The 104,735-nt window shown below is 58.7% G+C and overlaps 7 protein-coding genes across 20 annotated transcripts in view; 1 reads left to right on the forward strand and 6 right to left on the reverse strand.

The window, feature by feature from the left end:
- Window positions 1–1,416: 1,416 nt before the first annotated feature.
- Window positions 1,417–7,689, reverse strand: RHBDL1 (rhomboid like 1). The gene is made up of 8 exons (XM_064390274.1): window positions 7,453–7,689; window positions 5,320–5,478; window positions 4,859–5,083; window positions 4,134–4,282; window positions 3,939–4,051; window positions 3,614–3,714; window positions 2,428–2,488; window positions 1,417–2,357 (listed from the first exon to the last, which is right to left on the reverse strand). Exons 1-8 carry the CDS (start codon window positions 7,489–7,491, stop codon window positions 2,086–2,088), a joined length of 1,119 nt encoding a protein of 372 aa, XP_064246344.1. The 5' UTR covers window positions 7,492–7,689; the 3' UTR covers window positions 1,417–2,085.
- Window positions 7,690–9,526: 1,837 nt separating this feature from the next.
- On the reverse strand, window positions 9,527–57,249 carry LOC135281468 (mitochondrial Rho GTPase 2). Of its 6 annotated transcripts, XM_064390333.1 has the most exons (58): window positions 56,580–57,246; window positions 56,322–56,498; window positions 55,952–56,069; window positions 55,207–55,377; window positions 53,900–54,023; window positions 53,500–53,567; window positions 53,299–53,405; window positions 51,973–52,200; window positions 51,242–51,310; window positions 49,890–50,000; window positions 49,670–49,815; window positions 49,357–49,414; window positions 48,065–48,183; window positions 47,479–47,640; window positions 45,408–45,535; window positions 43,338–43,454; window positions 42,617–42,852; window positions 42,082–42,221; window positions 41,435–41,565; window positions 39,655–39,785; window positions 39,119–39,280; window positions 38,715–38,843; window positions 38,077–38,210; window positions 37,960–37,997; window positions 37,429–37,548; window positions 36,870–37,049; window positions 35,416–35,516; window positions 34,428–34,530; window positions 33,698–33,819; window positions 32,782–32,941; window positions 31,394–31,584; window positions 30,987–31,155; window positions 29,227–29,338; window positions 28,199–28,370; window positions 27,357–27,479; window positions 27,092–27,278; window positions 26,507–26,637; window positions 25,500–25,643; window positions 24,313–24,432; window positions 23,851–23,935; window positions 22,244–22,302; window positions 21,324–21,405; window positions 21,175–21,218; window positions 19,958–20,011; window positions 19,546–19,598; window positions 18,790–18,898; window positions 18,261–18,362; window positions 17,594–17,692; window positions 17,076–17,184; window positions 16,705–16,825; window positions 15,596–15,680; window positions 14,364–14,509; window positions 14,185–14,285; window positions 13,983–14,113; window positions 13,488–13,568; window positions 13,179–13,301; window positions 12,819–13,021; window positions 9,527–11,259 (listed from the first exon to the last, which is right to left on the reverse strand). In XM_064390333.1, exons 1-58 carry the CDS (start codon window positions 56,814–56,816, stop codon window positions 11,142–11,144), a joined length of 7,281 nt encoding a protein of 2,426 aa, XP_064246403.1. In that variant the 5' UTR covers window positions 56,817–57,246; the 3' UTR covers window positions 9,527–11,141. The 6 variants fall into 6 exon arrangements, with proteins under 6 accessions (XP_064246403.1, XP_064246399.1, XP_064246402.1 ...); XM_064390328.1 differs by lacking the exons at window positions 9,527–11,259; window positions 12,819–13,021; window positions 13,179–13,301; ... (13 more) ...; window positions 21,324–21,405; window positions 22,244–22,302 and adding an exon at window positions 22,740–23,062 and having other exon boundaries at window positions 56,580–57,249; XM_064390329.1 differs by lacking the exons at window positions 24,313–24,432; window positions 25,500–25,643; window positions 26,507–26,637; ... (34 more) ...; window positions 56,322–56,498; window positions 56,580–57,246 and adding an exon at window positions 22,732–23,062 and having other exon boundaries at window positions 23,851–23,929.
- Window positions 57,250–57,872: 623 nt separating this feature from the next.
- Window positions 57,873–82,287, reverse strand: CFAP70 (cilia and flagella associated protein 70). 6 transcript variants are annotated; one of them, XM_064390335.1, is made up of 27 exons: window positions 82,162–82,287; window positions 81,240–81,354; window positions 78,831–79,017; window positions 78,441–78,536; window positions 78,018–78,097; window positions 76,815–76,988; window positions 76,241–76,423; window positions 75,741–75,832; window positions 74,597–74,696; window positions 73,452–73,586; window positions 71,625–71,759; window positions 70,491–70,582; window positions 68,822–68,882; window positions 67,446–67,637; window positions 66,711–66,842; window positions 65,781–65,906; window positions 65,141–65,274; window positions 64,929–65,044; window positions 64,618–64,773; window positions 63,536–63,631; window positions 62,777–62,853; window positions 61,884–62,036; window positions 60,420–60,581; window positions 60,168–60,257; window positions 59,031–59,132; window positions 58,195–58,242; window positions 57,874–58,089 (listed from the first exon to the last, which is right to left on the reverse strand). In XM_064390335.1, the coding sequence occupies exons 2-27, from the start codon at window positions 81,288–81,290 to the stop codon at window positions 58,009–58,011; spliced, it is 3,051 nt and encodes a 1,016-aa protein (XP_064246405.1). In that variant the 5' UTR covers window positions 81,291–81,354; window positions 82,162–82,287; the 3' UTR covers window positions 57,874–58,008. The 6 variants fall into 6 exon arrangements, with proteins under 6 accessions (XP_064246408.1, XP_064246407.1, XP_064246410.1 ...); XM_064390336.1 differs by having other exon boundaries at window positions 82,112–82,233; XM_064390338.1 differs by lacking the exon at window positions 73,452–73,586 and having other exon boundaries at window positions 57,873–58,089.
- Window positions 82,288–82,349: 62 nt separating this feature from the next.
- Window positions 82,350–85,832, forward strand: MSS51 (MSS51 mitochondrial translational activator). Its single transcript, XM_064390341.1, has 6 exons — window positions 82,350–83,222; window positions 83,513–83,668; window positions 83,899–84,023; window positions 84,184–84,747; window positions 85,229–85,322; window positions 85,396–85,832. The coding sequence occupies exons 1-6, from the start codon at window positions 82,930–82,932 to the stop codon at window positions 85,664–85,666; spliced, it is 1,503 nt and encodes a 500-aa protein (XP_064246411.1). The 5' UTR covers window positions 82,350–82,929; the 3' UTR covers window positions 85,667–85,832.
- Window positions 85,833–85,844: 12 nt separating this feature from the next.
- On the reverse strand, window positions 85,845–92,393 carry LOC135281473 (cytoplasmic phosphatidylinositol transfer protein 1-like). Its single transcript, XM_064390348.1, has 9 exons — window positions 91,988–92,393; window positions 91,881–91,953; window positions 90,781–90,929; window positions 88,992–89,080; window positions 88,336–88,445; window positions 88,152–88,247; window positions 87,900–88,055; window positions 87,762–87,825; window positions 85,845–86,737 (listed from the first exon to the last, which is right to left on the reverse strand). The coding sequence occupies exons 1-9, from the start codon at window positions 92,179–92,181 to the stop codon at window positions 86,472–86,474; spliced, it is 1,197 nt and encodes a 398-aa protein (XP_064246418.1). The 5' UTR covers window positions 92,182–92,393; the 3' UTR covers window positions 85,845–86,471.
- Window positions 92,394–95,082: 2,689 nt separating this feature from the next.
- Window positions 95,083–96,789, reverse strand: MYADM (myeloid associated differentiation marker). 2 transcript variants are annotated; one of them, XM_064390346.1, is made up of 2 exons: window positions 95,526–96,789; window positions 95,083–95,448 (listed from the first exon to the last, which is right to left on the reverse strand). In XM_064390346.1, exons 1-2 carry the CDS (start codon window positions 96,159–96,161, stop codon window positions 95,209–95,211), a joined length of 876 nt encoding a protein of 291 aa, XP_064246416.1. In that variant the 5' UTR covers window positions 96,162–96,789; the 3' UTR covers window positions 95,083–95,208. The 2 variants fall into 2 exon arrangements, with proteins under 2 accessions (XP_064246416.1, XP_064246417.1); XM_064390347.1 differs by having other exon boundaries at window positions 95,110–96,789.
- A 136-nt stretch (window positions 96,790–96,925) lies between these two features.
- Window positions 96,926–104,735, reverse strand: part of SEPTIN12 (septin 12) — an 11,348-nt gene continuing 3,538 nt past the window's right edge. Inside the window, exons 1-10 of one of the 3 annotated variants that reach the window (XM_064390343.1) lie at window positions 101,367–101,697; window positions 99,967–100,176; window positions 99,313–99,441; window positions 99,070–99,151; window positions 98,838–98,975; window positions 98,012–98,129; window positions 97,839–97,934; window positions 97,628–97,724; window positions 97,367–97,418; window positions 96,926–97,263 (exon numbers count right to left, since the gene is read on the reverse strand). In XM_064390343.1, the coding sequence (XP_064246413.1) occupies window positions 97,119–97,263; window positions 97,367–97,418; window positions 97,628–97,724; window positions 97,839–97,934; window positions 98,012–98,129; window positions 98,838–98,975; window positions 99,070–99,151; window positions 99,313–99,441; window positions 99,967–100,176; window positions 101,367–101,682 (1,383 nt within the window). In that variant the 5' untranslated portion in view covers window positions 101,683–101,697 and the 3' untranslated portion in view covers window positions 96,926–97,118. Of the gene's footprint in view, window positions 97,264–97,366; window positions 97,419–97,627; window positions 97,725–97,838; window positions 97,935–98,011; window positions 98,130–98,837; window positions 98,976–99,069; window positions 99,152–99,312; window positions 99,442–99,966; window positions 100,177–100,839; window positions 100,996–101,366; window positions 101,698–104,735 lie in introns of those variants that run through there. The other 2 variants (XM_064390345.1, XM_064390342.1) reach the window with 2 other exon arrangements.

Consider the following 104,735-nt stretch of genomic DNA (forward strand, 5'->3'; position numbering starts at 1 on the left):
GGGATGATGGATGGAGGGGACTGGGGTGTGGTTTATGGGGATGGATGGATGGATGGATGGATGGATGGATGGATGGATGGATGGATGGATGGATGGATGGATGGATGGATGGATGGATGGATGGATGGATGGATGGATGATGGATGGATGGATGGATGGATGGATGGATGGATGGATGGATGGATGAGGGATGGATGGATGGATGATGGATGGATGATGGATGGATGGATGATGGATGGATGATGGATGGATGGATGGATGGATGGATGGATGATGGATGGATGATGGATGGATGGATGGATGGATGGATGATGGATGGATGGATGATGGATGGATGGATGGATGATGGATGGATGGATGATGGATGGATGATGGATGGATGGATGATGGATGGATGGATGGATGGATGGATGGATGGATGGATGGATGGATGGATGGATGGATGGATGATGGATGGATGGATGATGGATGATGGATGGATGGATGATGGATGGATGAGGGATGGATGATGGACGGATGGATGGATGGATGGATGGATGATGGATGGATGGATGATGGATGGATGGATGGATGGATGATGGATGGATGGATGGATGGATGGATGGATGGATGGATGATGGATGGATGGATGATGGATGATGGATGGATGGATGATGGATGGATGAGGGATGGATGATGGATGGATGGATGATGGATGGATGGATGGATGGATGGACAGATGGATGGATGGATGATGGATGGATGGATGATGGATGGATGGATGGACAGATGGATGGATGGATGGATGATGGATGGATGGATGGATGGATGGATGATGGATGGATGGATGATGGATGGATGATGGATGGATGATGGATGGATGGATGATGGATGGATGGATGGATGATGGACAGATGGATGGATGGATGGATGATGGATGGATGGATGATGGATGATGGATGGAGGGATGATGGATGATGCTGTTTTGGGGTGCGGTTTATGGGGTTGAAGGTGTTTGATGGGAGCAGGGTGCACAGAGGGGTGCGGGGGATGTGTGGGGGCCTGGCCGGAGGGGGCCGGGGTGGAAGGGGCGCTGGGGGTGTGCATCCCGGGAGGATTGGCCATGGAGCTGATGGGGCCGGGGGCTGGGTGAGGGGGCCGGGATGGCGGGGCCGGGCTGGGAGGGGGCTCGGCTGCCGGCGCTGCACGGCCGGGGCTGCCCGGCCCGGCGCGGGCTCAGCTCCCACCCGTGTGCCCCCCGCGCTGCCAGCCCCGCGGGGCTCGGGCGGTGCCGCTCCACTTCTCCCGGAGTTTTCTGCTCCAGTAAACCCCGACCCCGGCTGTGCCCCCGGGCCAGCCCGCCCCGGCACCGCCCCGCCTCCCATCAGGGATGGGGGCACCCCCAAACCCCCTCCCCCGACAGAGACACGAGCCCCGCAGTGTGCAAAATATTTATTTATACTCCAAAAAGGTCTGGGGGGGGGTTAGAGCGGGGACCCCCCGCCCCCATCCCGAGGCCAGCCCCGTCCCGGGAGGGCGGCTGGCGGGGAAGGGGGGTCGGGGGCGGGGAGGGGGGGCTGTGCCGCCGAGGGCACCGCCAAAACGAGTTGTGCCGGTCTCAGCTGGTTCCTGCCGGGCTCTCCCCATATCCTTCTTTTTGTTAAATTCCTCTTTCTTTTATTTATATTTATTTTGGCGTAGAAAAATAAATCGCTCCTCTTTTGGCACCAGTCCTTCGTGTGCAAGTGCAGGTCCCGGGGGGCAGCGAGGCGGCCCCCACGCTGGAAAGGGGGTGCGGGAGCCAGCGGGGGGGTCCCCCTGGCTCGGCTCCCTCCCGAGGGGCACGTTCCGAGCCCTGCGGGCACCCGCGGGGGTGGGCGCTGCCGGGGCAGGGCTGAAGCATCCTTTGGGGACGGGGCTAGGGCGGGGCGCGGCAGGGGACACCGGGGGGCGCAGCCCGGGGCGGGGGCGGCGCGTTCGCTAGCACCGAGGGGACAGGCGGGCGGGGGGTGGCCTGTCCCCATGTCACGCGCGGGGACCCCCCCAGCCCCTCCGCCGGGCTCGGAAATCAAAATCAGCCGCGGGGGCGGGGCGGGGGGGGGCGGGCTACGGCGGGGGCGGGATCTGTGCCCCCAGCAGGTCGTAGGCGAAGATGTTCCAGAAGACGGCGAAGAGCAGGAAGGTGCCGTAGGACAGCAGCAGCACCCACCAGCCGCACTGGTCCTGCAGGCTCTCCTCGTAGCTGCGCAGGATGGTCAGCCCCATGCTGATGCCCACGATGGCCCCCGCCAGGTGCGCCATGAAGCTGGGCTGCGGGCCCGAGGCCGGCAGCGGCGGCGAGAAGCGGAGCCAGACGGCGCGACCGACCTCGGAGCTCACTGCGGGACAGGCGGGAGGCGCTGAGCCCGCGGCGGGACCCGCGCGGCCCGGGGGGGGAGCGGTACTCACTGCACACCAGCGCCAGAACCATCCGCAGCAGCTTGTAGGGACAGCGCATCCCGGCCCAGTTCTGCGGGAAAGGGAGAGAGGGAGGGATGAGGGATGGAGGGATGGATGGATGGATGGATGGATGGATGGATGGATGGATGGATGGATGGTTGGATGGATGGATGGATGGATGGATGGATGATGGATGGATGGATGGATGATGGATGGATGGATGGATGGATGGATGGATGGATGATGGATGGATGGATGGATGGATGGTTGGATGGATGATGGATGGATGGATGATGGATGGATGATGGATGGATGGATGGATGGATGAGGGATGGATGGTTGGATGGATGATGGATGGATGGATGGATGGATGGATGGATGGATGGATGGTTGGATGGATGATGGATGGATGGATGATGGATGGATGATGGATGGATGGATGATGGATGGATGATGGATGGATGGACATTGGATGGATGATGGATGGATGATGGATGGATGGATGGATGGATGGATGGATGGATGATGGATGGATGGATGGATGGATGATGGATGGATGATGGATGATGGATGGATGATGGATGGATGGACATTGGATGGATGATGGATGGATGATGGATGATGGATGGATGATGGATGGATGGATGGATGGATGATGGATGATGGATGGATGGATGGATGGATGGATGGATGGATGGATGGATGATGGATGGATGGATGATGGATGATGGATGGATGATGGATGGATGATGGATGGATGGATGGATGGATGGATGGATGGATGATGGATGATGGATGGATGGATGGATGGATGGATGGATGGATGGATGATGGATGATGGATGGATGGACAGGCTGGCATCAGTGATGCTCCATCACAGAAGTGGGGGCTTCATCCAGAGCTCCATGGACCCCCCTCATGTCCCTGCTCCTCCCCATCCCCACCCACCCATGATGCCACCCAAGGTGGTCCCCCTGTGACAGTGCCACCCCTGATGCCACCCACAGCATCCTCCCACCAACGCTGCCCACCCCACAGTGCCAGCCACCCCATGGCATCCCCCCATAATGTCCCAGCACCTTGCCCAACCCGCAGACAGTTCCCATCCCCGTTGTCACCCCATGGCACCCCCCACCATGCTGCCCACAGCCATCCCCCCTGTCCCCCCTCTGTGTCCCCTTGTCCCCTGGCTGACCATGACGACGTTGGCGAGGTGAGCAGAGCAGAGGGCGTAGACCCCCCCCGAGCCCCCCACCAGGGGGGCCCTCATGTCCGTGATGGAGACGGTGAGGGAGCCTGGGGGCACAGACAGGCCTCAGCATGGGGTCTCCCCCCACAGCATTAATTAATTACTGTCTACATTAATTAATTACAGCCTGCATTGCCCCCCAGCCCCCAGCCAAGTGATGCTGGCACTGCCAGCAGAGCCCCACCAAACTCGGCGTGCACCTCCCCATGCCCTCCCCGGGCTGGTGACAGGGGCTGGGGAGTGGGGACAGTCCCCCCAGGGCAGCACCCACCTGCCAGGACCCCGGCCAGGTAGAGGAAGCTGATGCGCAGGATGCCGTGCACCATCTCCAGGGGCACCCCGATCATCAGCTGCAGCAGGGCGTTGAACCCCAGCTGCTCCAGCCTGCCCGGGCACAGGAGGGGACAGAGGGGGCTCAGCCTGCGCAGCCCCCCGGTGTCCCCCCTGTGCCCCCGGCAGGACCTACCCCACGTGCATGAACATGTAGGTGAGGAAGCGCCAGGCGCGTGCCCGGTGCCCGGGGTGGTAGACCAGGGGGCTCTTCATGTACTCGGGGTGGTAGGTCTGCAGCACCCACTTGTTCAGCCGGGCCCCGTAGCACAGGAACACGATGATCTGTGACAAACCCCGCGGCTGTCACCCCCCTTCACCCCACTGTGAGCCCCACACGGGCACCAGGGTGTCACAGCTGGGGTCACCCATCCCCGCTGCCCTGGGGCGAGTCACACGTGGGCACAAGGACATCACAAACAGGGTCCTCCGCCCCTTCACCCCGGGTGTGAGTCCCCCAAGGGCACCAGGACATCACAGCTGGGGTCACCCATTCCTTCTACCCTGGATCTGAGCCCCTCCATGGGTCCCATCCTGGGCACACGAACACCACGACTGGGGTCACCCATCCCCTCTGTCCTGGGTCTCAGCACCACCATGGACACCAGGACATCACCACAGGGGTCACCCAACCTCTCACCCCACATCTGAGCCCCTCTGTGGCCACCAGAACATCCCAACTGTGGCCACCCACCCCCTCTGCCCCAGCTCTGACCACCCACGTGGGCACAAAGGTGTCACATCCAGGTCACACATCCCCTCATGTCAGCACCAGGAGCTCAGAACCAGGCTCACCCCCTGCCCAGCCCGAGTCTGATCCCTGCCAGGTCCCGGCTATGCCCAGCTGGCCCCTGCCCTCACCTGGGTGAGGGTCACGGCTGCCATGAACACGGGGGGCGGGCAGGTGCGGTGCTGGTAGAAGTACCAGCGCCGGTCCATCTCGCAGGGCAGGATCTCGTAGGCCACGTAGCGGACGAAGCGTTTGTAGATGCCGAGGCCGGTCTCGTCCAGCAGCACGTCGCGGGGCAGCGCCCGCTGCCCGTTGGCGATGGCGCGCTTGAAGCTGCTGGAGCGCTTGCTGCTGATCTGCGGAGAGAGGCCGAGCCCGCGGGGGCAGCTCGGGACCCCCGGCCTGGGGCCACCCCCTGCCCCGCCACCCCCCGCAGCCGCAGCCCGGAGGAGCCCCCGAGGCCGCGCCGCCCCCCGCGCCTGGGCACCCCCGGGCACCGCCGCTCTCTGCCCCCTCCCCGGGGCACGGGGAGGTGCCCGGCGCCCACCCCGGGCTGGCACCCACCCCGTCCCCGCGGCCGCCCGGCACTGACCAGGTCTACCAGCTCCTGGTAGCAGACCTGGCCCTCGTCGTTGCCCTGTGCCAGGGCCACCAGCATGTCGAGCTTGGCGGGGTCCAGGGGCAGCTCATGGCTGTGCACCAGGCTGGCGAAGGTCTCCACGCCGATGAAGCCGGTGTTCTCGGGGTCCAGCTGCGGGCACGGCACGGAGCATCACCGGCGTGCCGCGGCTCCCTGCCCGGCTGGGGACACCTCCCGCTGTCCCTGGTGCCCCACGCCTGGCTCCGTGACGCTGTCCCTGCCTCCCGCAGCCGCCCCGGGCCGTGCCCGGTGAGGTGCCCCGTGCCACGCCGTGCCCCGTGCCGTGCCGTGTCCCCGTCTCCCCGCGGCGCAGCCAACACTCTCCCACTCAGTTATTTCTCGCCGCCAGCAGCCTGCCAGCCAGGAAGCCACCAAGCTAAACACACGCGCAGCCCTGGCACCAGCCTCCTCCTCTCCTCCTCCTCCTCCTCCTCTCCTCCTCCTCCTCCCGCCGCCCTTGCCGCCGGCCGCTGGCATCCACCGCGCCCTGCCCGGGGCTCCCTGAGCCATCCTCGGCGCTCCCAGAGCCGGCCGGGCACCCCGAGACCCCCGGGACAGCGCCCGGGGGCACCCAGCGCCACGGAGTGCCCGACGTGGGACCGCCCTTGGGGACAGGGAGCCCGGGAGGGCACGGGAAGGTGGAGACGGGGACAGGGCACCCCCGGGCAGAGCACAGCCCCTGCAATCACCCTGGGCTCGTGCGGGGTTTGCTCCTTGCTCCTGCCGGGAGGAAATGCGGGAGAGGAGCCTCAGCCTCGTGGGATGGGCAGGAAAGGGAGCGCTTGGGACACGGGATTGTGTCCCCACCGGGTGGGCACCCTGTCCCTCCCTGCTCCCCCGGCAGGAAACAGCCACAGCCCCTTCCCCAAGGGGGTTTGGCTGCCCGGAGCGGGGAGCAGGGTGGGATGAGGGGAGGGGTGGGATGAGGGGAGCAGGGTGGGATGAGGGGAGGGGTGGGATGAGGGGTGCAGGGTGGGATGAGGGGTGCAGGCAGCACTGCAACCGCTCAGCTGCCTCCAGCCCCTGGGAGCAGCCCCAGCCGCGGGGAACGGGAGCACCCGGGTGTCACCCGTGCCCCTGCCCCACAGCCATCACCCCACAGGCTCCACGTGTGTGTGCCACGCCGGGACCTGGCACATGCTGAGCCACCGGCCCCAAGAACATCAAGAGCCCTGCCAGCAGCCAGGGAGCCCCTTTCTGCTTTTGGGGTGCATCTTCCCCCACCCCAAACTCACTGCCACCCTAGGACCCCCCGGTGGGGCCCAATCCCCAGCCCAGCCCCCCCAGCACTGCTCATTCCCGGGGAAGATGCCGCTGGTTCCTGAAGAGCCCGGGTCCACATGGAGTCCCTGTGCCCGAGGGTGGGGTGACACGGGGGACAGCACCGCGGCTCCCGGGCTGGGGGACTCAGCCAAGGTCACAGGAACAGCGGGGGGCGAGTGGGGGATCAGTTCATTTTCCTGATCCCCAAGGAATTCCTTCCCCGTGCCCAGGGGAGAGCGGCCAGCTGGGCCAGGGCTGGGTGGGGATGGAGGGACGAGGCGATGGAGCTCAAGGGGGGCTGGGGGGGGGCCGGGGGCAGCGGGTGGAAACCCCTGGAGGCCCCATCGTGCCGCGAGCGGAGCCCCACGCCGCGCAGCGCTGGTGCTCCACGGCCTCATCCCGCAATCAGGTCACGGGGGTGGGCGCAGACCCCCGCCTCGCCGGCGGCGCCGAGCCCACGGCACCCCCGGGGCTCCATCCGGCCCCCAAACCCCGCCGGGGCTCCGCGCCCAGCACCCCCCGTCCTTGAGGGCGCACGGGCAGGATCCGACCCGGCGCTGACGGAGGGAGAGGCCACAAGTGAGATGAGCGGCGCGGTCTCAGCGGCACAGGGCGGGGGGGGCCCCAGGGCGGTGATGAGGGGCTCCGAGGGGCGCTGGCGGGGCTGGCACGGCCCCTCTGGCCGCCCCGGGTGGCAGCGCTGCCCGCTGCGCGCCAGCCGCGCCCGGAGCTGCGAGCAGCCCGGCCCCAGTAGCGACCGATGGCCGCTGTCCGGCGGCCCCCAGCGCAGCCCGGTGCCCGGTGCCCCCCGGGCGGCCTCACCTGCTCCTGGATGAGCTGCAGCAGGGAGCTCCTGTCCATGCACCCGGCGGGCTGAGGGCTCCGCCGCTCCCCCGCGCCCGGGGCCGGCGAGCCGGGCAGGGGAGCGGCGCGGGCGGCGGGGGCGGCGGCGGGGGCGGCTCTCCCCGCCAGCCCCGCGTTGCGGCGGGCCCGGGAGCGAGCGGCGAGCGGCGGCGCCGGGAGCCGCCGATGGCAGCGGGGCGACGGCGGCGGCGGGGGCGGGAGCGGAGCCGAGCGGAGCCGCCCCCGCCGCAACGCGCGGCGCAGCGCCCCCCCCTCCCCGCACCCCCGACACCGCCGAGCGGGGAACCGGGACCCGCCCCGCCCCGCCCCGCCGGCAGCGCCGGGACACGGCACGGCACTGCCCACACCCGGCGCCCGCAGCGCGGGATGGGGCCGGCATCCCGGTACGGCTGCGGACATCCCGGTACAGGTGCCTGCATCCCGGTACGGGAACCTGCATCCCAGTACAGGTACCTGCATCCCGGTACTGGTACCCACATCCCCATATGGTAACTTCATCCTGGCGTGATACCTGCTTCCCACTGTGGGGTCTACATCTCAGTATTGGCACTCACATCCCAGTACTGGTACCCAGATCCTGGCCCAGCTCCTGCATCCCAGAGCAGCTCTGTGCATCCTGCTGTGGGTACCTGCATCCTGGTCCCCATGTCCCAGCACAGGATCTGCATCCTGGAATGAGAACCTGTGTTCCATTTCCAGTACTGCATCCCAACACAGGTACACGTATTCCTGTACCCACATCCTGGTACATGGCTTTGCAGCTGCCCCCTGCTAGAGGAATCCATATCCTGGTACAGTACCAGCACCCCAGAATGGACACCAGTGCTCCAGAATGGACACCAGCATGCCACCACCAGGTACCTGCTGAATCTGGCACAGGGGATTGCAAACATTCCCTCCATTCTGTCCCTGCACGCACAGGCCAGCACAGTCTGGGTACCTCCCCCATGGCACAGGGGTCACAGAGCCTCTGCTGCTGTCCCTGCCCCAGCACAGTGCTCATGGGACAGCCTGGCACTGGGACCTGGAACTGGCACCTCTGTGGGATGTGCCCAGTGTCACCCAGGCCAGGCTCCCCCGGATCCCCAGGCAGGGCAGGGGTGTCCCCAGGACCCATCCCCGGTACCATCCTCACTTCCAGAGCCGTGGCTCAGCCGCTCCGAGGTGCCCAGGGAGCTCTGGGCTCCCCTGCCCATGCAGGTCCTGCCCTGGGGACAGTGTGTGGCCACGGCTGGGTCCCACGGCCCCGCCCCAGCCCCGTGCCCGCCCTCCAGAGCTATAAATACCCACGCGGGCACGGGGGCCGCGGCTCCCGGGGGACCCGGCCTGCTTTGGAGCCACCAGGGAGCACCGCGTGTCCCGTCCGCCCTGGGATCGCTCTGGGCAGCACGGCTGTCCCCCACCCTCCCTGTCCCTGGCTGCCCGTCTGGGAAGGGTCTCCTCTCCTCTCCCACCCCTCAGCCCAGAGGGATCCCCCTCATGTGGGAGCAGCCCGACCCCATCCAGCAGAGGGAAGAGGCTCTGGAAATTCCTCTTCTCTGGCTGCCCCCACATTCCCTGTGCCCAGCGGCCGTGGCTGAGGCTGCAGGGACAGAAATAGCTGAGGGAAAAGCTGCCATGGGAAACAGGAGCAGGCAGGGGAGGTGGCACAGCCCTGGGAGCTGCAGGTGCAGCGGGGAAGTGACTGCAGGGAAGGGGAGCCCCAAACCCCACACGAGGACGGGCACAGATCCACAGCTCCCAGGGCAGCCAAGGCTCCCCCTTCCCGTGGATCCCGGGCACAGAACCACGGGATCCATCACCTCCTCCCCTGTCTCTGCACCCTGGCTGGCACATGTTGTATGAGGATCCGTGTCCCCAAGCACCAAGGAGTCCTGGCCAGCCCCAAGGCTTGTCCCACCACACCACACCAGGCCCTAAATCCCTGTGATTGCCCTCAAAGGGTCAGCCCAGGCTCTCGGGGTGGCCCTGCTCCCCCTGCAGCCCGGGCAGGGACGAGGGTCCTGCTCTCCAGGTGACACAGGACACGCTGTGCAAGCGCAAGGTGTGTAAAAATTTATTTTGCTGTAGAGAACAAACCTAAAACATTACAGCTCCAGCAGATGTGGAGCAGGGAGACACCAGGCACGGGCCCAGCTGGCAGAGCCATGCACGGTGGGCACAGAGAAGGACATTGAACAGAGGGATGTGGCCCTGGCAGTGCCAGGCACCAGGGGCCAGCAGCGAGTGCGTGCCCGACTGGCAGAGCAGCTCCAGCACAGGCAGGGACACCTGGCTGGCCACGCTGGGGACAGCAGGATGGGGACACCACCCTGGGGCTGCCCCTGGGAGAGACACCAGTGCTGCCCAGTGATTCCTCCATCCCCTCGCTGGCTCCAGGCCACGATAAAACATTTAAATAGACAAAACATGGAAAAAGCAGCTCTGGGTGCTACCCAGGATCTGCAGCTGCCTGGAGACCGACCCTGAGCATGCTGGGGAAGGCCAGGCTGGTGGCACTGCCAGGCCGGTGGCACGGCCAGGGCTGATCCAGGCTCCCCTGGGAGGCCAGGAATGCAGGGATGGGTGCTGGCCTGGCTCTTTGGGACTTGCAGACAGGGACACTGTGGGGCTCTGGCCCCAGTGGTGCTGAGCTGTCCCAGTAGATGAAACCAGCCCAGGTGTGGGCAGGGGACAGGAGACAGGACAGGAGAGGAAGGAGCTTCCAGTGGTGCCAGGAGATGCAATGCCCAGAGCCTCACGCTCCAGACAGGCCCCACAGAGGGGACAGCAGGTCACAGGGCCTAGGGCACAGCGTGGCACCAGCTCAGTGATGGCACTGCCATGGAAAGACTGGGCACACAGGGGGCATCCAACGCCCTCCCAGTCCTCACCAGGGCTCCTGGAGCCCTGCAAACACTGGTGGCCATGAACACTGGTGGCCAGGGGTGGGGAGGGGACGGGCCAAAGGGGAGGCAGGAAAGGATGGACCCAGAGCCCGAGCCTGGCACGCTGCAGGGCTCACAAGATTTTCGTGTAGAAACAACAGGAAGGAGCTCAGGACAAACCCTGGTTGTCACTGTGCCCCCTCAGCTCAGGACAGCAGCAGGAGGGGCCAGCCTGACCCCACACTGGGCTGGGGGTGTCAGTGCCTGCCCTCCCTCCCCTGCCGGCGCTGGCTGAGGGAAAGGGGGACAGGAGCTGGAGCTGTGCCCCAGGGAGCTGCAGCCATGAGCTCATCTGACAGCTCAGCTGCTGCTGGGGCTCCCACAGGCCCCGGGAGCGTCGTGCCCTCCAGAATTGAGGGCACCAGCACAGCCCTCAGGGGAGGGGATGTGCCCAGTCCAAGAGACACTGAAACACTCATGTTTGAGCTTAAAAACAAGCGTTAAAAAAACAGAACAGAATAAAAGATGAGGGTGATCCTCCAGCTGCTGGTGAGGCAGGGCTCTCCTGGCAGAGCTGCCTGCCCTGTGGCCACGGGGGCCAGGAGGCCACAGGGGGGTGCCAGGGATGGATCCTGCTGGTGCTGGGGGGTCTGGCTTCACTGGTCCTGCAATCCAGGCTGGGGGCAAAGGATGATTTCCTACCAGGGGCCCGTTCAAGGTCCCTCTGGGCGTCGCTGGGGACGGGAGCTGGTGTCACGGGGACGGAGCGGGGCGTGGCTGTCACTTGTTCTTGGCCAGCAGGCGGTACAGGGTGAAGCCCACCAGCGCTGTCACTGCTGCCCCCAGCGCCACCCGCAGCCAGAAGGACGCCACTCCCAGCTCCACGGCGTTCAGGTGCCTGCAAGCAAACACAGGAGAGGCCGGTGAGTGTGGCTGTCCCACTGCTCCCACCCTACACAGGGAGGCTGGGGGTGCCAGGGGGCGAGCCCAGCACAGGGGAGAACAGCCCAGGGGGAATCTGAGAGATTCCCAACCCTACAAGCACAGCACTCGTCACCCAGCATCACCATCAAGCCAAGGGAGTGCTGTGGGATGTGGCTGTCCCCTCCCTGCCCTGGAAACAGCTCACCAACACCTAAATAATTATACAGGTATCTGCCTTTCTAGGTCAAGCTGCCTTTCAGCTCCCCGTGCACGGAGAGCCGGGATGCCACCACGGGGACACTGGTGACAGGGACCAAAGGGCAGCGAGGGCCAGGCCCTGGTGCTGCCCCAGTGCACACACTCCTCCCCAAACACGTGCTGTCCTGCACTAACTGCTCCTCTCCTCTCTCTCCCTCCATCCATAATTCATTCCCCACTACATCGGGGGAGCACAGCCAATCCCCGGCCCTCCATTACGCTGTTATTTATTTATACCACATACCCTAAGATATATTAAGAATATTTAAATTTTAATACTGCAGAGGGGAGGGAAAAAAAAACAAAACGTCAGCTCTAAAAATAAAGTTGTTTATGGAAAAGAAGCTGGAGGGAAAACTACTCACTAGTAATCCCATCCTGCCTTCCAAGGCTCCCACACGCTCTCCCCGCCAGGGCTCGGCCCCTGGAGCTCTGCTCGCCCTTCCCGGCCCTGGAGCAGAGGGATTCCACTCACAGGGATCCTCCTCCCTCCCCACAGCTCCCCTCACCTCCCGTGACCAGCCTGCTGCTGTCCTACCCATTCCCAGCCCCTCTGGGGGGCAGTTCCTCCCAGAGAGGCTGTGTGACAGAGGTCTCGCTTCACTGACCTCTTTTTCAGTCTGATCCATCTCATCGGGAGAAAATAGCTGCCACCCCCCCCGTGGGCCTTGGCAAACTAAGCTGGCTACTCCTCTTCAGCATTTTTTATCTTAGGCTTCAAAAATAAACACTTCTGTGGCAGGATCTATCTACTAAATCTGCCAGAGACATACACACAGGCAGATGAAAACCTCCCCCTTCTGCAATTAGAGAAGAAGTGGCTTTTCTGTTTCAATTATTTGTATAAGCAGATCACAGAATCACAGAACCTGGGAATGGTTTGATTGGAAAGCAACCTTAAAAGCTCATCTTGTTCTTGTCCCTGCCATGTCCAGGGACACCTCCCACTATCCCAGGGTGCTCCAAACCCCAATATCCAGCCTGGCCTTGGGCACTGCCAGGGATCCAGGGGCAGCCACAGCTGCTCTGGGCACCCTGTGCCAGGGCCTCTACACTCCCCCCCCACCAGGGAACAATTCCTTCCCAATATCCCATCTAATCCTGTCCTCCTTCAGCTTAAGGCCATCCCCCCTTATCCTGTCACTGCATGCCCTAGATGCCGCCAAAAGCTGCAGAGAAACCAAAGCAAAAGCAACGTGGCAGAGGCAGGGCTGGGACACAGCCCCCTCCCCAGGCTGTGCTCCCAGCAGAGCCCCCCACGGCAAGGATACTAACGGGAAGGTGGCAGCAGTGGCCAGTTTGGTGTAGACAGCAGTGCTGGGTGGTCCCTGGCTGTGGCAGGAGAAGAGGAAGGGTGGAGGGAGGCAGTGCTTGTAGCAGAACTCAGCTGGGAAGAGGCCCGGCTGCTGGCTGGCTTCTGGCAGGTCTGTCTTGGAGGCCACGAAGACACAGGGGATCTGGCTGTCCACGTAGTGTTGCTGCAGAGGGAGAAACCCCAGCGAGGGGTTAAGGACCAACCCGGCAGAGGTGGGGCTGCCACCAAGGCTGATGTCCCCCATGCCCCTGCTGAAGTCTAACAGGTTCCTGTGGCTGCCCAGGACCCCAGTGCAGTCCCCCAGGGTCCCTGCCAGCTACCTTATAGATGCTGGCACAGTAGCTGAAGGATTTGGGGTCGCTCAGGCTGTAGATGAAGCAGGCCACGTCACAGGCTGCGTCCGACGGCTTCGAGAACGTGGTGTCAGCACTGACCTCGTACAGCTGCAGCACAGGGGACAGGGCTGTGGCACTGCAGTGTCCCAGGGGTCTGCTGCTCCTCACACCAGCACAGGGACCATGCCAGCACAGCCACAGCCACAGCCCAGCCCCATGTGCCAGGGCACGGGGACACAACCCAGCCCTGCCAAGAGCCAGGCCCAGCACAATGCCCTGCCCTCCCAGACTTACTATGAGGTACTTCTCCTGGCCATTGACCTGCACTGTGTTGATGGTGTAGAGGGATGGCTGTCCTGGCTTCTCCCTCTGGGCCTGTCACAAGGAAAACACCATCTCAGGCCGTGGAGCCAGGAGCTGGGTGAGGGACAGGGTTTCACACTGCCCCGAGCCCCCGTGGCCTGACAGCCCCTGAAGGGCAGCCAGGGCCTGTCATGAGATGTGGGGCTGTTCCCAACAGGCAGGGAAATTCAGCACTGCTGTGGTCAGACCAGGAAAAGGCACAGCCCCTTGGGACAAGCAGAGGGAGCAGAGCCACTGCCTCAGCCAGGATGAAGGACACCAAAGCCACCAGCACAGAGGGGTGTGAAGCATGGGCAGGGAGGGCACCACACGGGGTGCCTGGCCAGGGGCAGGGAGGTGCCACCACAGGACAGATCGCTCCAGGACCCCCAGCTGTGCCTCCTGCTCTGCCCTGGGAGCGTGGCCAGGCAGGGAGCAGCCACTCACCGCCAGGCTCCTGCCGAGGAAGGCCTGCAGGAAGGCAGACTTGCCTGCACCCCGCGCTCCCAGCACCTTGCACAGGAAGACATTCCTCTGGGTCTGCCCTTTCTCCAGGTCAATCCTCTTCTCCCGGGTCACTGGCAGGAGAGAGCGCGGTGAGAGCCAGGAGGGACCCGAGTTGTGACAGAAGGGGAGGGCATGGCTGTACCTGTGAGGGCCTGGGTCTGGGAGTCCTGCTCCGAGAGGATGGGGTAGCCCAAGTAGCCCAGGCACTCCAGGCAGTGCCGTACGTCCAGGTAAGCCACGAGCCTGGAGAGACAGCATGCCAGGAGGGTGAGCAAGGGCTGAGTGGTGTGACCAAGGGCCAGGGAGAGGGACTGAGCTTACGTCCACTGGCAGAGGAATCCATGCAGGGAAAGCAGGCCTTTATCAGTGGTGCATACCGTGTTGTAGAGCTCGGGGCCCCAGGGCACGCAGGGGAACACGCTGAAGAAGTTCTGCAGCTCTGTGGGCGACAGGGCTCCATCCTGGTCCTGCCAAAACACAGCGAGTCACCAGGGGAGGCAGGAGCCAGCCCGTGCCCAGAGGGGGCCCTGCACACGGGCACATCCCCGCTGTGCACGGGCACAGGGATCCTGTCAATGGCAGCAATCGATCGGCCGCAGGGAGGCCGGAGCTGGGGAGCTCAGAGCCTGTGCCTCAGGGACTGCCAGCACTGCACAACAGCAAACATGCTGTGGGATGGCAGCTGCAACCAGGCAGGACTTGTCCACGCCCAGCCCACAGCCCTGAGCTGCTGTTCCTGCCATTCCTGGAGCCAGCTGTCCCACAGCAGCCTGCATCAGGCCAGCCTGGCCTTCCACAGGCCAACTCAGCACTCAGGCTGCTGTGCTGAAGGGGACCTGCTGGCACCTGGGCACCCAGGGATGTGCATCCATTCAGTTCTGCCATTCCCCATGGCCACAGAGCTGATCTGGACACACAGGGATGTGTGTCCACTCTGTTGCCATTCCTGAGCCACTCTGTTGTCACAGAGCTGCCATACCCCAGATGCACATCAACATCTGAATAGCCAGTCTGAGCAGGTGCATGCTGATCCAATACATCCCCTTCTCCCACTCTCCAAGAGCCCGAGTTTGGCACAAATGTTGCTTTCTCTCCCTCTCTCCAGCCTGGCAGCCCTCCACCAGGCTGGCAGATGCTGGTGTTTGGTCCATGGCTGCTGGCCAGCAGCTGTGCCAGCTTCCCTGCCCGCCTCCCTGCCCACTGCCCTGCCTCCCTGCCCACTCCCCTGCCTCCCTGCCCACTGCAGCCAGGCACTACAAGGGCCATGCCAGCTTGATGCCTACTCAGACCCAGTCCCTCAAAGTCCAAACTGCCCTTTGGCCAAGAGTAGTGACCAAAGCCCACGTTCCTGAGCCCATCAGACTACCTAGAGCGTGCTGTGGCCACTTCCTGCTCCCAAAGCCACCAGAGAGAAAATGCTGTGGCAGAGGAAAGCCCTTCCCTGGTGCTCCATGGGCTCCCTGGCACAGAGGGGTGTTAGGGGAGCAGCTGTGCCCAGGTGAGCAGGCCCAGCAGAGCATCCCCTGCCCTGCAGCCCCTGCCCTGCTGCCCACCTTGTCGTGCTTCTCAAAGAGCCTCTGCAGGAACTGGTATCCCAAGTGGTTGAGCTCCGTGGAGCAGCCGGGGGGCACACGGATCCTGTTGGGAAAATCATGGAATTATTTAGGTTGGAAAAGCCCTCTATGATGGAGTCCAACTGTTCCAACACTGTCAAGGCCACCACTGACCCACGTCCCCAAGTGCCACGTCTACATGACTTTAAATCCCCCCGTGATGGGGGGACTCCACCACTGCCCTGGGCAGCTGTGCCAGTGCCTGATAACCCTTTCAGCAGAGAAATTTTTCCTACTACTCAACCTAAATCTTTTATCTTTCATATCCTATTCTCCAGTTCAGACACCCAAATGAACCTCCTCAAGCACGGAACAAAGGGCAGTGTGAGCACACTCTCACGCAGTGTGTGAGCACATCTTACTCAGGGGAAACAGCTCCCCACTCCCTCCCTGCTCAAGGTCAGCTGCTGCCTCCAGGCCTGGCTATTCCTTGACACAGTCCCTTTATTTTGGGGAGAATCCCCTGAGGATGCACAGGGGCCTTTCCCTGGCACATCCCAAGCAGCCCAGGAGGTGATGTGGCCTCGCTTTGCCTCACGCCCAGGGCACAGCAGTGCCCCGGGGTGCCATCCACTAGCGTGTCCCTGTCACCTCCCTGCAGCCTGCTCTCTGGGAAGAGGAGGAGGCAGCTCGCAAGCCAAACCCTTCCATTCCTGCCAGCTCCCCATCTCCAGAGTGGCAGGGAGCAGAGAGGAAACAGCGGTGCACAATCAGCCGCGAGGGCTGTGCTGACAGCTCACTGCTCCCGAGCCCTGCCTCGCTCAGCCAGGCACACAGCAGCCTCCAAGAACCCCTTGCTGATGTCAAGGCAAGTCAGGATTTCATTCCCCACCTTCCTGTCTGCCTAAATCACCAGCCCCAGGCCTGCTATATTTGTCCCTGACCCCACGTGTCAGCTCCTGCCCCAGGGGAAGGCAAGGACTGCGAAGCTGACCCCGACCTCAGGGCCCAGAGCAGCTCCTGGGCTGCAGGAAGGATGCAGCCAGGGGCTGGGCATGCTGAGCCAAGCACCAGGGCAATGTGGCCCCCTGGCAGCCCTGGACACGCACTGTGGGTACAGGTAGTCATCTGTCAGCTCCAGCTCGTCGTCGTAGCCGAAGCGGCGCAGGATGGTCCAGGTGGTCTCGTGCCGGCCCCTCTGGATGAAGAGGGTGTTGAGGAAGAGGAAGCCTGCAGGAGAGACCAGGGGGCTCAGCCACAGTGGAGTCAGCTCAGGCTCAGGAGTCCACTCATCAGCCATGCTTTCCCTGGGAAAACAGACTGCTGGGACACAGAGCCACAGCAGGCTTGCTTTAACAAGAGGAACTAACTAGGCTTGGAATGAGAGCCAGGAGGCTCAGGCCAAGGACAGGGCCCCTGGGATGGCTGAAGGAGGGTCCCCTGTCCCCTGGGAAGGAGCAGGGAGCTCTCTGGCTGTTACCATTCAAGGTGAGGCCGTTGTCCTGCACCCCGTCTGTCGTGTTCTTCCACACAACCATCTTCACATCCTCCAGGGCCTGGGGAGCCAGGGGGTTTCCAAAACAAGACTTCTGCCTCCCAAGAGAATGAAGGTCATTGTCAGAAAAGCACTCAGAGAGCACAATCCTGTCTCATCAGGTTCCCTCTCCCCTGGCAAGGAATGGGGTTTTAGGGAGGGAAAATCCACCCAGCTCATGGATTTGTGTCTTATGCCTTGACAAACCCCTGCTCTTCAGCATCCCAATAACTTAGGGCTCTCAGCATCTCCAGAGCCTCCTGGTCTTCCCATGGCAGAGCAAACTCAGCCCAGGCTTAGGAAGATGGAACCCAACATGCTCAGAGATGCACCCTGCAGTGCTTCAGCTGTGCCACAGAAACACCGAAGAGGAACGGGATGGCTGTGCCAGGAGAGGGGCAGCCTCCCTGCTGGAAAGGGAATGCCAGGCACTGGGGAGCTCCTCAGCTCTGCAGCCATCCTACCTGGAAGTAGTTGAGCTCATCATCACTGAGGATCTGGTTGTTGTCCTGGTCCGAGAGGTTGAAGATCCGGGTCAGGGCTCGAGCACAGGCGGGTTTGAGCTGCAAGGACCAAGCACGGTGACAATGACAGGGCACCAGCCACAGCCTGGCCTTCCTCCTGCACCCCACACACAGAGGGCTCCTTTCTGCACTTCCAGGCCAGTACCACAGCCTCCTTGGAGGTGGGAATCATGGAATCATTAAGGATGGAAAACAGCTCCAAGATCTGAGTCCAGCTGTTCCCCCAGCACTGCCAAGGCCACCACTAGCCCACGTCCCCAAGTGGCACATCCACAGAGCTCTTAAATCCTTCCAGGAATGCTGACTCCACCACTCCATCTCTGCCAGTGCCTGACCACCCTTACCAGGAAGAAATTTTTCCTAATATCCCATCTAAAGTCAGGGAGGACAATCCATGGGGAATTTTTCTTCCAGACCCTCCCCTCCACAACCAAGACACAGCCTGGAGCATGGAGGCTTCTGGCCCAACACACCCAGTCTGTCTGCCCAGCACAGGAGATGGGCACTGCTCCCTTGGCCTGTCTGTGCCAGCCCAAACCCTCCTCCTGCATTCCAAAACCTCCAGCCCAGAGCAGTGTGGGGGAAGGAGACTCCCCCAGGAGCCCACCTGCTTCTCCTCCGGGTCATAGAGCGGGGCAGTGGGGTGCAGCACAGCTTTCTGGGCGTAGTAGAAGAGCTCAGAGATGTTCTTGAGGTTCTTGGCAGAGCACTGGGGATTCAGAGGAAGAGACAGCCCTGATGAAAAGGGCAGGAGGAGGATGACACAATCTCCCCCAGCCAGACTAGCTGTGCCACAAAGCCCAGAGCAACATTCGTCCACCATGAGGAAAAATCCAAAGGGACAATCTCCTCGGTTTTGCTCTGGTTTTGCTGTGCCCATTCCACAGCCCCAGAAACAGCAGGGCCTGTGTGAAGTTCCAGTTAGAGAGCCATAGAGAGCAGAGACAGAAAGCTGCTCCTTGGCAAGGGGTAAAGGCCAGAAAGGCCAAAGGACAGGCTCTCAACCCCTGAACATGGGGACATGTGTAGAGCAGCATCATCAGGGCAGCACTCCAGGAGCACAGAGGCTCCCTGACTCCCCCCAAACCAGCATCTCAACCCCTCAGGGAGGCTCTGCTCAGCCCCAGCTCCCTCACCTCCACACAGGTCTCAATCTCCGAGAACTGGTTCATGATGGGCAGGATGACCTCCATGGAGCTGCCCACCTGCAGGTCAGACTTGTTTCCCACTAAAATAATGGGGGTTCTAGGAAAGACACAGAGCACAAGTGAGGCCACCCCCTCTTGATCTGTCCCAACCACTGGTGCTCCCATGGGCAGCTCAGGGAGGCCCCAGCTCTCCTCTGCAAGGTCCAGAGCAGCTTTCCTGCCTCCCACAGCCAGGAGCATCCATCTGGAGAAACAGACTGCCTGATCCTGCTTATGCTTTCACCCAGCAACAATATGCTCAGGAGCCTTTAATCCAGCACAACAGCCTTCTGCCCAAGAGATCCACACACAGAATAAAGCTTCTGTGCTCCCAGACCCCCCTGGCAGCCTCCTCTCCCTGTATGGCTGAGAAGAGATCAAGGGGGGAGAAGGATCCCTCCCCAGTGACCCCCTGCCTCCTCTGGTAGAGGAAAGTGCCTTCTGCTCTAAGTGGTCTGGCCACAAACCACAGTCCTGGAATGGTTTTGGCTGGGAGGGACTCTGAAGTTCATCTCATCCCAGCCCCTGCCACAGGCAGGGACACCTCCATTAGACCATGGCTCCAAGCCCCATTCATCCTGGCCTGGATCAAACCACAAAGCTGGTTTGCTCTCAGTACCCCCAGAAGGAGGTGAGGATGGTGGGTACTCTACAGCCCCCAGAATCCCCCCATTCTGCACCCACAGATCACACCCCACACGGTACCTGGATCCCTTTTCAAGTCCCCCATTCACCATGGGGATCCACTTGGTGCGAATCTGGAAGGTGAGCAGAGGGAAAGGGCTGTCAGCACAGCCTGGGGAGGGAGAGGCAGCTCCCAGCAGGCAGGAACAGGGCCCTGCAGCCATCTGCTCCCCGGCATTCCCTCACACCAGCAGGCAGAGCAGCCCCAGGGATGCTGGATGCCAGCACCAGGATGCAACAACCTGTTGTCCTGCTGTGAGGGAGCAACCTCGGGTGGGGCTCAGCTTCTGCTTGCAGGAATCTCTGACCCAAAATCCCAAAGAGCCAGGGGCTATCAGTATGTGCCCACACCACAGAGCAGCATGGAAACCCCAGCACTGGGAACCCCCTCTGGCCCTGCTGCTGCAGAGGGGCCGTGGTGGGGACCCATTACCTTGTCAATGGTGGCCTCCTTGGTGACATCGTACACCACACAGACCACATTGGCCTGCAAGAGAAACAGGAGGGTGGTGAAGGGGTCCCTGCCACACTCATGGCAGCAGGGAATGGCCAGGGCTGCAGGGGGAATGGCCAGGGCTACAGGGAACACCAGGGCTCCAGGGAATGGCCAGGGCTGCAGGGGGAATGCTGCCTGAGCTGCCAGGGAAATGCACGTGAGCACGGACACGTACACAGCCCCCTGTGCCCTCAGCACGAGCCACGAGCTGCTGGGAGCAGCTCTTCTGGCTGAGGAACTGCTGGGAGCAGTTCCTCTGCCTCGGGAGCTGCTGCTCCCATGCCTGCTGGCCCAGATCCCCCTCCCACAGCACCGTGTCCTGGCCCTCCTCCCCTCCTGACCCCCTGCAGACACGGAGGCTTTATGGGAAGCAGACAGGAGGGATCACTGGTCCTTTCAGCAGAGAGTTTAATGCTAATCCGAGGACACACAAGGGTTTAGGCAGGATTTCCTGGAGCCATTTAAAGCTTCTGTGTACTCCTGCTGTCTGGGTGGAGGGAGCAGGACCCCCGTGCCCACCTCCTCGACCGTTAGCCACCGGGGTTGGGAGATTAAATAGCTTTGCTCACGTGAGAGATGTTTTATTATCCATAATTAAAAGGTCCTCATGCCTGCAGAGTCAAGGTTAATCCCAGGGCAAAGAGCAGCTGGGTCCAACCCAGCCAGACAACTTAATTATTCCTCCATGGCTGCTCTGAGGGCTCCCTCATCCCTCCCTGCCCAGTGCTCCTCAGGGGCTCCAGCTCCCAAATTAACTCCTCTGTGCCAGGGCTTCATCAGGCAGCCACACATATCTAATGCAGGGAGCAGGGGTCTGGCCCAAACCCAGCAACTGCTTCTCCCTCTTCTAGTCCATGGGGAATATCCCGAGGCTGAGAGCAGAGTCTGCTCCTGCCTCCTCCTCCTCCTGCCGTGGGCAGGGAGCTGCCCCTGCCACTCGCCTTCTGGAGGCTCCCGGAGGGCCTGGACCAGCCACACACAGCAGCTTACAAGGCAGAGCAGGATTAAACAAGCCTCTCAACAAACCAGGAGCATTAATCCATGGATAACCAACCGCCTGTGCCTCTCTGGGTGGCTAACAGGGAGGGGAGGGACCAGCCATGTGTCCCCTGGGGACCACAGCCTGCTGTCCCCATCCAGCCAGCCCTGCTCACCTTGGCGATCTCCTCCTGCAGCTCCTCCTCCGTCTGCTCCGACTCTGGAAGGGGAATGGAGCCATCACCACCTGCCCAGGCAGGGGCACCCCGTCCCAATCCCTCAGGCAGGCCGGGAAGGGGAGAAGCCAGGCAGGACAGGGCCCTACCTGAGTAGTCCACTATGTGCGTGGGGACCTTCTCAGGGGTGACATCGGCCGGGATGGTGATCTCCTCCGCCCGGGGGGGCACCTGCAAAGCCAGCACAGCCCTGCAGCCAAGCAGCACAGCTGACAAGGGACCTCAGGGCCACTGCCAGGGCAGGACGAGCTGTGGATCTCAGATCACTCCTGGCCCACCAGGCTGCAGCAGCCCCCTCGAGGTGCAACTTCCACCTGCCTCCCTCACACGAAGCTCCTGATCCCGTGGAGATCAGCCCTGGGCTCCTCTGGGAGCAGCGCTGAGCTGGGTGTGTGGGCTGGGCTGAGAGCAGGGAAGGGGTGCAGGGCTGGTCCCCCCAAACCCCTGAGCTGCTGCTGCCCAGCACAACACCATGGAGGACACATGTGGGCAACAGGAGAAACCATCTGAGGCTCAGGGAAAATGTGCCTGGACACACTGATCCCATTTCCCTACCCAAACTGTGCTGGAACAGCCAGCTGTTGAGGGGCACAGCTGGCTGGGAGCTGCTGCTCACAGTGGCCTGGCTTGGAGCACCAAACCCATCCCCAGAGGGTGCAGCGGGCAGGGAGTGGGGCTGGCCCCTTCCAAGGGCTCTGTGGTGGTGCCAGCCCTGCTGTGCTGGTGACAGAGACCCCAGCAGCAGCAGGTGGGGCCCTGGGAGGCACCAACACCAACACCCTCCTCAGGGCAGAGAGAGCTGCAAGTCAGGATCAGCCCCCAAGTCAGAATCAGAGCACAAACGAGGAAAGCACCACCTCAGCTGGAGCTCCGTGTGGTCCTCACTGACCTCACCTGAACCTGCCCCGTGGCTGTCACAGCACCTCCCAAGAGCCCCACGTCCAGCGGGGACACTGGGGACAGAGCTGGGGGCCCGGGCCGGGGCTGCGCGCGTCCCCTCCGCACTCACCTCTTCAGGAAACTCCTCTCCCACCAGAGCCATGATCAGGGACGTCTTCCCCACCTGGGCTAGGAAATAAAGGGAGGACGTTGACATCGGCACCGGCACGGCAGAGCTTGAGGGGGACAGCGGCAGGTGGGAGCCGTGACACCGCGGCTCGCCCGGTGACAACGACGGGCCCGGTCTCTCCCCTGCTCCTGCCAGTGACGGGGGTACACCTGGGCCCCGTGCCCGCCCTCGCCCCTCCCCTGCAGGAGAACCCTCTCCCCCGGGACGCCCGTGCCGTGCCGGAGGAGGCTCCCCCGGCCCCGTGCCGGCTCCCCCGGGCCCGTGCCCCCTCACCCTCCCCGAGCAGGAGGATCCGCACGTCCCGTTTCATGGCGGCGCCGCCGCCTCCCGGCACCCCCCCCCCCCCACTTCCGGCCGCACCACCGAGCGGCGGCGCAGAGCGGCGCGGGGCAGCGCGGCGCCCCCTAGCGGGACCAGCACACCCAGACCTCCAGCGTTGGCCTTTCGATGGTTTATTAACGAAAACAAAACGTTTAACGGCAACAAACGGCGAACGGGGCCGTGAAACACATTCCGGGGCCGCAGGCGGGCCGGCCGCTGCGGCCGCGGGGCGGCGGTTTGGGCCCGGGCGGGTCCCCTGGAGAAGCGTTGCTGGCGCGGCTCAGGCGCCCGGCAGCTCCCACACGAGGACGGCGCTGTGCGAGGCCGTGAGCAGGCGGCGGCCGGAGGGCGCGAAGCGGCAGAGCTGCACGGTGTCGTCATGGCCCGCGTAGTCCTGCGGGGCCCCGCCGGGGCAGGGCTGCAGCCGCAGCAGCCGGTCTGGGGACAGGAGCGGCTCCGATCACCCTCCAGGCCCGCTCCCGGGCTTGTCCGTGCCACGACCACCCTTCCCTGGCCCCCACACACCGCCTCCATCTCTGCTCCGTGCCAGAAACACCATTCATGGTCACTCCCACACCATTTCCATGTCTTGTTCTGGCCAGAAGCACCATTCCCCCTCACCCCCAGCCCCTCTCCCTGTCCCTTCCCAGCCAGGACCAGTCCCCCTCATGCCCAGCCCCTCTCCCTGTCCTTTCCCAGCCAGAAGCCCTGTTCCCAGTCACCCCCAGCCCCTCTCCCTGTCCTTTCCCACCATTCCCCCTCATGCCCAGCCCCTCTCCCTGTCCTTTCCCACCATTCCCCCTCACCCCCAGCCCCTCTCCGTCCTTTCCCACTGTTCCCCGTCACTCCCCAGGCTCTCTCCCCGCTGCTGAGCTGCAAGTTGAGTCGCTGAGCTGAGTGACACAGCACAGACGGACCCAAACTGCTCCAGGAGCGAGGTGCCCTTGCCAGGAGCAGGGTCGTGCCTGTCCCCATGCTGTGGGAAGGTTCCTGCTGCCTCAGAGGCTGCAGAAATGGAGACAGCCCACAACCCCCTGCCCAAGGACAAGCAGGATTGATCTCGTGCATCTCATTTCTGACCCTCCCTCCAGGAGCCTCCTGGAGATTTCTCCTTGCCCTGGACTGTAGCTCCCAGGTTCGAGGACATGTCTCTTGTTTGGAAGAATGAGGACACTTGTTTCCCCTCTGGCAGAAGAAGGAGGGGCCCAGGCACCCCCAGCACTCACCACCAAAGCCAAGAGCCATGAAAGGTGCAGCTGGGGACAGGCTGAGGGACGTGGCAAAGGCTGGCAAGGAGATCTTCCTGAGCACCTGCAGCCCAGCAAGAAACACAGGCAGCTCAGAGGGGGAAGGCAGCATCCACTGCTGTGCAGCCACAGCCCGAAGGAGGGTGATGGGGAGGCTGAGGGTGCACAGCTCCTAAAGCTGCCCCAGGCATCCAGAAGACACTGGAGAGAGTGTTGATGCTCTGGAAGCAGCTGCCTTGCCCTCCCTGGGGTCAGGGACTGGCTGCCTGCCTGGATGCAGCCTGAGGCAGAGGCAGGGCTCTGCTGCTCACCAGGGCCACACTCTGGAATTTCCAAAATGAAAATCTGTTCCCTGAGCCCCACCCCTGTGACTGAGGGTAACACACAGGGCAGCTCTGCCAGCCCCCACTGTCCCCACTGCCTGTGGCAGGGGACAGGTACCTGTTTCTTCCTCAGGCTGTAGAACAAAGCTTCCTTCTGCAGCCCAAAGCCCACGTAGACCAGGACACCATGTTCCCAAGGGCAGAACGCAGCCAGGCTGGGAGGGAGGCTGTCCAGAGCCTGCTGAGGGAAACCAAAGGCAACAAAACTGAGGCTGGATTCTCTTGTTTGGATCAGTGAGAGATAAAAGGAGAGCACAGAGGGACCCCGGGGCTGTGAGTGTTTGAGCAGTGGGACATGAGTGTGGTGCAGGCTGCTTCCTCCCTCCTGCACTCCCATCTCTGGCTCAGGGAAAGCAAGGAACAACTACACCCTGCCATGGAAACCTGAAGCAAATCATTTAGTGTTGTAGACAGGTCCCATGAGGGTCCAACAGGTTGAATTCCCACTGAGATAATACTGCTGCATGGGCTTGAAGCTGGGATTTGGTTATGGATCAGTTTAACACAAGGAAATGGGGCCCAGGAGGCAGATCTTGAGGAGGGGATGCAAGATGAAACCTTCACGCTGTAGGGAGAGCTGCAGTGAGCTTCTTTCCACAGCAAATCCATCTCTTTGGAAAGGAACAGAAGAATTATTGACAGAACCCAGCTGCTGTATGGACCCAGGCTGAGGCACTGCCTCTTGCCCCCCAAAAACACCCAGCTCCCTTCTGTCTGCCAGTGTCACCTACACCAGGGACCATCTCCATCCTCTCCAACACAGATCCTCCTGCTTTTCTAGCAGGTGTCCTGCTGCCCAAACCCTACCCCTGGGCTGCAGCCAGAGGCTTCTGCCAAGCAGCAGGGACACACAGGGCTGAGTACTTGGCTCTGGGAAGCCATCACCACGCTCCTGGCTCGGAGTACTCACACTCCTCAGGAGTGTCACAATTAGCAGTACGCTCATAATGAGCTCTCCCTCCTGCTCACTGCTGCCCGGGCTCTGCTTTGCTGGCACAGGGCTCTCAGCTCTTTGCAGGTGCAGTTTAGGGCTCCTCATGCTTAAATTCAGGGCAGTCTGGCACTGCCACACTGTCTTTCCACACCCAACAAGGTGCACTGACAAGACACTCTGTGAACTGGACTAACAGAGATGCCTTTCCTAAGCACACACTCACTCTCAGAGCCCTGTGCCCCCTCTCCCATCTCTGCTGGTGTCCAGCCTCACACCAGGAGCAGGCAGGGCCTGGCAGGAGCCACACTCACCTCGGGGCCAGCAGGAGCTGGGAAGCTGAGCCAGTCCAGGAGCTCACACTTGTCCTGGAGCCAGTCGGAGGCCCAGACGCTGACGCGGCGGTCGGAGCTGGCTGCCAGCCAGAGCTCCCCTCCTTCCACCCCCAGGTCATGGTACTGTGAGCAGAAACACAGCCCTGTCCTTCTGGGGCCACAGAGACTTTGAACGGGGAGGACAGGAACTCATGGGAACATGGGGCTTGTGTTTAGGGGATGAAAGCCATGATCAACCTCTGTGGCTGCTCCATCCCTGGAAGTGTCCAAAGCCAGGCTGGACAGGGATTGGAGCAACCTGGTCTAGTGAGAGGGGTCCCTGCCCATGGCAGGGGGCTGAAAATAGATGATTTTTAAGGTCAGTTCTCTTCCTTGGGACACCCTCTGCATCTGCACATCTCCTAAGGGAGTTATTTCCAATACCATGTGTCCCCCAACAACGTGCTTCACCTCAAATCAAGGAGGATTTCCTCAGTCTCAGATTACCAGGAAATACAGCCTTGCAGTGGAGATGATCCTAAACCCTGAGAGCTTAGGGAAAACTATTCCCACTTCTGCTGTGCAAAGGGAAAAAACCTCTCCATGAAGAGGAGGACAAAGGAGGTACCCAAACCATCCCGCTGCTGCACAGCCAAGTCTTCCCAGCTCCACAGAGGAATGGTACAGGCTGCCAAAGAGCCTTTTTGGGGGCACAGGGGCTGCAGGCTGACAGCCTGGGCTGCTCCTGAGGGGTGCTGCTCTCCAAGAACCTGTGGTACAGGTTCATGTCACACCTGCATGCGGGTGTCAACAACTGCCACCAAAGGTCCCCTGCAGGCACAGCCTCACTCAGGCTGCACCTGCAACACACGGAGATTTATTCCACAGAATATATCCCTGGAAAAACTGAGATTTCCAAAGAGGAAAAGCAAGGGACACCAAAGCAAACTTGCTGGCCAGAGCTGTGCAGTGAGAGATGGGGACAGGAGTTGCTCCTGAGGTCTCACCTGCTTCCTGGTGCACTGGAGCACAGTGATGGGGGAGCCTTTGTGGTCAGCCAGGACATGGATGGTCATCCCAGTGCGAGGGCTGCTGACAGCCACTATCCCATCCTTGCCCCCTGACAGGATCATTTCCCCTGACGGCAGAGGAGGAAAGAATGGGACACTTCTTGTAGGAGGAAAAAATGGTCAGAGAAGAAATGTCCAAGACTATGGGATGTCAGTGTCCTGAAACACTGTGAAAGGCTGGGCACACCCCAGTCAAGGGCTGGGTATGAGGAGATGTCTCAGAGACACCCACTACACCCCCCACACTGAAGAAGAGCCACAGTAGATCATAAAACAAAGGTGTTTGTTGTACCCAAAACCCTTGGCTATCCCAGAGCCAGTGCACCTCGCGTGTCCCACCCACTGTGTGCTCAGCTGGCAGTCACCAGAGCTCACTGAGACAAGTTCTGTGGCTCTCCCTGGCCCTGGGGTTTGGGCAGGTGGCCAGGACACAGAGCAGCTGGAGGCCAGGGTAAACCCAGGCAGCACCAAGCCACATTCCCCGAGGCCACATGTCCCCAGTGTCACCTCAGGCAGCCTCACCATCAGTGGAGTAGGTGACTGCTGTCAGTGCAGCAGCGTGGGGGTGCATTTTCAGCTCCATCTCTGTCCTGGAGACACTGAACACACGGACAGTGCCATCACTGTACCCTGCCACCACGTGCTGGCCCTCGCCGGGATAAGGCCACACCCCAACGGGACCAGGCTTCCAGGCCAGGCACTGGCAGCTCTGCAAGGAGAGACCTGGTGACGCAGGGGACACTTCCCTGTGCCAAGAGGGAGGGACTGGTGTGGCATGAAGCCTCACCTGGTTGAGCACCTGGAACTGCACGACGAGCTCGGTGCTGCCCAGAGCCCAGATCCTCACGCTGCCGTCCTCCCCGCACGTGGCACAGTGCCGCTCGTCGGGGCTGAAGCACACCTCAGTCACCTGCTCCAGGAAAAAGGCACACAGCAGGGCTCTAGGGGACACAGCCCACAGCACAGCAGCTGCCCTGCCCCCTCCTCCCCAGGGTTGTGCTCATGGGACACACCAGATGAGAGGGAACACAAAGGAAGGTTTGCTTTTGGGCTGACAGGACAAGAGGAAATGTCCTCAACCTGCACCGGGGAAGATTTAGATTGAATATTAGGAAGAATTTCTTCACAGAAATGGTTGTAAAAGCACTGGCACAGGCTGCCCAGGGCAGGGGTGGAGTTACCATACCCAAGAGTGTTCAAAAAATGCATAAGTGTGGCACTTGGGGACATGGTTTAATGGTGAATGTTGTGGTGGTGCTGGGTTAGTGCTTGGACTTGATGATCTTAAAGGTCTTTTCCAACCTTATCAATCATGGCAGAGAGTAAACCCAGCCCCAAAGGCAGGACCAGGCACTGTGCACAGTAAACCTAACCCCAAAGGTAGGACCAGGTACTGTGCACAGTAAACCTAACCCCAAAGGTAGGACCAGGTACTGTGCACAGTAAACCTAACCCCAAAGGTAGGACCAGGCACTGTGCACAGTAAACCTAACCCCAAAGGCAGGACCAGGCAAGGTGCACGGCAAGTTGTCATAAAACACCTTCTCTCCCACCATCTGAACCTTTTTTCTGTAGCAGAAAGACACCCTGAAGCAACAGAAAACTCAAAGCAGGCCCAGCCCCTGTGACCTTGTTCTTGTGGCCGCTGATGAGTCGGATGCTGGTGCTCTCCACCCAGTTGATGTACCACAGGGTCCCTGCCGTGGTGCCCACAATTCCCATCTCCAGGCTGTCGTCAAAGGCTGCGCTCACAATGGTCCCATCCAGGGTGATCTCATGCTCCAGCAGGACAGAGCCACACCTGGAGGAAGGCAGGGTAGGAGAAGGACTGGCTCAGATGTTGGAACAGCCACTCTGCCTGCTTTAAATCCAACTTTCTAATGAGCCAGTTCAATGAGGGGCTCCTGTCCTGGAACAGTCACTGGGAGAGCTGGGCTTGTCCATCCTGGGAGCCCTCAGAGCCCCTTCCAGTGCCTAAAGGGGCTCCAGGAGAGCTGGAGAAGGACTTTGGACAAGAGCCTGGAGTGACAGGACAAGGGAGAGGGGCTTCCCACTGCCAGAGGGCAGGGCTGGATGGGATATTGGGCAGGAATTGTTCCCTGTGAGGGTGGGCAGGCCCTGGCACAGGGTGCCCAGAGCAGCTGTGGCTGCCCCTGGATCTCTGGCAGTGTCCAAGGCCAGGCTGGACAGGACTTGGAGCAGCCTGGGATAGTGAATAATGTCCCTGCCCTTGGCAGGGAGGGTTGGAATGGGATGGTCTTGAAAGTTCCTTCCCGCTGAAACCATTCCATGATTCTGTGATTTGTACTTCAACCATCTTTTTACAGGAAAGAAAAAAATAGGGCATGCAATGGCATGAGAGAAGAAACAAAGGTGATGTCTTTTCCCTAATTCTCCTAAAGGAATTCCTAAAAACCACTGACACAAACTTCAGGTACAATAAACACCCACTTCCACCATTAAGAGGGTTCAGCTACCTGTGGCAAAAATTCAGTCAAAAGATCCAGACAGAAAGAATCAGCAGTCACGGGATGGAGAGAAAAAGCTAAGCATGAAGAGTAGCAGGAGCAGCGTGGTTGCACGTGGTGTCTGTCTGTGAAAAGCCACCTCTCAGACAGGTCCTGGGGGCTGCCAGGTGAGGGGCCACGAGCTCCTACCTGGCATCAGGCCCCTTCAGCCTCAGCTCCTGCACGGTGGCCACGCACCACAGGCGGATGCGCTTCGTGTTGCTGCCGCTCAGCAGGCGGGGGTGCCGGCACAGCAGCACGCCTGGGGAGGAAGGGCACTGTCAGTGTCCAGGGCTCCCTGCCCTGCTGCCCTGGGTGCTAACAGGTATGTGTATGCTATTTGGCAGCTGTCACAGCTGGGGCACTTATCTTCTGTTCATTGGGCAGTTTTCTTTATCTCTCCCACAGCCAATCCTCCCTCCAGCAGATCTCTGCTGTCCATGGCCACTGAGTGTCCCTGCATGGCTGATCAAATTCCAGCATCCCATGGGGAGATGCTCCTACCTGGATCCAATCTGACCCTGGAACACCACAGCAGCCTTTTCCCACTGCATTCCCAGAGGAGCAGCTTTCTCCTGCCCTGCATTCCCAGAGGGAGAGCAGGCCCATCTCCAGCAGCTCTGGAGCTCCAGAGGAAAACTGCAGCCTTGTGCAGGATCCCTGCTCCAGCAGAAGCACAGCTGGCACTGCAGGAGGGCTGAGCCACCCTGGGATGGGACTGTGCCACCACCCTGACCCACAGGGTTTGTTTTCTGTCAGTAGCTTGTTTTCTGGTTTTTTTTGGGTTTTTTTTTTTTTGGTACTATTGCATTTATATTTTTAAATTTTCCTAGTAAAGAACTGTTATTCCTACTCCCATATCTCTTCTTGAGTGCCCCTAATTAAAAATTATAATAATTTGGAGAGAGGGGGTTTTCATTTTCCATTTCAAGGAAGGCTCCTGCCTTCCTTAACAGACACCTATCTTTTCAAACCAACACATGTGGGAATGAGAAAAATAGAAACTTCCACAGACACTGAAGGATTTGAGCTGCAGCCTTGGGAGAAGCTTGGATTGATGTAAAAATACAATACACAGATATTAAGTAGAAAATGAATAAACTTATGTTTCTCCAGTTGTAAGTAAGAATATGCCTTAAGTAAGTGAGAAACTGGATGGGTAAGATGGTGAAGGGTTTATAGTGTAGGGGTGTGGTTGTATAGAACAAGCTAAGAGTTTAGAAGTTATAACAGAAGCATATGTGTGCATGTGAGACAGAAGCCTATTGGACAAAACATCCACAGTGCAGAAGTAATGGGGATAGGTTAGAAAAGCAAAATAAACCCTGTGGCAACTGTCCATTGGATGACAAAGTTCTACATTGCCTTGTAACAGAGAACTTGTGACTACTTTGTGCTATGGCTGACTGCCTGCTCTAAAATCTCATGGCCTCTGAGACTGATGTTTGTCCGAGCTACAAATCATCCTTATCCCAACTGTGGTCCCATCCCTTTATTTCAAGTGGTGACAGTGATACCCTGTCATCATTCCAAGGGTGCTCCTGACAGCCATTTGGGCAGCAAAGTGGGAGCCCACCATTGTTTTATAGACTAGAGGTCTGTAGGTGCCCAGAGCAGTGGAGGGGTCACCATCCCTGCAAGATTCCAACAGCTTGTGGAATGTGGAAGTGGCTTTATACTGGACCTGGCAGTGCTGGCTTAGTGGTTGCACCTGATGATCTCAGAGACCTTTCCCAACATTAATGATTCTATGAAGCCCCCAGGAAACCCAGATCACAGGTCCATTGCCACCCACTCATCTTTCATCCAACACAGCAAACAAGTTGTCCAAGCAGAGCTGAAATGGGAAGTCTGGGAGCTCAGAGCTTCTTTCCCAACTTGTTCCCTTTCAGCCCTGGCACTGCACCCACCGATCTCGCCCTCATCAGCCTCCCAGGTCATGAAGCAGGAATTGGTCTCTGTGTCCCACACACAGATGTGGCCTGAGTTGGTCCCAGTGTAAAGGAGAGCCTCAGCACCGTGACAGAGGGACGTCAGCTCCACCAGCCCCAGCATGGCTGGGGCAGGGGCATGATGAGCCTGCCAGAGCACAAAACCAGGAATGTCAAAGGCAATGACCATGCTCAGACGCATCAGGAGAAAAAACACCCTCCTCCCCTCAACTCCTGCAGTCAATGCCTCAAATACAACCAAAAGCTGTTTGTGCACAGTCAGTATCACCTCACTGAGAGAAATCATCAGCTCTCACAGAGCCCTCACCAGGGGCTTGGAAAATAAGTCAGAGATGCTGAAAATAAAAGGTAAAAGGAAGGTTTACCTTGAGCCTGACAGCAGCTCCCTGCTGCTCCAACACCCAGAATGTCACAGCTCCCCTCCCCACACAGGCCAGGTCTTGATGAGAGAAAGGGCTAAAAGCCACATCATGGACAGGCTCTGAGATACGAGTGGACAGCACGAGCTCAAAGGTGTTGGTGCTCCACAGAGCCATGGTCTGGTCACTGTAGTCCCCTAAGGAGAAAGGGAAAAACAGCAGGAAAAATTTTGCTGCCTCAGGATGCTCACAAGCATCCACACAGCACACAGTGCATCACCCCTCATCCAGCTGTTGGGAGACAACTGTCCCAAACACCATTCCAGGCATGGACACAACTCCTGTGCTCAGCACCAGCTGCACAACACAACAGATGCTTGCCCAAATTAAGGACAGACAGGACTGGCCCAGCACTTCACACTGGAGATTGTAGCAAAGCTGTCCTGGCAGTGGAGTAATCAGGAGCAGCCAGGGCTGGGATTGAGCAGGCAGAGGAATGTCAGAGCAGTTTCCTTGCTGTTTCTCTATCCTTGGGAGTTGCTGCCCACTTTTGGGAATGTCCCACACAAACTCTCCAGTGACTGGGCACTCAGGGCTAACCCTGTCTTGACAAAGAACGGGATGTCACCTTTGCCAAGGTCCCAGCTGAGGTGGGAGCTGACCTCCATGGAAGCCACACAGCTGGGTGGGAGCAGAAAGCATTGGCCTTAGTGATGGCAAAATCCCCAAGCTTCCAGAGAGCTCTCCTGTTGCCCTTCCCAGGCTCCACAAGCTCTGTGGAGACTTTCAGCTTTTCCCTCCCCTGCAGCCCAGACCAGAGCTGGAGGAGGAGAGCTCCTCTCCCACACTGCTCCCTGAAGAGCACAAAGCTCTCTTTCTCTCCAGCAAAGGCTGCTTTTCTTTCCAAAGGCAGCCTCACCAGCTTGGAGAGAGTGTATTGCCTGCTCCACAGGTCCCCTCTCATGCAAAACAAGGGCTTCCTAATTGCATGTTGTCCTTTAAATGTCCCCTGCCTGAACAAAACAGACAGCTTGAGCATCCATCCTGTGCTGGCATGGCTGCCTGGCAGGAGGCTCACAGTTGGGAGCCTGGCTACTTCTGTCCAAGTCCATCTAGGCAGCAATAACAAGTCCAGAAGAAGGCTTTTCCCTCTGCACACTATAAATAGTAACCACAAACCCTTTACAGGGGGTCTAAGAAGCACCAGTGAGTCAGGAGAAGAAAGCTGTAATTGCTGCATTCCCTGCTGTCCCGAGGATACCACAGAGCAGCTTCCTACCCATGAGCCTGCTGCACATCTGGCAGGTGTTTGGTGCTCACAGCACCCTCCTGCCATGAGCTGTCTGCTTGGGGGTGCACCCTGCACCCACAGCTGCTGTTACAGGAGTGCTCACCTATGGTGACAAGGAATCTGTCATCCCAGGAGAATGCCATGGCTTGCACTTGTGTCTCGTGGTGGAACAGCTCTGCTGTGCAGGCCCCATCCTGGGTGCTCCAGATGCAGATCTGACAGTGGGAGTCTCCATCCCTCTGCCCTGATGCAGAGGCAAGAACCTAACACAACAATGTGTAATTAGAGAATGCTCGTTAGCCTTAATGGTTTTTTCAGTCATCCCACATTAGAGGGATGTGGCTGGCAAATGGAGAATTCAGTGAGAAGCAACCATTCAGCTGATGGCAGGAGGGAAAGGCAGCATCACCCAGAGGAAGAGAACAGCCTTTACAGAATCACTGAGGTTGGGAAAGATCTCCAAGATCATCAAGTCCAAGCTGTGACAGATCCACACCTTGTCACCCAGCCCAGGGCATGGAGTGCCACATCCAGCTCCTCCTTGGACACCTCCAGGGATGGGAACTTCACCACTCCTGGGTAGCCCCTTCCAATGCCTAGCCACCCCTTCCATGGAGAAATTCTTCCTGATGGCCAGCCTGAACCTCCCCTGACACAACTTGAGGCCGTTCCCTCTCATCCTGTCCCTGTTCCCTGGGTGCAGAGCCTGAGCCCTGCCAGCTGCCCCCTCCTGCCAGGGAGTTGTGCAGAGCCACAAGGTCCCCCCAGAGCCTCCTTTTCTCCAGGCTGAGCCCTTCCCAGTACTCCACATCAGACTTGTGCTCCAGCCCCTTCCCCAGCTCTGTTCCCTTCTCTGGACATTCTCCAGCTCACACTGAGCCAGCACAACAGATAGCTGACTCCAAAATAATCTCCACAGCCTCCAGGCAGAAGGAGGAACAGAAAAACGGGATTTTAAGCTGTGGGACTGCAAAGTGACAGGGACAAGCCCTGGTATGGAGCAGAGCAGCCTCTCCCACCTGGGCATGGTGGCTGAGGGTGAGAGTGGAGATCTCCTCGGCGTGGCCCAGCCAGTGGCTCTGGGAGCCTGAGTGCAGGTCTTCAACCACGATGACGCAGCCACACGAGTAGGCGAAGAAGCCTGGCAGAGGAGGGGGAGGAGAGGGGATGTTTTCATGGAAAGGCTGCACATACAGCCCCCACCACAACCCACGTGGAAAATTCTATGATTCATTAATACGTAAGAGCTGAGTCTTTGATGCAGCTCAGCAGCAGCAGGTTGGGAGCGGGGTGAAATCTCCCTTTCCCTGCCCTGAGTAAAGCAGAGCTGCTGGGCACCATTCCAGATGGAGAAAGGAGGCAGGATGGGCTTTGTGAGCTTCCCTCCTGCTCTGTCCACTCAACAGCTGGAGCCTGAGTCTGTCCCACCAAGTAAAGCTTGCCAACAGCAAAGAGCTACTGGATTTTACCAATAGAAAGAAGCTCTGTGTTCAAGCAAAGATCCCAATCCAACAGTCAGATCATAACTTCACTCAGTACACAGCCCTAGAATCACAGAATAGAATCACACGGGGGTTGGGTTGGAAGGGCCCTTAAAGCTCATCTCCTTCCATCCCTGCCATGGGCAGAGACACCTTCCACTATGGCAGGCTGCTCCAAGTCCTGTTCAACCTGGCACTTCAGGGATCCAGGAGCAGCCACAGCTTCTCTGGCAACACATCCCACTGGTCCAGAGCATTCCCAGTGTACCTGTATCTGGGTTCCACACCATATTCCCTCTGCCGTTCCCATTGTAGCCAATCACTGCTTTCAGCTTCAGCACCTCACTGCCCGCTGGAGGAGACAAGAAACTCTGCAAGAAAAACAGACACTGGCTTAAAATAATCTCTGGAAGAATGGTCTGGTCAGGTGCATCAACACCCACACAAGAAAAAGCGAGTGTCCTCAAACACATCCCACACAGATCCATGCCAACACCCACACAACTCCACAGCGGAAGAGACAAATAACATTGCATAACAGAAGAGAGATTGCCCCAGCACAGCCAGGCACAGATGCTTTCAGATGGGGTACAAAACAGGCTGGCAGCAAATGCCCAGCCGAGGAGCAGCTGCTAATCCTGCTGGGAAAGAGTTCCATGGGTTTGGCTGACTTGGGATGCAGATATTTGAACAGGAAGAGGACTGGGAGAAAAATGCTGCCAGGTGGAGGGACAGAGAAGAGGAGTGGGGGTGAAATCTGGATGTAGCTGTTCTCCCAGCACTAGCAGCAGAGCTTAGGGAAGGGCTGAGTTAAGTTTCTGTTTTATCCCTGCTGTGTTTGTTAACAGAGCAGGAGCTGTGCCGTGTCTCTCTCACTACGCTCCATGGATTTGCCTTCCCCAGCCTGCTCTGCCAATGCAGCTGCTCGCAAATATGGGAGCACAATGAATCACTCCATTGCTCACTCGTCTTTCACTCTCAATAGCACATGCCATTTCCACTCCTTCTGAATAAAAATGTATGCAGATTTGGGCAACACAAAAAGAGTTGAGCACAACTCACTTTTTAATAGTCTGTGAAGAGTTATATGTAGAGAACAGGGAATTAACATTAGGATTTCTATGCTGAACATCAGCCCAGGGGTACATTTCCCAAATTGCTTTCCAACAGAGAACAAAATGGAAACAATTTGGAAAATTCACCTACCCCAGCCCCAAAATGCCTGTTCTCCACCTGGTAAGCAGCTCAACTCTCACCTGGGGGAGCACTGAGGCCTTGAAGCGAGGAGTGAAATGCCGGTAGGAATCTGGGCGGATGCAACACTGGGACTTGGGAGGTCTGGTGCCCTTCCTGGGCTCTGCCACACAAAGGAGAAAATGGCACCCATGGGATGCTGCTCCTGGGAAGGGTTTGGAAGCAGCACCCAGGCTGTGGCTTGCTTCTCTTCAGGTGCTGCGCATGTGTGAACACACACGAGGCAAAAGGCAAACTGCAGTGTCACATGTAGCACATCCCAAGTGGGGAGGGACCCACCAGGACTGTGAGTCCAACCCCTGGCCCTGCACAGACACCCCAACAATCCCACCTGCACCTCAGAGCACGGTCCAAGTGTTCCTGGAGCTCTGGCAGCCATGCCCATTCCCTGGGGAGCCTGTTCAGTCAATGCCCAGCACCCTCGGGGGAGGAACCTTTTCCTGATATCCAGCCTGGCCCTCCCTGACTCAGCTCCAGCCACTCCCTGGGTCAGTTCCTTTCCCACTTCTGGCAATGTATCTGAACAACTCAGACTACAGTATGCACCAGCCATTTCACTTGTAATTGTTCTTACCAGAATTTTCTCAAAGCTCTCTAAAATTCAAAGTTACTAAGACATAAACTGTACTAAAATAAGAAAGAAGCTAAAAACTGAATTCCAAGACCATAAGAAAGAGATAACAAAGAACTGTAAACCACCTAAACTATAACCAATCACATATTCTGAAAAGTACATACAAAACACATAGGCAAACAAAAACACCAATAAAAATACATAATCAGTAGAGTTAGAATATATAAATAAGTACTTAATGTTAACAATAAACAGTTTCTTTTTTAATCATATTAATTAGTTATCCAAAATTCCTAAATTTCCCACCCACACAGCCACACCACACTGCAAAGAGCCTAAGGACACCCACACCTCATCTCTGGGCATCCCAGTGAAGCCATGAGCCCCACAGCTCCAGGACTGTAACAGGAACATTGGGGGCAGTTTCATCCTGAGGCTTTCCAACACGTCCTGAGCACTGGCAGCTGCCTGCTCCTGGCAGGCTGCCACACACCACTGCAGCTCCCAGGCTGTGCAGCTATTAATAGAGCCATTGGGAGCTTTAATTGCAGCTGGATTTAATGGGATGTGCCACTCAGAGATGATAGTGGCTCCAGGCTGAAGACAGGATCTGGTGTGCCCAGAAGCAGCAGCAGGGAAAGAGCCAGGAAAACAAGCAGTTTTAGGGATCAATGTGAGCCCCCCTCAATACTGACCTCCCTTGGAAGGCCATGCCCAAGGGAAAGCTCCTCAGGAACACGGTGCAGCCTTTCACCTCACAGCTCAGAGCACGTGTCTGGGTCTCTCTGCCCCATAAGAATAATGACCTTTGGTTTTGGGGGATAGACCAAGCTGCCATGCAGGCCTGCAGCTCTGCACAAACTGGCAATACCCCTGATTTACCATCTGCTGGTTTTTCAGGAGATCTTGAGCTCTCCTGTCTCCCTTTGGGCCTCACAACAGACTCCTCATTCCCATCTGATTCCACCACAATGACTGAGGCATCTCTGTGCTCCTTTGCCACCTTGCTGCTGCTGCCTGGCAGATCTGCTTCCTCCTCCCTGTCCGACTCAGAGGAAATACCTGGGGAGAGAAATCAGCAGAAGATGGAGCCATCCATGTCCTTCAGGACCACCTCATGTGTGCCTGACCCCTTGACTTCCAGTCACTCCCCTGCCCTGTGGGACAGCTCAGCTGTTAGGGTGGAGGGCAAAGCAGAGAAATCCTATAGGAATGACCAGCAAGGTGTTTAGCACAGTCAGAGAGGCTGTGCCAGCAGCTCAGAATGTGAAGGAGGGCAGAGGATAAAGGGGTGCTGAACCCCAGCTTAGGGGCAGGAACGGCAGACTGGTCTGCCAGAAGGGGTCACAGGTAGGGATGGCCCCAAGGATGCTGCTGAACTAGGCAAGTTTTTCCTAAAACAAGGTTAATTTTCCCCCTTCCTGCAAGCAGTTCCTCTTACTTTGAAATCCTGCTGGGTGGACAGAGCTGACATCCAGACACGGTGGGGAGGACAGCAATGGAAGAGGCACTGTCTGCCGAGGGGTCTCAGAGCCATCCTTGGGCTTCTCAGAGCTGCTGTCTGGGAAAGAAAAGGGCTTGGTGTCACTTCCTTCAGCCCATGCTCCTCTCATCCTTCTGGATGGTGACACCTCAGCTTTCCAGCTTCCACAGAAGCCACTTCTCTGAGTTTTAAGAAAGAGAGGGACAGAGAGAGAGGGCCAATGAGGGAGAAAGAAGACAGAGGAGATGGGGACAGAGAAAGACGGAAGGCAAAAGGTGAAAATCTACCCGAAAGCCCAGAGTGGCTCTGCTCAGAACATCCCCACCTAGGCAGACTGAGAGGTACTGCCAATTAATTTGAGATTGTCTCTCAAGGCTAATTAGCTGGTTTACCCCCCACTGCGTGACTCCCTCAGGGAAGGAACCATCCCCCCAAATTCCTACCCTCTGGAAAAGCTGCCAGCACAACCCTGGGAAGAGGCAAACTCACCTGACCTCAGCACCCGAGTGGACGCGGGGGAAAGAGCCCTGGGAAGGTGAGAGACTGGAGTCACACAGGGATGGGGCAGGGAGAGGGGACACAGACAGGCACTGCCAGCACCATTACCTGGCTGGGAATGACTTGACGGGAGGTGGAGCTAGGAAATCCCAGAGGAAGATGGCATCCCCAACGCTGATGACGTGCTCTTGGTTTGGGGTGAAGGCGACCTGGTGCACGGGCTCCGAGTGGCCGATGAACACCTGGAGAGAGCAGGCCTTGAATCCCCATCAGCACTGGCAGGACAGGGTTACTCCACTCCCTGTCCCCTGCACAGCCAGGGTCTACAGGCCTCGACAGAAGTTCCAGAAGAGGATCCATCACACCTACAGTTCTCCCCACTGTGGGCTGATCAGCCTGGGGCCGACCTCCAACACACTCACTCAGGGAAGGAAGCAAAAGCTGAAGAGTCCAAAGTCTTATCCTGCCTCTGAAGCCTTGGGTAAGCCATTTTCCTCTCCATTTTCTCTCTCTGTCCCTAACACAGAGCTATCACCTACTTCTGTCCTTTTCAGAGGCTCTCACTGGGGTGCTCTGTCAGCCCCAGCCAGAGCCCGCTGCTGGGCACTGTTACAGTGTGGGATTGGGGCTGCATTTCTCTGCTGGGCAAAGTGGGACTGGGGACACTGGGCCAGGTCACACAGAGCCCATTTGCTGCTCCCTTCTCTGGGGATTCAGCACCACCTCTTCCCCCAGGTGGGCAGTACCTGGAAGTTGATGTTGAAGCGCATCCGGTAGTCCCACACTTTGATGACCTTGTCACCAGCAGTGAGCAGGTACTGGCCATCCTTGCTCAGTGCCAAGGAGGAACAGCTCAGCTTGTGCACAGGGGACACCTGAGGACAAGAAATGGCACCAGCAGCCTCAGCTGAGCTGGTTCTTATCCTTATTTACACTTCAGCAAGAGAACAGTAGTGTGACAGTGTGGAAAACAAGGACAAGCTCGGCTCACCCTGAGCACGAGCACACTGGGACAGCTGCAGGCTTCTCACTTGTGTTTCTTTGAAGCCTGGGAGCTCCAGGAGGAGTTTTTCTCTCATTTAACTTCCCAGAGAGACAAGAAGTGCCCAGCCCCCACAGGAGACCTGGGGGATGAATTTCAGTGTCCTACCTCTCGCACCAGCCGTCCGGTTTTTGCATCAAGCACAAGGATTTTATTGGAAGAAGTGGATACCAGGAGCTCGCCCTGAGGCACAGGACCAAAGCAGACCTTCACTGCAGAGTCCAGGATGGTGCTGTGCAGGTCCAGGATGCTGATGTCCACCCTCAGCAGCTGTGGAACAAAGAGCCACTGAACAAGCACTGCAGGAGCCTCAGGATTGCTCCCGTGCTCCTAACAGGAGGCTATGGAGGCCCCTGGACCCTTCCCTTCCCACTTAATGAGGGGCTGCAGGTCCAGGCAATGCCCAGGAGAGCAGGTCAAGAGAGAGGTGAGAGCTGACAGCCTCCACAGCACCTCCCCAAATTATCTTTCTAGAGGAGAATGAAGGCAGAGGAGAGGAAACCTTGAATTTATTTCTGTCTCATTGAAGGGAAAACAAGGAGCTCACTGTCAGCCCCACACCCTGACCCACCTCCCTGGATGCTGCCTGTGGGGTTTCCAGGGGACAGCCCTGTCCCCAGGAGTGAGGGGACTCTGCTGGGTACCTCATCGAGTGAGCAGGCCTCCATCACTGTCACCACGTACTGGGAGGGCCCCACGAAGGCCAGCAGGCGACTGTCCCCACTGACCACCAGGGTGTCCACGCCACTCCCAGCATCCCGGGCCACCACATTGCCTGGGGGACACAGCAACAGGGTGAGGAGCAGCAAAGCCACTCTGATGGTGCTGCTGAGCAGCAGCTGCAGCTTCTCCTGCAGCCTGAGAGAAAAAGCAACCTGTGTTGTAGGAGATGCTACAAATTTTATTTACACACCCAGAATGGTCAGTGAACCACCTCAAAAACAAGGCTGTGATGCACAGCTTGTTGCCTGAGTGAACATGCAGCGTTTTCAAGGAGAGCAGAACAAAGTCAAAGGAATAAAATTGATTTCAGGGCTTATTTTTTAGTGTTACAAGAGGCTGTGATGAGGAGCTCTGTGAGATCTCAGCTGCAGCCTGGGTGGCTGAACCCAGAGCAGAATGAGGTCAGTGCTGAACACCACCACACTGATGTCAGTCCAGAGGGCAGAGAGACCCAGAGGTCTGAAAATCACAGAAATTACAGCAATTCTCTGTATTTATTCCATGACCATAATTCCACTGTTCTGTCCCTGGAACGTGACCAGGCAGCAAACACAGTTTCAGAGCAGAGGCACCACGTGAAGGTCCAGCTGCAGCACTGACACCAAACCTGGGTTATTTTGGATGAATTCCCTGATTCCTCCAACCCCCATTCCTTCTCCTGCACACATCCTGGGGCAGGTTTCTCCTCTTTGTGCAATATTGCACTGTATAAAAATCAAGAGTTCCCTTTCCCTGCCCAAGCTTGTGCTGTCAAAACTCATTTCCAAAGTGTACATTAAATGTGACACTAATTTTTCCAAACTGCCTTGCCCCTGCCCTGCCTGCAGCCCTCCACCAGCTCCATTCACCAGCACAGAGCAGCTCTGCTGCAGGCAGGATTAGGGCAACAATCCACTTCAAACAAATTAAATTGCACATGCACAGAATGGAAAGAGTTAGGGCTTGGGCATGGATGAATCTCTGTGACCCCAGCACATTAATGAAATCAGACCAGCAGGATGAGAGGGTTTGAACCAGAACAGGTAGGGAAGGGCTGGCAGTCACTGGGGTTTGCTCACACAGAAGGTACAAACAGAAATCACAGAATCATTAAGGTTGGCAAAGCCCTCTGAGATCATCAAGTCCACTAAAACATGTCCCCACATGCCACATCCACACATCTTTTAAATCCTTCCAGGGATGGTGACTTCACCACTGCCCTGTGCAGCTGTGCCAGTGCCTGACAACCTTTCCATGAAGGAATTTTCCCAATATCCAACCTAAACCTCCCCTGGCACAGCTTGGGGCTGTTTCCTCTCATCCTGTCCCTGTTCCCTGGGAGCAGAACCCAACACCCCCTGGCTGTCCCCTCCTGTCAGGGAGTTGTGCAGAGCCACAAGGTCCCCCCTGAACCTCCTTTTCTCCAGGCTGAGCCCCTTCCCAGCTCCCTCAGCCGCTCCTGGTGCTCCAGCCCCATCCCCAGCTCTGTTCCCCTCTCTGGACAAGCTCCAGCCCCTCCATGTCTGTGTTGTGAGGGGCCCAGAACTGACCCCAGGACTGGAGGTGCCCCAGCAATGCCCAGTGCAGGGGGAAATGACAAAGCTCAGGAAGTTCATTGGGAAATATCACTCCAAGCAGGGTCAGTTTGGGCTGGCTCTGGTGTCAGGATGTCTGTGCTAATACAGAAAAAGAAGAAAGGCAATCCCAACCCCAGAGTCTTACCCAGGACTCTCAAAACCTGGACTTTCTGTGCCACAAGCCTGTACAGAGCCAGAGTTCCCTGCAAGCAGGAGCTGAACATCAAATTGCCATCTGGAGAGAAGGTCAGCCCGGTGACCGCGGTGCGGTGCTGCCTGAAAGAGGGCAGAAGACATGGGGAAAGGGAAGAGAAGGAATCACAGACAGAGGGAACAGTGGTGATGTTGAGTGCAACACAGTGAAGAACCCAAGAGGATAAATTTACCAGAAGCAGAGCAGGACCCCACTGTGCTCACCCCTGTAGCAGCCCAGGACAAGCAACATTCTGAATTGTCAGAAAACCGAGCAGCAAGCAGGCTCCAGCCTGGATGGAACCTGCTCCTTCTCCCTTTGGAGCATCCTCCAAATCCCACACTGAGGCTCACAAGGGCTACCTGCCCAGCTGCTCTCTAGCAGCTCTTTCCTCCTCCTGTCCACTGGGAAGTCACAAAGAAAGCCCTCATGGTTTTCACAGCTTGGGCTTTCACCACCCAGAGCCTCAGCACAGCAGGATCTGCCCCAGACCCACCCAGCTGGGACCTGAGGCTTGAGGAGCTCCCCGAGTGTCACTGTGGCTCTGTCTCATCACCATGACACCCAGTTAGACCCCGTGGAGCTCCCACTTCACTCACTTGTGCTCCAGCAGGAGGTCAGAGGCAGCCAGGCTGAAGATCCTCACCACCCCGCTGTCGAAGCCACAGGCCAGCATCTCCCAGCAGGGGTGGAAGGCCACAGTGCAGGGAGTTTCCTCTGCAGCTGAGAAGTCATACAGCTGCAGGGAAGAGACACCACAGGCATGAAGCTGGAGAGGACTGGAGCTGCAGCTGGATCTAAGAACTGATCAGCCTCACATCCCCACCATGAGCATGTCCCTGCTCCTGCCTGGATGGATCCAAAGCCCACTGAAGTCCTGGGTCTTTGGGCACTCAGATAAAGCCCTTGGGTGTTACTATTTGTGCTAAAAAGCATTCTTCAAGAGATGGAGGAAAAGGAAATAGTTTTGTCAAGCAATACCTCAGAACTCTGTACCTCCAAAGGGTCTCTTGCCCATGGTACCCCTCACACTCCAGGGAGGGCTCCTGAACTGTGGGGCTTTGCTAACTGGACCAAACAGAGACCAGGGAGACTCTTACTAAACCTGAGACAGCACCTGCCCATCTGACCCACCTGCTGCCTGGAGGCGAGGTCCCACACTCGGATGGTGCTGTCCTGGGACACTGTTGCTATCTGCTGCCACTTGCCCTCCACAGAGAAGGCCAGCACAGAGCCCTCGTGGGAGCGCATCAGCGTGCTGTAGTCCCGGGCCTGCACATCCAGGTAGCCCAGGCTCCCAGCAGCTGTGGTGGACAGGACTTTGTGGCTGTCTGGGCTGATGCAGACAGAACTCACTGAAGCCTCATGCTCTGGGAAAGACACAGGAGTCAATAAATCCTCTGGGAAAGGAGCAGCTGGAACACAGCTACAGACCCACATTTAGGAAAGCAAAGCCCACGACACAAAGACTGAATGCCTGCAGGTGTGATACGTGACAGATTAGAGAGATTAGTCTCTGTCCTTCCTAACGTCCTTGGGCTCTGCTCTAATGGTGATTGTTTCAAAAACAATCAAGGACTGCTCAACTTCTCCCCTAATTTTTCATGGACAGATGAGCCATGGCTAGAAAGGGACAGAAATCAAGATGGAAGGTCTGTTGTCTCCCAGGAGATTCTGCCTTTCTCCTATGAGTTACAAGAATAAACATGAATAATTGCCACTGAAGACTTCCAAGGCAGTCAGCTCCGGAGGCAGCACACATAACACAGCCCTGACTCATGAGCATTGCTGTGGGAGCTCTGGATCTGCAGCAGGAGATGTGGAACTCGGAAGCACCACTCCCATCTCTACTCACCTGCCTCTAGGACAGCAGCTGAGAAGTCCAGTACCCACAGCCTCACGTAGCCATCCTCTGATCCCGTGGCACAGAAGGTCGAGGACATGCTGATACTGTTTATAGCAATCCCAGAGCCTGGAAACCCAAAAAACAACAGCTCCTGACACAGGTGAAAGAAGAAAACTCAGCCTGAGAGGGGGCCCATCCAAGAGCTGAGGCTGGTAGTCCACCCACCCACACCCAGCTGGAGCCTGAGGAGGATGCAGGAACCCCACAGTGACAGGCAGAACTGGCTGAAGGGTCTCAGCCAGCCCTTCTCAGGGCTCCAAACTCCTCTTTACCAGTGTGAAACTCTTGCTAGGCACAGAAGATTCCTACCTCTGCCATATTTTTGCCTCAAACAGGATTCTGTAGCAAAGGATATCCCAGATTAACTGCCTGAGGTACAAACCCTTTCACTGCCCTGTCCCAAAGCCTCTCTGCACAAGGGAGATACAGATGCACAGACTGGGAGGTTTTGATTCACAGAATCATTAAGATTGAAACGTCATGGAGCCCAACGATTATCCCCCACCCCAGCCCATGTCCCCAGGTGCCACCACAGGCTTTTTGAACATTTCCAGGGACAGAATGGGCAGCTTGTTCCAATGCCTTACCACACTTTCAGTCAAGAAATTTTCCCCAATATTCAACCTAAATTCAGGTATAGAGGCCATAAGTCAGAGACAGCACTGAGACCAGGAGGCACCAAGGACTTTGTTTCATCTCCTCTTGGGCCCTTTCTTGCCCATGAAGCGAGAACTGCAGTTGCACACCTCTCAAAGGCCACATTATAGATTAATTAGCTCAATTTGCCAAAGCAAACTATGCACTAAGTTTTAAGATATGAGAGCAATCACACTTGAAAGTGAATTCTTCCTGCTGTTCAAGTTAATGGAAGAGCTGAAAGTTGGTCTACTTAATGTAGAGCAACAAAGATTCCCCGAATGCTCTGCACCAGCTGAATAATGAAAAAAATCCCCAAATTCATCTTTTTCGTTAATCTTAGCTCTTTTTCCATCTCTCCATTAAGCAAATGAAGACCTTGTCTCATGCTTCTAAAAGTAGTGTTTCTCTGAAAGTGCAATCAGCATTTAAAATGCTAAAATCTTCCTTAAAATGATTCTTTGCTGTACTAAGGAAGATTATTTGCAGTCCTTAAGAGGCAAATAGCAATGATCTAAACAACCCCAAAATAATCCTTCAGCCGTAGGTAAAGAGCTGGTTGGTTTGAACAGATTTCTGACCCCAATGGTGTTGGTCCCTGGTTGTTGGTCCCCCTCTACCTGAGCTGCTCCCTGCCTGCTCCTGCCCCCAGCTGAGCTGCTCCCTGCCCATTCCTCATCCCACCTGAGCTGTTCCCTGCCTGCTCTGCTCCCACCTGAGCTGTTCCCTGCCCATTCCTCATCCCACCTGAGCTGTTCCCTGCCCGCTCCTGCCCCCAGCTGAGCTGCTCCCTGCCCGCTCCTGCTCCCACCTGAGCTGCTCCCTGCCCGCTCCTGCTCCCACCTGAGCTGCTCCCTGCCCACTCCTGCTCCCACCTGAGCTGCTCCCTGCCTGCTCTGCTCCCACCTGAGCTGCTCCCTGCCTGCTCCTGCCCCCAGCTGAGCTGCTCCCTGCCCGCTCCTGCTCCCACCTGAGCTGCTCCCTGCCCGCTCCTGCTCCCACCTGAGCTGTTCCCTGCCTGCTCCTGTTCCCACCTGAGCTGCTCCCTGCCCATTCCTGCTCCCACCTGAGCTGTTCCCTGCCTGCTCCTGTTCCCACCTGAGCTGCTCCCTGCCCGCTCCTGCTCCCACCTGAGCTGCTCCCTGCCTGCTCTGCTCCCAGCTGAGCTGCTCCCTGCCTGCTCTGCTCGCACCTGAGCTGCTCCCTGCCCGCTCCTGCTCCCACCTGAGCTGCTCCCTGCCTGCTCTGCTCCCACCTGAGCTGCTCCCTGCCCATTCCTGCTCCCACCTGAGCTGCTCCCTGCCCATTCCTCATCCCACCTGAGCTGCTCCCTGCCTGCTCCTGCTCCCACCTGAGCTGCTCCCTGCCTGCTCCTGCTCCCACCTGAGCTGCTCCCTGCCTGCTCCTGCCCGTCCCCCTGGGGCTGTGCAGGCAGCAGGCGCCGTGCACTCCGCACACAGACGTTCTTGTAGTCCACCTCCAGCACGTGGCCACTCCTGCTGCACACAAAGCTGTGGAAAAACAACAGGAGAGACTTGCTTTTAGTAAAACAATACCTTGGTTTACCTTGTTTGTGTAAAGCAATCCTGGCTCACAAGTAATATAAGAGGTCAACAAGGTGTCCAAGTGTTCCACACACTTCCAAAGAAGTCAGAGCTTCCTATTTAGTTTCCTGACCCTTTGGAATAGAAATTAGCAAAAGAGCTAGAAGCTTGCCATAGATTCCAGAAAGAAGCTTCTCTCTGCCACAGGCTGGCTGAGCTGACAGCTCTGCCTTTGTGGGACAACATGGGGTGACAACAAAGGTCTGGTTTTGATGATTAAAATAAAACAACAAAGTGTGTGTCTGTATGCAAGAGGATGTGTACCAGGCTCCTCCCACTGACCCAGGAATCCAACAGAGAGCTTCAGGTGGGGAGACAGTCACTAAATATGGCACAACAGCAGCATGGCAAGAGGAAAGAGGCTGTTCTGCGAGCAGCCAAACCCCTTTTGGGAGCTGACACATGCTGAGTGGGGAGAGCTCTCCCAGCTCCAGAGGGCAGCTGTATTTTGAGGGAGAAGCCCAGCAAAGCACCGTGGTGGAGGGGAAGGCAAATGCTACCAGGGAGAGCTGCAGAGCTCCCCCCTGCCAGGCTGCCAGGGACAGGTGACAGTGACAGGCTGTAAGAGATGGTCTGAAGTTTCCCTCATTTGCCTCACGACCGTTGCAAAGAGAGACCAAGACCCTGAGGACCCTGAGTGCAGTTCTGGCCTGGCTGAGGTGGATGCTGTACAAGGGATTGTTTGCAGCTGTGTCTGCAGCTCCACCATGCCACACTGCTTCCAGCAGGGCCTGGCAAGGAGCCTTGATACCCGCTCATCACAACAGCCCAGGAATTTCCACACCTCTTGGCTAAATGAACTTTCTGGGATAACTTTGGTGACAGACAATCCCTCATCTGCCTCTGGACCACCATGACAGGTGGAGATTCAAGCCCCCTCCCAAGGACTGAGACCCCCATAATTCTGACACGGGGGCTGGCCTGACTGAAGTGAGATGTTTGCCAAGTGTTGCCTACAGGTGTGTTCCCTGGACCAAGAAACCACTCCTGAAACAATGGGTCCTGCTCTCTGCTGAGATTGACTTATCCTGTTTCGGAACATGGACTGTCTGTACCCATTTTCAGTAAACTCATTCTCCATTGTCTTTTACCTGTTCCCCCCCTCAGCAGAGGACTATAAAAGACCCCTGAATTAACCAAGACTGAGATTCTCCCTGATATCACAAGATGGATCTATTGGCCAGACCACAAGGATTTAGTCTCTCTGTTGGTAGCTATACCCCTTCCCCTCTTTCTCTCTCTCTCTATCCTTTATTCTCCTTTCTAATCCTTCTATGGCATTTGCTGTGGGCACTCAATAAAAGGTGCACTTGTTTTGATTAGTACTGAAATCCCCTCCATGTTGTTTTGGCACTCTGAGTTTGTACCAGGGATCATGACACAGGCCTTTACAGTGCACAGTCCTCCAGGGACAGGTGACAGTGACACACAGGCCCTTACAGTGCACAGTCCTCCAGGGACAGGGGACAGTGACACACAGGCCCTTACAGTGCACATCTCCAGGGACAGGTGACAGTGACACACAGGTCCTTACAGTGCACAGTCTTCCAGGGACAGGGGACAGTGACACACAGGCCCTTACAGTGCACATCTCCAGGGACAGGTGACAGTGACACACAGGTCCTTACAGTGCACAGTCTTCCAGGGACAGGTGACAGTGACACACAGGCCCTTACAGTGCACAGTCCTCCAGGGACAGGGGACAGTGACACACAGGCCCTTACAGTGCACATCTCCAGGGACAGGTGACAGTGACAGGCCCTTACAGTGCACATCTCCAGGGACAGGTGACAGTGACAGGCCCTTACAGTGCACATCTCCAGACACAGGTGACAGTGACAGGCCCTTACAGTGCACGTTCCTCTGGCTCCTGCTCAGGCCCAGGCCCCCTCTCGAAGGCCAGGTCGGTGAACTCCAGGCCGTGGTACTCGCCCAGGCTGACGGCACACGAGCGCAGGGCTCCGCTCCGCACTCGCCACAGCCTGATGTTGTCCCGGCCACACGACACCATCCTGCACAGGGAGACACAGCCTGAGCGCCAGGGCAGGGCTCCCCAGGCCCCTGAGGGGAGGGCAGTGTCCCAAAGGCCACTGACAGCAAGGACTGAGAGCAGGAATGGCAACCAGATGGCTGCAGCACCACAACGTCCCCCCAGCCATGCCAGAGTTATCAAATAAAATATTTATTTTGGTTTGGGGTGAAGGGACCTTAAAGATCATCTTGTTCCACCCCCTGCCATGGCCAGCAACACCTTCCACTAGCCCAGGTTGTTCCCAGCCCCAGTGTCCAACCTGGCCGTGGGCACTGCCAAGGATCCAGGGGCAGCCACAGCCTCTCTGGGCACCCCCAGGCCAGGACCTCCCCAGCCTCACAGGGAACAATTCCTTCCCAATATCTAAGAATCAATACTTTGAATTTCTTTTCCTGGCACAATACCTGCTATCATCAAAGAAAGCAATCTTCATGGCCTGGATGTCCACATCTGTGTGTGCCTTGGCCAGCACGGTCACGCCTCCACCACGGGTCACCTGAGCAGTGTTCCACACCACCACCATCTGAAGCAAGAAAATATGATGGGAGAGCTGCTCAAAACCTTGGCAGCAGAAGAGCTTTTCATCCCACAGCTGCTCCAGAGCTGGGCACAAAGTGTTGATAACAGAGCTGGAGCACGGAAATAAAACCCATTGCACAGAGGGTTTAGGACAGTCCAACAGCTTTGCAAAGCTCCATGGCAATATCCTTGTCTGCAATCCATAATTAGAGGTTCTAAATCCCAGGGCTGCCTGGCAACAGGGCTCAGACTTGGAGAGCAAATCCACAGAGCAGTGGGAACCCTGCCTGCTGGGATACGGGAGCTGTCCCAGGGCTGAGGGAGCAGGAGGCAGCACATGCCCACTGCTCAGTGCAGGTCTGTGTGCCCTCAGTGCCCATCACCAGGGGCAAGAGTCAAACCCTCTGCCCAAAGCAAAGGGGAAGATGCCAGCAGAAATGCAGGAGGATGCTCTGCATTCCAGCACAGTGTTAAAACCAAACCCAGCATCACTTCAGGATGGGCTGAGAGGTACTCCCCCAGCACCCCCATTCTCCCAGCCAGCTTTCACCCCACTGATCCCACCTCCCAGCTCCCACACGGATCACAGAACACTGCCACGTGCTGGGAAAAACAGAGAGCACTGTGTGGCTTTTGCTTCACTTAGTGATGGCACAGCTAATTGCTGATGGTCGTCACTAAAGGATAAAAAACAGTTCCACTGACAAAACAAAACCCCCAGTCCCATGGAACAAGTTTATTTTTGACTGCTCCACGTGGGATCTGCGTCATCCCCAGCTACAATGCTAGGCGGCAGCTCCAGTGCCTGGCATCCCTTCCCACAGTGATGCCTGGAGCTGGAAGATTTCACCTCGTATCTTGCCCTAAATGCTATTAAAATGAAGATATAATCCCATCACCCTGCCTGGGCCCTAGCTGGGACCACTCCAGGGATAGAACAGCCCCAAAGCACAACCCCAGCAGGTCTGTCCAGCTGCTTCCAAAAGGATTTGTTCACTTGCCGCTGAGGAACACCCATCAGCATCAGGCAGAGGGAAAGTATTCTCTAAGCAGTTAATGAGAAAGGGATGTCCCCCAAGAACATGTCTAGGAAAGCTGAGAGCAGAGGAAAATAACTACAGAATCTGGGAGAACAGCTCTCTCAGGGAAACCTCCCAGCCCCAGTGTCAGTTCTCACCGTTCTGCTGTGGACGTCCTTCCCCACACCACACAGAACATCTCCACTGTGGGAAAAGCTGCAGGGAGAGAGACCTGGTGAAAAACAGCTCCTTGTATCCTGGGCTCATCCTCACAGGCCATAAAAGGGGACAAGTAGTGGGGATGGGGAGACAGCAAGACCTGAGGGATCAGCTCAGCACAGAGCTGGCAGCACCCCCAGGCCAGCTGCCAGCAGGTTCTGTGACAAACCCAGGCAGCTGTAAATCCATCCCTGCTCCAGCAGGCAGGAACAGCACGGCAAAGCCGCTGTGCTGCCATGCTCTGCCACCCACCTGAGGGACACGAGGGACTGCAGGTGCGTTTTGAAGAGGCAGAGGCAGGTTCCCGCGGGGAAGTCCCAGAGGCGGGCCAGGCCGCGGGGCCCGGCCTGCGCCGAGGCCAGCACGGTGCTGCTCCCGCCCAAGGCCAGCGCCGCCACCTGCGGGAAGCACGAGAGGAGCCGGGAGAGCCGCAGGCAGCACGGACAGGGCAGGGCCTGCACGGCAGACTCACCTTGTCGGTGTGGCCAAGGAAGAACCTCTGCTCACCGGTCTCGAGGAGCAGGGCGACGATGACGGCGTGGCAGGGGTACACCACGGCCCTGCTGTCCCGTGTCCACAGAGCCTGCAGCACCCAGACGGGGGACACGGCTCCAGAACTGCCCCACAGCCCAGGCGCTGCTCTTCCCTGTCACCCTGATTTTTTAAGATTTTCTAAGCCTTCTGATGTTTGCATTGTTGTATGAAACTTTCTCACACACTTTCTATAAACAACTTATTGTTTTGCATTCTTTTGTGGAGGAGGAGAAACTTGATAGACTGTTAGTTTGTCCAGTATCCCTAGAGAGGTAGCACTTTCACCCTCCAATCCTCTGTCACCTTTAAAAATCCATAAATGTAAGAGTCAGAAAATAAACACTCTCTTTTTCCTGCCTAAAAGCAGCAGTGTGTCTGCGTCGTGTTGTCTTGTGTCCTATAGCAACACTTCCCCAGCCCTGGAAGTGTCCAAGGCTGGGCTGGAGGGGGTGTGGAACAACCTGGGTCCTGCCCGTGGCAGGGGATGGAATGGGATGGGCTTCAAGGTTCTGTCCCTACTACTGAACAGCAGATCCAAGGAAACCAACATTGTTGGCAGAGCCTTGAACTGACTGAACCAAACCAAGCCTTTCTTTACCCTAACATAGACCACAAGCAGGACCCAGTGTGCCACAGAAAACAATCCAAAACACAGCCCTTCCTTTACAGCCTCCAACAAAGCAGCACCCGTTTTAACGTGTTAAAAAGAAGTTAAATTTAGTGAAGGGTCTGGAGCACAAGTCTGATGAAAAGACGCTGAGGGGCCTCAGCCTGGACCTTCTGGGTCTCCACAATTCCCTGACAGGAGGGGGCAGTCAGGTGAGGGTCAGGCTCTGCTCCCAGGGAAGAAGGGAGGAAATGGCCTCAAGTTTTGCCAGGGGAGGTTTAGACTGGATATTGAGAAAATTTCTTCATAGAAAAGGTTGTCAGGCACTGGCCCAGCTGCCCAGGGCAGTGGTGGAGTCACCATCCCTGGAGGGATTTAAAAGACACGTAGATGTGGCACTTAGGACATGGGTCAGTGGAAGGCCTGGGAATCCTGGGAAAACCAGTTGGAACTGATGTCTTTAGAGAACTTTTCCATCCTATGATTCTGTCTAATGGGCCCCATAATTTTTAATTCACCATCCTAACAGCAAAGCAGTTGTCACAGATGCTCAGGCTCACCCACTTTGGGATCATTTTCCACATCAAGCAGTGCCACACTCAGCTGCATTTCACACCTCCAAAACATCCATATCCTGGCCACACAATGACAGATGAGCTCCCCAGATCACCCAAGCCACTGACCCATTTGGTGCTGCAGCCTCCAAAGCCAATAATTGTTCTCAGCTTCAGGATGGGATCTGGCACAAGCCCCTGGAAAAGAAAACCAGACAGAAGCATCATGCTTAGAGCCAGGCTGAGGTCCACCCTCCATGGGGCACCCCAGCCCCAGTGCTTGACTCTCTGAAGCAGAGGCAGCTTTGGGTTTCTCCCTTTAGAGGGGACAACTTTAATGCATTTAACCTGGCAGAGTCAAAGCTGGCAGCAGGAGGAGCTGGGGTTTCTGAGTTAAGCAGCTCTGCCATCCAGCCCCAGTGATGCCCTGGGGGCACTGTGAGAATCCCAGACTGGTTTGAGCTGGAAGGGACCTTAAAGTCCACCCACTTCCACCCCCCTGGCCACGGACAGGGACACCTTCCACTAGCACAGGTTGCTCCAAGTCCTTTCCAACCTGGCCTTGGACACTGCCAGGGCTGTCCTGCAGGCTGGGGCTCACCTGTGGGATGGCAAAAGGGCCAGAGCCCTTCCTGTACACACCTGGGCAAACCTGTGGCTTGAGGTCAGCACATTTGAACACAGAATCCCTCTGTCAAGGCAAGCAGGGTGCTAGTGGGAAGAACTGCTCCTCTGCATCTTCTGGACTCCATGAGTTTAACTGAAACCCCAGCATGAACCCTGTGTTCCTTCTCTCCCTTCATTAGAAACAAAGGGAAATACCCCAAAGCCATCTTGTGACCCTCCAGAACTTCACACACCTCCTCTGAGCCACGGACAGCTCGGGATGTCTGTCCCCTCCTCTGATGAGCATAGACATGGATGCCACCATCACTGAGTGGCAGCGGCTGCCTCGTGTCCCCTGCACTGTGCAGCTTCTGCTTCTCCTCCAGCACGGGGTCTCCAGCAGGCACAGCTCCCAGAGGCCCTGGGGCTGCCAGGTGAACCTCAGGGATGCTTTTTGTGATCGCAGGACACCGACGTGGCACCTGAGAGGGAGCAAAGCCTCAGGCAGAGCTCAGTTCTCCTCCCAGGGCCCCCACCTGCCCAGGGGCAGAGACAGGGAGACACCCATGTCTGTCCTGAGGGCTCCTCATAGCAACACAACAAGGAGGAAAAAATATGGAGGGAGAGCAGTCCTGTGGGTACCTGGCTTGGCCAGGTTGTTAACCAGCCCTCTCCTTATACTCCCAGCATTGTCTGTGCACAGTTCATCTCCTCCAGACAGCAAACCAGAGCCCTGTCCAATGCTCCTGGAGCTCTGGCAGGTTTGGACCACTGCCCTGGGGAGACTGGCTAGTGCCCAACCACCCTCTGGAGGAAGAACCTTTATTTAATATCCATTAAAACCTGCCCTGGCACAGCTCCAGCCACTCCCTGGGTCCTGTCCCTGTCACAGGGAGCAGAGATCAGAGCTGCCCCTCGGGAGGAGCTGCAGCCCCTGACAAGGTCTGACCTCAGTCCCTTTTGCTCCACCTGACCAAACCAAGTGCCTGCTTCACCTCTTACCCTTCCCCTCCAGACCCTTCACCACCCTCACAGCCACCCTTTGGACACCCTTTAATAAGAGAGGTTGTTCTCCTCAGTTTCTCCTCTCCACAGCATGAGGATGGCTTCCCCCAGCCCCTCTCCCAACACCCACCCCCACACTGGTAAGCCAGCCTGGACACCAGCTCTCACATCACCCCGGTGGGGAGGGGAAGCCCAGCTGAGGGCAGCTGCCTGCAGCCCCAGCAACGCCAGCTCCAGGCACTGCTCTGCTCCCTGAGGGCACTGCTCACATTCCCCAGACTCCACACCTCACTTCCTGATCTATAACTTGAAGACACACGATCTGCTGCCTCCACAGAGACAGGGAAGATGGATATCTGGAGATTCCAAGGTACTTGGCACAGCTCCTGTCTCTGTGCTGCACCACACTGCACCCCCAGGCAGTCACTGCAGGGCTGTGGTCACCAGACCGTGCCTGCAGCAGCTGCCAATGACAACAAGCAGCTTCTACCTCTTAAATTAAGACACAGATGCAGGGAAAAGCTCCATGGGAAGCAGGAAGGAAGGAGCTGCAGCCTCCTCCACAGTGCACTTACAGCTTTGGGACTGTTGATCTGCTGGACAAGGGATGGGTCACAGACTGCTCTGGAGTGTGTCACCAGCTGGGTCGGTGGGTGGCCAGGCTCCTCCAGGACTTGGTCACCTGGGCAACACAAGGAGCAGATCGAGCTCTTTTGGGAACCCAGGGCACCCAATAGGGCTGGCACAGCCTTGGCTGCCATCCCCAGCATTCCCACCTGCCACAGGATGTGGGAAGCTCTTCTGGATGGAGTCGTGCAGCAGCTTAGCCCCCTCAGATGGGAACCTGAGCAGAACCAGAGGAAGGCACCGTGTCACTGGGACACTGCATTGGCACCTGGCAATGTCACCAGGTACCTCAGCTTGGCACAGAGGCCTCCTTGCTGTCTCCTGTAAGATCCCTCCCCTTGTGCCTCATGGTTCTCCAAACACAGGGGTACCAAAGGCAGATGGCACTAAGGGTGTCTTTGTTACCAACACCTAAATGCTGGAGGTGGGGGGACCAAGACCAGCCCCATGTCCACCTGATCTGTCATTCCTTAAGTGGCACTGCCCATCCTGCCCCTCCCAGGGGGGCAGGGAGGTCTGGGAGCTGCAGTGGGATGGGAGCAGCCCTACCTGATGTAGTCATAGAGGTCGTGCCACTTCTCCCCCTTGGGCACAGGGAAGGCCAATTCCCGGGGCATGGGAGCCACCCCGCGGCAGGACAGGTCACCCAGGCGGGCCCTGCTGAATGTCACACCTGCCAGGACAGGGACACACACACACTGAGCTCTGCAAGCCCAGGGAGCTGCCTGAAATCCCAGTTCCTGTGGGATACAGGCACACACCACTTCCCACCAGAGAAACAAAGAGCACAAGCCTGAGGTTTGCAACAAACCCACGTTTCACAGGTGAACTCCTGTAACTCTCAACCTCCTCTCAACCACAGCATAAACCCTTGGATCTCAGTTATAAACCCCCAGGCTCAAGATTCATGTCATTTCTGTTCACTGATTCAGCAGTTTCATATGATTTCTCTTAAGGCTTGTTGCCCATTTTCTTATTTCCTCCGTGAATTTTTAAATTTAGGAAAGTGAAACAGAAAAGGTTTCAGGAAAGATACAGTAAGTTTCAGGAATTTCAAAGCAGCCCCTATAACTTCATCCTCACTGATGCTTCCCAGCAGGCCAGGCAGTTCAGACAGAATTCCAGTACGAAAAAGGAAAGAGAGAAAACAAAGGATTTGACCAAAGTACCTCTGCCACACTGTGCAAGTGGATAAAAAAAGCAGGTTGGAAGATTTTTGACACAAAAAAAAGCACAGGCTCTTCCAGCAGATAAAAGCACAAGTCTTGCAGATGTGAGGCTTGGTGACACCTTTAATTTTTACCCCTGAAAAAATTTCTAACCTTAGAAAGATATTTAACTTTGCTCTTTTCATTCACTTGTACAGCTGGAAAATGAGATTATACTTTCCTTCAGAGTTTGGGAGACTGTATTAAATTCCAGATTTCATTCCAGTGCCTGAACGGGCTCCAAGAGAGGTGGGGAGGGACTTTGGACAAGGGCCTGGTAGAACAGGGGAAATGGCTTCAAACTGCCAGAGAGTGGGGATGGATTGAATATTGGGAAGGAATTGTTCCCTGTGAAGGTGGGCAGGCCCTGGCACAGGGTGCCCAGAGCAGCTGTGGCTGCCCCTGGACCCCTGGAAGTGTCCAAGGCCAGGTTGGACAGGGCTTGGAGCACCCTGGGACGGTAGAAGGTGTCCCTGCCTGTGTGGAAACTTAACATTGTACCAAGTATTTTGCCCTTTCTGTTCACATCATAGAGCACCAGTGCTCTGCCAGGGCTGCAAACTCAGCTTTGAGCCCCCACGGGCTCCCCCAGGCTGGGCTGCAGTCTCAGCAGGAAGCAGAGGCCAGCCCGAGCTCCGGGCTCCTCACCTGGCTCGAAGAGCAGGTCGCTGGTGCAGAGGTTTCTCACGAGCAGGTTGCAGCAGAGCTTGACCCCCCGGAGGTGGTTGTAGCTGCGGCTCAGGTACAGGGCCAGGATGGAGGGCAGGTCCAGCACCAGGCACGTCCAGCGCGCGTCAGCCGGGGCCGCTCCGGGGACCCCTGCGCAGGACAGGACAGGAGGGAAGAGGGAAGCTGGGAAAGGGGCTACAGACAGGGACCTTGCTGGGCAGCAGACACAGGGTCACAGGGTTCAGAATGAAGTATTTACCAGGCAAGACTGCCAAGTGGGAGATGGGAAAACATGTCTTGTCAGCTCAGGGGTGGGGAAAGACAGACAGGCGTCCCACCACCTCCATGGGCTCATGCCTGGTCTGACACTGCACCCCACTGTTTGGGAGAACAGGGATGGGGGACAGCCCAAGCAGGAGCTACAGCTCTGACCTGGCTGCAGAGGGGCTCCTGCTCAGGCCCACCGCTGTTATCATAAAATCCTGGAATGGTTTGGGCTGGGAGGGACAACCTTTAAACCCATCTCATTCCATCCCCTGCCATGGGCAGGACACTTTCCACCAGCCCAGGTAGCTCCACACCCCATCCAACCTGGCCTTGGACACTGCCAGGAATGAGGCAGCCACAGCTTCTCTGCAAACACCTTGAGCCAACCTGAGAACTCCATTTACTTTCTAACAATTAGTTTTGGTGGTGGTGTGCCAGCCCAGCCCCAGCTCCTCACCCCGCCGGGCCGTGCCCTCGCTGGCTGTCCCGCAGACGAAGGGGAACTGCAGCCAGGTGGCCGAGGATTTGAATTCCTTGAAGAGGTTGGAGAAGGAGATACGAACCACCTGGTTTTCCTGGGAAGAGACACACACGGAGCTCTAGTCACCCTGGTGGCTTCGGCAGGGAAGTGCTGCAGAGGAGGAGGCATGTGCCCCTGTCTCCTGTCCCCGGTGGAGATGACACCACGATGGAAACCATCTCCAGCCCAGAGTGACCCACCAGCAGCAAAGAGCAGGCACATCCTGCAGCCCCCAAGCCCACCAGTGCCACCCCCAGTCCTTCAGGCAGCCGTGATGGCAGTGTAAGAGGCCACCCGTGTCACGGACCTCGGTGGTGACATCCAGGTGCACGAGGAAGTGCTTGCGGGGCAGGGGCCTGAAGAGCAGGTAGAGGTAGCGCCCTGTCAGCCCCAGGGACTGTGTCCCTGCCCGGGGCAGCTGCAGGTAGCTGCTGGCTGGGTTGGAGCCTCGGATGCGGTAGATTGTTCCCTTCATCCTCGTGTCCTTTGGAAAGCAGGGAAGGACGGGGGTGGTCAGCACTGCCCACCCTTGGCCAGTGCCCCCGGCCCATGGCGGCCCCGTTACCGTGAGGGCGGCCACGTCCCCTTCCTTGGCAGAGCGCTTCCACTCCTCCACGCGGAAGTGCTTGAAGATGTTCAGGTAGGGACGCTGCCAGGCTGCCAGCACCGGGATCATCGGGGGATGGAACCCCAGCCTGGACACCCCCCCATTGTCCCTGTATGCCCCCAGGTCCCCTGCCCCATTAGCACTCCACTGTCTGCATGTCCTGAGTCTCCCCAGCCCCAGTGTCAACCCCATCATGCAAGCCTGGTGATACCCTCATAATCTCTTTCCTCCAATTCCCCCCAGCCCTGGTGACACCCCCAAGCCTCAGAGCGCTGCTGAGAACCCCATTACTCCCCTCCTCCAGCCCCAGGAATGCCCCTGGAACCTCCAAGCCCCGAGCTCCTCCAGTCCCAATGACATCCCCACCACCGTGCAGCCCCGGTGCTGTCTCTGAACCCCACGTTCCGAGTGCCCCTCCGGTGACAGCCCACTGCCTCCCTGTTCCAAGCCTCCCCCTCCCTGGTGGCACCCCGTTAACTCCATGTCCAGAGCCCCCATGCCCAGTGACAGCCCTGTACCCCAGTGCATGCAGCCCCCCAGACCCAGCGACGCCCCCGTGCCCGGTGACACCCCGGTACCCCCGCGCCCGGTGACAGTGCCCCGAGCCCCAGCGAGGACCCTGAGCCCGAACCCAACCAGCCCCAGCCCGAGCGACATCCCTGCTACCGCCACGCTCCAGACCCACAAGCCCCTCAGCCCCGGTACCCCAGAGGTCCCCCATGCCCCGCGCCCACCCCGGTGACGCCCCCGTTACCGCCGTGCTCCGAGCCCCGCCGGAGCGGCCCCATCCGCGGGGACACCGCCGGCACCCCCGTGCCCCGGACGCCCATCCCGGGCGATGCCTCGGCTCCCCCAGCCCAGTGACGCCGCCGTGCCCCGGATCACCGCGGTCCCCCGCGGTCCCCCTCACCTGCCGCCATGGCGCGCGCCGCCGGATCAACCGTCCCGCGCGGCCGCAGCCAATCAGCGGCGCGCTACAGCCCGTCACGTGATCATGTCCCGCCCTAACCCCGCCCTCCCGGCGCTGGCCCCGCCCATTCCCCTCCCCGCGGTCGCGACGCCATCGACAGAGCCGGGCACGGCAGGGCCAGGGGGCTTTATGTGCCCGGGCTGAGGGGGTTTGTGTGCCCGGGTTGAGGGGGCTTTATGTGCCCGGGGTGAGGGGCTTTGTGTGCCCGGGGTGAGGGGGATTTATGTGCCCGGGTTGAGGGGCTTTATGTGCCCGGGTTGAGGGGCTTTATGTGCCCGGGTTGAGGGGGTTTATGTGCCCAGGGCCAGGGGGATTTATGTGCCCGGGTTGAGGGGCTTTGTGTGCCCGGGGTGAGGGGGATTTATGTGCCCGGGGTGAGGGGGTTTGTGTGCCCGGGGTGAGGGGCTTTGTGTGGGCTCAGAGCGAGGGGTCGCCGAAGCCGAAGCGGTGCTGGGCGGCGCGGATCTCCTGCAGCAGCGCGTCGTTCTGCAGGCCGAGCTGCGGGAGAGGGGAGCGCGCTGAGGGCCGGGCTGCGCGGCGCTGTTCGGGCCGGGCAGGGAGCGGGGCAGCGGCCCGTGCTGCCCGCGGGGCACCGACACCAACCTTGACCGTGTATTTGTAGCACTGCTCCGCCTCCAGCTGCCGCCCGCCCTGCAACACAGCCCCGCAGCAAAGCCTGGCGTGGGTCGGGCAGGAGAAGCCAGAGGACACCAAAGCCACCCCTGCCCTCTGCACTGCCAAGGCCACCACTGAACCATGTCCCCAGGTGCTGCATCCACAGGGCGTTTAAATTCCCCCAAGGCATGGGGACCCCACCACTGCCCTGGGCAGCTGTGCCAGTGCCTGACAACCTTTCTATGAAGGAATTTTCCCAATACCCAACCTAAACCTCCCCTGGCACTACCTGAGCCCATTTCCCCTTGTCCTGTCCCTGTTCCCTGAGAGCAGAGCCCGACTCCCCCCGGCTGTCCCCTCCTGTCAGGAGTTGTGCAGAGCCACAAGGTCCCCCCTGAGCCTCCTTTTCTCCAGGCTGAGCCCCTTTCCAGCTGCCTCAGCCCCTCCTGGTGCTCTGTTCCCTTCCCCAGCTCCCTTCCCTTCCCTGCACCCATCCCAACCCCTCAATGTCTGTCTCATCATGAAGGGGCCCTATACTGCCCCCAGGGGTTAGGGTGCCTCAGCAGTGGCCAGCACCCCAGGAAAGACATGGGATCTCCAATGTGGAATGGCATTTGTAAGCAGCTTAGCAGGGAGGACACGCCCTGGGGCAGTCGGTGCCTCAGGGTGCTGCTTTTGCCATCCAAGCACTCGCTTTCCCTGAGACTTTATATCACAGCTCTAGACCAGCTCTTCAGGTTCATGAGCAGATGCCAACCTCCCCACCAGCCCAATAAACCCCCATAAACCCCACTCCAGCAGGCTGGCAGGGGCTGGGCACTCACCTGCAGGCAGATGAGGGCGAGATATCCCCACACTTCAGCGTTGGTGTTATTTAGGGCATTGGCTTCAGAGAGAGCATCTTCTGCTTCCAGCATCTCTTCCAGCTTGAGGGAGAGAAGGAGAGGCATGGACAAATGTCAAAGAGCAGGCAGAAAGGGCTTCCCAACTGAACAGGCATTGCTCTAACAGCAGAAGGAATCAGTGCAACAGAAGCTCCTAGGAGGCCTTCCCTGAGAGAAGTGCAAGGGAAAGAATTTAGGGCACAGACAAGGAGTTATCCTCAGTGCCAAAGCATCCATATCTCCAGCCTGGAGCAGGAGCTTCGCACTGCTGACCTCCGTGGGGTCACACACTATTTCTAAATGAGCCTCCAGCTGTAAGGAAAGCAGCACAAACCACGTCACCTCCAGGAACTGAGTGATCCAGCTCCATGAGGAAACATGGCTGTGTTCTTGCTCCCTATTCCTGCTGGGAATGCAGGGGTAGCTGTGCCCAGGCCACCAGTCACCTCCCTAACCTGATTTCACAGCCTCCCAGGAGGTAAACATTTGGCCAAGAGGGAACAGAGGTTTAAATTCCTTCCTCGGTTGCTTCCTCAGCCAAACTCCCTTGGAGGAAGCTGGCAAGGTGTCCCTTGGGGAGATCCTGCACTGCTGGTGGCTGGGTGTCCCTGGCAGCCCTTCAGAAGTGCTGGATTCCCTTGGACAGTGAAAGCACCGAGATGGCACCCTGCTGACATCCCACTCAGTGCCTTGGTGACATGCAGGTCATGTGCAGGCAGGAACTTGGAGCAGAGCCCAGACTGTTTGCCATGACACCCTGGGGAAGGAGGTGCTGGCAGGAGCTGGGATGAGGGGAAACGATGGCTGTTCCCCGAGCAGGGGCTGAAGGTGACACTGTCTGGCTGTTCCCTGAGCAGGGGCTGAAGGTGACATTGGCTGTTCCCAGAGCAGGGGCTGAAGGTGACACTGTCTGGGTGCCATGCTGGGGCTGTCACAGCACACAGGACACAATGGCCTTTGGGAGCACTGGCTCACAGGCAGCCAAGAGTTGCTTTACACAAGGGGATCCTGCAAAAGCCAGCCCTGTGTCCTGTGCCACCAAGTGAAGCCAGAGGACACAAAGGCAGCTGCACTCACCCTGTAGCAAGCGATGCCCACGCCCAGCCAGGTGAGACAGGAGGCAGAGTTGTCACAGGCGAGCAGGTAGATGTGCTTGGCCCGGCCGTACTGCCAGGAGACAGACAGACAGACAGACAGACAGATCCCTCTGCATCACTCCACAGACAGGGGTTTGTTGCCATGGGGCTCAGACACCCAGGGCCCCACTGCTGCTGCAGGAGTGATGTGTTCTGTGGTAACTCCCCCTCCACAGCCCTGCTGGCTCCTCACCTCTTTCTCGTCCAGGTAGATGGAGCCCAGGCGCAGGTAGACAAAGTGCATGTCTGCAGCATCCTCCACAAAGCTGATGACTCGCTCATAGCAATCCTTTGCTTTGTCAAAGTCCTTCTGCAGGTAGAACAGGTGCCCTTTCTGAGCCCAGACGTTTGGATTCTGTGCACCAAAAAACAGGAGTGAGACATGGATGGGAGAAACACCTGAGAGGGGGGCTGGGACACTGCAAGCAGCAGCAAGGAGGAGCTGAGCAGTGTTTAATTGCATTATCACAGCTCCCTGTGCAGTGCTCCAGGCTGGGGATAGTGTGGCTGGAAGCTGCCTCATGGCAAGGGAAGGACCTGGGGTGCTGGTTGGCAGCAGCTGAAGCAGAGCCAGGTGTGCCCAGGTGGGCAAGGAGGCCAATGGCCCCTGGGCTGTGTCAGCCATGGCATGGCTGGCAGGGGCAGGGCAGGGCTTGTGGCCCTGAGCTGGGCACTGAGGGTGCCACAGCTCCAGTGCTGTGTCCAGCTGTGCGCCCCTCAATTGTGGGGAGTATTGAGGGGCTGGAGTGGGTGCAGGGAAGGGAACAGAGCTGGGAAGGGGCTGGAGCACCAGGAGGGGCTGAGGGAGCTGGGAAGGGGCTCAGCCTGGAGAAAAGGAGGCTCAGGGGGGACCTTGTGGCTCTGCACAACTCCTGACAGGAGGGGACAGCCGGGGGGGTCGGGCTGTTCTCCCAGGGAACAGGGACAGCATGAAAGGAAATAGCCTCATGTTATGCCAAGACAGGTTCAGATTGGATACTGGGAGAATTTCTTCATGGAAAGGGTGGTCAGGTACTGGCACAGCTGCATGGGGCAGTGGTAGAGTCACCATCCCTGGAGGGATTTAAAAGCCATGTGGATGTGGCACTTGGGGATTGTTTAATTGTGAACAATTGGTGGTGCTGGGGAATGTTGGTTTTGAAATCTCAGAGGGCTTTTCCACCCTAAACAATTCCATGATTCTGTGATATGAGGGCAGGGTTTATGGAGAGAGTTAAGGTCAGTGGGCTGCCTGCAGGACACCAGCATGGCATCCCCCTCCAGCTCCCTGCCCAGTGTCCTGCCTGCACACAGCATTCCCAGGTGTCATCTTCCCCTGCTTTCCTTTCAATCTGCCTCCCCAAAGCCACCTTCTTGCAGAGAGCTCAATAGCAACCTTGTTTGTCATGAAAGAGAACCCGACTCCCCCAGCCAGGGACAGAGGATCAGGATACACCCATTGAGAGAGAAAAGAAAGGCAGGTGCTGCAGAGGGAGAGGCAGAGACAGGCTCTGTGCAGGGAGTGCCAGGAGACTGTGACAACGGGACAACAAAGAGAGCAGCCACAGCCTGGTGTGACTGCCCTCCCCCTGAAATGCTCTGGACTAGCACTGGATGGTAAATTTGGAATGAAGCAGGGGCTCTGGGCTCTCCCACAGCAGCAGTGCCCAGGAATTACCAAGGGGTCGATGCGAGCGGCCTCGCACAGGCACTGCCCACACCGGGGGAAGTCTTCCCGCAGCAGGTAGGTCCAGGCCAGGGCCAGGTAGTAGGCACAGGTGGGGCCTCCCTGAAGGCTCAGCAGCTCGTGGGCCAGTGCCTTGTGGACAAACTGGGGAGGAACAGCACAGGTGGTGGTTAGGGGAGCAGGGACACCATGGACACCCCAGCAGGACAGGGTAGGAGAGCTGACTGACACCTCTTTGACTTCCACAAACAGAAAGCACAAAGGAAATTTCTTTTTCCCCTCTTTTGAATGTTGGTCTACTGGAAGGTATCCCTGATATAGTGGAATATGTCTCTGGGCTTTTTCCCCCTGCAGGGGGTTGAAATGAGATGAACTTCAAGGTTCCTTCCAAACCAAACCATTCCACGATTCCATTTAGTTGCTCTAAGCTACTCTTTCTGCCATGTCAAGTTTAGGCAGGCAGCACAATGTGACAACCAGAGATGTCCCAGAGATGACTTGGTAGGACAGGCACATTCCACAGTTGATACAAAAATCCCTCCAGCATACACAAGTGTCTGAATCACAGGAGTTCAGGCATCTTGGAAGCACCCCAATAATGGATCCCATCTCTGAATGCACAAGGAAGAGCACCCTGTACCATTTCTGAGCTGGCTGTTCCTCTGCAGCAGGCAGGGCTGGGCTGGTCCCCAGCCAGCATTGTGGGCTCCATACTCTGCCTGGCCACACTTCTGCATCCCTGGGCAGTGGTGGCTTTGCTCCCCCTTGTGCTCAGCCTCTGCAGTAGCCATGGCACATTCCCTGAGGCCCAGAAAGGGGCTGGTGGAGCTCTTTGGGAATGAACCAGCCTCCCTCCCTTCTCCTCCACTCCCTGCTAAACTAACCCGGACAGCATTGAATTTCATCAGGAATTCCACTGTCTTCATGAAGATTGTGCAGGGAGGTGGCTGAGGTTCTGCAGCTGCAAGAAAATGTGTCTCTATCAGTCCCAAAGTGGGGTTTGCATTTCTGGAGTCAAAGCAGGTCCTGACATCCCAGTGGAGACAGAAAAATCTCTGCAACATGGAGCAAAACCCAGGAGGTGGCAGGGGAGGTTGGAGCAGAGATTAACCCAGCATTTCTTTCTGAAGGGCTTAAGTTTTGTAGGAGATCTGAAAAGAAATTACACTCTTCACCCACTAATTTTCTGGTCCAAACCCAGAGGAAAAAAGATGGAAATTGATGAATTATGCTTGTCAGAGACAACTACAGTGAGGCTCCTGCCTCCCCAAAGCAACCAGGGGGCCCTGAGGCACCCAGCACTGCCATTTGCAGCACCACAGGGGCTGTGGAGGAGGCAGATCCCACACCACACAACCAGAGGGGATCCCTGGGGACATTTTAAGAGCTGGCATCTCAGGAGGAAGAAAAGGAAGGTGCAGGGTGCAGTGACGTGAGGGAGAGAGCTGCATTCACCTGCTGGCTGTCCATCCTGAGATGTGCTGCTCTGAAAATCAGAGTGAACCTGCTTTGCCTGCACATTCCCTGGCTCAGGAGAGACAACAGGCCTTGGCAGCACAGGGGCCATGGCTCACTGCTCCCACATTACTCCCCACCATTCCCACAGGACCATGTCCCTGCTCCCCACGTCCCCATTCCCAAACCTTCTGGGACTTCCTGCACTGCTGTAGCCTCTTCATTGGATGTCACACCCTCCACAGCCTCTGGTGGTTTGTCAGCTGAGCTGTCTGGAATCTTCTCTGGAATGAAACCCCCAACAACCATTAGGTGGAAGGCCATAAACTTCCCAGTTTAGAACATGATTCCACAAAACAAAACAAAATGAAATGAAACAAAACAAAACAAAATGAAATGAAACAAAACAAAACAAAATAAAAAAAACAAACAAACAAAAACAACAAAAAAGAAAAAAAAGAGAGAAGAGAGAAAATATAAAGATACATCAGGTTTTCAAAGCTGGGAATAAATTTCTTTGCAGGAAGCAATCCCTGGGGCAGAGGTTTTTAGCACAAGATTACCATGTGAAGCCAGCAACAGGTATAAATGAGGCAAGATGAGAGGAAACAGCCTCAAGTTGCACCAGGGAAGTCTATGTTTGATGATAGCAAAAAATTTATTCACAGAAAGTGTGGCCAGACATTGGAACAGGCTTCCCAGGGCAGGGGTGGAGTCCCCATCCCTGGAAGTGTCCAAAGGCCATGTGGATGTGACAGCTGGGGATATGGGCTGGTGATGAGCACAGCAGTGCTGGGTTAACAGTTGGACTCCATCTTGGAGGTCCTTTCCAGCCTTAGTCATGCCATGATTCTATGAATATCCCTTTCCTCATAATCTGAAGGGACAAAAACCCGCATGTGTCACGAGCCTGCCTGCCTGAGGCACTGAGTGGTGATAATGTTAAAAATAAAGCCAGTCAGCATTTCCTGCAGCCTGGCCAAATATCTGGGACTCAGGACAGACAGCCTCAGCCCAGGCTGGACTCAGAGGGGCTCCAAAGGAAGTCCTGACCTCAGGGTCACTGCCAAGCAGCTGGTTTGCCCTTTGGGTTGCTGTGTTGGGAACTCACAGTGACAGCTTCCATGGAATTCTGTTCTGGCTCACAGTCCACATCTTCTACCTTTACCCTTTGTACAGCTCTTAAAAACTCTCCTCTCCTTCCACTGTTCCCCACACAGATCCACCCCTCCTTGCTGGTGTCAGGGCACCTCCTGGGTTTGTCTGTTACCTGGGTCTGTGCTGGGAGAACTGGGCTTTTTCTCCTCTCCCTCAGCAGCCTCAAGGAGCCTCCTCTCCTCCTCAAGCTCTGCTCGCAGGAGCTTCTTAGCCTCACGGAAGCTCCTTTCTGCCTGAATGTAATTATTCTGCAGCTCATAAAACAAACCTGTGGGAGAGACACAGCAGCATCAGCAGACACCCAAAGGAAGCAAAATGCTTCCCTTAGCCCTCAGCTTGGAGCAGGGAGAAGAGGACTGGGGGCAGGAGCAATGCTTGGCTCTACAGGAATACCCTGAGCACCAGAGTGGCTTGGTTTTGTACCTGCAAGGGTCCAGGCTATGATGCTGGATGGCTCCAAGCAGCAGGCATCCTCAAAGAAAATCTCTGCCTCTTCATAGTGCTGCAGCTTGACAGCCACAATGCCACAGAGCAGCAAGCTGGGGCAGGGGCAGAGCAGTCAGCCTTGCAGCCCCAGCAGTGCTGTGGGGATACACTCCACACCTCCCCACCCGCCCACCAGGAGCACTCAGCACCTTTGGATGTGCTGGGGGTCCAGACAAACAGCCTGCTGGAAGCATTCCTGGGCTTTGGTGGCATCCTCATGCAGGAGGCAGAAGGCTCCATAGGCCAGCCAGGACTGGATGCTGCGCTGGTCCCGAGCTATTCTCTGCACAACAGAGATCATCACTGCAGCCAGGCTCTGCACGTGCCATGGGCTGGGCAGGCAATTCTGGAATGACCACAGCTTCCCTGGCCACCCCAGCCCAGCTGAGCAGTAATCAAGACCTTGTCTGTCACATGCAAGGGTGTCCCCTAAATGGGGTTGTGCTGGAAGCCCACTTCTCTAAGCCTTCTCCACCAAACATGTGCTCTCCAGCTCCAGCTGACACCTCCCAGGGCCCAGTGTCCCCAGAACTGAGCCAGCACATCCCATTTCCCCTGGCCTCGAGGCTGGAGTCCTCAGTGACCTGGCCAGGGACAATCTCACAACCTGCAGAGAGCAGCATCTCCCTGGGAAATCCCTCCCAAATCCTACTTGAGCCTGAGCATCCTGGTGATGCTCAGCTCCTTCCTCCCTCACCACAGCGGGGACTGGCTGAGCTGTGAGCAGGGTGATGCTGGGCTGTGCCAGTCCACACAGGTGATGGCAGGAGAGATCTGGGCCTCCCTCACCTGCTTGTAGAAGAGAGAGGCCAGGTTGAGGTCCTTGTTGGCTTCAGCTTCACGAGCAAAGAGCAAGAGCTGCTTCCTGGTTGTGTAGGGTGGAGGGGCAGGAGAAACATCTTCCCCAGACAGGAGCTGGTAGGGAAGGAGACAGTGTTAGCTCTGGGGAAGGGAGAGTGGTTTGTGTGATCCCAGGATGGCAGCAGGTCCCACGCCAGCCCTGCACACTGTACAGACCAGCATGGCTGGGGCTGGCACTGGGAAGGACAGGCTGCTCTGTGCTGGGACACATTCCCATCATTCCCAGGTACCTCTGCCACACAGGCACAGGGCAATATCAATTTTTACAAGGACATGGAGGGACAGGACAAGGGGGAAGGGCTTGCCACTGCCAGAAGGCAGAGTTAGATATTGGAAAGGAATTGTTCCCTGTGAGGGTGGGCAGGCCCTGGCACAGGGTGCCCAGAGCAGCTGTGGCTGCCCCTGGATCCCTGGCAGTGCCCAAGGCCAGGCTGGATGGTGCTTGGAGCAGCCTGGGACAGTGGAAGGTGTCCCTGCCCATGGCAGGGGGTGGAATAAGATGAGCTTTAAGGTCCCTTCCAACCAAACCTGTCCATGATGCTATGATTATTCACAGCATTCCCAAGATCAAGGCAATTACAAACTTCAGTGGGGCCACTCACTGGTGACCCCAGCTCCTGCTCTGCCCAGCCCCCGTCACCATGTGCCAGCTACAGCAGCTTTACCAGTGGCATCTCACACCTATCCCAGGATTTTGAACAGGCACTGGATCCCTGCCTCAAGTGTGGCTCAAGGTCTACATGTGACAACTCCAGCAGATGAAAGCATGAGCCTGCTTCTGCCTTGAAGGCAGAAAGTCCTTCACCTGCCCTGCACCCAGAGTGAAGCCATGGCCCAAGCCACCCCAATCTCCCCTACCTTGTTCAGGGCCATGTGCATGTGGTCCACGAGGTACACATAGAGCTCACTGAGAAATTCCTGGAGCTTCTCCTTGGTCTCAAATGCTGTGGTCTTCAGGTATTTCTCCCTCACAATCTTCACCACAGAATACTGTGGAGACAAGGGACATTGCACAGGGCAGGTTCCCTCCCGTGCCCCCCACCAGCTCTGTAACCACACACAGACAGAGCCTGAAGCTCCAGCTTAGTTCTGAGAAATAAATCCAGCCCACCACTGATAAAAGGTGAAAAAAAAAGCAAGCAAGGGGGAGTTCCTTTCCCACCTCCCTGACCCAGCCTTTAGGGACAGCATGTGCATGGCTCATCTCCTCAGGACAGAGAGGGACTCTCCAGGAAGAGTGTGGCTGAGGCTGAGCAGCTGAGAGAGTGGAACCCCCTTTCCCTGCCGGGGCAGACTGGGAATGTGGGAGCAGCCAGCTTTGCCTTTCTCAGGTTATGAGCATGGGGCAAATGGATGTGAGTAGCTCCCAATGATAGGAAGTGTTCTCTTGGTGTGGGTCCAAAGCAGCTTGGTGCCTGCTCCATTACTGGGGAATCCCGTCCCCTCAGTGCTCACTGCAACAGCTCCAGGTGGCAGGAAAGGATTCTGGAGCACCACATCATCCTGAGTTACCCCCATGGAGCAGCAGTTCCTCACTGAGAAAGTGTCTGGACAAAACAAGTAGGGAAGCAAAAAGGACAAAGGAGTCTTCACCTTAAGCTGTTCCTTAAAAGCAAAATATTTCCCAGAGGTATTGAGTTCATAGTTGAGCTGACGCTTTTGTTCCTCCATGGTTTTGTGGTCCATCATTCCCTGGTCAGGCAGCTGCTTCCCAAAAAGCTCATGGTACTCTCTCAGGATGGCAACAGCAACACTTGTGACACGTTTGTGATAATCCTCCACCACCTAGGAAAAAAAATAAATAAATTTCACAAGCCACTTATGCAATCAGCCTTGATATGTATTTGATTTGCCACAGCCCACGCCTCCCATTAACTCCACCTGACTCAAGTCTCAATTAGTCTGTCACACATCCTTTCCTGTCCACGCCTCAGGGCTGAGAAAATATCTGCAGGTAAACATAAAAGAGCTCCTTCCTGCTAGGATTTTCCATCACAACCCAGTATTCCAGTCACTGCTATCTCTCCTATAGCAATATAATTGGCTGTGAGTAAAATATATTTCATTTACTGGGAGCCTTGAAACCCATGGCCAGCCCTCTTCAGCAGAATCTGTAATCTCCATAATCTTGATCTTCAAAAATTCTTGGTGACCCGAGAAAGGTCAGGGCTGATTCTGTTCAGGTTTGTCTGAGTCTGATGAAGCACAGGGGGTGGTCAGAGACAAGAAACTGTTGGGACTGCCCAGGATATAAATGTAAGGTTCTGGTAGCCTCTTTTCCCAGCATCCCATTTCCTTCCAAACATCCCCCCATGGCTGCCTTCCCTCCCTTTGCTCCATCTTTTCATGGCTTCTCTTTGAACGGGATGTGAACACAAGTGATGAATGGGTTCCCAAGGCACACTGCTATGGAGATAACCCACAGGGAAGTTTAATTTTCTGTGTATTTCACAGAATTTGTTGAATTGGAAGGGATCTGCAAGGATCGAGTCCAGCTCCTGGCCCTGCACAGACACCCCAACAATCCCACCTGGGCATCCCTGAGAGAATTGTCCAAATGCTCCTGCAGCTCTGGCAGCTCAGGGCTGTGCCCATTTGCTGGGGAGCCTGGGCAGTGCCCAGGCACTCTTTTCCTAAAACCCATTAAAACCTCCCCTGACACAGCTCCAGCTGTTCCCTCGGGTCCTGTCACTGCTCACAGACAGCAGAGATTGGAACTGCCCCTTATGTGGAAGCTGCAGACCCCAATGATCTCTACCCTCAGTCTCTCTTCTCCAGGCTGAACACCCCAAGTGACCTCACCACTCCTCACATTGCCCTATTCCCCTCTAGACTCTTCACCACCTTTGTGGCCCTGCACCCCTGATCTCTGCAAACCTCATGCCCGTGTTGCTGTGGGCTGAGAATGAAGACTCTGAGGGCAGGCTCGGGTGGCAGAGTGGTGACAAGGCCCCAGCTCTCACACGTACCTTCTTGGCTCCTTCCGTCCGCGGGGGCAGCGCAGGGTGGGGAGGAATCAGCTCCTTCACCCTGTGAGTGAGAGCAGAGGAGATCAGCAGATCCACTGCCAGGGATGCTGGCTTGTGTGGCGTGAGGGCTCCACCCTGCCACCCTGTCCATGAGACACCTGAGAGGAAACCTGAAATCTCAGACCAAGAGTGAACAGGTTGTGGCTTGTCATGACAGGGTTAACATTTATTATTAACCCAAACTGCTCTCCTGGAGTAGCAGAGCTGTATTTTGGAGCTCCTGGTTCTGCAGAGCAGGTGTAAGGAAGGAACCAGACTGAGGAAAGCTCTGTAGAACTTGGTCACTGAACAGCCCAGAGCACCTGATCCATCAGTTCCAACGCTGCCCAGTTTGGCTGGGGCAGCCTTGGCCACACATCGACCCCCAGACACCAAGCTCAGACCTCCAGACACCACCCAGCCCTGCCTGGGCCTCTGTGGAGTTGCAGTGACCTTCCATTAGAATTAGCATCTTTTTAACTAAGATTTTATTAAGGTGAGGGTGGCTGAGCATTGGAGCAGGATTCTCTGTGGAGTCTCCTTCCCTGGATATACCCAAAAACCATCTGGACACAGAGTAACGTGCTCTGGGGAACCCCAGCTGAACATGAACATTGGTCTAGGTGACCTTCAGGGGTCTCTTGCAAACAGAATCATTTTGGGATTCTGGAATTAAAATCCCTGGTGCCAAACCAATTAATTTATTTTTTTTTCAACATTTGCTGCTTGCTGGACTCCAGAACACCCTCAGTCCTCAGAACATGATCCATCCCACCAAGCCAAGGGGTCACAGGCCTTGTTCAGGTGCACACAAGCAAGGAGGAGTGACGCTGAATTCACACACATTGCAGAAGAGTAGAAATGTATAAAATAGGCCAGCAAAAAGTCTGTTCTAAGAGGGGTTCACCTTCCTCAGCCTGCTCCTCCTGGAAGACAGCAGGGAGCAGTGAGGAAAACACATATACCTTCAATGAAAGGATGACATTCCTGTTTGAGAGATATAAACCTGCATCTCTTAAACCTTATTCATCTGCTGCATTTTCTATTTTTTTATGCCATAAATTAGATGTTTTATGCCTTTCTAACCCATAACACAGCAGGGCTGCCACTGGACAGGAACTGAAGTCTCAAAGCAGCAGAGATGAAAGAGCAGCTCTGCAGCAGAACAACATGAAAACTAACATAAAAGCTGAGGAATGGGTAAAACATTGTGAGAAAACAACTGGGAAGCTAAAAATGAGAGAATGCTCTGGTGAAGCAACAGCAGCACTATCCAGGACAGTCCACGCTGGTGGCCAGGACTGACCAAACCACTGAACATCACATGGAAGAGGCAAGCACATGGGGATTAGAGGGAAACAAAGCCCAGACAGGAACACAGACACTGCTGAGCTGCTCTGGTGTCTCTTGTTTTGAGAGGAATGGCAGGGAGATGCCAGCTGGGATGAACAAGTGTTTTCCCAACACACCAGATGCCATGTCTAAAGCAGTCTGGCCAAATCCTCCCCCTGATTCCTGTGGGCTTTGTCTCAGGCCCTCTTCATGGAGTGTTCCAAGGGGGGTTTGCTGTACAAGCCTCTCTCCAGCCTGCAGAGAGGAGCTGTCAGCCCCACAGCCCATCCTTACGCACCGCTGGACCAGCTCCTCCCGCAGCCGCTTTGGGACCAAGGGCCTGTCCAGATTTATCTCCATCACCAGGAACGTTCCTGCCTCGCTGTATTGCTGTGGAGATAAACATTGCTGCCTGTGTCGTGCTGTCTGCAGCCAGTGCTGGCACAGGGAAATACTGAGCACACAGCCACAGATCTCCCAACTGCAGAGATCCAGCTTGTTTTATAACCCGCCCTCGGAATGAGTTACAGCAGCAAAATCCAGGCTAGGGAAAAGGAGAGAGCCCAGATAATCAATCTGCCTGCAGAATGAATGTGCATTCCAGAGGAAGAAGCCAAAATATGAAGGGGTAATTTAAATTAATGCCTGACAATTTACAGAGACCTTCTAGCCCAGTGCCAGCCTGCTCTCCAGGTGGACGTCACTGGAAGAGCTCTGGGACAACATCTACGTAAAACATCCCTTGTCCAGCTGACTCTTGAGGAATTTAATTGTGTGAAAGGTGTGAGACACCAGCACAGTGATGCTCTACAGTCTCTCCTTCTCTTTGGAGAGACATAATTACCTGTCCTTCAAGGCTGAGATTTGTGACATTTTCAGATTCTCCAGTGCCATCTGACAACTGGATTTTGGATGGGCTGAGTAATTACTAGGAAAAAGAAAAGATGTCTCTTGTTTCAGACTCAATAAATCTCAAATCTTTGCAAGTTCAAGCAGCACATCCTAGGATTTCAGACAAGGAAAAGCTGCAGCTTCCTTACAAGAGGCAGCTCCAGTCTCTCCTCTCTGTGACCAGTGACTGGACCTGAGGGAATGGCTGGAGCTATGCCAGGGGTGGATTAGGCTGGATGTCAGGGAAAGATTCTTCCCCCAGAGGGTGGTTGGGCACTGTCACGACGTCAAGGCTACCAGAGCTCCAGGAGTGCTTGGACAGTTCTGTCAGGCACAGGGTGAGATTGTTGGGCCAGAAGTTGGACTCTTGATCCTTGTGGATCCCTTCAAGTTGAGAAGATTCTATGGGTCTAGGAAAATGAGTATCTCTCAGTTGGCTGAGGCAACTGAGACAGCATCCATCCCTGGTTCCTGTGTGTCCCAACTTCCTGTGACACAGAAACAGAGCAGCCATGGTGCCATGTCCCTCCCTAGACCTTACCGTTGCATTGGAATCTTTCTCTTCCTTCTGAGTCTTATTGGGAGCAGCTTTGCTGCCAGGAGAGGTCCCCAGCCTTTCCTTGCCCAGACTGAGCTGTGACCTGCGGTCCCGGAAAATACTGTACTGAACTCTGGTCTGAAAAATAGAGGCAACAGAGAGAATCAAGGGACAAGCAGGCTTCCTCACTCATTTGCCTTAACCTCTCTCATCACAAAACACACTGCCAGGGTCTTAAATGCCTTAAGAAGTTTTGTAACCTCATTCTCTCCTCCTAGAGTTCAGTTGCTGGTGCTCCAGCCCAGTTCTGATCCTGTGTAGCTGTGAAGCCTCAGGTTAGACTATGAGGCTCAGTGGAGGTCTCTCCATCTTCCCTCAAAGAGCTGTGTTTTCACTGAGGACTGGCCCTTGATCCTCGCCTGAAATATGTGGTGAACACGCTGGAACCCAGATCCATGATCCTGAATTCCTGGTGGGATCCTAGACCTGCCCCACAGCTATGGATTTGCCTGGTGATGAGGGCTGCTGGATGAATTTGGCTTCTCTCACCAGGCCTGCTCCACACATTTTTGGGGGTCCCCACCTGCCTGACAGCATCTCTTGGCTCCTAGCTCATTTTCTGGTGTGGAGCAGCTTCCCTGACGCACAACAGGGAATTGCAAGGAATAGGTTTGTCAGACTGTGTGTTTACACAGTGTTTGACCACCTAGACAGGCCATTCCCTCCCACACATCCTGGTTACAGGAACTGGGCTAGCAAGAGTTATGGGGAACCTGGGGAGAGGATGGGAAACTCCTTAGACCTAGAGGCAACCCAAAGCACCTGGGGAGTAAGTAGGACTTCACTTGTGACAGATAAATGGCACGGGACAAGCAGCACCATGCAGCCCAGGGGTCATTACTCATGAAGAGCCCAGCAGACACTCATGCCCAGCTCAGCTCAGCAGCAGCCAGTGAGAGCAGGGAGGCAGGAGAAGGGCTGGAATTCACCCAGCCCCTGCACCTGGACCACAGCCCCACAGGGAACATGGGGGGTAAAACCAGGCTGTACATCTGCCCTCCTGAAACAAGCTCAGGTCTGTTCCAGGAGGGAGAGACTGTGGGAAAATGGAGATGTAACTGTCACTCTTAGTAACAGAGAGGGAAAAACGAAAAGACAAATAAACCTCGATGAGCTAGAGCTGAAAGAGCTCCAGTGACAGCTTTTTTGGTGGTTGCCGGGGGTAACGCAATCCTTTTAAAACCACTGTTTGCTCTTCCAAGCAACACTGTTCCCTTGCCCATGTTCCAGACTGGGGAGAGTGGATCACGCTGGCACAGGAGGGAGTGGAGTGAGATTCAAAGCCTCTCTCAGCCCCCAGACCTGCTCACCCCACCTGAGAAATCCTGCCTTGGAGAAACCTTCATCTAAAAGCTTGTATCATTAATTTTCTCCATCACCAGAAGGGCACTCATGGTTCAGATCCACCTCCAACTAGCACACTGTCCACCCTGCCTGCTCCCAAACACCCCCTGTCCACCCTGCCTGCTCCCAAACACTCTCTGTCCACCCTGCCTGCTCCCAAACATCCCCTGTCCACAGTCCCTGCTCCCAAACATGCCCCGTCCACCCTGCCTGCTCCCAAACACTCCCATGTCCACCCTGCCTGCTCCCAAACAACCCCTGTCCACCCTGCCTGCTCCCAAACACTCCCATGTTCACCCTGCCTGCTCCCAAACAACCCCCTGTCCACCCCGCCTGCTCCCAAACATCCCCCTGTCCACAGTCCCTGCCCCCCAGCCCTCAGTGCAAACCCAGGTGCAGAGCTGGAGCAGAGCCTGCTGCTCTCACCTTCTCAAACACCTCGCTGTCCTGGTAGTTAAAGACACGGAAGGCCCCTCGGATCTGCTTCACCCCAGGGCACAGCAAATGCAACATGTTGACATATGCCACGCCATGGAAGGCAATCTGCTTGTCCTCATCTCTCTGGAAACACAGAGCAAAGCACTGAGATCCTGAACAGGCTGTTATTCTCCTTAAGGGAACAAGGTCACCAATCTCATTAAGAGAAGGCCACACAGCAAAGTGATGCACCTGATGAGCCCATGGTTCTGTCACTGGCATGCAGCCGAGACAACCTGGATGAATACACTGGAGTCATTCCATATGTAGAATATTAATTTTATCCCAACCCCTGTGGGGCAGCTTTCTCACTCTGCTGTTCCCCAGGATGGCCTTGTTGAGATACAGCTGGAAGATTATCAGCTGTGGGTTTAGAAATCCAGGTGACCCTACCAGAGTTGTGCATCTCAGGCTGGACAGACACCAAGTGGCTTAGGAGGTGTGGGAGGCCTGGCTACAAGGATCATCATCAGAGCTGTAAAATCCTGGCACTGTGAGTGCTGAAAGGGATTTACACCAACTTATATAGCTTTGCCCTGGGATAGATTAGAAGCTCTCACACAATCATCTGCCAGGAGCAGAACCATTCTCTAAGGGGCTGTTTCTCTGCTAAACCACCCTGGTTTAGATGCAAAAGCATAACTTACCTACAGACTGAGAAAGAATGCAAGAACTTCTCAAGCTGCTTCAAAACCCCACTGGCCAAATATCAGCTCAGTGAATTACTTTCAATTGTCTTCAAAGCCAGGCTGGACAAGCCTCTGAGCCACCTGATCTAGTGGAAAGTGTCCCTGCCCGTGGCACGGGGTTGGAAGGAGATGGAGTCTGGGGTCCCTTCCAACCCAAACTATTCTGTGATTTTAAAAGCCACTCTGTCCCCTTTCCAGTGAGCTACCACAGACCATCAGTGAGAGCTGTAAGGAAAAATATGACCCTGTGTCTATTTAACAGCCCTATAAAGCTGATTTTTCACAAAGCCTCCTGCTCTCTGACTCACTTTGGCAGCTTCAAGGCCGATTTTGGTATCACAAAGGCCTCAAGAGGAAAATGCCTGATAATGCAATACTACTCCACAAGCCAGACCCCACTTTTACCTTGTCAAGTTTGCTGGCTTTGCCTTTGCCACCTGAGGACATGGACATCCTGCAGAGCTCCACGGGCCAGTGGCGGCACTCGGCAATGCGCGACTGCAGGCTGGGCACAAGGGATGCAGATGCACTGAGGAGATGCAGAAACCCACCTGGAGAGCCCCACCACCCTCCTCTGTGCCCCAGCAGCTCCTCTTGGCTTTGCTTCCCCCTATTCCCTCAGCAAACACCCTCAGGCCATGGGAACACTGTGATTTGGGGCAGGCTGGATACATTTTCTGCTCTACCCACTGCTGTGTGCATTTATGGCAGAGCCAGCTTCAAAACAACTGTGAGAGCAGCACATTGGGCTTTCTCTCTTCCCCAGTTACTTCAGAAATAAGTAAGAAGGAATGTGATTAACTTTGGTATAAAACCTGAATTGTACAGAGCAAATGGATCCTGAGCTTGCATTCAGTATGGCTGGTGACTCTTACACCAGCAGGCAGGTGGATGGATGTGTAGGGAAAAGAATTTAAAAAATCAAATGAGATAGAAGTGAGTATTTCCACACAAGGAGTAATTTGGCTGTGAAATGCACAGCCATGATGCAGCTGAGGCCAGAAAATAGCAGGATTCAAAGATAAATGGAACACTCATCCTGATCTTGAGCGTATCTGGAGCTGCTAAAGGCAACACTTATCCAATAAAAAAGCAAATGAAGAGTGCCCACATGGAGTGAAAGGTTTGAATGTATTTGGAATTCAGTAAAAACTTAATTAGCAGCTCAGAGAAGAGCTGTGGATGCCACTCTAGTCCAGGTCTGCTCACAATAACAGCTGCCCCTTCCCTCAAGCTATGCAGGGACCAGCCCCCAGCCCCAGCTGCTGGCAGCAGGAGAGAGCATTTGTGGCCTGGAGACAGCAGCTCCAAACAATTCATCTTTTCCCAGCACAGCAGAACAAAGCTGCTGCCAGCAGTTCAAGGCACTTCAAGAGCTGTGCCCTTGCTCAGGTGAATGCTTGTGGCCAAGAGACAGCCACAGCAGCCACGGGAGGTGAGGCAGAGCCACAGTTTGACCTCTAAGTGGTCCGAGAGAACCTGCACGCTGCAGCTCCTTGCCTCAGGTCATTCTGAGCATGCTCTGGGGTGGGTTGCTCAGGTCCCTTACGTGGCCACTGCAGCAGCATCCAGGAAACAGCGTATTTCTGTGTCCCACACCACCCTCCTCGAGCTCTCGGCCTGGATCCTGAATGCCCTGTCCTGTGGGAAACAGCGTGCAGTCAAAGCCAGGACAGCAAACTCCACAGCCAGCATCATCCTCAAAAGTGTCCCCAGGAGAGAATGTGAGTCAGACAGAGGTGTCCAAGTGCCCAAAGGCAGGCCAGCCCCGCAGAGAGGCTGACAGCCTTTCCTGCAGACACCATCAGCGTTAAGTGCCTGCTCACGAGAGATAACCCACTCCCAGCCCAGCAGCTCAGTGTGGGAGTTTTCTGGGACCAGACCTGCCACATTCTCCTTTGGGATGTCTCCAGCAGTGAGTCAGTATGTCTGCTGTCCCAGGGGAACCACCTCTGTGCTGGACACTGCACAGTGACCACCCACCTCCCTCTCACATCAAGGCTCTCCGTTCCTCCTGGTTCTCTTCTGAACTTGCCAGTCCATCCTCACCTCGCTTTTGGTGAGCTCTCCATCCTCATCCTCATAGGGCCCACCAACAATAAAGGAGTTAGGTATGTTCAGAGCATCAGGGGCCAGGAGGGGGCCAAGGGGCCAGTTTTTGGGCCGGGGGAATGGTTCTTTTTCACCATCAGCTTTCAGGATGCCATTCTTGAAGAGCAATGGCAATTCTTTCTAGAGAGACAGAAGAAACAAAAGATTTGCATTTCTAACAGGAGCAGGAGCAAGAGCCAGCTGCTCCAAGCTGGGATAACAAAGCAAAGCAACAGTACAGGGTGCCTGGCTTGGAAAATGCACTCCACCACACGCATACAAAGAATGGAATAAAAATAAAGAGCCACGTGGAAAAAGCCCTGCCAGTTTGAATCCAAATCTTTCCAAACAGACCTTTGTTTGTGTTAAAGAAACACATCACGCCACAGAGACTCTGAGACCTCCCAACAAAGGCTGCTGGTGCACAAGCACAGAAGCTGTGCACTCCACATGCCTGGACACTTGTTCATGGGGTGGGAGAATAACCCAAACCCAGCCAAACCCCCTGTCACTGTGCCTGGACCATTCTCACCTCACCAGCTGCTGGTATTTGCAAACAAGCCATGTAGTTTTGCTGGGCGTCAGGAGTAAAGGCTTCAGGGACAGAATAAGCTGCCTCCAGCGTGATGCTCAGGAGGTTTCCACTTGAGAACTGGGTGGCAGAGAGCAGGAGCTCTTTGGTGCTCACTATCACTTCAAGGCCAGCCTGTGAGACAAAGATAAAATCGAGCCAGTATACAGACAATTATAACTTGCCTGCTGTTAGGGAGAAGCAAGCAGAAACCCAAGGCCAGAACATATAATGTTATCTTGTGCCTCATCTCGGATGTAAAAGAAAACAGCCCAGCACAGGAAAGGAATCTCAAGACCAATTTGGCTCATTTGTGGTATTTGTTTAAATCACAGCCTGGCTAAGGTATGGCACATGCCCCAAGGGTCTCATAAAATGAGCTGTGGAGAAAGAGGCAGGGTCTCATGAAAGGAGCCATAGAGAAAGAACATCAAGGGTGGAAAATGATGTTTTTCCCCTGGTGATTCAGAGAGCCATAGCTTTGCCTCTGCCCTATCTCCATGCTCTGTGTGCAGCCTTTAATTACCTGTCCCAGCCCTGGATGGATGGTGTGTGAGGGAAAACCAGCTGGTCAGCATTTGTTACCTGTCCTCCCTAATGAGTGCCCCCCCACCTTGCTCACTGTGAACTCTTCTTAAACACAGAGCTGTTAATGGGATATCCACCCCTCCAGTTTGCTCCCGGTGCTCACTGCAGGCAGGCTCAGCAGCAAAATTGGACACATTTTCCCAGCCTCATACTTCATTCCCTATTTTAGTCACTGGGTACTTTGCAACCTGCTGAATGAATAAGGTCCTTGCAGGAAAGGCAGTCAGAGTTTGTACAATAATGGACTCAGACATTTTGTCTCCAGAAAGGAAGGCTAATAAAGCTGGGCAGGTGACCCTGCCGCTGCCTTTAGGGGGGTTTTCAGCTCTGTGCTTTCCATCTTTTTTTTTGCAGAACAATTGGGTAGCTGCACACATTAACATTTCCCAGCACGACCTCACCTATCAGAGGGAAGCAGGGACAGACGTCAGAGGGAGCGGGAAAGGCCTCCAAGCCTGTAACATATAGGGCTGCACCACATCCGTGATGAGCCAGGCAGCTGAGTCATGCTCTCCCTCCCATTAAAAAGCAGCAGAGAGCTGAATGAGGGAAGGAACAGTTCCAAATTCCACATACCGTGGCCTCGGGGTGAGGCATCGCTGATGGGAAGGCAGGCACTGCATACAAAGGAGCAAGAACCTTCAGTGAGCGCACTCCTGGGAAGAAACAGGAATGAGAACAGCCTGAAGTGAGACCCTCTGCAAAGAATCACAGTCATGGAATGATCTGGCTTGGAAGGGACCTTAAAGATCACCTTGTTCCAGCCCCCTGCCATGGGCAGGGACACCTTACATGAGGCAAAGTCATGGTTCTGAATTTTGATTTCATTCTGAATGAATTCTGAATGCTGAGCTACTCTCTCTCCCCCTGAATGAGATTTTGCAGAGCTATGAAGGTTACTTTGTCCAAAGGAGATAAATTCAGGGGTCCATAAGCAGAGCTCAGAAAGTGCTAGGGAGCAAGGAGTGGTCATGGAGAGTGTAAAACTCAATGCTGTACCTTGCAGCAGAGGTAGAAGGTCCACCACAGCTTGGGCAAGAGGAGTGACTTTCTCTGTTTTTTTCTTCTCCTTTGCTGCCACTTCTAGCAGTGTCACTAGGGAGATATAAAGAGAGGAGCTGGCAGAATTCCTTGAACCAGCAGGTCAGGCACCAGGGAGGCTCTGTGCAAGCTCTGGCACAAACTCCTCTTCACCTCCCAAGGCTGACAAGCACAGCAAAGCCAAAGGAGCACGGGCCAACATGAAAGAGGATTCTTCCAGCTGGCAGAGATGGACAAGAAGTGCTGAGAGCCTCCCACCACTGCTGCTAAAGTGTTATTCCTGAACCAGTGACTCCTGCAGCGACAGCACCCCGCTCCAAGGTGGGAGATCTGGCACCAGCTACTTACAGAGCAGTGGTTTCTGCACAAGGACATCCAAGGAGTTGGGCCCATCGGGGCTGTACTCAAAGCTGGTGCTGAAGTCATATTCTGCTGTCCCATCTGGCAGCACATTAGTCTTGGAGGACTCTCCCAGGCCTGCTCCGTTGTACTCCACACGCACCACCGTAAGCAGCAAGCTGCTTTTGAGAGTTTTCTGTCATAAAAAAAAACAGCTCAGAGAGCAGCTGGCTCTGCAGCAGCATCCCAGGATCAGAGCTCCTCTGGCAGCAGCTCAGGACAGGGCTCACTTGTGGGAGTCTGCTCCAGCACAGGAATGGGGAAGAGGAGCAGAGCTTGGCCACACTGAGACCTCACCATTCCCTGTCTTTAGGAGGGAAATTTCCTGTTGCACCATGCTGTGATGCCCTAAAGATTATCAGGAGCTGTGGCAAGGGAGATAGAGAGGTTCAGGCTTCACCTCAGGAAAGACACATCTAAAACAAATCCCAAAATACTCCATTGATATTTTTGTACTTCCAGGAAGCTTGAGACCTTTGCTGTCTCCTAAGAAAGCAGCTCCTGAGCTACAGGGATGAGCTCACAGAGCACCTGTGGATGTGTGGTGTAGAATGTCCTGAAATGGACGAGAGAAAACAGACTCAGGTTGTGCCAGGGGAGGTTTAGTTTGGATATTAGGGGAAATCTCTCCACTGTAAGGGTGGTCAGGCACTGGCACAGGTTCCCCAGGGCAGTGGGGGAGTTCCCATTCCTGCAAGTGTTCAAAAGACCTGTGCAGGTACTTGGGAACATGCTTTAGTGGTATCCTTGGCAGTGCTGGGTTAAAGGTTGGACCTGATGGTCTCAGAAGCCTTTTCCAACCTAAAGGATTCCATGATTCTGTGAAATCAAAGGAAGGGCTCCAGCAAGCTCTTAGGGAGCTCTACAATTTGTTGTTACACCACCTTCATACACTTGCTTTAACCAGAGAAGAGGAGATTCAGATTTTACTTTGAATTTCAAATGTCTAAACAGAGGGGCTTAAACAGAGCTGGAGAGGGACAGTGAGGGCACAGCACATGGCAGTGGGGACCCACAGGGCACCTCCAGAGCACAGCAAGTGCTGGGCAGCAGGTACCAAAGGGCTCCCTGCAGCAGAAACACAGTTTAGCTCTCAATCCACAGAGAAGTGGCTGAACACAGGGACCATTGTACCCAAGCCCAGCTTTTCCTTAGTGCTGAGCCACAGGGATGCCTACCCCGCCCTCAGCTCCCTCTCTCCCTGTCACTGGAGTAATTAGTTCCATGCTGGTTCTTACACAAAAAGAGATCTCTTTCACTTGGTTTTAATTTTCAGCCCTTCTCACTGTCTCCTTGAGCATACATCCTCTGAATGGCTAAACAGAAGAATCCAATTAACCTTTCCCTGTACCATTAATTATCCAAGACTCCTCTCTCATCCTTCTCTACATTGCCTCTAATTAAGCAGATTCCACACTTATGGCTAGAAGTGGATTCCACATTCTTACAGCCGGGCTTTTTTTCATACTGTTGCTGTGATTATTGCCCTTTTGTAACCCCCCTCCCTTTTGTACAGCCCTTTCTCACGGTGGAGCAATCAGAACCACAAAGCAACATTCCAGATGCAATCAATCCAGCAGTCTTTTCTTCCCAGCACTGTTTATCCTCCTCTCACCTCATACCTCACCTAAGCTGCTGTTTGCTGAATCCATCACTGTAAGAGGCACTTCAATACTACAATGTGAAAGCCTCAAGCAGGTGCTTTTGGATTGCTTTTTCTGTCTGCTGCTGGAGCAGAAGCAGGGATTTGCATTTTTTCTGCTTGCAGCAGGAGCTGAGCTTCTCCTCCACATTCCCTCCCCAAATGCCAGTTCCTCTGGAAGACTTTAAGGACAGCTGGGTGCATCACATGGAAATCACAGCAGCAGTGGTTTGATTGGCACCAGCTCACAGCCTTGAACTGGATCCACTGCCTTTTTAAAACCAGAGCCACCCTATTGCTTTCAATATGGTTTAAACAGCTGGAGCTGGGAGGAAATCTGGCTTTACACCCAAGGTGAGGTCCTTTCACGGGTTTTTGTCTCACTGATCACATTTTTGCTGTGTTCTGCTTTAAAACCCTGCCATTTCCATACAGTTAGAGGAGGCAGAGAGGTCCATTTCCCCCCAGTATGTCTGGCCTGCTGCTAGGGAGATGTCTTCCCCAATTTATGCGCCTCATAAGATTTTTTCCCCTGTGTGAACGCCTCAGCAAAGGGAGGAGGAAGCCACGGTGTGGCATTGCTGAACCTCTGATACTCCCACCACTCCTTCCTTCAGCCTTGTCACCCCCTGCCTGCTCTCACAGGGGATCCCTGTGCACACAGAATTGCTCTGGCCTTGTTTATTAAATTAGCAGAGATATTTTCAGAACTTTACCAGGTCCTGAGCATTCCCGACTGTGATCTGTACTGGTATTGGCTGTGACATACTGGGAAGAGCTGCAGCAGCAGGTTCCTTCCCACCAGTCAGCCCCGCAGGGACCTCCACGGCTCTGCAGGAGAAAGAATGAGGAAAGAAACATGAAACTGCTCCATTCCTCTCCCAGATACCTCTGCAGGACACAGCAGTGCGGGCTGCAAGCGCTATTCAGGGCTTGGCTGTCAAAACACCATTGAATGCACAGGGCTTTGGCAGTGACGAATCTCTCACGAGGTGCAGGGGGAGGACTGGGAAAAATGTAATGTGAAAATTATCCATCTCTGTAAGCTTCACCCAGCTGCTGCTGCCAGGGAAGGTTTGTTGTGCCAGGCTGCTCTCAGCTCCCAGCACATCCCTGGCTCTCTTTTACTCCCTTTTTAAGTTCATGGTGATCCCATGGGCCAAAGGCTGGCGGCCACTCATGGCTCCCAAATGCCGGGGGGAGCTGGCTCCTTCCTGGCTCCTTTTGCTCCTCAGGCTGGTGAATCGCTCAGGATTCCCCAGGGCTCCCCAGGGACCCCACGGCCGCCTCGCCTCGCGCCCCCAGGGCCTGGCAGCCCCTCAGGGCAGCACTGGTGGGCTCGGGGCTCCCCTCACCCTGCTGGGGCCCTGCGGCCCCTCACCCACCCGGGGGTCTGCAGCAGCCCCTCACGCACGGGCCTGCCGGTTCTCCTGCCCCAGAGCGGTCTCGAGCCCCTCACAACAGCCCCGGGGTTTTTCCCGGCCTGGGGGCACCTGCAGCCCCCGAGCCACGGGCCTAGGCGCTCTGCAGCCCCTCACCCACGGGCCTGGAAGCTCTCCTGCCCCAGAACGGTCCTGCAGCCCCTCACCGACAGCTCTGGAGGCCCTCCCGCCCCGGGGGGATCCTGCAGCCCCTCACCGGGAGCCTGCCGAGGCACCGTGCGGCGGCGGGGCTCGAACCCACGGCTTCCCCGAGCGGCGGAGGGCTCGCGTCCCGTCACCACAGCGACGCGGCGGCTCCCGCAGGCCCCCGAAACCTCGCGGGACCCCGGCCCAGCCCCGCGCGCTGGGGGCGTGCCCGCGAGGCCGCGGCCGCCGCCATGATGGGTGTGGGCAGCCCTCGGCAGCCCCGCTGGGGCGGGGGTCCCCCCGCGCCTCCCGAGTGAGCTGGCGGTGCTGACGGCACCCGTGTCCCCCTTTGCAGCCTGCTGTGCCCGGCTGCTGCCAGAGCCCACCGCTGGCCTCCGCCCCGGCTGGCACAGGCCGCGGTGCCCACCCAGGCGCTCCCTCGCACCCCGCTGGGGGCCCTGAGGCGGTGGGTGCCCGCAGCCCGGGCTGGGCTGGGGTCCCTGTGGCGGGGCAATGACTTGGTGTCCCTGTGCTCGCAAAGGGCTCCCAGGGCTTTGGGCAGCCCCCCGAGCTCCCCGCAGGTTCGCAGTGTGGGACGCTGCGGGGTTTTGGGGCACCCCACTGCCACCATCGCGGCTTTTGGGGCGGGAGCCGGACCCCCGGAGCGGGTTGGCCGGTTCCCGGGGAGGGGATGCCCAGAATAGCTCCGCTATCTGATTCCGAGGGGCCACGGCCGGCTGCGCCGCCGGCTCCCGGGGGCTGACATTTGAGCCCAGCCGCGGGTCGGGACGGGACGGGACCGCCCGGGCTCTCGGGGCACCGCCGGGACAGGAGCGGCATGGCGGGCGGCAGGCGCCGTGCGGGTGGCGGGCGGCGCGGGGGGCCCCGGCAGCACCCCGGCACCCCCGGGCCGGCCTCCCCGCCCGCACCGCTCCCTCCTGCAGCCGCCCCGGCCCAGCCGAACGCGGGTGCTACCCCCAAAACCGGCCGCTCCAAGAAGGCCCCGGAGGAGCCAGCGGCGAGGGCTCCAGACGTGGACTCGCTGGGCTTTCAGGCCATGGACCGCAACGTGCCGGGGCTGTCCCATGTCATCCTGCAGAAGCTCAACATGAAGAGCTATGAGGACTACAAGTGAGTGAGCACCCATGGGTGCCTATTCCCCACCCCCTCCCCCGGGAAGAGCATCCCGTGTGTCCCCCAGCAGCTGGAGCAGCTCCCGTGGCTCATCCCACCCTCCCCGGCTCAGCCCACCGGGAGCTCTGATGGGCTCCTGGGTGGGCCCCTCCGAAGTGCCTGGCTCCCTGTCCCCACCCAGATCAGGATGCTCCTGGCTGGAGCTAAAAGTCTTGGCAGCCTCAGAGGATATCAGCCCCACCCTTGTGGCAGCAGGCTGGATTCTGCTCACCCTCTGACATCTGCAGGTCTGCCATGGATGGGAGGAAGAGCGGCAGCGATTTCGGCATCCGGACGTATTTTGACATGTTCCAGAAGATGGAGGACACCTTCAAGTTTTGCGTTGAGTGCAAGAAGCTCCCTGATGCCCTCCCAGACCCCAAAAGCCTCCGGCGTTGCAAGAGGTATGGTGGGGAGATGGTCTGATGGCACAAGGATGGATCCATCTCTCACTTCCAGCCTGGTGGCTGGGGTGAAGTGAGGGGTGTCTGACCCCAGTGCCCACCTCCAGCCACTGGGCACCCCTAGGAGCAGTGACACAGCCCTGGGAGGGGGTGGCAGGGAACCAGGCTCGGTGGGCTGGATTGTGCCCTCCCTCCCCGTGGCTGGGCATGCTGCCTGTCTGTCTGCCCAGGTGCCAAAATGTGTACTACTGCGGCGTGGCGTGCCAGCGTGCCAACTGGCCACTGCACAAGAAGTTCTGCAAGAAGCTGAAGCTGGTGGCCCTGGACCGGCTGGTGGAGTGGCTCATCTTCACAGGTGAGGCATGTGTCCCCCTGGGATCCCCATCTGGGCTGCACAAGTCCTGTGGTGGGCTGTGGTGTCCATTCTCCAGCCCCACTCCCCCAGCACAGGTGGGACGGGCAGCCTGGGCTGTGGCACCACCACTGTACCCTCCAACCACCTCCTGACCCCCCAGGAGACATCCCATTTCCCACGGACGCCTGGACAAAGCCTGCTCGGGACGTGAAGGGCTGGGAGGACTGGTTCTCCATGCAGGAGCAGCTGGAGGAGAAGCTGGGTGCCATCGTGGCGGGGCGGTACATGACCCTGCTGTGGGCCAACGCCGGGAAGCCGCGGCCGGAGGACGCGGAGCTGCGGGAGTCCATCCGGCGCCTGGTCACTGACTTCCACTCGCGGCCGCTCACCATCGGCCTGGCACTGCGGCTGTTTGGCATCGACCCCCTCACCAGGCCCCTCACCGTGCACGTGGTGGGGGCTTCCCACGTGGAGACCCTCAACACGCGCCTGACGGACTACGACGAGCTGACGCGGATGTTCCCGGGGCACCAGGGCGTGGAGATGGTGATGGTGGGGGTGGACGTGGTGGACGGACCCATCATGAGGCCACCCCTGACCACGCTGGCGCCCCTGGGAAAAGTCTATCTCAGCAGCTACAAGGGGCTCTACCATGACTTCTGGGAAAGCCAGGTGGAGACCAAGCTGGCCGCCCCTCCTGACCTGGTGGTGGGCTTTCACCCGGGTGAGTGCCTGTGCCATGGAGGGGTTGGACCCTCACACCCCGCTGCAGGGATAGGGACATCCACAGGGCGCATGGGCTCAAGGACCACCCTGAGCACCCTGGCAGCACCTGTGGCTGGGTCTGAAGGTGGCCTGGGACATACTCAGGGCTTTGCACCAAGGCACATCGGGCAGCTGGGGGGACCCCCTGGGACATGGCTGCCTTGTCTCCCCACCAGGCACTCTGTCCCCAGCCTGTGTCACCCACCTGCAGGTGAAACGGATCCTTCCCTTCAGGTCTGAGTGCTGTGGCTTAGCCCAGGACCCAGAGTTTGGGGTGCCCCACATGCTGGTGGGGAGCCAAACCCCACCTTGCTGCGGGCTGCCAAACTCACTGCATGCTTGGGGTGTCCAGCACAGAGTGGATGCAGTTGGAGCCGGCTTTCCCCAGGGCCAGGGTGGGATGGGAAAGCGGTGGAACCCTCATGGCTGTGTCCCCACAGGTTTCCATGCCTGCCCAGACCTGCTGGCGGGCTGGCTGCCCACTCTGCTGCTGCTGCGGGACTACGGCCTGCCCGTGCTCTTCACCGTGTACAGGTGAGCACAGCCCCAGCGCCCCGGTGAGCCCGCCCAGACACCCAGTCACCGTGCCTGTCCTCTCTCCTGGCAGTGAGCAGGAGCTGAAGGCCTCCCTGCAGATCCTTGTGGAGCTCGAGATGCATATTGTGGGTTATGCCAGCAACCCCTTTGCCTCGCTGCGGCCCGAGCAGGTCTATTCGAGCCCCAACAAGCCGCCCGTCTACTGCAGCTCCCACTACATCGCCCTGCTGGGAGCAGAGGCTGTGCCGGGGGCTGCGGAGCTGGAGGATGATGATGGCTGGAAGGGAGGAGAGCCCAGTGCCACTGCTGTGGCTGGGGACATTGCCCCACGGCTGGGCTGATCCTGCCTGCCCTGACCACCCGACCCCCAGAGGCTCGCTGCCCATCCAGGACCCCATCTCCACAGCCTGGGATTAGTGACCCAGAAATCCCTCACTGCACACATGGAGGCGTGGGGGATGCAGCACCCTTCCGCAGCACCCTTCCACAGCACCAAATAAATCACTATCAGCAACCAGCTGCCGTGTCTCGAGCTTTATTTCCGAAAAGGCCTTTGTTTTCCTAAAGAAAACGAGGGGCTGAGCGCGCCCCAGCCCCCCTCGAGCAGCCACGGCCTCTGGAGGGACAGTGAAGGGGACCCTGACTGCAGGACCAGCAGTGCACAGGGCTGTGCAGCCCCTTGGGGTCCGGTGGGGAGCCCCAGCCCAGCGCTTGGTTGTCACTGTCACCCTCACTGTTCCCCCACGCTGGTGCCTACCCTGCAGGGCACTGCTCCAGCCTGGCACCGGCCACCAGCCCGGCCACGGCAAATGGGCACCAGCTGGCACCTCCCCGCTGCTCGCCAGCCTCGGTGGCCCTTGCGGACACCGGGGCGGGTGGAGTCGAGGGAAGCAGCTCCCGCGGCATCGCCCGACGCTGCCGGGGACCCGCGCTGGCCTGGCGTCCCCTCCTGGTGCAGCCAGCGGGTCTGGCACGGCAGTGGTGGCCCTGACCCCTGTGGGCACCCTCGGTGGCTCAGGGAGGCCAGCACACCCCAGGGCTGCCAGCGCCCTGACAGCGGGTCCGGGTCGCTCCCTGGGCTCTGCGCCTGTCGGGGGCCGGGTGGGCAGAGCTGGCACAGTCCGGCACGGAGCGGCACTGCCCGCGTCACTCGGCGCCAGCGCGTTCCCGCAGCGCGGGCAGCGTCAGCGTCTCCGGGGCCGACTTCTTCCGCGGGCGACTCTTGGGGGGAGCCAGGAACTCGGGGGCCTCGTCGCTGAGGGGGGTGGAGGGGGCGCTGGCAGGGGCCGAGTGCGTGGCCGTGGGCTGCCCCACCTCGCTGACCGAGATGGCCGGTGCCACCAGGCCGATGAGCTCGTTGGTGGCCTCCTGCGTCTCCTGCTCGTAGCGCCGCACCTCCTCCATCGTCATCCCTGCCGAGCACAGCCGGGCTTGGGGCCGCTCGGCACGGCCGCCCCCTCATCCCGGGCAGCCCCCGCCCCGGCTCCCCACCGAGCTGGGGGACAGGAAGGGGACAGGGACTGGGGACAGGGAAGGGGATGCTGGGCAGCACAGCCAGCTCCCCAACTCCAGCGCCAGCCCAGACAGCAGACGGGAAGGGATGAACAGGCAGCGCAGGCAGGGGACACGCAGGGAGGGCAGCTGGGAGGGGGACACTCCACCGCGGGGTGCAGGAGGGGCACAAGCCCCCTGCCTGCACCCACTCCCAGGCAGCAAGGTGGGGTCTGGGGTGTCTGTCCCCGGCAGGCAGAGGGGCTTAGGGGTGCTGGCTCCCCAGCTTTTGGTTTGTGGCCACTTGCATCTGACTCTCGAAGGCCCGGACCTCTTCCAGGGACATGTCTGGAAGGCAGAGAGCCACTCACCGGGATGGCCTGGCACCCGCCACCAGCTGTCACCAAACCCGGGGCTCCCGTCCCTGTGCCCGCATGTGGCAGTCACCTGCAGCGCATGTCCCTGCCAGAATGGGGGTGCAGGCAGCGCAGGCGGGGTGCTGGGACCCCTCTGCCCATCCTCCCCGAGGGGTGCAGGGGAGCATGCAGCGTGCAGGGGTGCAGGCAGGGGTGAGCTGGAAGCACAGGCAGTGCAGGCAATGCAAGCAGTGAAGGCAATGCAGGCAGGACATGCAGTGCAGGCAATGCAGGCAGCACAGGCAGTGAAGACAATTCAGGCAGTGCAGGCAGTGCAGGCAATGCAGGCAATGAAGACAATGCAGGCAGTGCAGGCAGTGCAGGCAGCACAGGCAGTGAAGACAATTCAGGCAATGCAGGCAGTGCAGGCAATGCAGGCGGGGCTGGCAGCAGCATAGGCAGAGGAAGAGCTGGAGCTGCGGTGGGGTCAGTGGCACCGGCAGTCTGACCAGCAGCCCTCCCTCCATGGGCACCGTGTGCCCCCTCCCCACCGTGTGCCCCCTCCCCACCGTGTGCCCCCCGGACTCACCACACCACTCGTCCACCCAGGCGAAAGCCTGCCGGTGCCCGATCAGCAGGATGTCCCGGATCACCTGCAACACCACGGGGATCAGCACCCTGTCACTGCCCTCCCGGTGCCCCCCAAGCCCCCTTGGGCCCCCCTCACCTTGTGCACAAACTGCTCCACCCGCGTCTGCAGCCCCCACACCTCGAACTTGACGCTCACCAGTTTGTAGGAGCACATGATGGGCTTGGTGTGCTGGCGCCAGCCCTCCCGCAGCGGCCCCCGGCCCGTCTTGGCCGAGCTGAAGAAACGGGGGTCCTGGGGTGATGGGGGACATCGGGGTCATGAGTCCTGCCTTGGGACAGGAGACAAGGGGGTGGCTCCAGGGAGCCCCCTCGTCCCCAGCCCGGGTACCTCCAGGCTGCGGTAGTAGCGCTCAGGGATCTCATCGAAGGCGATGTCCAGGAAAGAGACCTCGTGGTCACCCAGGATTTTGTCACTGTGGAAGATCTGGGAAGGGGAGGGAGGGTGAGTGACCCAGGGACCACAAGTCGTGAGCTGATGAGTTTGCCAGCTCTCAGCTGCACTGCACACTCACATTCTCGCTGTCCCCGCAGTTGTCCTCGTACTTGGTCTCGATGTAGATGGAGAACTTGGGCAGGAAGGAGCACTGCAGGGAGTGGCTGTCAGCTGCTCCCCGAGGGACACCTCTCCCAGGGATAGGCACCCCGAGGGACACTTCATGCCCAAGGATGCCCATCCCCAAGAGCTGTGCAGTCCAGGGACACTGATCCTGAGGGACACCCATCCAAAGGACACCCAGCCCTGAGGGACACCCACCTCCAAGGATGGTCATCCTCAAGGAACCCCCAGCCACAAGGACACCCTCTCCAGGGGATTCCCAACCCCAAGGAAATCTGAGCCCCAGGGGACACCCACCCTGAGGGATGCCCAGCCCTAAGGACACCCACCCAAGGGCCACCGCCCATAGTGACACCCACCCTGAGGGACACCCATCCCCAAAAATTCCCCCCCAGCGCCCCCTCCCAGGCCACCTGCTGCAGGAGGGGACAGCTCATCCCATGGCAGCTCCTTACCGTGTACTCTGCAGGGACACCAGGGCACAGCGGCATCGCAGTGTGGCATTACAGGGGAGAGAGGGAGCAGTGAGACCAGGGACAGCTCCTGCAGCCCCCGCAGTGGGCAGGGGCGGGGTGCCCAGGGTGCCCGGCCCACGCCCTGCCCGGGGCTCACCCGTGATGGTGTAGGGGTAGTAGTTCCAGGCCTTCTCGGTGATGTAGAAGATGCGGGGGGTCACCGCCCGTGCCCAGCTCGGCAGTTTGCTGTGGGCACCGTGTCAGGGGACCCCCTCAGGACAGGACATGGCTGGTGCCACCCAGCCCTGCACTGCCAAACACAGCCTGGCTCTGGAACCCCCATTCCCACCCCAGGAACCCCACCTGTTACATGGCACCCTCACCTCCACACCAGGGACCCTCACCTGCACCTCAGGACCCTCATCTGCATCCCAGCACCTCTCCCTGGAGCTACTGCCACGTCCCCAGCATCTCCATCTGCATTTCAGCACTGTCCTGTGCACCTCAGGACACCCCCAGGGACCCCTGTCACCTCCCCAGGACCCTCACCCCTGCCCCAGCTCCTCACCATTCACCCTCACCTCCACTCCAGGATGCCCTCACCTGCACCTCAGAACACCCCCAAGGAGCCCTGTTACCTCCCGAGGACCCTCCTTTACACCCCAGGATCATCATCTGCACCTCATGACACCCTCAGGGACCCCTGTCACCTCCCCAGGACCCTCCTTTACACCTCAGGATCATCATCTGCACCTCATGAGACCCTCAGGGACCCCTGTCACCTCCCCAGGACCCTCCTTTACACCCCAGGATCATCATCTGCACCTCACGACACCCTCAGGGACCCCTGTTGCCTCCCCAGGACCCTCCCCAGTGCCCCAGCCTTCCCCCACCAGAGACCCCTGCCACCTCCCCAGCACCTTCATCTGCACACCAGGACACCCCAGGGATCTGTGCCAGCTCCTCATCTCCACCCCAGTGCCCTTCAGGTTCCCCCCCTCCTCCCCAGACACCCCGACCCCCTCCCCAAGAAACACCCACCCTCCATCCCGGACCCTCTCCCCTTCCCCAGGACCCCTCCACCTCCCCAGGGCCGAGCCCCCAGGTGCTCCTGTCCCCCCCCAGCACCCCGGCAGGATCGGGCCCCCTGGGGAGGCAGGAGGTGGGTTTTGATTAATTTTCAGGCGTTATAAATAAATTTCAGGCGAGAGGGGAATCGTGAGTGCTGCAGCTAAAAATAACCTGTCTCACACCAGCAGCTCCTGGTGGGGAGCAGCCCGTGTGTGTCCGCAGGCAGCTGAGGGGACGTGGGGACAGTGCTGCTGGGGGCCAGCCACTGCCCCACGGTGGCACCCCCAGGGCCAGGGCGTTGCCAAGCCCCCGATCAGGCACCCAGAGGTGGGTGCCCACCAGGGAGGGGGGGCATGTCCTGGGGTGGGGGCACCCCATGAGAGGAGGGCAACCCCCAGAGAGGGGGTGAAGCCCTAGGATGGGTACACCCTGGGGCATGGCTCTCAAAGATGGGTGCAGTCCCTGGCACCCCCGGAGATGGGTGCAGCCCCCCAGGATCAGAGCAGCCCCGGAGATGGGTGCATCCTGAGAGATAAGGGCAGCTCCCAAAGCTGGATGCACACCCCAAAGATGGGTGTACCCCAGGACCTGAGGACCTCACTGGGGGACACACACACAGCCCTTGAAGATGGGTGGGTGCCTGGGAGATGGGTGCAGCCCCCAAGATCAGTGCAGCCCCCAAGATCAGTGCACCCCAGGAGATGGGGGCACCCCCGGGAAATGATGGAGGCAGCCCTGGGAATCAGCACTCAGCAGCGTGCCCAGGACCCAGGAAGGAGGTTCCCCAGGAATTTTGAAGGAAGAGCTGGGGTCACCCAGCTGCCTGTCCGTGCCCCCCCCCCCGCAGTGCCCCCCAGCAGCTACCACGGGCTCACCTGGAGAGGTGGACACGCTTCTCAGTGAACTGGCCGGGGCCGTGCACGGGGTCCTCGTGGGGCTCGTTCTTCACCACCTCCACGCCCTCGCCCTTCTCGCTCTCCTGGTGGCTGTGCTTGCTGATGGTGTAGAGCTGCCCCACGCGGTACTGCAAGCACAGAACCCGCCCTCAGTGCCACCGGCCCCGGTGACCGCCCGGCACAGCCTGAGCCACGCTGCCGAGAGGGGAAACTGAGGCACGGAGCAAGGGGTGGCAGAGCCTGAGCCGTGCAGCGGGCACGGGGTTCAAGGGGCACCCTGTGTGACCTCCCATATCCCTAGGCTGTCCCAGCTCCCAGGCAAGGGCTGGATCCTGCTCTCCCTGTGCTCTCCCAGTGCCTTGCAGAATTCCTGGAGGTTTTCTGCTTGGCAAACTACCTGGGAGCCAGGGGAAAATGTCTGTATGATATAATCTCTATGATATATCTGGATGTGACTGTGTCAGGTATATAACCATGAGGGTGTAGATGTGTGTTTGGGGCTGCAGCTGTGCAGTGGGGGTTGGACTGTTCTGCTGAAGATCCCATCCACTGCAATCGCCAGCAGGATTTTACCACCCTGCTCTGATTAAATTAAAACCTTCCCCGGGTGCCTCCAAGGAGGGACAGCACTTCCCGGGGTGGGCACCACACCAAACGCAGGCACCAGGGAGAGACCTTTGCCCAGGGATGCTGCCAGCGCTGTTTGCCGATGGCATTGAGGCTCCCTGCCGGAGCAGGGATGGAGTTCATGGTCACGGGCATCCCAACCCCGGTGCCCTCCGCCTGCTGGTCCGTCCCCTGTTCCCGCTGTGCCCCGGTGCTGCCGTCGGGCTCTGTGCCCCGAGCTCGCCGTGCCCAGGGACAGGCTGTTCCCCCACCCGCACCCCAAAGCACGGCTCGGCCCTGGCACGGAACATCCCGAGCCATCCCCATCCCTGCCACGAGCCGTGCCACGAGGAGACAGCAAGGGGTCACCGCGTCCCTCCCAGGGCAGGAGCCGATCCCCTGGGCATGAGACCCGCACCCACGCCCCTCGGTGGGGTGTCCGTGCCCGCCCCCGCCCCGCGGGCCCCGCTCACCTCCTCGGTGGTGAGCGGCATGCAGATGCGGTACTCCTTGACGAGCATGGTGACACCTCGGGCAGGGTGACACCTCGGGCGGGGTGACACCTCGGGCGGGGTGACACCTCGGGCGGGGTGACGCGGGCACGGCGGGCAGGACGGGGGTCAGGCGGAGGCGTGGGCGCTGCCGGGGACGCGGCTCATGCTGGGGGCGGCGGGCAGCGGGCGGGGGGCGCGGCGCTGCCTCCCACGCTCCGTCCCAGCACCCCCAGCCCGAGGCAGCCGCCCCGCTGGCGGTGACTTCACGAGCCGTTGCCATGGCAGTGGCGTGAGGTCACCCGTGCGAGGAGCGGCCTGGGTGTACCCAGCTGGGGACATCCCGGCACCCCAAAACCCTGCCGCCGTTAACCCCTTCCCTGCCAGGCAGGCAAACGCGTCCCCTTGGAGCGCACGTGTCCCCCCAGAATAGGGTGCCGTCCCTCCGGGGTGCCGCATCCCCACCCAGCTGCGGTGGCCAGTGCGGCAAGAGGGCTGTAGGGACATGAGGATGGGGTCACACTTGCCCGGTGCTCCCGGGGACCCACCTCTGGGCACCTACACTGTCCTGTCCTGAGGGGCGCTCCCCGGGAGCAGAGGATGACGTCCCTGAGGGAGGACAGCATTTCCCTGGGCAGGAGTTGGATCCCCTTCCCCGAGGCTTCCCCCAGCACCTGTCCCAGCCAGCGCACACCCCGGGGCGGCTCCCCAGCACCCACCACACCCATGGCACTGCCAGGCTGTCACACTGCCTCCCCTCTCCAGCCAGGGCTGGGGATGCTCAGTGCGAGTGTCAGGACAGCTCGGGGGGCTCCTGGATGTGCCCCCAGCCCCACAGAGAAGGGAGAGCATGTGGGCCCTCCTGAAAGTCACCCCGGCTGGGGGGCCAGGCCTTGGAAGGGCAGGTGGGGGCTCACATGGGATTTTGCCTGGAGGCAACTTGTCCAGCTGGGGACACAGGGACATCCTTGGGGGTACAGGGTCATAGAGGGACACCAGGGCATCTTTGGGGGCACCGGGGGACACAGCAGTGTCCCTGGGGCCACAAAGCCATTTGAGGCTACAGGGGCATCCCTGGGGGACTCAGGGACACCCTGCTGACGGGGCAGAGGGCTGGGTGCTGGTGCCAGGTGCAGGAACCCCAACACCGCGGGCAGAGGCAGCCCCGGCAAACGGGAGGGGACAGCCCGGGGACTCACCGGAGCACTGCAGGGCACGGCATTCCCCTCCCCATCCCGGCAGCTCAGACCGGCCCCCGCCGGCTGGAAAAGGAGGAGCCCCCCGGCCGGGCTCAGCCGCCCCTTCCCCACCGCTGTACGCGGCCGCTTCCCCCCGGGCCGGGCCCCGCCGCCCGCCGCTGCCCGCACTCACCGGCCCGCGGCGGTGCCCGCTCCCACCGCCGCCGCCGCCGCCGCCGCCGTGCCCCGGCCGTCCCGGGCCGTGCGCAGGAGCGAGCCGCCCCCCGCACCGCCTCCCGCGCCGCGGCACACCGACCCCTAGGGGGAGGAATGCACCGGCACCGCACCGGCACCGCACCGGCACCGCACCTGGAGCGGCGCCGCATCGCACCGGCACCGGCACCGGCACCGCACCGCAGCGACAGAGACACCGGCACCGTGAGACCCTCTAGCACTCCGCCGGCACGGCACAGACCGGCACCGGGGCACCCGGGCACGGCACAGACCGGCACCGGGGCACCCCGGCACGGCACAGACCGGCACGGTGACACCCCGGCACGGCACAGACCGGCACGGTGACACCCCGGCACGGCACAGACCGGCGCCGGGGCTTCCCGCAGTCACCAGGTCTCAGGTTCCCCCAGCACCGCCGTGAGCCCCAGCTGGGAGGTGCCCCCATGGGGCTCCTGGGCTGCGCCCCCCCGGGAACCCCCAAACCCCTGCAGCCACTCACCTGCACCCCGCTGCCAGCCTGGCCCCTGTCCCCCAGCCTCACCACACCCCACGTGCTGGCACTGCCCACGTGCCACCCACAGCCACACAGCACAGCTCATCACCAGTGACACCTCTGTCACTCCCTGCGCCTCTCGTCCGCCTTCCTCTGCTAATTTCCATCATCCTGGGCACTGCTGTACCGGGCTGTGCCTCGCCACTGTCATTTTCCTGTTATTTCCTCCCAAAACTCTGCCGTTCCCTCCATCCCTGCTGTCTGGGGTGCAGGGGAGTGGCCCGTCAGTGCCAGCGTGATGGCCACTGTGGGGACAGGGAACGGGCACCCCCAGGCCACCCTGTGGTGTTGCCATCACTGGCACTGCTGGGACCCAGCCCTGCAGTGGCCCTGGCGCTGGCCATAGAAGTCCCACCTGCCCAGGCACTGGGGCACCTGTCGGCTCTTTTGTGATTGCCAGTCTGTGCCACCTCCTGGTGGTGGGGACCCCATTTTGTGTCACCCTGTGAGCCCAGTGCAGTGGTGATGGGCCCTGACACGGTCCCAAGGCAGCAGGGATGGCCTCAGGCTGTGGCCAGGACAAGCAGTGGCAGAAGAAGCAGCGTGGGGACAGTGGCCCCAAAACCTGCCAGGGTGCCCCATGGGCACCCATCCCACATCCGGGAGCGCGGTGCCAGGAGCTCTGCCTGCGGGCACACCTTCCCTGCCTGCCCTGCACGGCTGCCTTCTTCCCGCACAGCAGCCTGTGGTGTCACTGTCCCCCCGTGGTGTGCGTCAGCAGCCCCAGCTCTGGTGGCACTGGGTGGCAGCCACCCCCCTCCCCATTTTCCCCCAGGGAGGGGATGCCACAGCAGCCCCCAAAGGGGACTCCAGCCTACATGGCGGGGACCAAACCCAGCAGGGCTCCCACTGGGGTTACTGTGGTGGTGACAAGGACCCGGCCATGCTGGTGACAAGCACCTGGCGGGCTCTCAGCCCCCCCAAGAGCTGCATTCCTCCTGAACCTGTTTGGCAGGGCCCTGTGCAGGTGCCAAAAAAAAGGCATCCGGGTTGGGCTTTCCCTGGTCATGCCCTGCTTCACTCCAGTGCCGAGTCAACAAGGAGTGGGAAGGGTTTTCTGGAGCCTGGTGCCCCCACAGTGCTGCTGGTGCCCCCCAAAGTCACCCACGGCTCCCAGTGCCAATGGTGCTCCCCAGTTTCTCACCTCCCAGCAGGGATCCTGCAGAGGGTTGGGAAGGGGAAGAAAGAGGAGGCAGAAACCAGTGAAAAATGACCCAATTTAATCCCAAAGCCCCCTCAAGCCCCTCGTGGCCCCTCCAGCCCCCTGTGTGCACCCCTGGGTCACACCCTGCCTCTGTGCTCCAGCACGGGGCCAAGGAGCTCTCCGAGGCACCCGGCCTCTTCCTCAGCTCCGCCGGCAGCCCCGCACCGGCACCGGCACCGGCACCGGCACCGGCACCAGCCATGTCCCACCGCCCCCAGCCCCGCCCGCAGCCCTTAGGGAGGTGCCCTGAAAAAAACCATCCTGGTGGAGTAGACCAGGTCCACCAAGTAGGCGATGAGGTTGAAGATGGTGAGGAAGGTGACCCCCAGGTGCCTGTTCCACGGGCAGTCCGTGCCGCAGGAATCGGGGCGGCTCTTGCCCCTGAAATTGTAGAGAGGCCACATGATGGTGGCAGTGAGGTACATCAGCAGGGCCAGGAAGTTGTAGCCCACCAGCACCTTCTCCAGAGAGCAGGGAATGTAGGTGAGGCAGCGGCCGATGGTGAAGATGATGATGAGGAGGGTGAAGATGAAGCAGATGGAGTAGACAGCCAAGCACCACATCAGGCCAGATTCCTTATACTTGTCCTGCAGCAAGGAGAAGATCAGGCAAGCCACATAGGTTTCAAAGACCTTGAGGAGCCCAGGCACGGTGGAGAGGAAGCTGCTGATGTCGCCGGGCTTGGCGCGGGTCAGCGACACCTCGGTGGCGTAGGCGAGGAAGCAGAGGCAGGAGGCGGCGGTGGCCACGGCCTGCCGGGCACAGTGGCTGCCGCTGCAGGAGCTGTCGATGAAGATGGCAGGGAACACCACCGAGGAGGTGAAGACCATCAGAGCGGCCAGCATGGAGAAAGCCGAGGTGAAGTCATCCCAGGAGAGCGGCAGCAGCGGGTAGAGCTCCAGCAGCTCCAGCAGCAGCACCAGCAGCGTCACGGCGAAGCAGAAGCACCAGGTGAACATGCACCACGTCCCGTAGGGACCTGCAAAGTCCCTGGTGGAGGCCACCAAGCTGAAGGTGAGGCAGGAGAGCACGAGGGCGAGGAGGCGGGCGATGCCCACCCAGGAGGTGAGGGCGCGGAGGTTCACCGTGGCCATGGTGCACCGCTGTGCCCGCGCCGCGCTGGGCACTGGCGCTGCCCGCAGCCTCTCTTATCCGGCTGCCGGGGAAGCGGGGTGGGGCGCAGGGCAGGGAGCCGCCAGCCCCCCCGAGCCGCCCGTGCCGAGGACCCCCGGCTCTGCCGCCGCTGCCGCCGCGCCGGTGGCTGCTGGGGGCCGGCGGGTGGATCATTAACGGGGGCCGGGCAAAGGGCGGGCACGCTGCGGGGCCGGGGCGGGCAGGAGGCCACCGTGTGCCACCGTCCTGGCAGCGAGCCCCGGCCCTGCCTGCGGCAGGAGGTACAAAAGGGCTTTTCGTGCAACCCTAGAGTACCGGGAGGGGCACCCCGACACCTTGACAGGTACCAGGGCTTGGCAGCCAGCAGGGCAGCACCCACTGGGTCCCCCTGAGGGGTTTAGGGGCTGCACCCGTGCGGTGCCCCTGGCAGAGGGATGCCGCAGCTGGGTGTAGCCCCTTCACACCCTTGTGGGCACACCTCCACACCCCTCGGCACCTCCGCTCCGCTCCCCTCCCGGCACCTCCACCACCTGATAAGGGTCTCAAAGTCCAGCTGTGCCAGCTGCCGCGCTGGGCGGGGCGGGTGAGGTGGCCAGGAGGAGGGCATCTGCACCCTCGTCACACCCCACAGGCAGCACCTCCATTTCCCCAGCGTGCCTGGGGGAGCCACAGCAGCCAGAGCAGCACAGCAGGGGGGTGGCACATCAAAAGTTGGGAGTCCAACAGGAGCGTGAAGGCTGAAGGCTCTGGATTAACCTTTAATGTCACACAGGGTCCGGGGGTCTGTGCCCATGGCAGAGCCTGGGGACGAGGGACACATGTCAGGGCAGCTGGGCACTCTAGGGGGGTTCACCCCAGGCAGGTTCCTGGCACAGCCATGGTGGGCAGGGGTGGGCACTGCCATGGGGTCCAGTGGTGGTCTGGGGGCGCTGGGTGGCTCAGAGGTGGCTGCTGGCCTCGCCCTTGCCGGGCAGCCCATTGAGGGGGCTCAGCCCCGGCCCGTTGCTCTCGTTCAGCCGCCGCACGCGGTAACTCTCGTAGTGGACGTTGTGGGTGATGTCCTTCAGGTCCTGCAGGTGCGACCTGCCCGGGGTGGCAGGGGGAGGAAGGCCATCATGTCACTGTCCCCCCCACCCTGCTGTCACCCCGTGGGGGTCCAGCACTCCCCACCCTGTCCCCCGCTCACCGGATCAGCAGGTCCCGCAGGAGGGGGAACTCGCAGTGTGCTGGGTTCTCCACTGCAAGGCAAGGCAGAGGGGCAGGCTTGGCAGGAGGGCTCGGTGGTGCTGGGATGCCTGGGCAGCACATCCTGGCACACTCTGGGTACCACCAGAGCACAGCACAGCCCCGTGCCACCTGCCATGGCTCGGCACCCACCCAGGCAAGGATACCCTGTGGGTGCTGCTCCCTGCACCTGCGGGGGCTGGGCTGTGAGGGGTCTGCTCACCTTCAATGATGCCCCACTTGGTCTTGCGGCCCAGCACCCGCTTGCCGTTCACCTGGTGCTCCTGGTCTGCCCCCACCACGGCGAAGGGAATCTTCTCCTGCCAGCAGAGGCTGTGCTTGCCCCGGGTGCTGCTCCCCAGGGGTCCCCAGGGTCCCTGTCCCCCCCTGCCCCCCAGGGGCTGGCCCCTCCGTCCCTGCACCCCGGCACTCACACGAATCCTGTCGTTCAGGGCCCTGTCTTCGGGGTCCTGGTCGAAGTCCTCCTGCGGGTACACGCTGATGGCATGGGTCTTCAGGTCCTCCTGGATCTGAGGGACACAGGGCTTGAGCCGGGGCTGGGGGCCACGTGGGGCAGCCCAGGAGCCCACTGGGGACCTGTCCTCACCCTCTGCTTGAATTCTGCCCGTTCCTCCAGGGTGAGCGTGTCGGCTTTGGCGATCACCGGCACCACGTTGACGATCTTGCTGAGCCGCCGCATGAACTCCAGGTCCAGCGGGCGCAGCCTGACAAGGGCCACCGTCACTCCAGGCTGTCCCCACCTTTGTCACTGGGGGGTGGGTGACCCCACCACTACCACCCCAGGGTCGCTCGGAGGTGACCCCAGCACCATCCCAGGCTGATACCCTATCTCTGTCACCCTGGGGTGACCCCACAGTGACACAACCACCCCACAGTGACCACCCCGCCACTGTCACCAATGGGGTGACCACACCACTGCCACTCCAGAGTCACCCTGAGGTTCTTCATCATTCCATCGTTATCACCCCAGCCTCCACCACCATCACCTCAGGGTGACTCCACAACCATCATCCCAGGGTGGTACAACCACCCCACAGTGACCACCCCGCCACTGTCACCAATGGGGTGACCACACCACTGCCACTCCAGAGTCACCCTGAGGTTCTTCCAGTACCATCGCCTCAGGGTGGGGTTATCACCCCAGCCTCCACCACCATCACGTCAGGGTGACTCCACAACCATCATCTCAGGGTGACACAACCACCCCACAGTGACCACCCCGCCACTGTCACCAATGGGGTGACCACACCACTGCTACTCCAGAGTCACCCTGAGGTTCCTCATCATTCCATCATTATCACCCCAGCCTCCACCACCATCACCTCAGGGTGACTCCACCACCATCATCTCAGGGTGACACAACCACCCCGTGGTGACCCCCTCACCTACGGGTGCTGTGAGTGGGGACTCACCAGTGACCTGTTGGGGGGACAAAGTAGACGCATCCATGGACGCGGGTGTCCGGGATCTTCCTCTTGCGGGTGATGAGGATCTCCTCCCGCAGGTATCTCTCGTACTGCTCGTTGATGTATTTGATGATGGGGTCCCAGCTGAGGATGAGGAGTTGGGGGACAGCACCTGAGCTCAACTTCTACCCAAACTGCCCCCCGCCGAGCTGGGCTCCCGCTCCCCATTGTGTCCTACCAGTTCTCATTGTTGATCTGGTCCCCAAACCCTGGTGTGTCGGTCACCGTCAGCTTCATCTTCACCCCCTTCTCCTCGATGACTGTGGGGTACATGCATGGGTCAGGGGGGAAGGAACATTGGGGAAAAGCAGGGGACCAGGCATGGGGGATGTTTGAGGCTGTGAACGCAGCTTCAGAGCCCAGCCCAGTCCCCTGCTTCTCCCAAGGGCTGGTGGGACACGCCGCGTGGTGGTGACCTTACTGTGGGTGATGGACTGGAGTTGCACTGTTTTGGGAATACGTTCCTCCTGGCCGGGCTGGGAGGATTTGCGGCTCACCTTGGACTTGAAGAGGGTGTTCACCATCGTGGACTTCCCCAGCCCACTCTGCCCTGAGGGGACACCAGCAGCTCTGGTTTGTCCCCAGGGCAGTAACATCTTGATATCCACTTGGGAGCAACCCAGAGTTTGGAATAACTCTGGCTTATCCCCAAATAAATTTCTTCCCCAAGGCAATAAGTCCTTGGTATCCACTTGGGAGCATCTCAGAGGTTGGGATAATCCATTTTATCCCAGGAACATATTTATTCCCCAAGGTCATGACCCCGGTACACATCTGGGAGCATCCCAGATTGGGCTAGTCTGGTTTAATCTTCCAAACAAATTTATTCCCCAAGGCGACAGCCCCTCAACATCCATTTGGGAGCATCTCAGAGGTTGGGATGAGCTCACCTACCAGCATGACTATGCTGTGTGGTAGGGGATATTACTCATTTTCAATTGTTTGCTACTTAAATCAGTTTAAAATCACTTATATTTCCTTAAAATCCCTTAAAAGCATGATTTCCCTTGGCATGGTGGAATCAGAGCCAGTATTCCCTCCCCACCCAGGAGCAAACCCCACGCCCAGCACTCACCCACAACCATGATGTTGAACTCAAAGCCTGTCTTCATGGTTTTGATTTTCATCTGGTCGAGCACAGCTTCGATTCCCACGTATCCGAAGAGCTGGCAGCCCACGGGGCTGGGCGCCATGGAGAGGGGCACCGCCCCCTCCTCCTCCTCCTCCTCCTCCTCCGGCACGGCCGGCGGCTCCATGCTGCGCTCCTCGGGCTCCAGGCTGCTCCCTGCACCGCGGGGTGGGCAAAGGCGGTGAGCCTGGACCCCTGGGTGCCCACCCCGCGGTGCCCACCCCTGCGTTGCCCCAGCAGCGGCCGTGCCGGCGGGCATGCAGCCCCGGCACATTCCCGGGAGCCGGGGAGGCTCGGCATGGCAACGGGGACACGCCACCCCCGCCGCGAGAGAGGCTCCCAGGAGCTGCCAGGGGCATCTCTGGGGTGGTCGTGCCACCAGACCCCACGATGCCACAGGCTGCCCTGAGACCATCGGGCATCGTGGCCGCGGCCAGCAGCACCTTCTGCCCAGCCCCTTTTGCCCAGCACCTTTTGCCCCGCACCCTTTGCCCAGCCCCCGCGGCCACCCGCGCCAGGCGGCACCGCGCCGGTCCCGGCACAGCCGGGGGGCTCCGGCCCCAGGGCAGGACGCGCCACCCCACATTGTGCCCAGGCACTGGGCACTGCCGGGCGGGGGCACCGGGGGTGCAGCGCAATCCCCGGCACAACCCCGAGCCCCAGGGGACACGTGGGGGTCCCCGGGGACGGTGCCCGGAGCGTGCCCCACACCGGGGGCCACAGGAGCACCGTGCCCGCCCCAGCCCTTTGTGCGGCAGCCTCAAATCCCTTTCTTCCTCCTCCTCCTGCTTCCCAGCACGGCCATTGTTCGGGTCCTACCTCGGCGCTGCGGTGCCCTCGCTCAGCGCCCCGCTAGGGCCGGGGGGGTCCCCCGGGCGCCGTCCGCATCCCCGTCCCCATCCCCGGCGGCGCCGCAGCCCGGCCCCTTCCCTCCGCCGGCTCCCGGCTGGCACCAGCCCCGCTCCGCCGAGGCTGCGGCTCCCACGCATGACCAGCATGGCAACACCCGCCCCCCGCAGCCCCCTCCCCACCGCAGCCGAGCCCCTGCGCCCAGGTTGCCGATGGGCTGGCGGGTGGGGAGGGCCGTGCCAACCCGGCTCTGCCCACCCCGCTGTGCCCCCCCCGGAGCATGGCACTGCTCGGCCTCCCAGCCGGGCCAGCACGGGTGGGGACCCCTCCCATGGCACAGGACACCCCCAGTCCTCACTTTGTCCCCATCGCCCCCTGAGAGGCCGCGGTGGCACTGAATGGCACTGAATGGCAGCGGGAGGGCTTGGCCGCGGGTGCGATCCCCACGGGCACCGGGGACCGCCCGGCACCGTGCCCCCCGCCCTCCCCAGCAGCACCTGTGCCCGGTCCCGGCACGGCGGGGTAGGACAAGGGGTGGTGGCCCTGCCACTCGCCCCACTGCCGCAGTGCCCCACGGCGCTTGCGTCCCCCCACGCCGCAGCCTCCCCCTGTGTATGTGCCAGCCGGCGCTTGGCACCGGCGAGGCTGGAGCGGCAGCTTGCGATGGCCCAGGCTGGGAGGGACCTGCTGAGACCGCGTCCGTGTGCCACGCAGCCAGGGGACAAGGGGCACGTGGGCAGGGGCCGGCCTGAGCCAGCCCGGGGTGCCAGGAGATGATGGAACTGAACACCCCCATTGCCATGGCAACGGCATCCCGGCGTGGGAGCCACCCAGCACCCTGTGCCCAGTGGGTGCCAGAGTGGTGGCAGGCTTGGGGACAGCACTGTCGCATGTCCCAGCTGCCCCTGCGCCCCCTGGGTCGGGATGTTCCTCGGAAGTGGTGAAACAGCCGCGGATTTCCTGGTGACAGCGGTGACACCCGGCGGGGGGGGCTGGGGGAGGGCAGGATGCTCACCCCGCGGGGATCCACCCACCCAGCACGGTCCTTCCCAACGGGGACAGCCCACAGGCTGGCAGCGACGTGGGGTGGGAAGTCCCCATCAAGGAGAGGACCCCGACAACGACTGCAGCCCTCCTCCCCGAGAGACATCAGCCCCCCGTGCCCCCAGCGTAGCACCCCTTCCCAGTCCCTGCCAGCCTTGGCAGCTGCCAGGACAGATCCAGAACCAAGTGGTGCAGCCGCTGGAGCCATCCCGGGTGCTGGGCACTGCAGGCAGGGAGCAGCTGGGATTTGGTGCTTGCACCCCCCGGCTCTCCGGGGTGGTCCCCAGGGTGCAGCCCCCACAGAGGGGCTCAGCCACTGCCCTGCGCCCTGCCAGGGCCAGCACCAAGGAGACAGCCACAGCCAGAGGCACGTCCGGGGTGACATTGGGGGCTGCACCCACCGCTGCCTCCCCCGGGGCTCTGGAGCCCCCCCGTCCCTGCGCTCAGTGCCAAAAGGCCCCGCTGCTAATGGCCAGCAGCCGGGTGGCCACGTGGAAGCTCTCGGCATCCCCACGGAGCCCCGGGGCAAGTGGCTCCTGCAGCCAGACCTGTTCCAGGACTCATCACAGATGCTCTTATTTTCCAGACAGGGACAAGTAATCCCGGGTCCGTGGTCTCCTCCATGGATTTAATTACCGATGCAGGGTTAATTGGCCAGTTCCCCGGGAAGCCTGTAATAAAGCTTCAAGGGTGGAGGGTGCTGGGAGAGGATGAGCTGGGACAGGAGCTCCCTGTCCGGCTGCTCACCACTGCTCCAAACCGAGCAGCCGGGCACGGGATGGGGATAGCCTGGCTCTGGGGCCAGCACAAGGGAGCTGACCCCTCTGGCAAAGAGACGGAAGCTTTGGGCATGCACCCACCGCCCCGGCCACACCACAGCTCTTCCTGCCCAGCCGAACTGACCCAGAAACACCAGTGCCTCTCCCAGTGCCAAACACGACCTAAGGGGACAGTGGTGACAGTCCCCATCTGCAGCCAGACTCGGAGCCAGCCCGTCCGTCTGGCCGTGGGAGCCACGGGACGGGGCTGGGGTGGCTGGGGACCGTCGGTGAGGAGAAGCAGAAGTGAACCATGGAGCGAAACCCTGCGCCTGCAGCGCTGCTGGGGACAGGGGACAAGTCACCCAGCCCCGGTGGCAGCTCCCTCTGCCCGCACGCCGCCCTGCCCGCTGCCACCACGCCATCCCTACCTGGGCGAGCCGGCCGGAGCCGGGGCTGCTGCCGCCGAGAGCTGGTCACCGGGGCCAAATGGCTCCTGGGGTGCGAGGCAGAGGGCGGCTGCTGCCCACGGCTCCTCCTCCGCTCCTCCTCCTCCTCGCCCCGGGCCCTGCGTGGGCGACCCGGCGTGGAAGTGAAATGCGGCGGCCGGGGCTGGCTGGGAGCTTCCTCCTGCGGGGCGTGGGACCCACCGCGCCACGGGGCCCGGGGCCACCCACGGGTGTCACCGGCTGGGGGCCGGGGGGGCCTCCCGGGAGAGGAAACAGCCCGTTCCCACCTCTTCCTGGCAGAGAAACCGCTGTGCCCGAGCGGTGTGTGCCAGCCCCCTGCCAGTCCCGGGCCATCTGCAGGGCAGCCGGTGCCACCCGCTGCCCGCTGGCTCGTGTGTCCCCCCAGGCTGGGCTGCCGGCCACCACCACGGCTCTGTCCTGAGCATGTCCCCTCATCACCCCGGCTCCATGTCTCCATTTCCCTGTCACCCCAGCTTGCTCCTGAGCACCCTGTCCCTGTCACAGCCCTGAGCACTGTCCCTTGTCTCCCTGTGACCCTGGCTTGTCCCCAAGCACCATGTCCCCATGACCCCAGCTCAGCCCTGAGCAAAACTGCATCACCCCAGCTTGGTCCTGAGCACCGTGTCCCTGTCACCTCCTGTTAGCCCTGAGCACTTTCCCTTTGTGCCCCCATCAGCCTGGCTTGGCCCAAGTATGGTGTCCCCCTGTCCCTGTCACCTTGGCACTGCCCCAAGTGCTGTCCCTTCGTGTCCCCATCACTCCTGACTCAGCCCTGAACACCACATCCTCGTCCCCATCACCCGGCTCAGCCCTGAGCACTGTCCCTCAGTGTCCCCATCACCTGGCTCAGCCCTGAGCACTGTCCCTCAGTGTCCCCATCACCCGGCTCAGCCCTGAGCTCTGCTCCCCCGTGTCCCCATGACCCGGGCCGTCCCCAGCCCCATCCCTGGCCCGGGGAGGCGCGGGCAGCCGGGCTGGCTGGGCAGCAGGGCCACGGGCACCGCCGGGGGCTGATTCAGCGCAGATGTATGGATGCCTTCGCCGCGTCAGTACTTAGGGCCCGGCCACGGCGGCTCCGCGACAGCGCAGCGAGACGGGCAAAGAGCCCCGAGCACCCAGCCAGGGAGCAGCGGCGGTGGCGGCCGTCTCCGGCCACCGCGGCGCCCTCCGGCCCTCCCGGAGCAGCCGCTGGGAAGGGCACTTGGCTACCCCCTCCCCGGGCCTGGGGACGGGCACGGGCTTGGCACGGCGGGAGCCGGGGGCACAGCCGTGCCGGGAGCCGGGCTCCGCTGCCCGCGGCACCGGGCGCACGCCGAGCACGCCCCGGCGCTCCTTGGCCCCCCGCCACCTCCCGCGCCCCGCGGGGAGGGAGGAACAGGATCCAGCCCCGTGCCAAGCCAGCAGGGATGAGAGGGGAAGAAAGCGCTGGACGCGGGACAAGATCGCGGCGATAGGCGGCACGCGCGGGGCCGGCCGATGGGGCACATGTGTCCCGACCTGTCTCCGCGCCGGCAGAGCAGTGAGCGCCGGGGCGGAGCGGGCGGCTCGCCAGGCACCGCGGGGACGGGCGGGCCGGGAGCGCTGCCAGCGCCGC

The sequence above is a fragment of the Passer domesticus genome, chromosome 15 (genome assembly GCF_036417665.1).
Source record: "Passer domesticus isolate bPasDom1 chromosome 15, bPasDom1.hap1, whole genome shotgun sequence".
Taxonomy (NCBI): domain Eukaryota; kingdom Metazoa; phylum Chordata; class Aves; order Passeriformes; family Passeridae; genus Passer; species Passer domesticus.

Bases quoted from the DNA above. Each gene is read 5' to 3' on its own strand.
- LOC135281473 (XM_064390348.1), bottom strand. From the start codon at position 92,181: ATGGCAACGGCTCGTGAAGTCACCGCCAGCGGGGCGGCTGCCTCGGGC. The intron at 88,248-88,335 runs GTGAGTGTGCAG...TCCCCTTCCCAG, and splicing joins ACTGCGGGGACAGCGAGAAT to ATCTTCCACAGTGACAAAAT. The intron at 87,826-87,899 runs GTGAGGGGGGCC...GTGGTGTTGCAG, and splicing joins TGGAGCAGTTTGTGCACAAG to GTGATCCGGGACATCCTGCT.
- CFAP70 (XM_064390335.1), bottom strand. From the start codon at position 81,290: ATGTCACAGCCAATACCAGTACAGATCACAGTCGGGAATGCTCAGGAC. The intron at 76,989-78,017 runs GTATGTGGAATT...TTTGTCTCACAG, and splicing joins TGCCTCACCCCGAGGCCACG to GCTGGCCTTGAAGTGATAGT. The intron at 65,907-66,710 runs GTAGGGGAGATT...CTTCCCTACCAG, and splicing joins TGCACATGGCCCTGAACAAG to CTCCTGTCTGGGGAAGATGT.
- LOC135281468 (XM_064390333.1), bottom strand. From the start codon at position 56,816: ATGATGGGGTTGACACTGGGGCTGGGGAGACTCAGGACATGCAGACAG. The intron at 21,219-21,323 runs GTAGGGCCCTGT...TTCCCCTTCCAG, and splicing joins GCACATAGTGGACTACTCAG to AGTCGGAGCAGACGGAGGAG. The intron at 17,185-17,593 runs GTAGGATGGCTG...CTTGGGAGGCAG, and splicing joins ATGAGCTCAACTACTTCCAG to AAGTCTTGTTTTGGAAACCC.
- MYADM (XM_064390346.1), bottom strand. From the start codon at position 96,161: ATGGCCACGGTGAACCTCCGCGCCCTCACCTCCTGGGTGGGCATCGCC. The intron at 95,449-95,525 runs GTGCTGGTGGGC...CTACAATTTCAG, and splicing joins TTCCCTGCTCTCTGGAGAAG to GGGCAAGAGCCGCCCCGATT.
- RHBDL1 (XM_064390274.1), bottom strand. From the start codon at position 7,491: ATGGACAGGAGCTCCCTGCTGCAGCTCATCCAGGAGCAG. The intron at 4,283-4,858 runs GTGAGGGCAGGG...GGTTTGTCACAG, and splicing joins CAGCCGTGACCCTCACCCAG to ATCATCGTGTTCCTGTGCTA. The intron at 2,489-3,613 runs GTCAGCCAGGGG...CCTTTCCCGCAG, and splicing joins ACCTCGCCAACGTCGTCATG to AACTGGGCCGGGATGCGCTG.
- MSS51 (XM_064390341.1), top strand. From the start codon at position 82,930: ATGGCGGGCGGCAGGCGCCGTGCGGGTGGCGGGCGGCGCGGGGGGCCC. The intron at 83,669-83,898 runs GTATGGTGGGGA...CTGTCTGCCCAG, and splicing joins AGCCTCCGGCGTTGCAAGAG to GTGCCAAAATGTGTACTACT. The intron at 84,748-85,228 runs GTGAGTGCCTGT...GTGTCCCCACAG, and splicing joins GGTGGTGGGCTTTCACCCGG to GTTTCCATGCCTGCCCAGAC.